Source organism: Anopheles gambiae, chromosome 3 (genome assembly GCF_943734735.2).
Source record: "Anopheles gambiae chromosome 3, idAnoGambNW_F1_1, whole genome shotgun sequence".
NCBI lineage: Eukaryota > Metazoa > Arthropoda > Insecta > Diptera > Culicidae > Anopheles > Anopheles gambiae.
The window spans coordinates 65204906-65349084 of NC_064602.1; the positions used below are offsets into that span (position 1 = coordinate 65204906).

At 42.8% G+C, this 144179-nt stretch overlaps 8 protein-coding genes and 3 long non-coding RNA genes across 17 annotated transcripts; 5 read left to right on the forward strand and 6 right to left on the reverse strand.

Annotated features, from left to right (window-relative positions):
* The first annotated feature begins 83 nt into the window (after positions 1 to 83).
* LOC133393659 (uncharacterized) lies at positions 84 to 1664 on the forward strand. Its single transcript, XR_009766312.1, has 3 exons — positions 84 to 868; positions 936 to 1285; positions 1371 to 1664. It is a non-coding gene; the product is annotated as an uncharacterized LOC133393659 (long non-coding RNA).
* Positions 1665 to 25826: 24162 nt separating this feature from the next.
* On the forward strand, positions 25827 to 30645 carry LOC133393411 (uncharacterized). 2 transcript variants are annotated; one of them, XM_061658327.1, is made up of 2 exons: positions 25827 to 29028; positions 29908 to 30645. In XM_061658327.1, exons 1-2 carry the CDS (start codon positions 26484 to 26486, stop codon positions 30273 to 30275), a joined length of 2913 nt encoding a protein of 970 aa, XP_061514311.1. In that variant the 5' UTR covers positions 25827 to 26483; the 3' UTR covers positions 30276 to 30645. The 2 variants fall into 2 exon arrangements, with proteins under 2 accessions (XP_061514311.1, XP_061514310.1); XM_061658326.1 differs by having other exon boundaries at positions 25827 to 29750; positions 29908 to 30024.
* A 1222-nt stretch (positions 30646 to 31867) lies between these two features.
* On the reverse strand, positions 31868 to 33200 carry LOC133393440 (uncharacterized). The gene is made up of 3 exons (XR_009766164.1): positions 32874 to 33200; positions 32469 to 32815; positions 31868 to 32375 (listed from the first exon to the last, which is right to left on the reverse strand). It is a non-coding gene; the product is annotated as an uncharacterized LOC133393440 (long non-coding RNA).
* An 8625-nt stretch (positions 33201 to 41825) lies between these two features.
* Positions 41826 to 97222, reverse strand: LOC4397708 (sodium-dependent serotonin transporter). 4 transcript variants are annotated; one of them, XM_061660473.1, is made up of 9 exons: positions 97082 to 97222; positions 95221 to 95755; positions 62989 to 63960; positions 49013 to 49466; positions 48537 to 48810; positions 47994 to 48467; positions 44942 to 45142; positions 44713 to 44880; positions 41826 to 43634 (listed from the first exon to the last, which is right to left on the reverse strand). In XM_061660473.1, the coding sequence occupies exons 3-9, from the start codon at positions 63536 to 63538 to the stop codon at positions 43554 to 43556; spliced, it is 2202 nt and encodes a 733-aa protein (XP_061516457.1). In that variant the 5' UTR covers positions 63539 to 63960; positions 95221 to 95755; positions 97082 to 97222; the 3' UTR covers positions 41826 to 43553. The 4 variants fall into 4 exon arrangements, with proteins under 4 accessions (XP_061516457.1, XP_061516456.1, XP_061516458.1 ...); XM_061660472.1 differs by having other exon boundaries at positions 95221 to 96035; positions 97082 to 97114; XM_061660474.1 differs by lacking the exon at positions 97082 to 97222 and adding an exon at positions 96930 to 97039.
* A 1291-nt stretch (positions 97223 to 98513) lies between these two features.
* Positions 98514 to 100434, reverse strand: LOC1271336 (GTPase Era, mitochondrial). The gene is made up of 2 exons (XM_061660476.1): positions 99871 to 100434; positions 98514 to 99792 (listed from the first exon to the last, which is right to left on the reverse strand). The coding sequence occupies exons 1-2, from the start codon at positions 100120 to 100122 to the stop codon at positions 98869 to 98871; spliced, it is 1176 nt and encodes a 391-aa protein (XP_061516460.1). The 5' UTR covers positions 100123 to 100434; the 3' UTR covers positions 98514 to 98868.
* Positions 100435 to 100532: 98 nt separating this feature from the next.
* Positions 100533 to 102770, forward strand: LOC1271337 (uncharacterized). The gene is given in 3 exon segments (XM_061660478.1): positions 100533 to 101294; positions 101400 to 101768; positions 101771 to 102770. Coding segments are annotated over 3 exon segments (1611 nt in total). The 5' UTR covers positions 100533 to 101052.
* Positions 102771 to 105298: 2528 nt separating this feature from the next.
* LOC1271338 (GTP-binding protein 128up) lies at positions 105299 to 107002 on the reverse strand. Its single transcript, XM_310117.5, has 4 exons — positions 106797 to 107002; positions 105820 to 106655; positions 105622 to 105744; positions 105299 to 105529 (listed from the first exon to the last, which is right to left on the reverse strand). Exons 1-4 carry the CDS (start codon positions 106836 to 106838, stop codon positions 105427 to 105429), a joined length of 1104 nt encoding a protein of 367 aa, XP_310117.3. The 5' UTR covers positions 106839 to 107002; the 3' UTR covers positions 105299 to 105426.
* Positions 107003 to 113517: 6515 nt separating this feature from the next.
* On the forward strand, positions 113518 to 116397 carry LOC133393222 (uncharacterized). The gene is made up of 2 exons (XR_009766023.1): positions 113518 to 115663; positions 115730 to 116397. It is a non-coding gene; the product is annotated as an uncharacterized LOC133393222 (long non-coding RNA).
* Positions 116398 to 117057: 660 nt separating this feature from the next.
* LOC133393221 (uncharacterized) lies at positions 117058 to 118472 on the forward strand. Its single transcript, XM_061657043.1, has 2 exons — positions 117058 to 117195; positions 117257 to 118472. Exon 2 carries the CDS (start codon positions 117262 to 117264, stop codon positions 118288 to 118290), a length of 1029 nt encoding a protein of 342 aa, XP_061513027.1. The 5' UTR covers positions 117058 to 117195; positions 117257 to 117261; the 3' UTR covers positions 118291 to 118472.
* Positions 118304 to 121340, reverse strand: LOC1271341 (uncharacterized). The gene is made up of 3 exons (XM_061657044.1): positions 120391 to 121340; positions 119648 to 119912; positions 118304 to 119022 (listed from the first exon to the last, which is right to left on the reverse strand). The coding sequence occupies exons 1-3, from the start codon at positions 120710 to 120712 to the stop codon at positions 118914 to 118916; spliced, it is 696 nt and encodes a 231-aa protein (XP_061513028.1). The 5' UTR covers positions 120713 to 121340; the 3' UTR covers positions 118304 to 118913.
* Positions 121341 to 129162: 7822 nt separating this feature from the next.
* Positions 129163 to 134838, reverse strand: LOC1268533 (PAN2-PAN3 deadenylation complex catalytic subunit PAN2). Of its 3 annotated transcripts, none has more exons than XM_061655940.1 (5): positions 134111 to 134837; positions 131444 to 133988; positions 130656 to 130894; positions 129425 to 130592; positions 129163 to 129325 (listed from the first exon to the last, which is right to left on the reverse strand). In XM_061655940.1, the coding sequence occupies exons 1-4, from the start codon at positions 134178 to 134180 to the stop codon at positions 129454 to 129456; spliced, it is 3993 nt and encodes a 1330-aa protein (XP_061511924.1). In that variant the 5' UTR covers positions 134181 to 134837; the 3' UTR covers positions 129163 to 129325; positions 129425 to 129453. The 3 variants fall into 3 exon arrangements, with proteins under 3 accessions (XP_061511924.1, XP_061511923.1, XP_061511922.1); XM_061655939.1 differs by having other exon boundaries at positions 129425 to 130595; positions 134111 to 134835; XM_061655938.1 differs by having other exon boundaries at positions 129425 to 130894; positions 134111 to 134838.
* Positions 134839 to 144179: the final 9341 nt, after the last annotated feature.

Below are 144179 nucleotides of genomic sequence, written 5' to 3' on the forward strand. Positions count from 1 at the left end.
CGTTGCGTATGATTTCGCCCTTTTTATATCTTTCCCTTCGCCCTGAACTCATCACTCAACCGATCCGATCAAATGCCAAGATTTATAATATATATCGATCAGTCGACATCAACCACCGCAGTGACAGCGGCCTACTTACTTCATTATCTTCTTACTTAAACGTAACAATGTTTGACGTACCTAGGTGCAAATAACGTTAGCTTTAAAAAATGAAAACTAAAGGATAGCCTTTAGCGTCTCATTTTTATAAAATCGGGAAAGGGTTTAGAACTTATGTCTTTTTTGCGTTACGTAGTTTATGGATAACCACTTATCACTGTTGGGTGTAAGTATTTTTGCAAAAACAAGTAACATTGCACAAGTGTTACACGTAGCGTAAAGATTGGCATTTTGACATACATTAGAAGACTGCGTCATTATTATTTGAACAGATTTATTAACTCTGTTTTAGTTATGCAGCTACGTGCATGTACATGAAAATTTTTGATGCATACATCGATAGGATTCGGGGTATAAATACTGAAACGCACTCCACTTGAACCACAGTTGCGCAGAACTAACTATGAAGCAAGTGAACTGTATAGTCATTTTTGGGCTATTCTGCAGCAATGCAGTTTCCGCAAACAAAAACGAAAAGGCAACCGCAGAAGCATCAGTACAGATCAATGATAAAAATGTGACTAAAGCTGAAGAAACAGCACAATCTGGACGAATCATCAACGGGTTTGCTGTGGATATTGCAAGGTATCCTTTTGCATTAACTTTACGCCTCGATGGCCGATACCGTTCCAGCGCTGTTGTCATCTCATTATCTTGTGCGTTGACTGGTGCTGATGATGTTTCTCCATATCGCAACAGTGTTCAAAGGGTAAGTTGTAAGGCATAGATTATCTTCTTACTCAAATAATTCCTCGAACTACCTATCAACGTTTCAGGTTACTCTCTATGGAGGCAGTTCATCAGCAACTTCCGGAGGGGTGTTATTTCAAGTGACCAGGATCGCTGTTCATCCTAACTACGTTCCGAATAGTGGCGTATCAGATTTCAATATTGCTGTCCTTGCTGTGCCAACGAATGCCTTCGGAGGAAAGCGATATATTGCATCGATACCGCTTGCACCAGATGGAGTAACAATTGGAACTAAATGCTCCGTGTTCGGATGGGGCAGAACAATTGCCAATCTCCCAGCAACTGCTACTGCATTACGTTCTGCTGACATGTACATAACATCGGATGCTACCTGTGCTAGAGTTTGGGCTACATTTGGAGTTAAAATTACTTCAAAGTAAGTGTGGTCACTATGCATTTTTAAGTAATTCGAAATCCGACCACCAATCAATTGAAATTATGTATTGGTTTCTTTCTTCCAGCATGCTCTGTGCTAAGGGCGGCAAAGCAGCGGATTTATGCCCTGGTGATTATGGCAATGCCCTGGTTTGCAGCGGTAGACTGACTGGAGTTGCGATCCTAGTTACTTCGTGTGGTAATGGTCGGGACGCAGTATATACAAAAATAACGGCTCCTAGTGTTCGCAGCTTCATTCGCATCCAAACTGGTGTATGATGCAGATCGTGTGTACTGTAACTACTAGTATGATTTTGTATATTGCTAAATATTCATGCATCACTTTGGAAACCTTTTGAATAAAAATTAAAGTCTGTAAATTCATTTGTATGTTCAGACTCGCAACAACATCGTTGATTAGAACCAAACTGTTTCAAAAGTAGAGTATTGTTCTGCGTAGGTATTTTTGTGCTCCTTTACCTCATAAAACTTCCTTTCCTCTTGCCCTGAAGGAATAATTATGTACAGGCGTCTCCCGAGTTACGACTCCCTCGAGTTAGGACGATTCGCAGATACGACGATTCTGATTTTAACAATTAAAATTTGTCATCTTACTAGTTAATTTGGCCCGGTTGAAGGATTTCGCAACAGAACCTTAGACGTGTATACTGACTGCAGGGCACATTTAAAAGATTTCATGCACATGTAGATTGTGGGAGCGATTGAAAGACGATGTACACCGTTCTAAGAGTGAACTAAGACTAACTACATTTATTCGATATTCAGTGTAACTACGGTTGCTGTAACCAATGGCTACTTGACTACAACTAAGATAATGCTATAAGCAATCCACCACAGAGTCCCCGCAATTCATCAGTTGAAATAGATGATCTTAACTGCAAGTTCATTGATGTAGTTCGATCACCAAGTAGCTTCTGTAGTTCTGGATCGTCATGCTGCACTTTCGATAATAATTCAAAATCCACTGTTGAAGGAGCTGAGATGGTGTTGACTCTGGATAATGCGTTTGCAGCAGAATTGTCTTTGCCACTAATGTGCCGAATATCTTTTGTGAAACTCGAAATGTACTGCAAATATCGTTCTTCATAAGGAAGGTGATTTGAATTAGAATTCAGAGCATACGTGAGCGGACGGTGATCAGTATAAATAGTGAATTCTCTCCCTTCCACTAGATGTCGAAAATACTGCACCGCTAATTTCATGGCTGTTAACTCGCGACCGAAGACAGAATACTTCTTCTGTGAAGGGGAAAATTTCTGCGAGCAGAACCCCAGCGGTTGCCATGCGTCAGCGACATATTGTTGTAGAGTAGCTCCTGCCGCTGTATCCGAAGCATCAATCATCAGTCCCATTCGTTTTGACGAGTCAGGATAGGACAATAAAGCAGCGTTTGCTAAACTTTCCTTGCATTTCACGAAAGCTTCGTCTGCTTCGATCGTCCACTGAAGTTTTCTTGTATCGTTTTTTTTTTCGATTCCCTATAATGAGTGCTTAGTCATTAGTCACTGAAAGCCAAGCCCACAAGTGGGTACAGGCAGGCCTTGACCGACATCGGTTGTTGAGCCAAAGAAGAAGAAGAAGATAATGAGTGCTTGCAATGGCTGTTGCAATGAGACAGCATTCCGGATGAAGCGTTTGTAACCATTCAGCAATGCCAAAAATCGTCGAAGATCCTTCACCGTAATCGGACGACTGTAATCAACAACGGCTTGAACGCGATTAGCTTGAGGTTTGATACCAGATGCACTGATGTGATTCCCCAAAAAGTTGACTTCTGTTTGTACAAACTTGCATTTGTCCAAGTTCAGTACCAAGCCGTTTGATTTGAGCCGCTCAAAGACAGTTCGCACGTGCGATAGGTGTTCCTCCTCATTAGACGATGCAATGCATATATCATCGACAAACACCACCACAAAATCCAGATCACCGAAGAAATGATGCATAAAGCGCTGAAATGTCTGGCTCGCGTTGCATAACCCAAATTGCATCTTGGTAAATTCAAAGAGCCCGAACGGAGTGAATACAGCAGTCTTTGGAACGTCGCTTTCCTCGACCGGAACAAAATGATATGCTCGTACCAAATCTAGAGTGGCAAAACAATTCTTACCTAAGAAATTGTTTAGCAAAACGTGAATATGTGGCACAGGACAACGATCTGGCACAGTTATCCGGTTTAAACTCCTGTAATCTCCTACAAAGCGCCATTGACCATTTTTTTTTCGGTACGCAATGAAGTGGACTTGCCCAACTGCTTTTGGAAGGGCGACAAATCCCGAGCTCCATCATGGTCTCAAATTCTTTTTTAGCGGCTTGGAGTTTGTCTGGAGGCATTCTACGTGGTTTGGAAGCAACTGGAGGTCCAATGGTTTGAATGTGATGGGTTACATTATGTCTTACCTCAGTGCGCATTGTCGGCGGGGCGGTGATTTCTCGAAATTCGACCAGCAAGTCTCGAAAAGGATGATCTTTTGCTATAGTTGTTACACCGTAAACCGAAGATTTCGATAATCCACAAACAGTGTGTAATTTCGTACCACCGTCAATAAGTCTTCTGTTTCCAAGGTCTACAAGAAGACCAAAATGCACGAGGAAATCGGCACCGATAATTGCAGAAGTAACGTCGGCTTGCAAAAAATTCCACGAAAACTTTCGGCGTAGTCCGAGATACACTGAAACAAACTTGCTCCCATACGTTCGTATTTTCGTTCCGTTTGCTGCATGGAGTAAAAACGGCGATGGTTCTTGAGTCTTCTCTATCTTGGATGCAGGTATTATCGATACATCCGATCCCGTGTCGATTAAGAACCGATTACCAGAAGATTTATCGAAGATTTGCAGACGGCGACTGATTCTTAATCCGCCCACCTCGCCGATTTCGGATGAGCGGAAATCTAGTTTTTTGACTGATGATACTAGCAAGGGCTTCGACATCGCGTAGCTCGATTTCCATACTTCCGGTGATACCAACAGATATTGTTTTCATTGCACAATGGGCAGTTTAGAACAAATTTCGGGATAAAATTATTTTTGCAGAAATTATCAGTTTTTATCGTTTGTAGTAAAGTATTATGACAGTAAATAACATTTTATATGTAGTTCGCATACATACCACCAGGTGGCGCTACATAAAATAGTGTTTTAAGGGATCTTTGCTTAGTTTTATTAATTTTGTGTGTTTTTTATCTTGTATTTGTTGTTTCTAATAGTATGAACCATTTTTAAATATACTGTAATATTCCATTATATATGAACAAAATATAATAATTTTGAAAAAGATAATATTTTCTGCTTTGTATAGGACAATTGTAGCTGATTCTCATCACTTTAACTAACAGTTAATACAAATATTAAAAATTTACATACACAATTTTGGGGGATGCTATTAAAAGCTCCTGACGTCTAGTTCACATTTCTAAAGACATGAATAAAGGCATTTGAATAATTAGATAGAGCAGGTACATTGAAATAAAGTAGTTCCCAAATTAGTAATGAAAAGCAGCACATATTGTTTGTCTTTGGAGGTTAAAATTTTAAATCTGTTGTTTAAAAAAAATTGGAATTGCACATTTTCCTAAGCATTAATATCACACAATATTCATCCAATACTTTTCCAAGTCCTGTACTGCCTTCAGAAGGGGTAATAATACTAAAAATCTGATATTCTTGGTTTTACAGGTTTTTGAAAAAATCAGAATTCAACAATAACTACAAATAAAGTATTTACTTCATTTGTAAAATTAAACTGTGCCTTTGTTTTAGTGCGTGTAGCTACTGATATTGAACTGGTTAACGAATCAGATGAATACAGCTCATTATACAAAATCTCCTTCTGGATGCATTTTCTTTCTTGCAAAATATTCTTTGTAGCATACTCCCCTCTATCCTTATACAGTAGAGCGTCGATTATCCCGGCAGCTCGGGACCGGACGATTGCCGGTTAATCGATTTGCACGGATAATGGTCCAAGAAATGTCAAACGCATATAAAATATATCAAATTCACTAGTTTTATTATTAATTCACCTAGAATCAATCGATTAATCGTTAGTAGAATATTATTTTAATCAATAACTGTAGGTTTAACAACTGTTCATGAACAAAAATGAATTTCGAAAATACCTCTAGACACTACAGAGCTACACAAGAAACTGGTTACCCAATTGACTATCGCTGCAAACTTTCGCCGTACTGTCAGATTTATGCGCACGGTTAAGCCGCCCGCCGGTTAATCCGTCCCCGGATAATCGACGTTCTACTGTATTTAGTTTGTCATGACTTTTGGGAGTTTCTTCTCCCTAAACGCCAATAGATGCTGCTGCATTAATAACATTTTCCTGTTATGCGTATAATTTTAGAATTATTTTGCTTACATCCGTCTATAATCTAGAGCAGGACCAAAAAGTATTTGGTTCTGATTTGCTTGATTATATTTAATAATAAAGTTAGGTTAGAATAGAAATTTACATATTAGATAAGTGCATGAGCTGAAACTAAGATACACAGCTTCGTAATGGAAATTAAAAGTGATCAAAAGCACGTAGAATATATTTTTGTAGAATACACGTAATACGCTACACTAGGCACCTATGGAGCCGCCTAGTTACGCATGTGTCTGTTTTTAGAAAAAGTTGATGTGAAAAAACTTCAATCATATTCGCGTTCGCAAACTTTCGCAGAATATTTCTTCACAGATTGATAGTATATATTTATTACACTATTATGTGACATATATGAGACAACGCCACTTTACGCCTCTTTAATAATGGCATCAAGTTAAAGATTAAAATAATGAAATTTTTTAAGAAGTTTCTTCAGTTATAATAGTATATTTTTGAATTAACTAAACTCAAAATCTTTTATATATTTATAAAGCTGACTAAATATACTTTTTAAAATGTCTAAATTTATCAAAATCGGTTCATATTTGAAAAAGTTACAAAGGTTCAAAGTTTTCCAAAAAAATGAAGATTTTTCTGCGTTTTTTTATTAAGTCTCGACTTTGAGAGGTCTTTTCTAGAGAACCAGAAAAGATAAAGAGCTCATATTAGGTATTTTTCTTAGTTTAACCCTTAGTTTTAAAACCTATTATTTGGAATTGCGCTATTACAAAGTTGATTTTTTGAATTTCATCCCGGCAAATGCCCATTGTGCATCCGCCGGCAATTTAAGTATACTGTTCAATCTTCCTACTGCTGTGTGTCAGTACCCCCTCCTCCCGGTCATCAGTTACCATTGACAGGGGCCACAACCCGTCTTTCCGCCTGTCATGAACACCTTCCTTTCTTTGACCGATGGATCATAACATTCCGGAAGAAAACACATTTGGCAAAAGTGTTGCACACACAGGCACGCTCACACCCACGCGCAAATGGTTCAGCATATCTATGTAATCTACAGCATACGAAAGCAAAAAAAGCTTAGTATAACAAAGTTATGCTTAATGCTTTACACGTTCAGTTCGATGGCAAGCCCCAGGGACTGCCAGTGGACTTTCCAGTAGGCCGGTTTTACAATCAACTTGCGTTCTAGATGCCGGCGAAAAGGAAAGTTGATTAAAATCAGCGCCGGGATGAACGTGTTAATGCGAATTAGGGTTCTGCGCGTGAGCTGCCGATTCCTTAGTCATTTTTACGTGGCAGTGTTTGAACTTATTGCGCTTTTTTGGTTTGATTTGTGAAAATGTAACTTCATCGCCGCAATGTTTGTTTACGGCATTTTTAGGCGCCACAACAGCTCGCGAGCATTGACCACACGCGAGAAAGAGATAGCGCTATGGAGGGAAAGAGCACGGTCGACGGCTGACAGCGATTGGCCGTCTGACGCACCAACACATCCAAACCTTCGACAGCGCGCACAGGCGAGGGGTATGAGGCGGAGCCAGGGACGGGCAGCTCGACGAGCTGCTCGACAAATTTGCCGTTGGAGGGAAAAAGATGGAATGATAAATTTCTCCGAACGGCATGATTTCTTCCGTCGCTTTGCGCAGCGGGTTTTATTTCGTGCCGCTGCTGATGAGACCATTCGATGCCCGTGGCAATCGAGGGTGACGAAGCCTATTTAAAACAAGCGTAGGAGAACGTCTAACACTAATCTAATATATTTTTTAAATTTGAACATGTTTGATGCTTCAACGACCTTCTAAGCATCATGTAGCACAGTGTATAGTGGCAATAATTTTTTTTAATGTGCCGAAATCTGTCTCGAGTTTTCGGGTCTCGAGACACACACACACAGCGCGGGGAAAGTGATCGTTCACTCTATCATGTCGCGATTCCCCACCCCGCCCGGCGCTAGGGATGAGGATGCGCTGCAAGATAGCTAAACCAGCCTTTCTTCCGATAAGGTAGCCGTACTCGCTCGTGCGGGAGGGTGGGGGGGGGGGGGGGGTTGGTGGAGGGTGCGTGATCGCGTGCGCGACTGCAGGGGGCGCGTGCTCGCGCGCGCGCTTTCGTGGGTGCGTGCTGGCGTGCGCGCTTTCGTGGGTGCGTGCTCGCGTGCGCGCGTATGTGCATGTGTGCGTGCATGCGTGCGTGTGTGTGTGTGCGTGAATGCGTGCGTGTGTGTGCGTGAGTGCGTGCGTGCTGGCGTGCGCGCGTTCATGCATGTGTGCGTGTGTGTGTGTGAGTTTGAACGCGCGTGTTTATTTTTTATTTATTTATTTTTATTTTATTAATTGCTCGGCCACGTTGGGTTACAGCAATAGTGCTTACTGACTATAGTATAACAATTATTCACGAAGGAGTTGGAAGGAGTTTATGGTACGGAAAAGGAGCGAAGACGGGATCGGTAGACAGGATAGGATATGTTGAAATCGAACAGATCATAAGTACTATTAAAAGACGACATAGCTCTTACAAAAGGCTCATTGCGAGCAAAACGTGTACGACATATAGGTAACTGGAGACGAAAACGATAACGTAAGGTGCGACAAGGTGCATACAAATGTAAGCGCGACAGAAGTGAAGGGGTATCAATCGTATTGAGCAATATGCCAGCGACGAAAGAAGCCTGAGCGACCGAGAGGCGGTGCTCCAACTTGGCAAGGCCTAATAGAGTGCATCTATCGTCATACGAAGGAAGCGGAATAGAGTGATGACCCAGCGACCTACGAAATACGATCCTTGTAAAACGTATCTGGATCCTCTCAATCCTTTGGAGCAGAGATAGTTGGACAGGAGACCAGATGACACAGGCATATTCCAGTACGGAACGGACCTAACAACAATAAAGGGACTTAAGACAAAAGGGATCACGAATTTCAGTGGACATGCGATAAATATAACCAAGACTTTTGTTGGCCTTGTTGATGACATAGTCCGTGTGCTCCTTGAAAGAAAGACTCGGGTCAAAGAAGACGCCAAGATCCTTAGACAAGGACGCACGGGGAATAGGGGCATCACAGACACTATAAGCATGGGTTATACTTGTAGAAGATCGGAAGAAAGACAAGACGGAACATTTTTCAGGACACAGGACTAAACCGTTAGAAGCACACCATGTAGAGAATTTACAGAGCCAGGATTGAAGGACTAGACAATCAGCTGTAGAAGATACAGGAAGAAAAATTTTAACGTCATCCGCATATAGCAAGAAGCCGTTAGGAGGAAGGATCGAAGTACAGTCATTGAGGAAGAGAATGAACAGTAAGGGACTAAGGACACTACCTTGAGGGACACCCGAAGAACTAAGAAAGCATTCAGAGAAAGAGCCACAGATTTTAACTACATATGAACGATTCAAGATTCACGCAAGATGGCGTGGAGGCGTCCGCCATTAAGGCCGGGATAACGGACTGGCAGACGAAGGCGCGAGACCGTGAGCGGTTTCGGACACTCCTGAGGCAGGTCAAGACCGCAAAGCGGTTGTAGCGCCGGATAAGTAAGTAAGTAGAACGATTCTCAAGATAGGAGTTGAACCACGGCAATATAGAGCCACCGAAACCTAGTTTTCGAAGCTTAGCAACAAGTAATGATAGAGGTATACTGTCAAATGCCGCTTTGAAATCGGTATAGATAGTGTCTACTTGCTTACCACTAGACAGATAGTGATATAGAGAAGACAAAAAACACATTAGGTTGGTGGACACTGAGCGATTGGGCATAAAGCCGTGTTGTTCCGTAGAAATATAATTTTTTACACAAGGCATTACAGATAAATGGACAATTGACTCGAGGATTTTAGAACACGCACAAATAATAGAAATGCCTCTGTAGTTTGATGCTAGTGTGCGGTCACCTTTCTTATAAATGGGAACAAGCCAAGCTAGTTTCCATTGACTAGGAAAAATCCCTACACTAAGCGAGCGAGAAAAAAGACGAGTGAGAATAGGAGTGAGGGTATTGCCACATTTTTTCAAAACACAGGCAGGGATGCCATCGGGGCCTGGTGAAAACGAAGTTTTAGGTTTGGATAAAGCGGATTTTATTAGACTTTCACTTACAACGACTGAATTACATGATATCACATCAGAGGGGGGTAAGACAAGCCTACGTCCAAAGGAACCTTAAAAGTACTAGGATCGACAAATACACTAGAGAAATGTTTGGCAAACAGGTTACATATATCAGGATTGGACGTAGCAGAGGACAGATCAAGAAACAGGGTGGATGGAAGGCTAGCAGAGCCTCGCCGAGAGTTCGCAAAACGAAAGAATGACCAAGGATCAATAGTGAAGCGCATTTGAAGACGCCGAACGTAGCGACGATACAGATGGCGATTAAGAAGACGATAAGCCTTAGCCGCATATTTATATACACAAAGATTGTGTAAAGTATTATTTAAACGGTAGGCGCGTTGAGCGCGGTTTTTGTCCGATTTTAATAGACGTAAAGCTCTGTTCGACCACTTAGGATTAGGAGCGGGTTTAAGGAGAGGACAGCAGGAAGGGAAGGCGGAAGTGATTACATTAGTAAACGCTGCTACAGCTTGATTAATGTCACAGTCAGCATCAATAAAGGACCAATCGGTATCGGCTAATATACGATGAAGCTTTTGGTAGTCCAATTTCCTAAAATTGAACATACGAGCCGTAGGTATTCGTTGGGAGGGTGCAGGGCGAGAGTGCGTAAGGAGCACGCTTGTCTCAAGAGCAGGATGATGATTGTCTAGCGCGACGAGTGGAGCAGGTGAAGCTATGACGGGGGAGCAGCATTCCAAGAAGCCAGCATTGGCAAATAGAAGATCTAATTGTCTTCCGCGTATATTTTTTATGCCCGATAATTGCAGCAAACCGTTTACCGACATTCCATCAAGCAGAGAAACATTTTCACGAGATACACCAGTAGGAATGAAGTGATTAACGCACGATGCCGACGGTTGCCAGGAGAGTGATGGTGAATTAAAATCACCAAGTAACACCATAAGATCATTTGTTTTAAGTTTGTCAGCAACGAAACTAACACTCTCATGTAAAACGTCAAGGACTACTTCGGAAGAACGCAAATCGGGTGGGATGTAAACGGCGCCGATATAGATTGCAAGGTTTTGAAGCTTAACAATTGTCCAAACAGACTCCAGCGAGTCGAACGGCAGTGATAAAGTTGACGTGTTCAGCACGGAAGAGCAGGCAATGAGTACACCACCACCACGGCAACGGTTACTGTTGAGAGAATTTCGGTCGCAGCAATAGATGACATACGCATCCTCCGAGATAAGAGAGGACGGAATTGAGCCATCGAGCCATGTTTCAGTTAACACCAACACATCCATATCAAGCTCAGATAGAGAGAGGCGTAACTCGTCTAGTTTTGTGCGCAATCCCCTTACGTTTTGATAGTAGATGTTTAGTCGATCGATCGAAGGAATGAGAGAGCGAGATGCGCCGGGAGTGCTCTCGCTGCAAGTTATTAACGGCGAAAGAGAGTCGGACGGATTGTGTGTATTAGATGCACGGTTAGCTTCCATCAATTCGGGTAAAGTCGGTAGTTCATGAAAATCTTCAGCCGGATCAGCCGGTTTACGCTTGCTGAAAGTACTGCGTATAAGGCAAGCTCATAGGACCATGATCGGGCGAAATAGTGAAATCAGCGTTTCGCAGTTGTGTCGTGTGGTTGATAGAAGGTGGCGATGAATGATGATCCGATTCACGGGTAACAGGCGCAGAAGGTGCATGGGATGCTGCAGTAGTGGGTCGCCAAACATTGACGGAGCGGGGATTAAGGTTGATGAACTCCTTAAAAGAGATCCCGCGAGGCCAGGTTGAAGCAGCCAAAGCAATAGCCCGGTGCGAATCCGGTACACCAATTTTAAAAGATACGTAGGAGAGCGTAGAAAGATCCCGGTCGCGTCGTACAAGGCTGTATACCAAGATGTCGTCTGTCCCTATGTTGGAACAGGCCATTTCACGGATCGCTTCAATCGGAGTATCAGGAGCAATACGGGAGATAAAGACCCAAGTACGGGGTGGACGTTCAGGAACGGTCGTAATATTGTTGTAGGACAACCCTGTACCCGATGACAGCATAGCGCGTGTAACGGTATTGGTAGGCGACGAGTCGGGAGAGCGATCCATCAATCGACGTTTAGAAGGATTCTCACCAACAGCTTGATGGGTGAGCTTAGAGGCCGCAACTGGATTCGTGGTCGTTGAGTGCGTAGCAGGAATCGCGGAATGGTGAGCACTCGATGTAGTAGTATGCGTGGCAAGATGAGAGTTGAGCTTGTTCATTAGTGAGTTGAAGGAAGTGAGAAACTCACGGTGCATGAGATCAAGCCCCTTGATGCCATGCTTAACTTCATCAAGCGTTGTGAGTAGTGGAGCCTGTGAGTAGTTGCGTTCCATTGAGTGAGAAGCAGTAAGTGAGTCGATGAAATCTTTCACGGAACGAATTGATGATGCTGATTCCTGTTTCATCAAAGCTATCTCGTTTCTAAAACAATCCAGTGAAGAGGAAAGTTCGAGTCGCAAGCCAGCTGATGTCGCCTGCACAGAACGTGAGGTATCGCGGAAATCGGACTGCAACGATTCCAACAGGTAGGCAGCATCACGAGAAAGGCCGTGCGAAAAGCGTAAAGTGTCAACGGCCCGCAAACGCTGAGCACAATCCGCGCAAGCCCAGAATAGATTTTGTGACTTCTTAAAATCACGCAGGAGCGGGGTTGAAAGTCCAATGCACTTATCGTGGTAATAGTGTTCACACAGACCGAAGCACGGAATTGGATCGTTGCTAATAGCACCTTCACATTTCTTACAGATCACGGACGCCATCGCAAAATAGCGCAAAGTTCAACTGCACAGTGAGTGGTCACAACAACCGCAGGCGGATCGCAATGTTTATTTGTTGAACCGTACAATTCACAGGTGCCGCACAAATTTGTGATACGTGAACGCGCGAGTGCAAATTAACCGAACTAAAACAGTTCAAGCACTTAAACACCAAGAAAATCGCGGTAAAAATCAACTTGGAAATAGCAGAGTGAGAAAGCACAACCAGCCGCTATTTTTATTTTTATTTTTATTTTATTTTTATTTTATTATTTGCTCGGCCACGTTGGGTTACAGCAATAGTGCTTACTGACTATAGTATAACAATTATTCACGAAGGAGTTGGAAGGAGTTTATGGTACGGAAAAGGAGCGAAGACGGGATCGGTAGACAGGATAGGATATGTTGAAATCGAACAGATCATAAGTACTATTAAAAGACGACATAGCTCTTACAAAAGGCTCATTGCGAGCAAAACGTGTACGACATATAGGTAACTGGAGACGAAAACGATAACGTAAGGTGCGACAAGGTGCATACAAATGTAAGCGCGACAGAAGTGAAGGGGTATCAATCGTATTGAGCAATATGCCAGCGACGAAAGAAGCCTGAGCGACCGAGAAGCGGTGCTCCAACTTGGCAAGGCCTAATAAAGTGCATCTATCCTCATACGAAGGAAGCGGAATAGAGTGATGACCCAGCGACCTACGAAATACGATCCTTGTAAAACGTCTCTGGATCCTCTCAATCCTTTGGAGCAGAGATAGTTGGACAGGAGACCAGATGACACAGGCATATTCCAGTACGGAACGGACCCAACAACAATAAAGGGACTTAAGACAAAAGGGATCACGAATTTCAGTGGACATGCGACAAATATAACCAAGACTTTTGTTGGCCTTGTTGATGACATAGTCCGTGTGCTCCTTGAAAGAAAGACTCGGGTCAAAGAAGACGCCAAGATCCTTAGACAAGGACGCACGGGGAATAGGGGCATCACAGACACTATAAGCATGAGTTATACTTGTAGAAGATCGGAAGAAAGACAAGACGGAACATTTTTGAGGACACAGGACTAAACCGTTAGAAGCACACCATGTAGAGAATTTACAGAGCCAGGATTGAAGGACTAGACAATCAGCTGTAGAAGATACAGGAAGAAAAATTTTAACGTCATCCGCATATAGCAAGAAGCCGTTAGGAGGAAGGATCGAAGTACAGTCATTGAGGAAGAGAATGAACAGTAAGGGACTAAGGACACTACCTTGAGGGACTCCCGAAGAACTAAGAAAGCATTCAGAGAAAGAGCCACAGATTTTAACTGCATATGAACGATTCTCAAGATAGGAGTTGAACCACGGCAATATAGAGCCACCGAAACCTAGTTTTCGAAGCTTAGCAACAAGTAATGATAGAGGTATACTGTCAAATGCCGCTTTGAAATCGGTATAGATAGTGTCTACTTGCTTACCACTAGACAGATAGTGATATAGAGAAGACAAAAAACACATTAGGTTGGTGGACACTGAGCGATTGGGCATAAAGCCGTGTTGTTCCGTAGAAATATAATTTTTTACACAAGGCATTACAGATAAATGGACAATTGACTCGAGGATTTTAGAACACGCACAAATAATAGAAATGCCTCTGTAGTTTGATGCTAGTGTGCGGTCACCTTTCTTATAAATGGGAACAAGCCAAGCTAGTTTCCATTGACTAGGAAAAATCCCTACACTAAGCGAGCGAGAAAAAAGACGAGTGAGAATAGGAGTGAGGGTATTGCCACATTTTTTCAAAACACAGGCAGGGATGCCATCGGGGCCTGGTGAAAACGAAGTTTTAAGTTTGGATAAAGCGGATTTTACTAGGCTTTCACTTACAACGACTGAATTACATGATATCACATCAGAGGGCGTGTAAGACAAGCCCACGTCCAAAGGAACCTTAAAAGTACTAGGATCGACAAATACACTAGAGAAATGTTTGGCAAATAGGTTACATATATCAGGATTGGACGTAGCAGAGGACAGATCAAGAAACAGGGTGGATGGAAGGCTAGCAGAGCCTCGCCGAGAGTTCGCAAAACGAAAGAATGACCCAGGATCAATAGTGAAGCGCATTTGAAGACGCCGAACGTAGCGACGATACAGATGGCGATTAAGAAGACGATAAGCCTTAGCCGCATATTTATATACACAAAGATTGTGTAAAGTATTATTTAAACGGTAGGCGCGTTGAGCGCGGTTTTTGTCCGATTTTAATAGACGTAAAGCTCTGTTCGACCACTTAGGATTAGGAGCGGGTTTAAGGAGAGGACAGCAGGAAGGGAAGGCGGAAGTGATTACATTAGTAAACGCTGCTACAGCTTGATTAATGTCACAGTCAGCATCAATAAAGGACCAATCGGTATCGGCTAATATACGATGAAGCTTTTGGTAGTCCAATTTTCTAAAATTGAACATACGAGCCGTAGGTATTCGTTGGGAGGGTGCAGGGCGAGAGTGCGTAAGGAGCACGCTTGTCTCAAGAGCAGGATGATGATTGTCTAGCGCGACGAGTGGAACAGGTGAAGCTATGACGGGGGAGCAGCATTCCAAGAAGCCAGCATTGGCAAATAGAAGATCTAATTGTCTTCCGCGTATATTTTTTATGCCGGATAATTGCAGCAAACCGTTTACCGACATTCCATCAAGCAGAGAAACATTTTCACGAGATACACCAGTAGGAATGAACTGATTAACGCACGATGCCGACGGTTGCCAGGAGAGTGATGGTGAATTAAAATCACCAAGTAACACCATAAGATCATTTGGTTTAAGTTTGCCAGCAACGAAACTAACACTCTCATGTAAATCGTCAAGGACTACTTCGGAAGAACGCAAATCGGGTGGGATGTAAACGGCGCCGATATAGATTGCAAGGTTTTGAAGCTTAACAATTGTCCAAACAGACTCCAGCGAGTCGAACGGCAGTGATAAAGTTGACGTGTTCAGCACGGAAGAGCAGGCAATGAGTACACCACCACCACGGCAACGGTTACTGTTGAGAGAAGTTTCGGTCGCAGCGATAGATGACATACGCATCCTCCGAGATAAGAGAGGACGGAATTGAGCCATCGAGCCATGTTTCAGTTAACACCAACACATCCATATCAAGCTCAGATAGAGAGAGGCGTAACTCGTCTAGTTTTGTGCGCAATCCTCTTACGTTTTGATAGTAGATGTTTAGTCGATCGATCGAAGGAATGAGAGAGCGAGATGCGCCGGGAGTGCTCTCGCTGCAAGTTATTAACGGCGGAAGAGAGTCGGACGGATTGTGTGTATTAGATGCAGGGTTAGCTTCCATCAATTCGGGTAAAGTCGGTAGTTCATGAAAATCTTCAGCCGGATCAGCCGGTTTACGCTTGCTGAAAGTACTGCGTATAAGGCAAGCTCATAGGACCATGATCGGGCGAAATAGTGAAATCAGCGTTTCGCAGTTGTGTCGCGTGGTTGATAGAAGGTGGCGATGAATGATGATCCGATTCACGGGTAACAGGCGCAGAAGGTGCATGGGATGCTGCAGTAGTGGGTCGCCAAACATTGACGGAGCGGGGATTAAGGTTGATGAACTCCTTAAAAGTGATCCCGCGAGGCCAGGTTGAAGCAGCCAAAGCAATAGCCCGGTGCGAATCCGGTACACCAATTTTAAAAGATACGTAGGAGAGCGTAGAAAGATCCCGGTCGCGTCGTACAAGGCTGTATACCAAGATGTCGTCTGTCCCTATGTTGGAACAGGCCATTTCACGGATCGCTTCAATCGGAGTATCAGGAGCAATACGGGAGATAAAGACCCAAGTACGGGGTGGGCGTTCAGGAACGGTCGTAATATTGTTGTAGGACAACCCTGTACCCGATGACAGCATAGCGCGTGTAACGGTATTGGTAGGCGACGAGTCGGGAGAGCGATCCATCAATCGGCGTTTAGAAGGATTCTCACCAACAGCTTGATGGGTGAGCTTAGAGGCCGCAACTGGATTCGTGGTCGTTGAGTGCGTAGCAGGAATCGCGGAATGGTGAGCACTCGATGTAGTAGTATGCGTGGCAAGATGAGAGTTGAGCTTGTTCATTAGTGAGTTGAAGGAAGTGAGAAACTCACGGTGCATGAGATCAAGCCCCTTGATGCCATGCTTAACTTCATCAAGCGTTGTGAGTAGTGGAGCCTGTGAGTAGTTGCGTTCCATTGAGTGAGAAGCAGTAAGTGAGTCGATGAAATCTTTCACGGAACGAATTGATGATGCTGATTCCTGTTTCATCAAAGCTATCTCGTTTCTAAAACAATCCAGTGAAGAGGAAAGTTCGAGTCGCAAGCCAGCTGATGTCGCCTGCACAGAACGTGAGGTATCGCGGAAATCGGACTGCAACGATTCCAACAGGTAGGCAGCATCACGAGAAAGGCCGTGCGAAAAGCGTAAAGTGTCAACGGCCCGCAAACGCTGAGCACAATCCGCGCAAGCCCAGAATAGATTTTGTGACTTCTTAAAATCACGCAGGAGCGGGGTTGAAAGTCCAATGCACTTATCGTGGTAATAGTGTTCACACAGACCGAAGCACGGAATTGGATCGTTGCTAATAGCACCTTCACATTTCTTACAGATCACGGACGCCATCGCAAAATAGCGCAATGTTCAACTGCACAATGAGTGGTCAAAACAACCGCAGGCGGATCGCAATGTTTATTTGTTGAACCGTACAATTCACAGGTGCCGCACAAATTTGTGATACGTGAACGCGCGAGTGCAAATTAACCGAACTAAAACAGTTCAAGCACTTAACCAAGAAACCGAAAAATCGCGGTAAAAATCAACTTGGAAATAGCAGAGTGAGAAAGCACAACCAGCCGCTATGAGTGACAAGTGACAAGTGTTTGTGTATTTGTGTGTGTGCGTGCGTTTGGAAACCCCAAAACTATTTGATTCTGATGCGTACTGTTGTGTTTCGGAACGGGACGTACATTTGACACACTTAAATAAAACGGCACACTCGGGCTCTTCATAAAACTTATACTCTATTTACAACATTTATAAAACAACGACCATCCTTGTCCGCAGCCTGATACCGAGTCGCAGCGATCGATCACCCGATCGCTGCCGAAGTCCTTCCCGGCCTTTTTGACATCACATGCTGTCAGTTACGTGACAGCATTGAGTCGCGGCTACACCTGCGCTACCTACACAACATCTCCTTCTCTTAATTCAACTGGTACGGTTGTAATCTGCGCGGCAGTCTTCTAATGCGAGAAGAACGGCGAGGTGGACCGTCCAGTTGTACATACACGCGTTCACGACGTCTCGGAGGGTTCGATATATCACTCGTTAAAACTGGAGTAGGTGGCCTAGCTTCTAACACTTGTAACGGGCTGCGCTGTTCCGGTAGCTTCCACTCAGCCATTAAAATATCAAGCGGCAAGTTAATACTAGTGGTTTCACTGCTTTGGTTCGGTATAATGCGTTTACGTAGCTGATTTATATGACGCCTGTATAGCCGATTATTGCCAGTTCTAATCTCATACATAACATTTCCGATTCGCTTACTAATCACACCAGGCATCGATCTATACTTATTGTTTGCGTAAACCTTTGCGATTATTCTATCTCCTGCACTCAAAGCTCTTGTGGTCTTCAACGATTCATTCTCGGTTTTGCTTGCAGTCGGTCTTATGAGATCCAAATCGGTACGAATAGGTCTATTAAACATTATTTCAGCGGGTGTTTGATTTCGGTCTAACAAAGGGTTCGGGGTAGTGCGGTACGTTAGCAAAAATGTATCAAGAGCTTAATCGAGTATTATATTGGCTATTCTTATTTTCTTCAAAGCTCTTTTAAACGTATCAACAAAGCGTTCGGCCTGTCCATTACTTTGCGGGTGATATGGTGCAGTGGTTATGTGTGCTATGCCGTAACGCTTGCAAAAATCCTTAAAGTCCTGTCCGACAAATTGCGGGCCGTTGTCGCTTACGAGGGTTATAGGCGCTCCGTATCTAGCAAATACTGCTCTTAACAAGGCTATGGTTGCGTATGCTGATATAGACGTGGTTTTAATTATCTCTGGCCATTTAGAAAACGCATCCACGATCACAAGGAAATACACTCCGTCTATCGGCCCGGCATAATCAATGTGTATCCTTTTCCACAGACCTAACGGCTTGGGCCAAGCTGCTGGTTCCACCTTCGGCGGAGATCTCGATGCGCACTGTCACGATGTACAGGTTAGAGTTGGGCAAAACGCACAAAAAAGCGGAACTGGGTCCGGACGATTCCAACAAATTACGGACCTAGTTCCGAAGGGTAGGTTCAATCCGACAAGCCGGAACCGCCCGGAATCGTCCGGAATCGTCTGGAATCGTCGGAATCGCCCGGAATCGTCGGAATCGCCCGGAATCGTCCGGAATCGCTCGGAATCGCCCGGAATTGCCCGGAATCGCCCGGAATCGCCCGGAATCGCCCGGAATCGTCTGGAATCGTCGGAATTCCATTTCATTTCATGTCATTTATTCAGTACATAACCTAATACAAATAGATACAAACAGTAACACAAGATGCTAGCGTCCATATCGAACGATATTGAGGAACTCAGTGCGCGACATTCCTGGCTTAAATGTACGACAGACAGCATTGACATATGCGCGGCGGCCGGAACGTGAACTAGAATCGTCTGGAATCGTCGGAACAGTCGGAATCGATCGGAATCGGCTTTACTATTCACTACTATCGATTGACTACGATTCCGCACGATTCCGGACGATTCCAGTCGATTCCGGGCGATTCCAGCCAATTCCGGTCAATTCCGACTGTTCCGACGATTCCGGACGATTACGACGATTCCGCACGATTCCAGACGATTTCAGACGATTCCGGACGATTCCGGACGATTCCGACGATTCCGACGATTCCGGACGATTCCGACGATTCCGGACGATTCCGGTGGAACTAGCGATTCCTTCTCTCTGGAATCGGAATCGGTATCATACTTGCCGGAACCGGAACGGAACCGTGGGTGCGATCCGCGGAACCCATCTCTAGTACAGGTACCCACTGTCTCAATAATGTCTTCTTCCATATGCGGCCAATACACATAACTACGCGCAATTGCCTTCATGCGTACGATTCCCGGGTGTCCCTTATGCAACTGCATTAAACATCGCTTTTGTAGTATTCTTGGTATCACTACCCTCTCTCCAAAAAGAATGCACCCTTTTACGTTGCTCAACCATTCTCTTCTTCTATAAAAGCTAGCAAGCTCTGAGCCATGCTCCATCTTTTTCGGCCATCCATTCACTATGTAGTTTTTCACGTTGCGTAAAAGGTAATCTCGTTGCGTAGCTTCAGCAACCTCGTTGAACAAAAGCGGGAAAATACTAAGCGCGTTGACTGCCACGTAGGCTAAATCATTGTCGGCAAAACGCTGCAAGCGATTCGCGGTATAGGCCGGGATCCCCTTCTTTGATCCAAATATCCTCAATAACGGCTTGTGATCAGTTTGCAAAAGGAAGCGGCGGCCAAAGATCATCTTATGGAACTTTGTGATGGCAAATACTATAGCAAGTGCTTCACGATCTATCTGACTGTATGCCTGCTCAGTTTTTGTTAGTGCTCGCGAGGCATGTTGAACTACACGTACCGATCCATCCGCATACTTGTGGCTTATAGTAGCGCCTAAGCCTATTGACGATGCGTCCGCGGAAACAATAATGTCTTGTCTTGGATCGTAATGGGTGAGCAAAAGATCAGACGATAGCACTGCTTTAAACTTCTCGTACGCCGTCCTGCATTCCTCAGTCCAACGAAATGGCTTGTCTCCCTTCAGTAAGCAATCTAGAGGGTATCGCAACTCCCTCATACTCTTCACAAATCTCCTATAATAATTAACAGCTCCTAAGAATGCACGGACTCCGATAACATCAGTCGGTTCTGGGAGTTTCAAGATAGCCTCAATTTTTGCTGAATCCGGTCTTAATCCTCCACGATCTATAACATGCCCCAAATAGCTGATTTAACGTGGAGCGTGTTAAATGCACACTTTTCCGGTTTAATAGTAAATCCATACTCTTCTATACGTTTCAGTACCTCTTCTAAATTGGCATTATGCACTCGAACTGTTGAACCACCGATAACGATATCATCCATATATCCAAATACGCCATTCAAACCAGCTAACATGACATCAATAATCTGCTGAAAAGCAGCCGGTGCTATTTTTAAACCGGGTGGTAGCCTGTTGTAACTAAACAACCCACGGTGCGTGTTGATGGTCAACAACGACCGATACTGCGGATCTATCTCTACCTGGAGGAAAGCGTCAGAGAGATTTAGCTTGCTGAAGACGCTGCAGTTTGCCAAACGTGCGAAAATATCCTCCGGGAGAGGCAAAGGGTAATCATACGGCTGAAGTGCATCATTCAGTCCCGTGGAATAATCTCCGCAAATTCTCACTGCTCCGCTGGCTTTCCTTACTACCACTACTGGTGCTGCCCATACTGAATGATTTATCGGGGTTATCACACCAATCTCCTCTAAGCGCCGAAGTTCTTTTTCGACGATCTCTTGCATGGCGTACGCTACTGGCCTTTTTGGTCTAAATACTGGCTGACAGCTGTCCTTGATCACAAGCTTTAAAATTGCCTTCTTACACAGCCCTGTGCCTTGGAACACTTGCGGAAACCGTTTCTGCACATCAAGCGGTTTCAAATCTGAGCCTTCTACGTAGCAGCAAAAACTCTGTATGGGTAACGACCACAAATCCAAAGCATCAAACAGATCTGCACCACAAAGCAGAAGATCCTGCTTTGCCACTCTTATGGTTGCCTTTGTCGTTGCATTCCCTAATGTGGCCTCACATATAAACTCGCCTTCGAGCTCAAGTCCAGCTCCTGATGCAGTTTTCGCTATAACCGATACGGGCGTAAGCTTTGGACTCCCTATATAATTCCATGCGCTTCTTTTGATAATTGATATGTCCGAACCTGTGTCGAGCTGCATGCGAACTGGCGCATTATTCAGTAATACCTCCACATATTTTCTTCCGGATTCTATATTCTGCACTTTTACCGTAACCACCCGTGATACGATGTTATTCCGCTTCTTATATCCACGATTAAATTGGAACCTTGGTTGTCCAAATAACCTTCGGTCTTTCTTACAATGACTCGCCTTGTGGCCTATCCCCTTGCATTTGAAACACTCTTTGTTGCGATATGGACAATTGCGCGCCCAGTGCCTATCACCACATGCCCAACATGGTTTACTTGGTCCCATAAACTGACCCGGTTGCGACCTTTTAAAATGTACTCGTTCTGACTGGACTGCCAACACACTTTCCTGTGCTGGGGACTCTATCATGGCACTATCTTTTTTTAAATTTACTATTCGGTTGCACTCTGCCGACAATTGTTGAAGCGTCAGATCGGCTTTATCCTCGATGCGCGCCAAAAGCCTCGTACGAAATTCGACCTCATGTTCTGACCTCAAACCACACACAAAGAGCAAGCACTTGAATTGCTCTTCCGATAGCTTGCCAAGCTCAAACTCAACGCAAGCCTTATTAAGCCGACACGCATACGCTAAGTGATCCTCATTCCTTTTCTTAGTTATTTGCAAGCACTTAAACCGTTTACTTAACAAGGATTCCCGTGTATCAAATAGGTTTGTAAGCATCCGAACCGTTTCCACAAAAGAGATATCTCCCGCCTGCTGCGGTAATATGAATGACGCATATCTTTCATGCTCGACCGGCCCGAGCTTCCGCAATAATAATCTGACCTTTGCCGCATCATCAATAGGCTCCGCGTCCTTTTTAAATAACTCTTCGTACCTCGCAAACCACCCACCGAACGTAACTCCACCTTCCTCATCAAATCTGAATTCCGTAATGTTCCTAGCTAACGTATCTATTATTTGTTCGGGTTGTATCGCGGCTGTAGGTGCACTAAGGTCAGTTGGACGCTGACACAGCATTTGATTAATCAGTTATTGTTGCTGTGCCATCTGCTGCTGCAGATGCTGAAGCGTTTGCAACATCGAACTTTCGGTAGCATACGAACCTGAAGCTTGCTGCATATGCGATGGCGGCGCTGGAGCTGACTGCGATGGCTCCTGACCACCGTGGAAGTGAGGCAATGACCCCGAGTGCGATGGCAGCTGAGCACATGTCTGCATCGCGGCGGTTTCACTTCGCGGCATACTCCCGAGCATGCGCTGGTCAGCAAAAGGATGTAATTGCGGCTGCAACAGTCCTCCGTTCTGCGGATTTAACCCTCCGCTGGTGCTGGCCAATCCAAACGATGCACGACGCTGCTCCTCATCGATCCTCATTTGCTCTTCCGCAGCACCCGTCTCCTCGGTGCTCATCCTTGGTCGCTTGCGGCGCGGAATTTTTCTCCTCAGAAGATAAAATAATACACAAAGAATTAGACACTCGTCGCCACTGTTGTGTTTCGGAACGGGACGTACATTTGACACACTTAAATAAAACGGCACACTCGGGCTCTTTATAAAACTTATACTCTATTTACAACATTTATAAAACAACGACCGTCCTAGTCCGCAGCCTGATACCGAGTCGCAGCAATCGATCACCCGATCGCTGCCGAAGTCCTTCCCGGCCTTTTTGACATCACATGCTGTCAGTTACGTGACAGCATTGAGTCGCGGCTACACCTGCGCTACCTACACAACACGTACATTTTCATCCGCTGCGGCTACAAAGTCCATGCATTTTTGATTTCGCTACCTGAGAGACAACACAACCATTGGCATTGGCATCTTTGCGATCGGCTCTGCTATTGGGGGTATCAAAAAGACACACGATCAAAGCAAACGTGCGTGTGATATGTTGCACATTTATTTCTAATTCAGCTAGCGGACGCAAGTGGAAACAACATTTTGAATTGAATCCATACAAAAGAGGATTCTGGATTTGTTTATTACGGTGCGCGTATGGTGCTGCACCTGTCCGTCCAGAATCTGCTGGCTTGTTGGATTGGAGTAGTTATCATGACGCCGATTGACCGGCAATGCCTTGGAATGGGCTCGGATCGGTAGGTTCATGTTTTGGTCGAGTGCATTCCGTGCATTTGTCGCGTCACAGCGGTAGCCCGGCAGCAACAAAGTCAAGACAAACTCTTACCCGGGTGTGGACTGCTATGCTAAGTTCTTCTTCTTCTTCTTCTTCTTCTTCTTCTTATTATTATTATTATTATTATTATTGTTATGAACTGTGTTCCTTGCACTTTACTTAAACACTTATTACTTTATTCACACATATTAAAACATACATAATAAATACTGATGAAACGTACAACACTTTAAAACGTACAATTGCGGTGGCCGCGCACCAGCCGCACCGAACGCCCCTGCCGAGAGCTCCTGCTCGATCGGCCTTCGTGCACACTCTGCTCGGCGCTCGGCACACACTAAGCCTTGTGCGCTTAGTGTGTGCGACAGTGTGCGTGTACACACTGTCGTCCCCCTGGACGTTGACCGGTGGCAGCGCAACTGCCACGGCAAGTCCAGGGGTCGACACGCACGGCTGCCCACAACATCTCCCCCTTTATTTATCCGGAGGGGTCGAACCGACACGGGATATTCCACTGAGGGAATACCGGTGTGGTGACACCCCCCCGGCCGATGCTGGTGTATTCGGTGGATGCTGTGGCGCGGACGCTTCTGCTTGCCCTACGGCTACCGGCACCCCTTTTCCGCCCCGCCATCATCTTTAATCGCGCTCGATCATCATCGGCTACGATTACTTGCGGCGGTGATGATGCTCCCATTCCAACCTGCGATGCTGCATCCAAGACTGCTGTTGTTGATGCTGGGCGGCATGGACCCTCGCCCTACCTTTACCCGTTCCTGCTGCTGTTGCTGCTGCGCTCTGCTACTGATGCTGATGCTGGGCGGCATGGACCCTCGCCCTTCCTTCACACGTTCCTACTGCCCGTTGCTGCTGGTGCTGATGCAGGTGCTAATGATGCTGCAACCAGGGCGGTATGACACCCTCGCCCTCTTGGTCACGATGCAGCGAGGGCGGCTTGATCCTCCGCCCTTCCTTTGCGCGTTGCTGTTGCTCGTGGTGCTGGATCCAGGGCAGCCTTTCCTTCGCCCTCTTTTAGACACTGTGGCTGTCTCCGGGGCGGCATGACAACCTCGCCCCCATAATACAGAGCAACACCCGGGACGGCATGAGTCCTCGTCCCTTTTCCACACTGCATCCAGGGCGGCTTAGATCCCTCGCCCTCTTAAGACACAGTGGCTCGACTGCTGTTGTAACTGCAGGGCGGCATTGACCCTCGCCCGCTGAAGCTGTGGCTGCAGCCTGGCGGATGACGCTCTCGCCCATAGCCCGGCAGCAAGGCGGAAAGCTTCCTCGCCGATGACGCTGCCGGCGTTGCTTGGACTGCAGCCTGGCGACCTTCACACGTCGCCGAGAGTGTGCAGCGCTGCCCCTACGGTCCCCTTGATGGGACGGCAGCCGGGGGCCTCGGTCTTGGCGGTGGCGGCGGCCCAATCCTTCCACGGGATTCCCGGAGCTTTGCCATCGCGATGGCTGCTGCGATGATGCAGCGAAAGACGTGCCCAATCGCGATGGCGTCCGCGGGTTCGTACTGGGATCCCCCTTACGCAGGAGGATCCCATCCTCGTCGCCACTGTTATGAACTGTGTTCCTTGCACTTTACTTAAACACTTATTACTTTATTCACACATATTAAAACATACATAATAAATACTGATGAAACGTACAACACTTTAAAACGTACAATTGCGGTGGCCGCGCACCAGCCGCACCGAACGCCCCTGCCGAGAGCTCCTGCTCGATCGGCCTTCGTGCACACTCTGCTCGGCGCTCGGCACACACTAAGCCTTGTGCGCTTAGTGTGTGCGACAGTGTGCGTGTACACACTGTCGTCCCCCTGGACGTTGACCGGTGGCAGCGCAACTGCCACGGCAAGTCCAGGGGTCGACACGCACGGCTGCCCACAACAATTATTATTATTATTATTATTATTATCATTATTATTATTATTATTATTGGCGTAATGGCCTACGCGATCATGCCGGCCTTTTCAGGACTTGAGTACCACGTAGCCGGATAGTCACCCCTTGCTACGGCGGACGGTTCATACGCGGTTAGAACCCACGACGGGCATGCAGATGTGAAGAATGACGGCGTGCCGCGGGACCGCTCCTATCCAGCGGGTAACTTGCATACTGCCACACTATCTCCTGCTCGATGCATACGCTGCAGGCAGGGGGAAGGATGCACCTCCACGATAAAAAAAACACGGCTGTCAAATTATTTGTCTGCAAACTGCGTTATTAGCATGGATGAGCCAACCCGATCCAGCAGCGTTACAGATAGTTCACGTTAGATGGCGTGGGTTGGTCTAAACACATATATACATAGGGACAGGCACAACGACAGGCACGTTACATGGCGTGAGCTTGTCTTAACACATATATACATAGGGACAGGCGAGATGAGCGGCATTCAGTCGCAAGAATTCATAAAAGCCAGTAATAAATTTTGAACTTTGTTTACAACGAATGTTAAAAATATTACTATTTCACTCTCTTCTCGAATTTTGCGACATTTTCAAAATTTATTACGATCGTCACGTAATAAAATAATTCTTTATCACACTCGATTAAACGTGTAACTCGCATACCATTCGCTCACTGTGCCAGTGCGAAACTACGATAGCGGACGTTGCCTCGTGAAAACGGACAATAGACAGTGTGCGTATCAGTGAAGTTCGGTGTGCAAAAAAGACGCATCCAAGGAAACGACGTGCTAACCTAACGGGGTACGCCGCCCTGCACCGAACGAGAAAGTGATTCGTAGCGAATTGACCGTCGGAACGTTCGTAGTAAGTGTGGCGTAAGCTCTATACGCCTGTAAAGCATTTTAACGGGACGAAGTGAACAGTGATTGGAAGCGAGAATGAACACGAGCGTGAGTGATCGAGAAACGCCGCATTCAGCGGCCCAAAACCTGGAACAGCGGCCTGGATCGGCAGCGCCGCCGATTGCTGGTACAGGCGTGTTGCCACCATCGACAAGAGGAGACGAAGCCGGCTCGAGGTCACCAGTGGTCATCGGACGACAATACCCTTTGTCAAGTGTACCGCATGCGAACGGTTCATCGCAACTGGCTCCCAACGGTAACGACATTGAGCCTTCATCAGGATTGTTATCACTAGGCGAAGCATCATCGTTAGAACGAGGTAAAGTGAGTGACGTGATTTTGTCTCGACCGGCAGCAACCGAAGATCCTGTTCCGACGCCACTATGGCGAAACCCACCACCATTGTTCGATTTAGGCTCATCCCATGAGGCAACGCCATCGCGCTCGAATGAAATTGGGTTGAGGCAAATCGAACTTAAAATGGCGGAACTCGCGATCGAGCAACAGAAGCTCGATTTGGAAAAGACGCGCCTTAGTTTGCAAGTTATGCAAAGCAGGCGTGTAGATTTCTTAGGAGAAACGGCCGAAAATCCTGTGGAACGTGACTTCGAGAAACTGCAAAGTTGGACGGCTGCGACGGAGCGTTTAGGCAGATCGTTTGGGACACCCAACGGGCCCACCCCAGCTGCATCCACCACACTCCCCCCGTACCATCACCCAGCGGAACCGATGCACAGCACAAGCCGTTTCACCGCTACCTCATCTAGACGAAATGTGTTCAGCGGCCGGTACGACTTTTCGGACGGTCACACCATCCCAGCTTTGAATCAAAGCCAACTCTACGCCCGTCAAGGCAATTTAAGGGACCTTCCCCCCTTTTCTGGAAGACCGGAGGAGTGGTCAACTTTCGTGTCGAATTTGGAACGTACAACGATTATGTATGGGTACACTGACGAGGAGAATATAGAGCGTTTGTCGAAGGCTCTACATGGTAAGGCTCGCGAAATGGTGGGACACAGATTAACCGCTAACAATCTTCCGCAGATTATGAATGTGCTTCGGCGACACTTCGGGCGACCAGAAATCATTGTACAGAGCCTCATCCGGAAGATTCGGCAGCTTCCGGTACCGAGGTTAGAGCGAATCGAAACCCTCATCAGTTTTGGCAACACCGTACAGGAGATGGCGGCAATGATCACATCGTCAGGGTTGTTTGAATACTCATACAACGTGACTCTACTACAAGAGATAGTCGAAAAACTTCCCCCAATTCTACGTCGCGACTGGTCACATCAACGCTTGCGGTTGGGTGTCCCGACGATCGAAGATTTTAGCCGCTGGATGGAAACCGAATTAGAAGCAGCTAGCTACAACTCTGTTCCTTCATTTGATGACTACAGAACCGAAGTGACGACGTCTGAAAATCGCAAGCGTAATCCTACCACCTACACGAGGCTACATACGATAGTGAAGGATAACACAACAGGTGCGATTCCCGAGAGACGAGCCGACTGTACCGTCTGCCAAGGGACATGTACTAGTTTGGCGCATTGTTCCGATTTTGCGATGATGAACTTAGACCAGCGTTGGGACATTGTGAAGGAATACAGGCTGTGCCGGAAATGTTTGCGTAGCCACGATACCATTTGTCCTGAACGAAGGTTATGTGGCAAAAATGGTTGCGGACTGTCGCACCATAATCTTCTACACCGCGAAAGACCGTTGAGAGACACTACGCCACTGACAGCCCAGGCAGAGTCGCTGAATGCGCACAACTCGGCGAATGATGGTGTACTATTTCAGTACATCCCTATCGTCATTCACGGTAATGGAAAGACTGTGGAAACCGTTGCATTTTTTGATAGCGGATCGTCAGGAACCTTTGTGGATGAAGAGCTAGTTGCGGAATTGGGGTTGAAGGGAAATCCTCGTCCGTTGTGTATCCGCTGGACTGGAGAGACGGAGAAGAACGAGAAGGAATCAGTTCAGCTCGCGTTGAAGATCAGTGGAAGTGGAAATGATGGAAAGACGTTCATGCTCACGAAGGTACACTCGATTCGACATCTCGCACTACCACGTCAATCCATATCTGGAGAACAATTGAAAAAGAGGCATGAACATCTAAAGAACCTCCCTCTTACTTCGTACACCAATGCAACTCCCCGCTTGATCATCGGAATCGACAATTGTCATCTGATGAAACCACTTCGATACGTGGAGGGTAAAACGCACGAACCAGCTGCTGTAAAGACCCAGCTAGGATGGGTAGTTTTTGGCTCGTGCGCTAACTTTTCTGTTCCTCGAAATCATTATAATTACCACATCTGCATGTATGAAATGAATAATGAACCAGCTCTGGACACAGCGATCAGAGACCTTTTCTCACCCGAATCCCTAGGCATACTGAAGACACCCGCTAATCTGCTGTCGAAAAATGATGAAAAAGCCATGGTCATGGTCACCGACGGGACCAAGATGTGGAAAGATCCTATTCTTGCTGGCTCCATTTGCGAAAAAATGCAAGATTACGAGGACAGAGGCTACATCCGACGACTTCAGCCAGGCGAAATCTCCGCACAAGGTAAGAGAGATTGGTATTTGCCTAATTTTCCTGTCTTTAATCCCAACAAAGACCTGGAGGCGACGCAGAAGCACCATCAGAACATTATCGAGGATCACGTGCAGGAGATAGAGTACTTAACGAAACAGAATGCGACCCTGCGCGAGGTGAACGACTCGCGGATGAAGATCTACGAGCAGCGGGAGGTGAGCATTCAAGACCTGGCGCGGGAGAAGTACAAGCTGGTGCTTGAGTACCAGGCGGAGAAGAAGCACGTCAAACAGCTGTGTAGCAATATAGAGAGCTTAGAAACCGAAGTAGAGGAGCCGACCCGATCGCTCGAGGATGCGCGGCAGCAGGTGGAGGCGGACCGGCGAACGAAGAAAACGGAACGGCTGCTAGGTCAGCAGCAGCAACAATTGCCCGGGCAGCCTGTGATTGTAATCAACAGCTCGACCAGCCATGCATCGAAAGACGCCATACCGAACGTTCCTTCGCAGGAGGGCGTTAGCACCAGTCGACAGACAACCGAACCCTGTCAATCGGCCAAAGCGATGCCCGCTGGAGCGGCAAAGCAAAGTGATCCAGCAGCACCATCGGCCGGTGCTGGTGAGCCACGCACCGAGGAGGATGGAATCGAGCAGTGCGAGCGGGACGGTGGGCCCACGGCCGACGACCACACGCTCAGCGAGGACAGCGAGGAGATGCTGCGCATCATGCAGGAGCTCAAGCGTACGCAAAAGGTGTTAAGAGATATAAAGCTTTCACGTCTACCTACGGACGAAGTGCTTCTATCGATCTTTGCTGAGATTGAAATGATCCTTAATTCTCGACCGCTCACACATGTTCCCCTAGACCGAGAATCAGAGCCGCCACTAACACTCAATCACTTTCTTTTAGGAACAATAGACCCCGAACTATCGATAGGTGAATCTCGCGATGATCCCCCGACACTGAAAATGACATGGAAGACCTCCCAGCTACTCGCCCAAATGCTTTGGAAGAAATGGATATCGGACTACCTGCCTGCGATAACGCGAAGAGGGAAGATGATACACATGGTTAAACCTAACGCTGTAGGTGACATCGTTATCATCGTCGATTCGATCATGGCCAGAAACTCTTGGCCCAAGGGACGCGTTGTAGAAGTTATTACCGCAAAAGATGGGCAAGTTAGACAAGCGACCGTACAAAATTCGCAAGGCTTGATACGAAGACCGGCAACAAAAATAGCGGTGTTAGACGTGAAAAGTTCTGCGCAGAATTAAAATGCATCATTTAAAGTATAGGAAATAGTAGTAGGAAAAGAGCAATGCTTTGTGCAGCGGCTAGCAGTTTGAAACGGAGTACAAATGCGAGATTTGCACTGGGGGGGAGAATGTCAAATTATTTGTCTGCAAACTGCGTTATTAGCATGGATGAGCCAACCCGATCCAGCAGCGTTACAGATAGTTCACGTTAGATGGCGTGGGTTGGTCTAAACACATATATACATAGGGACAGGCACAACGACAGGCACGTTACATGGCGTGAGCTTGTCTTAACACATATATACATAGGGACAGGCGAGATGAGCGGCATTCAGTCGCAAGAATTCATAAAAGCCAGTAATAAATTTTGAACTTTGTTTACAACGAATGTTAAAAATATTACTATTTCACTCTCTTCTCGAAATTTTGCGACAACGGCCATGAACCAGCGGCGGACCTAACGATAGGCGGACTAAGCGGTCGCCGAAGATCTCTAGTCTGTAGTATGCCGTATGTCTACAAGTGGACAGATTATTAGCGACAAGGGCCCCCGGAAAGATGGTCTTTAGGGCTCCGTGGCTGGAGAACCATTTGCACCTCCCCTCCCCTCATGGCGACTACAATTTTAGGGCCTGTGACCGATGATCGTAGGGGTCCCATGGCCACCCCCCCCCCCCCTCATCCGCTGGAAATTTAAGTATACTGTTCAATCTTCCAACAGCTGTGTATCAGTACCCCCTCCTCCCGGTCATCAGTTACCATTGACAGGGGCCTCAATTCGTCTTTTCACCTTTCATGAACACCTTCCTTTCTTTGACCGATGGATCATAACATTCCGAAAGAAATTACATTTGGCGACAGTTGAGCACACACAGGCACGCTCACACCCACGAGCAGATGGCTCAGCATATCTATGTAATATACAGCATACGAAAGCAAAAAAAGCTTAGTATAACAAAGTTATGCTTAATGCTTAACACGTTCAGTTCGATGGCAAGCCCCAGGGACTGCCAGTGGACTTTCCAGTATGCCGGTTTTACAATCAACTTGCGTTCTAGATGCCGGCGAAAAGGAAAGTTGATTAAAATCAACTCCGGGATGAACGTGTTAATGCGAATTAGGGTTCTGCGCGTGAGCGGGCGTTTCCTTGGTCATTTTTATATTGCAGCAATTGAACTTATTGCGCTTTTTTGGTTTGATTTGTGAAAATAAAACTTCATCGCCGCAATGTGTATAAACGGTTTTTTAAGCGCCACAGCAACTCATGAGCATTGACCACACGCGAGAAAGAGATAGCGCTATGGAGGGAAAAAGCACGGACGACGGCTGGCAGCGATTGGCCGTCTGACGCACCAACACATCCAAACCTTTGACAGCGCGCTCAGGCGAGGGGAATGAGGCGGAGCCAGGGACGGGTAGCTCGACGAGCTGCTTGACAAATTTGCCGTTGGAGGGAAAAAGATGGCATGATAAAATTCTCAGAACTCCATGATTTCTTCCGTCGCTTTGCGCAGCGGGTTGTCGCCGACAGCGGTAATTAGGCTGCGCCAAAGGGGTATGCAATCCGCTTCACAACCAACAACAACAACAAATGTCAACAGTGTAGGACGTAGGATCAAGGGCCAAAGGCTTACAAACCAACATAGTTTGTTGGTATCACCACCGAGGATAGTTTGTATTTGACAAATGCCTTTAATTACAAAAAATACAATAGCTTTCTGTATCATATTATCTGCTTACAGCTAATAGATCTTGCGGCCAAATAGAGCGTTCAAAGAACATTGATTTAATTCGATTGCGATGAGCCTGAGAACGTGTTTAACAATTTTGCAGTAATAATGGCAACAGTGACAGCATGGCAGGTGCAATCACATTTGCCCCAAGTCACTTAATTTCCCGTGCCACTTGAAGAACACCTCCAATCAGATACCAGTTTGATTACGAATAAAGCTGCGAATGCTAGGGTCTACAATCCTACTAAATACTGCTGGCATAACACCGTCACAGTTGAAATTGGTAAATGCAGCTATTCCGGTAAGTTTTCCATCGCACACCAACGCACTACCTTCATCACCCCAGCAAGTATCCACGCCAAAGCAATATTTCGTACACATCAGGCTAATAGGAGGAAGCGAATCATTTGTATTATTAGCAGTGCAAAATAAATAATGATGTTTCAATGATCATATCCGCGGACATACTATTACTTACTTTGTAGAAATAATCATCCAATCAGCCCACGATCTAATGCAGGCCCTCTGTGACACTATATTCATGGTTGCGTAACGCAATTCGTTTCCAACTGATGGATCCATAAAAGTCGTTCTACCCCATCCAACTACATAGCAACGAGTTCCGGCTGGTAATTCAGATGTTTGAAGTGCTATCGGTGCCATATTAGTTTTGCCTTGGAATGCATTCGTTGGCACAGTAAAAACCGCAACATCAAAATCTAAGCTATCAACGGATGCTTTATAGCTAGGATGAGAGAATACATCAATCAAAGGGAGTTCTATGCCCCCCGATAGTGCAGATGTACTACCTCCGATGACCGTTACCTGTAATATTAACTCGTCAAAGTGGTGTTCACATACACAGTGTCGATTAGCGACTTACATTTGACAAGAAACCAAGCAACGGAAACATTTTGCTGGCCGATGTAATTCCGTGAGTAGGAGTGATAATACTAGCGGCGCAGTAAAACTGACCGTCATAGCGCAGACTAATAGCGAATTGATACCTTTCGATCTTCTTCGCTCCAATACCATTCACTATGCGTCCAGATTGCACTGCTCCTGTTGCTTCGACCTTGACCTTATCATTTCGCTGTACTGCACATTGCGATTCTGCTGGTGCAGCAACCACATTGCTGCAGAGCAGTCCCAAAAGCACTACACTAAACACTTGCTTCATCGCTTTCACAACTATGGAAATGCTGCAAACAGTCCCCTGTATTTTAAGCAGAAATTTCCAATACTTCGTTACTGTTTACGCAAAATAAAGTGTGTTTGAAGCAGTGAGGCACTCTTATTGACAAAAGAGTGTTGAGGTGTTTTTCTATTTGCTTTGAGTGTCCACAACCAGTAAAATCTGTTCAAATAAGGATTGATACTCTACGTCGAAAGAAACAAGATTTGCAGGTATATATCTGGCGCTCGTTTGGTCCCAAGACAAGAAATGGCAGTTTTTTAGCCTTTAATAATTTCAGTGGAAATTGTTGTTTTTCGCTATGAAAAGATTTGATTTTGATGCGTAGCCCGTTAGGTGCGAGTCGATTTTCATAAGAAAGCACCAGATCCCAAAATGCCAGTTCTCATTCAGTTGAGCACGACGGCCAGAAATAACTGTCGAACTGTCTGACGAGATTCTAGTATGTGTAAGAAAGCTTAAGCGCCTCCGACCCGTAGGTGCAGCGAGTTCGGGTCGGATCGGCTTCGACGTAGCGCACTCGCTGCATCGACGGGTCGGAATCGATTCCGACTGGCTCGCACCCAACTCCGAGGCAGGTAGCGAAATGATTCGTATTACTCGCCACTAGTGAGCACCACCGCCACAGCAGCAGCAGCACGGACAGCAGCAACAACAGCAGTAGACACATCAGGATGAACAGCAACAGCTGTAACTACAACATTGAAAACAACTGCAACAACAACAACAGCCTCAGCAATGTTGAAAATAATTAGCCTCTTTTGCATGCGATATAGCAAACCTTTTGGTTAATCAACGGTCTCCCAGAGTTTAAGCTACTCTCCAGCTGGCGTGATCCATGAAAATACTTACTTTTCAGGCCATTCGATAAACTTACTATATACCATTAGTGTTCAAAATTTTTTCCTAATCTAGCGCATATCGTGCCTGGCAGATCTACCGTGCTAAGTTAGCACTGCTAACATCTGGATCCAGAAATCAGGTCCATGCGATCTACACGAAGTTTACGGCAGCTTTTGATCGAAGTTTTTGACCGAAAATGCCACTGTGCAACTCGAGTGTACCAAAAAGCAATATGTTGAGTACACTATCATTAATTCTGATTGTATCATCATGCTTTTTACAGATGATTTCACAATTTTTTTCCTGCATAAACTAAATAAACTTTGCGCCGCAACGGAATTTGCTCAAACTACCGTAAAATCCAAAGGTAGCTGAAGGCAATCTAAACGTAGCTGAAAACGATCCAAACGTAGCTGAAAACGATTCAGACGTAGATGATTGTAATCCATTCTCATGGATTGCGATCCATAGCAACCGGATAAAGATTCAGAGGAAAGTGAGAACAGGTGTATACTTTATAGTTAAATATCAAAATAACGCACTGTGATAAATTGTGTTTATCAATCAATGCTATTAATACGGAAACTGTAATTTCGTTGAATAACGCCACAACTTCTTAAGTACCACTAGCAAACATTTACATGAGCTCTGAATCACAAGCACCATGCGTTTGTTTTGTTGTTTATTTTGACAATTAACAGATTTATGATGAGTTAAATATGATTCAAATATTCGAAACGGTTGATATGAATGAGGTGCACCTTTTTTTTCAAAACGTTCCATAAATTCTAAAACGGCGAGATGTCAATCTTACCCATAGTGTCAAACCAACTCAGATTTCCCCTTACATTTGTTTGAAAAGTTGCCAAATCTGTGCAAATAGCAAGGCAGCTACTTTGCATACACACACCAAGACAGCTACAGTGTTGTTTGTGTTTTGAAGTTCGTGTACCGTGCGTAACATCTGTGAGATGTATTAACCAACAGTTGATTGATAAAAACAGTAAAAAACAATAACTTAATCTTCCACCATTTCGTAATCATTCAAAAAAGATCAAAGAACTTTTGAAGCTATTAAAATTGTACATGTTTGTCTTATATAAACCGTGTAGGGAACATGCCGCATGATCACGACACTCGAACTATTGTCAAATGGAACAGAATGCTTCGAATCGAACGGCCAAATATTGGAATTGGCTCCTAACATGGAGAACAGACGCTCCCAGGTAGAGTCATGAAGGTCAATCATTTACCCCCCTCTCAATTTAGCCATGCAACCCATAGGGTTGGGTTTCCCCGTACATCCAAGCATGGAAAATTCAGAGATATGTTACCGTTCTATACGACGGGGACGTATTGAGTAAGAATAGCAAGTGGAAAGCCTATGTTAACCTTCTAGAGCAGGGGTCTCCAAACTACGGCCTGCGGCCCTCAAGAGCTTATAATGCGGCCCACAATGACTTTGCCAGAGTTAATATAAATAATACGTTATTATGACTTTTTCAAAAAAAAATGTATTTTTCACTTTTCTTAGACAAAAATCAAGCTTTAGTAATACAAAACTGTACAAGTATCGTTAGTATTTTGTTATAAAAACGAGATTTAAACGTTCAGTCATCAGTGAAAGGTAGCGTCAAATGGCCCTCAACATAGTTATTTTTGAAGCAATGCGGCCCGCGAGCTGAAAAGTTTGGAGGCCCCTGTTCTAGAGGATTCGGATCCACCTCCGTAGACTTAAGGTTTGGAATATATATTCAAAATGAACCCCCTTTTTTACGCATTTTCGAACCATCCATCGTTATAAAATCTTATCAGTGTTTTCCTTCCCTTCTTTTTATTCACGTTTGCTAAAAAACGATTAAACACCAACATCTGCAGTCTGGGTAGTTGATACCCCGCTGCCCAACCTTAAAATGGTGTTCGAGCGTCTGTAGGCCAAGCAGAAGGCGAGCGATAACTTGGCATAATTGTAAGTCCTGAATTGGTCGCATTTTAAAGCAAGTCTTGCAATCTTCCATGCCTCTATTCTGTTAATCATTGTAGTGCAATTCAGGAACCAAATTACTAAGAACAGGTGTATACTTTATAGTTAAATATCAAAATAACGCACTGTGATAAATTGTGTTTATCAATCAATGCTATTAATACGGAAACTGTAATTTCGTTGAATAACGCCACAACTTCTTAAGTACCACTAGCAAACATTTACATGAGCTCTGAATCACAAGCACCATGCGTTTGTTTTGTTGTTTATTTTGACAATTAACAGATTTATGATGAGTTAAATATGATTCAAATATTCGAAACGGTTGATATGAATGAGGTGCACCTTTTTTTTCAAAACGTTCCATAAATTCTAAAACGGCGAGATGTCAATCTTACCCATAGTGTCAAACCAACTCAGATTTCCCCTTACATTTGTTTGAAAAGTTGCCAAATCTGTGCAAATAGCAAGGCAGCTACTTTGCATACACACACCAAGACAGCTACAGTGTTGTTTGTGTTTTGAAGTTCGTGTACCGTGCGTAACATCTGTGAGATGTATTAACCAACAGTTGATTGATAAAAACAGTAAAAAACAATAACTTAATCTTCCACCATTTCGTAATCATTCAAAAAAGATCAAAGAACTTTTGAAGCTATTAAAATTGTACATGTTTGTCTTATATAAACCGTGTAGGGAACATGCCGCATGATCACGACACTCGAACTATTGTCAAATGGAACAGAATGCTTCGAATCGAACGGCCAAATATTGGAATTGGCTCCTAACATGGAGAACAGACGCTCCCAGGTAGAGTCATGAAGGTCAATCATTTACCCCCCTCTCAATTTAGCCATGCAACCCATAGGGTTGGGTTTCCCCGTACATCCAAGCATGGAAAATTCAGAGATATGTTACCGTTCTATACGACGGGGACGTATTGAGTAAGAATAGCAAGTGGAAAGCCTATGTTAACCTTCTAGAGCAGGGGTCTCCAAACTACGGCCTGCGGCCCTCAAGAGCTTATAATGCGGCCCACAATGACTTTGCCAGAGTTAATATAAATAATACGTTATTATGACTTTTTCAAAAAAAAATGTATTTTTCACTTTTCTTAGACAAAAATCAAGCTTTAGTAATACAAAACTGTACAAGTATCGTTAGTATTTTGTTATAAAAACGAGATTTAAACGTTCAGTCATCAGTGAAAGGTAGCGTCAAATGGCCCTCAACATAGTTATTTTTGAAGCAATGCGGCCCGCGAGCTGAAAAGTTTGGAGGCCCCTGTTCTAGAGGATTCGGATCCACCTCCGTAGACTTAAGGTTTGGAATATATATTCAAAATGAACCCCCTTTTTTACGCATTTTCGAACCATCCATCGTTATAAAATCTTATCAGTGTTTTCCTTCCCTTCTTTTTATTCACGTTTGCTAAAAAACGATTAAACACCAACATCTGCAGTCTGGGTAGTTGATACCCCGCTGCCCAACCTTAAAATGGTGTTCGAGCGTCTGTAGGCCAAGCAGAAGGCGAGCGATAACTTGGCATAATTGTAAGTCCTGAATTGGTCGCATTTTAAAGCAAGTCTTGCAATCTTCCATGCCTCTATTCTGTTAATCATTGTAGTGCAATTCAGGAACCAAATTACTAAGCAGTACTCCATGCACGAGCGCAAATGACAAATAAACAACGACTTTAGACATAAGACATCACTGCATTCACTGAATTGTCTAAAAATAAAACCTAGCATCTGGTATGCCTTGTTAAATAAACAAATAAACAAATTTCTAAGGTTCTAGATCATTTTTTAGACACCTAGTAGCAAACACCAAGTATGAGTCTCTTCGTCTATGGGGCCCCTATCGAGCACAGAAGCTCTCGATGAGACTACTGTATGTTATACAGCGCCTACCACAACTATATGGACAGTCGTTTTTCGCGATTTGCAGAAAATACATAAGAGATAGATTTAAACAGTGAATATATGAGTTGTGCAGAATACTATTTCACATCTTTGTATATTTTTTTCAAATTTTTTCAAAACATTTTTACACGACTATGACGAAAAAACAAATTTATGGTCGTACCATAACTATAAAGACACTTCGAAAAACAAGTATCATGTGCTAACTGATTGTTTTGAAAATGCAAATCAATGTATGTAAACAGTTTTTCAAAAACAATTTTGAAATTGCTGTGAGAACCCTATCAATTTTGTGAACAACGATTCAAAACTGATGCGTTCAAACAAAAGCGACACAAAAACATCAACAACGATTTTTTAGCAGAATCTAAATATTTGCTGCTGTTACATACATAGTTAAGGAATGTAATCCTAGTCTGATAATTTTTTTTCCTCCCACCACCCACTTCACCATAGATATTCTCTTAGACCGCTACAAAGGCGCCTGTGTTTGTTTGTTTTGGAGGAACTGTTTTGGTAAATGAATTTTGAGAACACCAAAAAGAGAAGGAGTCCAACATTAAAGAGATTGAAGATAGGTACACGAATTAGAGTCAGTGATAGGACAAAATATGTTTAACACTTTAAGCGCCGCGTCATATGAAATCGCACGACGGCTTTGTTCACCGCTCAGCTCTGTATCTGACGCTCACCAATTCTCTTGATAACGAATGAGGTAGGAAAGAGAGAACGAGAACGACATGTGCTACGCCGCTTATCGAAATGAAACAAAAGAGTGATAATAGTCGCACGAACAATTGTCGTTCTCATCGCTCTCTTGTCATGCGCTACGTGCTCACTCGCAAACTGTGACGTCAGGCCGGCGGTCAAAGTGTTAAATCATCTGCAAACATTAGGAAAAAATTGGATGGAAGAACAGAGCACACGTCATTGACAAATAAAATAAAAAGTAAAGGACTCAAAACACTTCCCGACAAACAATGAAACTCATAAGAAAAACCGTCATTCAATTTAATTAATTTTAATTAATTTAACTTCAATGAGCAGAGATTGGGGGATTTTATCGAAAGCAGCTTTAAAATCAGAATACACAGCATCAACCTGCAAGGCAGAGTACATGCTTGAGAGTGCTGAGGAAACAAATTCGATAAGATTAATGGTGGTGGAGTGGCCAGCCATAAAGGCATGCTGATTTGGAATGATCCACGATTTCACGATTTCCATAAAAGGTAAACGAATAAAAGATTCAAAGACTCTGCTGAACGCAGATAAAATAGATATGTTACGATAATTAGAGATGCAATCACGATCACCCTTTTTGAAAACTGGCCTTATCCATGCTTGCTTCCAAATATTCGGAAAAGTAGCCGTGGATAAAGAAAAATAAAAAAGGAAAGAAACGGGAAGGGCTAGTGCTTCACGACAATGAAAGAGTAAAGCAGCAGGAATACCCTCAGGACCCGGCACGAAGGAAAGTTTAAGGTTACCTAACGCACGTAAAACAGAAGCAGTGCTTACAGAAACAAATTCAACATTCAGAACATTGAGAGGGTTGAATGAAACACTGGCCTCAAAGCTTGCAGAGTTATTTAAACCATTTTCATAAACACTCGAGAAATGATCGGCAAAAAGCGAACGAATGTCATTCGGGCACGAAGCAAGCACATCACCAAGTGACATACTAGTAGGGAGGCCGTTATTGTTTCTCATAGAGTTAATGTAATTCCAAAACGCTCGAGGGTTTGAACGGAAACGAGATTGAAGACACAAAACATATTATTTATGACGATATCTATTATATGGTCTGTAAGGGGATGCTGCATATTTAAATAACCTACGCGTGTACGGTGAACGCCAAGTCCGGTAAGCACGTGTAGCCCGATTTCGATCCCTAAGCAGAGAGCGCAGATGGCGGTCGGACCACGGAGGGGAAGGAGGTGGTCTGAAGGGAGGAGAACAGGAGTTTGAGGAAGTGATAACTCATCTATATGCGTACAGACAAACAAAAATGACCAATCAATAGAGGACAAAATTACACGTAGCCTAGCATAGTCAGCCTTCTTATAATTGTAAATAGGGCTAAGATTAACACTTTGCGCAGAAACAGGTAAGTTCGCAGTGCATAAATATTCAATTTCAAGAACAAACGGAGGATGGTGGGCATTAATTTTTACAAGAGGAAGATCTGCCTCATAAACGGAACACGGTGAGTAGTTAAGAGAAAACAGTAGTATAAGGTCAAGCACGCGATCGTTCCGGATCCGATCGAACCGTGGACAGTGGAACAGCACGTGTTCAATGTCTTCCACGGCGTCCCCACATTCAGGGCAGTTGGGCGAGCCATCCAGGATGCCTTTCTCGACGAAATAGGAGCGCAAGAACCCATGCCCCGTAAGGAGCTGGGTGAGGAAAAAGTCGACTTTCCCATGCTTGCGGCTGACCCAGAGATTAATGTCTGGAATCAGCCTCCTCGTCTTCAATCCTGGTGCCCCTGGTTGCCCTGCACCCGTTGTCCACTGGTCCTGCCAGGTCCTCATAGTCTCCTCCCGTTGCCGCTTTCGTATTGTGCCGTATTTCCCGTGCCGATTGAACACCACCGCTCGCTACCTTTTCGTCGTGGCAGCGGATATCCTCCTGCATGAGGAGGACTAACGGGGTGGTGTTGGCGACAACGCAAGCGGCATCATAAGACACGGTCTGGAAGGCGCTGGCGGCTCGGAGAGCCCCCGGTCGATGCACCCTTTGGACCGATTTGCGATGGGTCTCCTTATCGAGCACCCTTGGCCCCCAGGTTGCAACTCCATATCGGATGATACTGTTGCCGACGTTCACGAGTTGTCTCCTACTGCGGCTCTTAGGACCACGCTTATTGGGCATCAGGAAGGTCAAGGCGTTCGTAATCCGTGAAGCCTTATTGACCACTCTTTCCAGATGACGGCTGTGGTGCTGTTTGCGGCAGAGGTCAACTCCCAGGTACTTCAGCGTTTCCGTAGATTGAATCGAGTGACCGCCCGCTTGTAGCTCTGCGAGCTGCAGGACATGATGAGTACAGAAGATCATGAACCCGGTCTTTTGGTGGGCAAGTTCCAGTCCGGCTCCTTGCAGCTACCGCTCGATCCTCTCCAGGTTAGCCGTTGCTAAAGCGCTGACCTGTTCCGTGGTCCTTCCCAAAAATGTAAAGGCCACGTCGTCAGCAAAACCGATGATGTCCGCTCGTAGTCCTTCGAGCGGCAAGCGGAGTAGGTCGTCGTACGATACGAAGGACATCGTGTCGACGTTGGCGCCAAGTTTAACGAGGCGACGCACCACAACGTCAGCTGGGGCAAGCGCAAGTCTATTTGTACCCATGGTGATGACATGTGTTTTTGCACGAATCCGCAACACGAATATTTCCTCACGAATTAGGTATTTTCTTTCACTAAATTGTGCAATTAATCACGAAAGTATATTTCTGCGAATTCACTGCGAGATTTATTTCAATATAGATATCACTCGCGAACACGTCTTCACGACCCGATGGCCTTCGAACGAAAGAGAGCGATCTCCCGTTACTTGATCCTTTGATCACTCTCTCCCGGATGTTAGAGATCGCATTCCTCTTGTATTACACGTGGCGGCGAGACGTGTCGTCACGCGATTGGTCGAGAGAGAGAGAGATTATAGTATGAACGCGTTCGAATTCGTGTGCGAATACATTCGCGTTCGGGCTTATAGAACGAACGCATTCTTCTTATAGCTTATAGCGAATTCGGCATATAGAACGAACGCAAGTCGACTTTTTTCTCTGTTTCGAGTGGACCGTTTTATCGGTCACCAACATGCTTATCCGTAACAGACGTTTTTCGGACATTTTTCTTTATCTAATTGTAATTACTCCAGTCATTTAACTTATGAAAGCAAACCAAACATCAAAGAACTTTATTGTCCGTGTTACTGTTTTCTTTTGTGTTCCAACGAACGAGATTCGTATAACACCTTGTTAACAAAATAAACTCTGAATAAATATCGCTCGCCTTACCATCAACATCGGGATGTGCCCTATAGTTTAGCAGAGTCTGCTCTTTCCACGTTTCACAAAAACCGAACAGCAAATGGCTGTATTGCTGTTCGTTTTCTATTGTCCTACCCTTTAACATTCATCGAGCACTAGAGTAATTATTGTTTACTTTTCCTTGTCCTGTCTTTATAAAACCAATAACTGCACAGATGTAGAGTAAGGCAACAAACAAGTGTAAAATGTAGTCATTTTTTCTTAACTTAGTCTGTACTGTCAAACATATTCGATGATCGTCATCGATGATCTTCATAACATCAGGTTCGTATTGTGAGATGCGTTGTACAGGATTTGTACAGGATCTGTGGTCGTTGCTCATGACAGGCTTTTTTCTACGCCGATGTACTGTTCGGTGTACCAGATATTGTTCATACCATACTTATTGCTACGATTAGTTTCCATAAAAATAATCCTACCTTGCAACACCGAACAGATCTTACGCTGCACACATTTTATATTAGCTAACATTCCAAGTATGTATATAAATCCTAGTATATGGAGATATAAATATCGGTTTAAATATGTTCTTCCAATTAGTCTACTATGAGTTGTATCGTTCGCTAGAAATATGTAAAACTTTATAAAAGCGTCTAACAACAAGCATTATGTCCGGTAGCCGTACACGATTCGCCTTGTATGAGCTCTTGCCAGAGGTCGTTAGCGCGACATTAGGTTCTAGATTGGAAAACAATCGATTCTATTCAACGATAACCCTATAGCAATAGTCTCATCTGTCCCACGTTTCTATTTGGAAAGGGAAACTTGATCTACTTTCGACATCGACATCTGTGTCTAGCACAACAGGTATGTGGCGGGAGCGTTAATCAACCTACTCGTTCTCTTAAGTTGAAAAATAAATCTCTAATAACAAGCTCAATCATTTTGTCTACCATTCAAAAATACAATTCCTTCTAGTTTTGCTATCTATCTGCCGAATGGATGGATGTAGATCTATTACAGGATATCCTGTAGCATTAATAAGCGGACAAACGAACCGTGTACCGTACGTCCGCAGATGGCTGTAGCTACAGACGACGGCCACCCTCGTCCATTGTCCACCAGAAGATTTACACCAACCATTCGGTGGCCAACGGAAATGTGAGCTTTCCCCGGATCGTGTTCGTCGCGGCATAACACGGAATGGCATGGGACAACTTCAGCCCGAACGGATAGCAACCGGTCGGAGTTGTGCGCGTATCCTCCACAAGCAACACACAAGTGGGACCGGTTCCAGCACCACATCCGTGAAAACTATCATACTGACCACACTCACCATTGGCAACACAGGCGCACTGGCCTTTCCTACCAAGCGTACATCTATTGGTACCGCAGCTGGTGCCGCTGCCACTGCTGTTGCTACTACAGTTGCTGATGCTTCTCCTACAGCCTCTACTACGCTCGCGGCTACAACGGTGAGCACTATTATGACTACTACTACTACGACAACGACGATCATGATTAGCGACGGTAATGGTGACGTTTGGGGAACAGCAGGAGTTCGTTGGTGAATCGAGGCGCACGAAGATGCCACGCCGCATGCAGCTTTCTTCCGCGCAATCATGTCAGACGGCGGTGCCCGTGTACAGCTGGCCGGGAATAGCCGTCGGTATTAACGGTTCCGGTTTGAACGTGCGTCTCAAGCGCTAATAGGACAGAGGAAAAGAGGTAATGTTAAAATGCATAATTTAATAAATGAGACACATAGCTATCGATTGCAATTATATTATTGATAATAAGGTAACATTTTTTTATACAGATAAAAGTTTACATTCACTAGCTTTGATAATGTTGGTATGACTGCACTATTTCAAAAATGAATACGAATCAGCTTGTAGCAAATGATAAAGTCATCAAATGGCCCCGTAAGAACAGCATCCTCGAGGCGTAGGACAAACAAGTTATGAATAAACCAATCAATTATTATGGCCAAGCCCATAAATGTGGCTATCTCAGCCTAGTCCATGTGGTTAGGACAGTATTAAAAATATTCCTTCACTCTTAGGTTTATTCCACAACCAAACATTTATGAGATCTAAAATGTATGTATGTTCTGTCTAATCCAAACTAACTAAATATGAAAAAACTTCATTAAATTATGATCCAGCTTGATAAAACGCCGACCATATCTATATGAACAGTCGATTTTCACGATTTCCGGTAAATCAGGATGAGAAGAAGACGAATGTATAAATTGTGAAAAATATTATGTCATATTTTAGTATATTTTTTCAAAATTTTAGGACCATAATTGTATTACTTATTACAAAAAACAATTTAGGGGGGTACCATAACTATAAAGACATTTTACAAGTTCACTTTTTTGCAGTTATTGATTGTTTTGAAAATACAAGCCAAAGTATGTAAACATATTTTCAAAAGCTCATTTTAATTTTCCATGAGAACCTTGTAAATTTAATAAATAAAAGTCCAAAACTGATCTGATCAAATGCTAACAAAAGCGACACAAAAACGATTTGTTAGCAAAATCCAAATGTTTGCTATTGTTCCATGCATAGTTAAAGAAGGTAATCGAAACCTCTTCCTTTCCTTCCACCACCCACTTCATCTTCGATGAATCAAGCGTTGTCAATTCTATCTTTTATTGATCAAAAGAATATTTCACAATTTAATAATTTAAAGGCCTTGTTTTACTGTTTTAAGATAAATTATAGAAAAGCTAGCAAAAAAAATAGAACAAGTAATATTTAAGTATATACTTACGTCATTACAGTTGCCAGGGCTTATCAAAAATTTGTAAACCATATACGTCGGAATGCACAGAACCGATGACAGTGTCAGTGCCCAACCGGCAGCCACACTCCACTCAGGATACTCGTATTCCTCACCAAGCATTTCCTCATAACCGAGCAGAGAAAATATCAAAATGCACTGAAAGAAACATGATTTTTGGTAAGATAACGAAACTCTCCACACATACGATGATACTTACGAACAAAAATGTCGGACTGATGTACTTCCAGCAGATGCGCCAAAACAGTGACGGTTTCTTGCCCAGCATTTGTTCGATGTCGGCGGAGAAGTTTTCCACACCGTAGAACCAAAACACGCCGGCCGCTTCGACAAATACCACGAACAGTATCGCCAGACCGGGCCCGTACACGTTCAGGAAGTTTACCAAGTACACACCACCCTGCAATCGAAAAGTGTGAAACGTTTAGAAATAAGAGCACAATGAGATAAGGCGCGCAGGTTGAATGTAGATTTCACGTTGGTTTCAGAACAATTGAAGCGTTCAAAATCTCATAAATTGTGTTCGATTAATTCAACAAAAGTCACTGACCAAACACACACACACACACACACTCGCGTTTAGTGAATGAGTGGATTAAATGTAGCTGACCAAGCAATGTATACTTGAGAAAGATACATATCCAGTGCAATGACACGGAAAAGGATGATCCTTTTGCACGCCTTGCCCACTACCACTACGGCACACCTACAAAAGGTACGCACAGAGGGTGTGAGGATGGACACGTTATTGCGAGATAAATCGTTCCCATCCAACATCAACCCGCCAACCACCAATTCATTCTACTCGTCCGCAAGCCGTAAGATTAAACACGGAGCTTTAAACGGTTCTCCATTAGCTCATGAATAAAAACATGACCACCACCTCCCTCCTAATGTCTAGCGGAATGCTCAAACCCTCACCATGGCGCCGTAGGCACGTATCGTAAGTGATTGAATTAACTCCGGAACATTATTTATCACTTGCCAGCCACCGCGCACACAGTCACAGGACTCCAGGCCGACGGGAAGGGAAAAAGGTTTACTTATCAATTCAAATGCCATGAGAATGTCGGCTCCATTTCGACGGAGTGTTTCCAATGGTCAGTATGGGCACTTCTTTTATCATCTGTTGTGCGATTGTGGATCCGTGTTCTGTGGAAAGTGTACTTAAAATGGTGCGGGAACAGACAGCAGCAGTAGATAAAATGGGCTTCGCTATTTTTCACTGTTTTTCCCATTGCTCCTTCAGTTGGTCATTATCCCGACAATCGACGGAGAAGTGGTATAAAACTTCCATCAATGCCACAGCTCATCAACCTAAACTACGGCAGCATTGTTCACTTTACGCCGTTCTAGTAGGAGGCTTTCTTTGCTTTGTCTGTGCTTTGCAATTGTATCCCGAGGATGAAATAGTTCTTTTTTTACTATACCAATGTTTCAAGAAACGATTGAATGACGCCTGTTCATTGCGTTTCTCTGGAACTTGTTATTCCTAACTTAACGGGCAACCAATCAACGTTTTATGTTGACCACAAAAGCCGATTGCGTGTCCGTTCTTGGTAGTTATATTTATTTCCTTGTCGTACTTTAACATCAAACAGAAATGTGCGTGCTATTGTTCCATAGCCCAGTTCTATTGTTTGTATATGCATTCCATGACCTCTTGAGCGTCCTATGGTCATGTATTGAAGAATACTAAGGTTCTGTAGCAGATATGGATATTACACCAGTTATTGAATTATCTAAACGTCTAGCTTTTAGTGGCGTCGAATAGCAAGAGAGACTTAAATGCTAGAAATAGTCGAACCTCTGCGTACATCGCCTCTTGTTTTGCTAAACAACCGTAGTTGACCTAAAACTGCTATAGAATTCGAGTTCTTAGACTTGAACTGGCGCGTCGTCATATTTCTTTGCATATTTCATATTCTCTTAGGTGGTTTTGGCAAGCGGCGAAGGACCTTTGCTACCGCCGATTTCATAGATAGTTTTAAACAATTGGAATCTGCGTTATTGTTGAAAATATCCAATAAACAATAGACAGTTTGTGTTATAGTAAAAAGAAGGAAAATCTTATACTAATATCACAGAGCCGGTTTCGTAGTACAGTCGTCAACTCGTACGATTTAACAAAATGCCCGTCATGGGTTCAATCCCCAAATAGACATCCATCTATGGTCGGCTGACTATCCTGCTATGGGGGGAATCAATTAGTCACTGAAAGCCAAGCCCACAAGTGGGTAGAGGCAGGCCTTGACCGACATCGGTTGTTGAGCCAAAGAAGGAGAAGAAGAATATCACAGAACAAGGTATGAGGTATAAATCATATATCTGTTTATCTAAAAAAATCTATGTTTTTTACTAAACAGATAAGTAGTTCATTTTCAAAAATGCCAAATCATTCATACTTTTGGGAACAAAAGTTAGAGCTTAACCAAGGAACTCATATGAACATTCAAGTAAATTATATAAAAAATGTTTTTATATTCTCTTCACTCCCGGAAAGCCCTCTGAAGGCTATGAAATCTTAATCTCAAAATTGAGTAGTTTTTCTATCGGTTGTTTCATGAAAATGGATGTAATGTGCAGGACTTGTGCATCTACCTTTTACAAAACTTTTCTTGTCCGAATTAAGTAAAAAACATGGAAAAATAACATATGTCCCTCGGCCTTAAGATCATTGCGTACTTAGTTTAATGATAAACATTGCGGCAATGTTAATTAACTCCAGACAACAGAAAAATTGGACAAATTTACCAAAAACGCTCAATTGTGTTCATAGCAAACAAATATTAAGGCCGGGGGACACTGTCCGTATTCGCTAGTGTAATTTCGATTTTCATTAGCGCATTTGGCGGTGCCTGGTGGAAGCTTTTTTTGGTCGTCGGGAGAATGGTTCAACCGGATCTCAAAATTAATTAGTTATTTCACCGTTTTTTCGTGCGAAACGACTGAAATACTTGCACAACATATTTATCTATCAATTACAAGGCTTTTCCAGTCCAATTAAAGTAAAAAAAACATGGAAAAATAACGTATTTTCTAGAGCGGCTCCAAATTGTTTGGCAAAATGCTTCGGTCAGCCGCCGCCAGATGCTCTAGTGAAAATCGAAATTACACTAGCGAGTACGGACAGTGTCCCCCGGCCTTTATGCTCAAAATTTCGAGTTTTATAGCTGCTTCTATTTGATAGAAGTATCACAGTCACAGTGTTTCTGTAATGTAGTAATTAAAAATAAAACCATCATACTCACGTATGTCATTGTGGGTAGTGCACAGATGTAAATAAGTCCTAGTAGTATCAACACAAACAACTCCCGCCGACGACCGATGGTGCGGGGATACTCATCGCACAGTGCCGTTATCATCGCTTCCAGCCCGCCGAACGTTGAGTCTAGCCCGAGCGTGATCAGCATCAAGAAGAAGATGATCGACCAAAAGACGGACCCCTTCATCATGGCGATCGCTTCCGGATAGACGATAAACACCAAACCCGGTCCCTCGAGACCGACCTCCTCGATCGATTTGTTCTGCACCTGGGCCATATAGCCGAGCACGGAAAATATGACGAACCCGGCCAGAAAGCTTGTGAGACAGTTGATGCTGCTCGTGAGCAGCGCATCTCGGTAGCAGTTGTTGTTGAACTTGTTGTAGCTCGAAAGCGCCAGCAGCGTACCGAATCCGGGCCCAAGCGAGAAGAAGATCTGTGACGCTGCATCGATCCATACCTGTTGAATGAGCGTGCGTTAGGAGGAGGAAAAATAAACTCTGCAGGACAGTACTCCATGCACACTTACCCGTGAGTTGTTTAGCTTGTCCCACTGTGGCGTTAGATAGTAGCGTATACCTTCGGCAGCACCGGGCAGTGTTACACCCCGGGCCAGCAGTATGAGCAGCACCACGTACGGTGCCAGTGCCGTCACCCATACGACCTTCCCGGCACTGCGGACACCTTTCCACAGCGAGAAGTACACCAGCACAAACACGCCGAAGACACACAGGGCGAGCGAAGGTTTGACCGGTCCCATAAAGTCCAGCCCGTTCGATTTGTACTGCTCCAAAACTTGCCGCCTAGATAAAGGATATTGTAAAAAATTAACACTCGTGTTAGATGAAACAATAAGTCACCTCATCAATCTCAGTGGTATGGATTTCATTGCTTAGCCTCACTTTACGATTCGTACTTTAGAACCACTGTACAGCCGCACATCTAGTTTATAGGCCACTTCCAATCATCCATTTCTCCATTCCCGTTCGGTTCGAATGTACTTACTCGAAAAATTCCCTAGCTGGGCTGGAGAGAGCGGGAGCGCTGGCACCTCCGACCACTCCAGCGACCGTCGCCATCGTGCTGGTGGTCAGATTGGACAGCATCGTTGGCAGCGTGCTGGACAGCAGGTGGTGCTCGTACTGGTAGTAGTGCGAATGGGTGGTGCCCATTGTCGAGTTACCCAGTGCGGACGCAACCAGTGTCACACCGGCCGACGCTGCACCCGTACTCATCGATGACATGGCCGTTGTCGTTGCAGTCGCCACGGTGGAGGTGACCGTCTCATTTACCCTCCCCGTGACCGGTGAACAGTTCTCCGTGTTCCACGGATTGCCACATTTGGTCCAGGGCAGCTCGGAGCTGAACGATGCGAACAGATAGTAAACGGCCCACCCGATGATGGTGTTGTAGTACATGCCCATGTAGATATCGATCAGGCAGATGGCGTACCCGACACCTGTGCGGCGAAGAAAGGGAAGAGAAGAGGCAACAAAAACCATGGTTAAGAGATGCATGTGAGATGCGGCTGTGAAGGGAGACGAAAAAGCATCGTAAACTTGCATTCGATCCACATTTCCCACGGCAAGGATACGGGTTTAAAATATATTACCTCAACCGATTGAGTTATTGGTCAGTGACGCATAAAATCGGATAGTGTCCTCTGCCTGGTGGCTCGCGTGATTTACGATGATAAGCGTCCGTCCGTATTTATTGTCACCCTGTACCGGTGAGTATTGGGTCAAAATCGGGATTCCGTTGGTATCGCGTAAACGTGTTACCGTGCCATTAAAGTCGGTTACCCACAAAGTCGGGGTAAGGCCCGACAATCAGAATCGGTTTGCACCGAAACTCAATCACACGCCTCCCCGAGGGGTCATTTTTGGAAGAGAATTATTTCTCAATCAGATCGATGCACGAGGTGGGTCCGATATTTTATGTTCCAATTGTAGGGCACACTTTCAATCCAGGTTGTTACAAGCGTTGGCTGGTTATCATTACTACCGTATTACGATATAGCATCAATAAACAACAACATGATGGAGCATTAAAATTATAAAAAGGCTTGTCCTTATTTTACATTACAGAATGTATGCGATGTACACCGTCTTGCTGGCAAAGATTCAAAATAATCTATAAACAGGTCAGGTAAATGTAGGTCAGATTAACATTTATGGGCCTGAGATTTTATGTTATAACTGTAAAGCACGGATTCGATTCGGGTTCATACAACCATTGGCCTGTCATCCTTAACACCATTTTATTATAAAACAGCAATACACATCAAATTGATGAAGCATTAAAATTATAAACGGATTGTCCTTATTTTTGATTAGCGAAATGTTTCCAAAATGGTTTACGAGCAGAGATTAAAAATATTCCTAAACAAGCTATATGCACGTCAGGTAGATATGTATGTCACATTGTCATATCTAGGATAAAAATTCTCATGTGAAACCCTTTTCATCTTATCTTACCGTGCACGAACCGTGCGAATAGACACATATACTAGAAAACCGCCACTAACCCTCTCGGGCTTATTTCGTACACCGCAAAGCCAGATCCGAAACATACAAAAATTCAATTCTACGCTGCGTCCCAGAAAGTACGACCCCGGTGGTATTGTCCGGAACGAGTATTTACGAGTTTGCACAATGGATTTAATTCCCTGTCTGCCGTGGCGGCCGGCAAACACTATCGGAGATGGTCTCCTTCACCTTCCCTCGAGCCTTTCACGAGCTTGCGGTTCCGCATGTGCATGTTCTCGTTCTCTCGCATAGTGTTCTTAGTCAACGGTAAACACTTGCGACTTTTCAAGTGTCGTCCGTGTGCTGCCTTTCTAGGGCAAAGTAAACCCGTTCTGTATTTCCATCCCGCATAACCACTAACTTTGCTGAGGGATCCAAGTGGGATTTACTTTTCCCTTGTGGTAGTTTTATCGGAGCTGAAGTGACTGCAGGTTCCTGCAGGTGGCTCTCTCAAAGCAGTGGTTTGGCACACAAACAGTGTGGTCCACGGGACCACTTGTTGCTTCCTGGTTCGGTTGCTTCGCACAATTGGTTCACAGTAGTTTGTGTGTGTGTGTGTTTGGCTACCGCACCGTCGATACTGCAACGATTCAACAAGTTACAAGCACCGGCCCTGGTTCATCTTCCCTTTTTAGTTCGATAAGACGAACCTCCACCGCAAAGGACGTAGACCTGAAAGGAGACAATGCATGGCACGACACCGCTCGAGCCGTCCGAGATTCACATCGGTCGGCCAGTCGTCCGATTCCTTCCTTCCGATGGGAAAATGTTAATGGAGCGGAATGGAAAGCTTCTGTTATTGTTTATACATTCGATGGTAATCACAAAATGGACTGACCTTCCCTTTTACACCCCTCAAACGTATCCTCTCCCTGCCGGCAGTGACACCATCATCACATCGTTTCCCTGTTTTTACGTTCACTAGTGTACGAACGACTCTACACGATGACCCACACCGCTCCACATTTATTCCGTCAATACTCAGTCACCGACAATTAATCAGAGCCGTGGAAAGACGGGGAGCGTTTTTGTTGATGGAGCTACTCGCTCCATGCCCGTTATGCCGGCTTGCTATCAAGCTGATGGGTGAATTAATTGCTCGTAACAACTCGTAAAAAAACTCGTCCTACTTTAAGCTGCATGACGTAGGCAAACGTTGGTCTAGAGACGCACAAAAAACACACGGACACACCCTCGGTGGAAAGAAATGGCCCAACCACAGTGCAGGGCAGGTTAGTGTTAACGCACCCGGAAGCAAACGGAAGCCGGTGGTGTGATGCCCGAGGGGATGGTGGAAATTAATTTACAAACTCGCTAAACCCGCATGAACATTAGCCATTTCTATGCGTCCTGTAACCGGCTTGTCATCTCTGTGTATATATATATATGTGTGTGTGTGTGTATGTGTGCCTGTGTTCAGTAAGTTCATAATTTATGAAAGTCTGATTTCAGCAAACCAACGCGAAAACCCTACCATCATCATCATCACCATCATCACCATCGTCTTCAGAGACATCCACCGGGGCATGGATCACATCGTGACCGTGCCCACTCTTTCCTTGCCATTGTAGGACATTGTTTGTGACGTTATCACTAGTACTGTGCGTTCTTCAACGACAACGACTCCTGGCACGGTCATAGGGGCATTTTAGGGACAGTGCCGGAACAAACTGTCACTTGTTGTCTCAGCCAATCCCTCCGCTAAAGACGATCGTTGTCAAATACCCTCGTTTAGCTAAGCACAATTTTCCCCCTCATCGTTAGGATTTTTCATTCACTCTAGCATCTTAAAGACGGTTAAAAATTAATTTTGATCTCTTCAAGCTTTGCTTCGACATTGAGCAGCATGACGGTGATATCTTCTCTCCGCACTAGCGTCACACGCAGTCAACAAAAAAAAATCCGTTCAAAAGCACTCGTCATCGGACGTTGATTTTCGAGTAGCTTCTTATAACCCTGCAGAAGGACGTCTAAATTTCACACATCCGGTCGGTCCCGCAGCGTATGCAACGCATGAAAGGGTGGCAAAATTTAATCTAATTCCTGCCAACTCTCAATCTCTGCAATCAATACCATGCTCCAAGATGGCTTAGTAGCGTTTGCGTCCGAAGATGTAGGCCCTTGTGCACTGTACTACAAGGGAAGTCGGCTTGGGCGGCTCGGTTTGAGATAAATGGATGCTAAATTGTCTATTCAAAAACAATTTTAAATTATTAGCCATTTTTAAGGCTGATGGCAGTGACTTCTATTAGAATGAGTCTTGGGATAGCGGATGTCTTCTAGATAGATGATGTTTCTTCGTTTTTTTTTTTGCAAAATTAGAACAGGACAAAGTTTCTTGCTACATTTGAGCTTGTTGTTTCGTGGTTTGAGCAAGGTATCAATGTTTTCATTTAGATATATGAGTCAAGGTTAAACCACGGAACCACAGTAATTAAGCTGGAGCTCTGCCAGATCAGTTTAACTTCATAGATACTGGTTGAAAATCCTAGCTTGCAATTTTGCTGGCATGGAAAATGAAGGACAAGTTGGGTCTTTAATTAACTTAGCAACACCGGTAGTTATACAATAGTAGAAGCAACGATCTACTAGGCTAAGGTGAAAGTGTTGGAGCACATTTAAAGTGTTCCACCAGCTGATCGCTGTGGCCGTGTGACTGTTTACTTTATCATTCTAAACCTAGAATCCCGTCCCAGTGAGTTTGTCAGTTTATTCCCTTTTTTAATCGTATTCATGTCCAAAGTTCATGAACCGATCCCAATCATACACCTGATTCGTTACAATACTACTCTTAGCCTACCAGCATAGTGTTAGTCTTACAAAGTCTTTACTTTCTTCTCACTAGTACTCAGGGATCAGAAGATTAAATTACATGCATGACAATTGTTGTTACGTATCGAGCTTCTCCGGCAGGTCATGTTAAGGATTGGCCCTCGGGGAGAGTCACAGGTTCGCAGTGGAAAAGCAAAAAAAATCTGACTTTTGGACAGAGTCTTTGACACTTTTCCTACTAACATGTCCTTTCCGCCAGTTGCTTCTAATCCATCGGTTGGGAAGTCTATGCAGTCGAAAGGAGGTGTCTAACACAGAAATCCAGGCGCTCTGTCTTATTTTGGATGTTGAAGAATGATGTTTACTCCAAGAACTTCTGCGTGTGAATCTCTTCCACTTCAACTCTCTGACTCTTACCGAGGGTCAATCCTTCGCGAGATCTGCCTGGAAAAACTCGGTATGTAACAGTTATTGTAACTAAAAAGTGCAAGATTATTATTGTTCTTCGTGACATAAATTATCTATACAGTTATTCCAGATTAATAAAGACTATCTGAATTAATTGACTCATTTATCGCACTTAATCATTTTACTTTCATACTTGTGTCAACAGACACTTAAATGATTCTCAAATCCGGAACGCATTCTACTGCACGTAAATACACACACACTCTCTCTCTCTCTCTCTGATCTCTCTGATAACAACAAAACACTGCAATAAAATGCTTTTGCCTTTGCAGTAAAAACTACTCGCAACAGGTATTATAGCCGATAAAAGTAAAAAACAAACCACTGATTTGCTGCGAAAACAATTCACATTTTGAAGCACTCCCATTAAGCTTTCCAATCCAATTCTTCTGCATAGACGCACCATCTCAATACGAACTAAGTTCCAGTGGGCAAAAAAGTAAGACCATCAGCACCAAAGGACATCGACTGCGAAGATGGGGAGCAAACAAAAAATGGAAAAAAACAACAACTTCAACCAATAATCGTTAGCACTTGTCAACTTGTTGTACGGTGTGCGTTTGCTCCCGTTGTTCCATTTCATTCCGGTTTTCCCTTTTTTCAAATTACTTCTAGCGAATGTTTATGGACGTGTTTTATTGCCTAGCTACCTGTAACTGCTGTGACCGTGCATTTTGTTCCACCGTTTGTCGTTCGGATTTTGTGCGCCTTTTTCCCTGCGGAAGCAAAATCCACTGCTTTCAAGTGTTGGATTAAGCAAAAAATATGTGTATGTGATTACGGCAGCGTAAAGTGTACAGGGCGAGAAAAAAAAACTACTTCTTCACTATTTCAGGAAACACTTCCAGTATCTTACACTACAACTGGAAGGGAAGGGAACGATTGTGTTGATAAAGGTTCACAAGAAAATTGCTTGAATCCTTAAGCTTACTTTTGAATTGATTTTCCACATTGAAGCACACCATATATTTCACTTACTATTTCAGTATATCTTTATTATTATTTGCGGTATAATGTTGTAAGTCGTTTGGATGTATTTTGCAAAACTTTTATTTAATTTCAAAATGTATTCTTTCTATTTATTTATATATTATTTCATACTATCAGCAAAAATACTTTAATTCTCATTCTCAAAGACTTTTGCAAAAATATACGTAGATGTTTAAATGACTATTTTGATAACTACTGATTTTTCTTCTTCTTCTGCCTTTTTGACACAATAATCGTTGTCGGTCAAGGCCTACCTGTACCACCGGTGGGGCTTGGCTTTCAGTGATTTATTGATTACCCGTAGCAGGAAAGTCAGTCCTACGTATGTGCACAGCAAATTTTATCTTCCTGGTTCAGTAAAGTTTTCTACTGAAACGGTTCAGTAGTAGAATATTTTTCTGGTTTTCAGCATAAATGTCATATTTTTACTGTTATTTTTATTAAAACAATTTACTGAATCCATTTCAGTAATACACATTTTATTGAAAATCGGTAAAATCGGTGTCAAATAGGTCGTTTCACTGAATATCAGTAAAACAAATGACTGAAAATGCAGCAATTCATTCTGTCAAATCGACCTGTCAGTCAGAACATCAAAACAAAACAACGCGATGTCCTCTTGCTCATGATGTGATTTGGTAGGCGCTTACAGACACCCCGGTAAAATTTCAGGTGAGATTGCAGCTTGCGGGATTAATTTGAAACAATTGCCAGCCGTGTTAGTATGTACAATCGTAACTACAATTCACTGTGCTTACGGCAATTTCGTGGTGTCTGTGAGCGCTTACTGAACCATTAACACTTGTTGCGACAAAATACAGTATAAAAACTGTATCAAACAACATAAAATATGGATGAATATGAACTAAGGGACTGGCAATCTCTGCGCATTAATACAACACTCAATTTAAAAGGAAAATTTCGTCACTTTTTAATCGCTACCAACTACTGAAAAATCGGTAATATGAAAAAAGGCTTTACTGTGATTTCAGTAAACAGGCTGTCATTTTGGCGAGCCCCGAACATTACTGAATGATTCAGTAAACATTCTTTTTACTGAAAGGATTACTGAATCTTCACCTAAAAAAACATCAATAAAAAAAATTCTGTGTGGGCCCGGTCCATTCAGGGTTTAAACTCATGACGAGCATTTTGTTAAGTCGTGCTAGTTGACGACTATACCGGAAACCCCATTTTGAATATGAACGCAGGAATATCTAGCGCTAGGAACTACCGTTTGTGATAAAAAAATTGCCTATGAGCAATCCTGGTATGGATCAGATGCATACCATAAAATGATGCTTTTTAGGAGGCGAAAGCTAAACTCTCCTTTAGAAATGACGTTTTGCTTACCCATACAGCTTTTTCCAACTCATATGCTTTCCTTTAAATCAGAGATGATCCGCCATCACCATCATTGCGCCCTTTTTGCTCTCGCAGGGATCATCCCTCCGAATCAGCATACTTGTCCCGCGTGAAACTGATATCCAACGCGAGCTACGCTAAGCACCGTTTCAAAGCTATAAAGTGAAATCCGTCCGCATGCCCAAGGAGAAGCGAACAAGACAGAGCCATGTAAATAGAGCCCTCGAGTTGATGAGAGAGGTGCAATTGATTTGTTGATTTATTACGGTATGAACGCTGGATGAAGTAAAGAGGAAAACAAGCACGAACAGGAGCAACCATTCCGAGCACACACACACAAAATGTCTAAACGTCTTTCAAAGTGTAAAAAATGGCAGCGTTTTGGTATTTCCGAGTGGCGAAGGGGTAGGTACAAAAAAAACCCGCTTCCCGAAGGAAACATCAAATCGAAGCGCCAAGCGATTCCCTAGACGCGCACGCGAATGTGAACAAAGCGGGGGAAATCATCTAAATGATGAGTGATTCTCATCCTCGCACGATTTCGCCCTTTTCCTCCCCGTATGGAGGATGGATTTTTTCTTGATTTTACCCTTATTTCTCGTATCCGCTTAGAGTCGCACTTCGATCGTGAATTGACGCGAAGGAGCAATTGTTACCATTAGTTTGACGTTTGACGTTTAATTGTTCGGCCGCATTTCCGTTGCGCTCCGTGATTTTTCAATAATTTTCTTGTGTTTTCTGCGTCGCATCGCATTGTTGCCTTTTCTACGGACTATTAAACTGTTTAACATCATCGCTTCGTCTTGGCGAATTGTTTAGTTGCATCACAACTGTGGTTTCCTGCTGTTTTTTCCTGCTCGGCTTAGCAGTGTTGTGCTGTGATTACGCGTGATTTCGCGATGGCGGCTATTTGCTTCTCGTGTGCTGAACCGCTAGAGGCCACCGGCTGCATCATCAGTTGTGCATATTGTGACGCTACGTTCCACCGCGGCTGTTGCAAATTGCCCCCCGAGCTGATTGACGCAGTATTGTCCAATGTCGACCTGCACTGGAGCTGCATTGGCTGCACGAACATGCTTAAAAATCCGCGCTGCCGTTCGGTAAAAGAAATAGGCGCCCAGGTCGGTTTCCATGCCGCCCTCAACTCAGCTGTAGCAGCTATTGGCAAGCTCGTTGAGCCTATTGTCGCCGAAGTTCGCAGTGGTTTTACCCTCCTTCAAACTGCATCCACGCCTCACAATCGGAACTCTGATCCTCGACCAGCTACTGGTAGAAAGCGGAGGCGTATAATCGAGGATTCGGCATCTCCTGGTGTAAACAAAATTGTAAACAGTCGCGGCAACATCCTTTGTGCCGCGTCATCGCCAAACGCATACACCAATACCACGATTGCCGTCCAGCCGGCACCTACACAACCGCATGAACTGGTGGGAACCGATCCGTTATCATCACCGCTTCAAGCTGCACCTCGTGAGCCATTCACAGATAGGATCTGGATCCGCCTATCCCGCTTATCAACGGCCGTCACTGTGGAACAAGTGGTCGCTTCTGTAAAGCGTCGCTTAGCCACCGATGACGTTATAGCGTATTGCCTGCTGAGAAGAGGGGTTAGTGTGGACAGCATGAATTGGCTTTCATTCAAAGTGAGAGTCCCGGCTATCCTTCGAGATGCGGCACTCACACCATCCACTTGGCCCGTCGGTATCGGTGTACGTGAGTTTTTTCAATCCCGTCAACACGACCACCAAACCTCATCTCCTATAGCCACCCGAAACCGCTTTACAACACGCACACCAGCTACTAGTACTGATCACCGCTACACCACACGCACACCAACAACGACTCACCGTTTAGCCGCACGCACGTCTACTCCACCTGGTCCTGAAACAACATCATCACAACAGTGTCACCCCCCGGTGAATGATACCTTGGAAGCACCCAACTCAACACTTGTTTCTGGACCGCCCCAAAACCACCGTGCTTCATCTCCGCACCTACACCAGTCTACAATCGATCGCTTTTTTCTCAACTAGACGAAGTTCCGCTCATTGCACGCAACAAACACGCCAAGCCTCATGCTCTGACAACGCAGCTCAATTGACTTACCGTATACCCGCTTTATCCAACCGCCACAATGACAACGCTACCGCTGAGTATTTAAGCTGCTATTATCAAAACGTTAGAGGTTTGCGTACTAAAACAAAAGAATTTCACTTAGCTGTATCGGAGGCTGACTTCGATCTCATCGCCCTCACGGAAACTTGGCTTGTTGACAACATTCCATCTGCTCTTCTCTTCAACAACAACTTCTCTGTTTACCGCTGTGATCGCTCTCTCAGCGGCTCTAGCTCTCGCGGTGGTGGTGTTTTGCTAGCCGTTTCTAACGCATACGAGTCGATAGAATTACCTTCCCGTGATCGTTCTCTCGAGTATATTTGTGTGCGCGTCGCCTGCAATAACGCACATCTGTACGTCATGGTAGTATACATTCCACCGCAGCTTAGCTCCGAGATATCGACTCTTCGCTCTCTACATGATTGTATCAGCAGCTTCACTCTCACACTGAAGCCTTCGGATCTGCTGTTTGTTATTGGCGATTTCAATCAGCCTAGCATAAGCTGGTCCACAGCTGATCCTTCGTCCTCGCCAGCATACTCATCAATCACGCACTATGAACCAACTGCGCGCTCACTGGCCAACAACACCTTTGTGGATGGATTTAAATTTAACGGATTAGTGCAACTTAATCACATCAATAATTCGCACGGACGCATGCTTGACCTGCTCTACGCTAACAATGCTGCAGCTAAATTGTGTTCGCCTGTCTTTCCAAGTGTTGTTCCGCTTGTACCTCTTGACTCCTACCATCCGGCGTTAGACTTCAATATACGTATTAACTCGTCGACCCGACGCAATTCGACGACTCGACAAAACTCGACGACAACCGCATTTTATCGTTATAACTTTGCTAAAGCTGACTATGTGAAACTGAACGACATGATATCAATGTTTAACAATAGCTTTCATTGTTCCAATTTTATTTCACTTGACGAAGCAGTATGTTCATTCTCGTCCTTCATGCTGCAAGCCTTTGTTGTATGCGTCCCAGTTCAGCGTCCTAAACCTAACCCCCCCTGGGCGGACCGCACACTCAAACGACTCAAACGTGTAAAAAGAGCTGCTTATCGTCACTACCAAACGCGCCGCTGCCAAAGATCTCGCTCGATCTACTTTGAAACGCACTCTTTATACTGCAGCTATAACAGGTTTCGATATGGCAGATATTTGAGTAAAATTCAACGTAACCTCTGCAGGTGGCCTGACTCGTTTTGGCGCTTCTACAACAGCAAAACAAAATCCACGCATACACCGAAATCCATTACGTACAAAGGAGCAACAAGTGCCAACACTAATGAAATGTGCAATCTCTTCGCGGATCGCTTCGCAGATTGCTTTTCACCGGCCATGAATGATACCGATACCATTGATGCTGCTCTCGTCAACACTCCGGCTGGCGCAATTAACATGAGCACTCCTTTCATCGACAGTGAGATCGTTTTATCTGCCCTAGCGCAACTAAAGCCTTCCTTCGCTCCTGGACCCGACGGAATTCCTTCTACCGTGCTGAAACGCTGTCAAACGACAGTAGCACCTATCCTTGCAAAATTGTTCAATGCATCGCTAGCCAATGGCTACTTTCCCAAAGCTTGGAGGAAATCTTGGATGGTTCCTATTTACAAAAAGGGCGACAGAACAGATGCCATCAACTACCGGGGTATTACATCCTTGTGTGCCATTGCCAAGGTGTTCGAACTAGTGATATACAAAAATCTGCTACATGCATGCCGCAGCTACCTAAGTCCGTATCAACATGGATTCGTGCCAAAAAAGTCGACTACCACGAACCTGGTTGAATTTGTAACCTATTGCACTAGTCAAATTGATGCCGGAGCTCAAGTCGATGCAATTTATACAGATCTAAAAGCAGCATTCGACTCTCTTCCGCACGCAATTCTTCTCGCTAAACTCGATAAGCTAGGAGTTCCCAGCCCGCTCGTACAGTGGCTTAAGTCGTATCTAATAAATCGCACATACATCGTGAAAATTGAAAAGCACATGTCCAAAGAAATAGTCAGCAGCTCGGGTGTGCCACAAGGAAGCAACATTGGCCCGCTTCTCTTCATATTGTTTATCAACGATGTTACCCTCGCTCTACCTCCCGACAGTATCAGTCTGTTTGCCGACGACGCAAAAATTTTTGCGCCTATTCACAACACAGGTGATTGTACATTCCTGCAAGACTGCATCGAAATTTTCTGTTCGTGGTGCAAGCGTAATGGACTGACTATCTGCATCGAGAAATGCTACTGTGTGTCTTTTAGTCGATGCAGGAGCCCAGTGACTGGGACCTACTTCATGGACGGCACTGCAGTTAATCGACAGAATCATGCCAAAGACCTGGGCGTTCTGCTTGACTCTAGCTTGAACTTTAAACAGCATATCGATGACGTTGTAGCCAGAGGAAATCAATTACTTGGCGTGGTTATCCGGACAACTAATGAATTCCGCAACCCCATGTGCATCAAAGCTGTGTACAACTGTATCGTTCGTTCGGTTCTGGAATATTCGTGCGTAGTCTGGAGCCCAACTACCGCTTCTTCAATTGCTCGACTTGAGGCGATTCAACGTAAGCTCACGAGATATGCCCTACGCCTACTTCCCTGGCAGGATCGCAATAATCTTCCTCCGTATGCTGCGCGGTGCCGTCTTCTAGGCCTTGAACCTCTTTCGGTTAGAAGACGCAATGCACAGTGTTCTTTCATCGCTGGATTGCTAAATGGCTCTATCGACTCATCGCCTTTGTTGCATCGAGTCGATATCTATGCACCATCCCGAACACTTAGGTCTAGAGAAACTCTACGGCTCGCTCAACCCCGTTCCAGCGCTGGTCGGTCAGACCCTATGTTCCGCATGTCGGCTGTCTTCAACACTGTCTCGGATTGCTTCGACTTCGACATCTCAACTCAGTGCTTCAAGGAACGTCTCCGGCTTTTGCCGTGGCCGCAGTGAATTGCGATGCAAATCTTGTTTTTGCTATGTATTTTTTTTTTTATTGAATTGTTACATCTTAATTAGGCCATACGGCCCGTTGAAGATTAATAAATAATAATAATAATAATTACGCCGCAGGCACGTCTGTGTCTGTGCGTGCTACGAATGGTATTGCGTGTGTAAATGTTCGCCCATTTCCACTTCCTACAACAAATCAACCCAACCTGCCTGATTTGTCTACGGTGCTTGATTGCTCGCATCATATCCGATAGATACCGATCTTCTTTCGTCGCCCTCCTGTTCATGTTGGCCAGTGGGGAAAAAAGTTGCTCCCTCAAACTCTGGCCCAGCACCGTTCTGGGCAGGTCGACCGAACGATCGATCCCGTGGAACGTTGAAATGTCACGTACGGATTTTCACGAAGCAATTGTACGTTCGCTCGCTCGCTCGTTTGCCTTCCCGTTGACTGTAGCCGCGAACAGTCAAATAATTCGCATACAATTAAGAAACACATTCTAGACCACAAAAAGTGACCTCAAGTCAAGATATTTTTTGTTCCTTTTTGTTCTGCATGAAATCTTTTCGTTCTCAATCGTTTGACGGCTTTAACGAATTTCTCAGAAGGACCGTAAAAAGACGCAATGGTAAAACGGTAAAATTCAGTGTAAAACAACACCGGGTACCTTTGTAAAACTTTTTTTCATTACTACCACTTCTAGCCCTACGTTTTCTGCTTTCCCAATCCGATTGGGTTAATTAGTGAAATGGCAAACTCTCGATTTTATGCCTTTATGACAAACCTTTAGGTTTTAATTGGGTTTGCCTTTTAGAGTCTTCTTCCACCCGTAAAATCGGGCCCCGTCTTTTATAATTGATTTAAACAATTTTGAATATATATTTTAATGCTTTTTTAACACTTCATCTGACGTAAAGAAGGGGTAATTGGTCATTCCTTTATAAACACGCCGAGGAAGTGCCAAAATTGTGGTTCGTTTGCTTATTGTGTACATTATTTTGTATTGAATCTATTACTATTACTTTTGTTCTGATACGGTCGCATTCATTCTTTAACCCTTTGACAGTCCCTGTGTTAAGCGTAATCTTGCTGTGTCGGGTTGGGAATTTATTGAATGTTTGACGGGAATTAGAAGAGTTTAATACTAATATAGAAAATCGGGCATAAACTATAAATTGTGTAAAAGTGAACTCCGGCAAGAATTGATAATTGTAAAAGAACTTAAAAGCATTAAAGACATCATTGAAATAAGAGCTATCAAAACATTGGTCCTTGGAGCTGGTTTTGAACCATGTACTTATAGATAAACAGTCACAATGTCACGCGACGATTGCATCGAAACGGAGAACAAATCAAATTCTCAAGTCCTTAGGAACCTTAAAACTTCGGTTTTTCTAGATTGCGATTATTTTTTTTTTTTCAGTAGGAACGGTCCTGAAAGGCCGTATTGCTGCGTTTCAAATTATTGCTTTAGAAAAGTTCATACCACATAAGTTAATTATAACAAGCGTACGACTCTATGCATCAAAAGCAAACGATTTTTGATGATAGATTTGCTATTCCCAATTCATGAATTTAGCTCACAACCTTATTACTTGAACATGCATGAAAAGACATTTGATGATTTTACGGAAAAAAAGTTTTATAATAATTGCTTGTTATACATTGTAAATAATTTAAATTGCAATTACCATCAACATTAATATTGATACACTTTGAAAATGGTAATTCTAACCAATATTGTTGGATTTACATTACGTTAAGCTTAATTTACATTTTCCTCCACTTACCTTTTAAAGCCGGACAGATGCGCTTCCAGATGGACAGACAGCCGCACCGATGAAACTGACCCAGGGCAAGCTCCATGTAGAACAAGGGCAACCCGCCAAACAGCAGCATAATGCAGTACGGGATGAGAAACGCACCACCGCCATTCTGATAGCAGATGTACGGAAATCGCCAAACATTGCCCAAATCCACCGCAAACCCAATCACCGCCAGCAGAAACTCCGCCTTCTGGCTCCAGGTCTCCCGCCGTCGTTCACCCGTCAGGGCCACCACAAGGCTACGCTCCTTGCCACTCTGCAGAACCTGTGCCGTCTCGGTGGTGGCCGGGTGCGTTGGTTTGCTCGTGGCCGAACTTCCATTAGGGGCCGCTTCTTTCACGGCGAGGGCTGCCGTATCGGACACGGTATCGGGTGGCTCGCCGTGCCCTCCATCGGTCGACGTTCCGTTAGTGCCGGGTGCCGCCGCGGTATGCCAAGAGTCACGCTTTTTAGCTCCCCGCGAACCGGAACCACCCGAACCGGAGGAATTGGTCGTCCCCGGCTCGGTACCCATCGTTGGCGCGTTGGTCCTTTCGTGAGACTTATCTTCTCCCTTTGTACGATGTTTGATCTGTCTACCGCCCGTCTTCGGTCGCAACGATTTCCAACGAAACCTATTATTTCCCTGCAGCCGCTTCTCAAGTCTTTTCCGTTGTACTTTGAGACAAAATCAATTTGTAGGACTTCTTCAGCAAACCAAAAAAAAGCCCGCTAGAACGCGCTCCTAAACGGGCCCGTAACCGTTTCCGTCTCCGATCGATTAAACCGCCGACTTATCATCTTCGCTTCCGAGAAGGAACAGGGTTGTGGTCGAGCGGTTTTGATAGGATCCTTTTCTTCGGGTCGTCTACACAGCAAGCAGCAAGCAGCGGCAGCAAAACAAAGCCTACCTGTTTTCTTCGCTAATTATTACCTCCAACGGTGGACATTGTGTGGCTGGAAAGGGAATAGGAATGAGAACAAAAATACGATATTTTTAGAACACGAAACTGATGACTGCAACTTGGAAAGCAACTTTTATGCAAAATATGGGCATGGGAAAAAATAATGATTTTTTTTCGACTATGTACTAAATCATTCACGAACTTTGTGAGTCGGGTGTGGGCGGTTTTTTTGTGATTGTCGGTGATTTTTTTTTTTTGCATTTTACTCGCCTACCGCTATCAACCGCAAACGTTGGTTCTTTCAAAAACCAAAAGGCACAGACCATTTCTAAATGGTCAGCAAGAAAAGCAAACAGTAGAATGCGTTTCATCTAATGGGTCTGCTGAACGCAAACGGAAACATTTCCGGTAACGATAAGCTGCTGCTCGCTATCGTAAGAAAAGGTGAACGCCAATTGGTTGTGAGAGCAATAAAGGCAAGTGCGATACGTTTTTTTTTAACCTTAAATGACTTAAAATTACATTCGACCTGCAAATAGCTTTATGGCATCATCTTAAGACCACTTTAAGTATCCTTAAATGCAATATGATATTATAAATCAGCGCTGTCAAACTCATTTGACCACGAGGGCCAGAATGCATACTTAAAGTAATAGCGCGTGCAACAACCTAGTGGTTATAGTATTTGCTAACCTTTGACCCTAAGCAGTTGTTTTAATACTAGTATGCATACATTTTTAACTATAGTTAAGAAATTCATTACAATAGGAGATTTGTATAGTTTTGTGTCAACTAATGAGATATAGTTGGTTCGCAAAAAAAATGTTGCAGCTACGAGGTAGATTACAATCTCGTTCTGATTTAGTACTGTGCTTGGTAATGGCTATAATGGTTGCTTTACCGGTTGCAGAATAGTACATTTCATTGTGTCATTTGTAGAACAAATATTTTTGAGCTTGTATCGATGATAAACAGCAAGATTTGAAACAATCAGTGTTGATCTTAGGTAATACTTTAGGCTCCTGAACGACCTCTTAGGATACGTGAGCTGTTAAGACCTACGTTCTCAAGATCTGCACATTCCTACAATGCGCCTATTAACCAAATGATACATAGCTTCAACAAATACCAAAGATTCTTCGACTTCAATATTAGTATAGCTCAGTTTAAAACCAATTGTCTCTCGTTTCCTTATTGATAGCGCTGTAGCTAAGTTTGTAAATGAATTAAGGATTTATTATATAAGTACGTGTCCCAGCAAATCTATGAAAGATACTAAATGAGAAATAAATAAATAAATAAATAAATACCATACCAAAAACTTAAAAATGTTTGTAAAGACTAAACTGGGTAAAGTAAATTACTCTTTTTCATTCACTATTTCAGCTGACTTCGTTTCGTTCCGTTGAAGTATAATGTTCTAAGCTGCATCAAACCAAACGAACCTTGCATAAAGAATGTGATACTTCCACAAAAAAAACATGCTAAAAAAGTGGAAAACCTTACATACAGCGCCTACCATAACTATATGGACAGTCGTTTTTCGCGATTTGATCGTGTAATCGCAAGGTAGTTTATAGTAGGTAGTTTCATAAGGGCTGGCTGGGTTAGTAATGTAGCATTTACATGTATTAATAATTTATTTGAAATATTGGTAAGAGTATGTGAAAAGGGTATTGTGGTAGGCCCATTGCAATTGAATATGGTATTCTTCTATATTTTTTGAAGCGATTTTTATTTTGTAGCGATCTAAGAGAACATCGATGGTGAAGTAAGTAGTGAGAGGCAAAAAACAGGTTATAATTACATTCCTTAACTATGTTTATGAGAACAGCAAACATTTGAATTTGCTAAAAAATCGTTATTGAGGTTTTTTGTCGATCAGATCAGATCATTTTTGAACCGTTAGTCACTAAATTGATAAGGCTCTCATGGAAAATAAAATTAATTTTTGACATCTTTTTACATACTATGTAAACGCATAATTATTTACGACTTTAATTTTTTTTCTCTCGGAAATTGATCGGAACCACAAACACGCAGAAGTTCAAAGTATGTATTTGACTTAAGATGTCGCAGACTACACCAAACTTTCATGATTTTAAGAGCTTTATTTAAATAACTTCAATTTTTACTAACAATTATTTATAAACAGCTTGAAATTATAATTAAACTAGCTGGCCCGACAAAGTGAGTTATTGAAAAAAAAACTAAAATATTCCCTTATTGCTTTGTTACTTGGGATAGTTGTATTGTGCCCGCATCCCCTCAGGATCCGATCATCGAGTGTAAACCGCCAGGCTCCTCACACCAAGTGTCAAAGTAACATCTGAACGATTTTTAAGTCTTAAAACCTATTCTCATACCACCATAAGGTGTGTGCAAAGTTTCGTTGAAAATGATCAAGCCGTTTCGGAGGTTGCTCGCAACAAACACCGTGACACGAGATTTATATATATATATATATATATATATATATATATATATATATATATATATATATATATATATATATATATATATATATATATATATATATAGATTATGTCAAACCCATGCCATTAAGCGATGAGAAAAGTGAAAAATGTAAAGCAAACTTTCATTTAAATTGATCTAAATTTAGTGGACCAGTTTGACACCCCACCATGAGACTATTTAGTGATGAACAAACTTTTTGGCCAAAAGATTGAAGTTCTGTGAAAATACTCCTTGATCAAAAGAGTTCTTCATAAAGTACCTCATGAAAAAAAACAAACATCATATGTTTAAAAGCTTGAAAGGAAATATAATTGTTAGAAACTAAAATAACCAAAAACGGGTGGAATTTTTTGCCAACCATTTATTACGTGAAACGCGCCAAAAATTAGTCGTTTTTCCCCGCTAATTGGTTAAAGAGCCCCGAATGTTGCCCTACCGTCTCTTTTTATCCATGCCCTGATCAGTTTGGTTCGTATTGGTTCGGGTTTTCTGGCTATCTTCGGATGCCTCCTGTTTATGACAGGTCGTTGGGCACTCTCCCATCAAACAGTCCCAACAATAATAATATGACGGGAAAAAGACTACCATCTAGGGAGCAAAGAAGCATGTGGCTCGCAAATCGTAATTGACGGATTTCTTAACTAGAGGACCCGTACCAAGTAATTCGTCAATTAAAAATTGTGTGTATTATATCTTTAATATATTTATCACAATGTTTGGATATCTGACCGGTCTCATGGTACAGTCGTCAACTCGTACGGCTTAACAACATGCCCGTTATGGGTTCAAGCTTCAAATGGACCGTGTCGCCATACGTAGGATTGACTATCCTGCTGTGGGGAGTAATCCAAAAAGTCACTGATAGCCAACCCCACAAGCGGTACAGGCAGGCCTTGACCAACAACAGTTGTTGAACCAAAAGAAGAGAGTTTGGATATCTGAATTCATTTCGAATGATGAGGACATAAACCCATCTTAACACTTTCAGCGCTGGCATTCCTCGCTGGCTTACTGCGGAGAACTCAGTACAAAATAAGAGAGCGGTACGAGCGCTAGGTGGCTTTCTATCAGTTACTCTCTTCTGATCCTTAGAGACGATGCAGCTTTTGCTATATGCTTCCCGTTGCAATAAGTTCTGTTGAGAGTTGATGAGAGACTATTCATAGAGAAAGAGGGTGAAAAAAGCCAGCGATCGAAATCGATCGCTGCAGCGCCCAGAATGTGAAATTAGTTGATAGATGAACTTATGTAGCATTCAGTGTGTGAGTTCTCAACTTGCTTATATCAATATATTGAAAAATATTATATATATATTATATACAAAATATTGAATCGAGCACATCGTAAAAAATGGTTCATGTTTGTTTCAGTTTTTAGATCTTAAACACGAAACTTGTAAGTTTGGAATGTTTTTGCTCGTCTAATTTAAGTTTCTTTTGAAGTAATAGAGTAAGAAACCACGAAGAATCCAGTTCAGACTGATACCTCATTGAAATATATCTAGCACTATGTTTTTTTGTTCTTTTTTGTTGTATAATATAATAATTATGCTATCCGTGAAGTACCAGGCGTCTCCATGGAAATGCTAAGACATTTGCATGTACCAAAGAAAAAATAAATAACTGTTAGAATTCTCGTGTGACGTATAAATTTAAGTATTGAAAATCTGCCCTCGGTTCTTCAGATAACAGTTATTCCGCTTGTAAAAAATGTAATACACGGGAGTTGTCAAGCTCTAATAGTAAGTTCTTGTAGTACATTGTTTTAAATTCAATTTTAACGCAGTCATGAATCACAAAATCTGTTTAATCATAAAAACCGACCTTTCTATTCTATTCTATTCTATTGTTGAATTAGTTGCTAGAATCATGAATTTCATTCAAAGCTTCACATTATTTTGATGCTGCACTAATGCTTTCGAAACACAGTATCTTTCCAATGCAGTACAAATTATTTAGTGATTTTGATATTGAGGTGCCATTACAAATATAAATTCAATCAACCAAAGCAAACTCCTATTGTATTTTTACGCTCATGCTGATTAGCTATCGCTCGATTGAAACACAAATGTCGAGCAAAAAACTTGGCACAAAACTTGTATTTTCTTCTTTCATGGAGACGCCTGGCCCTTTACAGATAAGCATTATTTTTGCTGCACCAAAAACAAGAGCAACACAAAAAAGAAATCATACCACAAACAACCGTACCGCTACCGCGATGAAAACCGAAAGTCAATAGCAATTTAACCTTTACCTGCGCCAAAGTTTCTTGAAAAGTGATAAGAATCGTTCTGCGTAATGGAAACATTTAGTGATTCGTCGTAATAACTTCATCCCGACAACCGCAGCCAAAGTCAAACAAACTCGACCCATTACAGACCATTCCAGAGAGGGGCAATCGCATACCAAATGCGTATCGGTTTGCCAGAGATCATTATCGCGTAACCCGGAGTTGGGAGGCTAGTCAGTGCTGCGTCCCTACCCAGCGCCAAATCAACTCACAGTAAACGAAGTCTGTTTGGGTAAAGCATCTCTTTGCCCATGGATTTTTTTTTCTCACAGGTGAAAAATCACAGACCAAAATACGGCAACAGACCATGACAAACATGACGAGCATCAGTTCGAATACACGCACACACAAACATAACGCAAACAGCTTCAAAGCGAAACTTTTGCCAAACGAAAACACGAACAGTGGTCTGGTTTTAACGAAAAAGGTGCAAAATGAATATGAAAGTGGTGGAAACCAGCGGCACTGGATGGTAGATTATGTGCGAATGAAAGTCAAACAGTTATACAAGAGCAGATGAAGCAACCCAAAACACAACAAACAGTTTAACAGAATCGTAGGGCGTAGATTAAAATGAAACCGAATCGGAAACCCGTTCGTTGGTTTGAAAATGTGAATGCTGAAAAAATAAAGGAGACAAAAACAAAATTTTCTTTCCACTTAAAGCCTGTATTTATTTTTTACGTGATTACCTTATCTGTAAACAAAATAAGCAAGCTTTTTTCACTCTCGCGTACAATCAAAAATACACTCGTCTCGTAAAAAGATCTTATCATTCCTAATGAAAGTTATAGGCGTTTTTTTTTTTGTTTGTTTGTTAACAAATTCCTTCGCAATAGAGAGAGACATAGCGAGAGAGAAAAAAAGAGACGGAGATTGGGGGTGGGAGTAAAGGCTTTTTCTTTCTACCACAAACAATCCACAGCGAAAAGGTTGCCTAGTGAACCTTGGGAAAGTAAAGGATTTTAAAGGGCTTCAAAGATCGAGATTATTACCGGGGACATGTTTTCTTGGGATTTTTTAGAGCACTTTAAAGAAACTGAAAGAAGACTGAATTTTGTGTTGTATTCTTACTGATGTCAAACATGCAGCTTTCCGGTATCTGGGTACATATTAATGTGAAGGCAGATTTCCGTTTTATATAGCCAAACAAGTCAAGCAATCTGAACTAAGCGACCATTTAACGGAAACCATACCGAGTGCAGCAATATTCCATAAGGGTTATTTATTACCACTAAATAATTTCCCAATTGACCACGGTTAAATTAACAAAGCTGCAAAGCTTCCCGTAAGAAATTAATCATAAATTTATTAAGAAGCGTACCAGCTGCATTACCTTCGAGCCATGCATGACCCATGACCTATGCTTAGAAGAAGCTACGCTACCATTGCTTTCATGCGCTTTCGCCCACATCTTTCAATCATTGGGAAGTTTTACGTTTCTAGACAGCTTTTTAATATGGAGATTGACACTTGGTGGCTGAAATCATGCCAACACTCCATACGAAACCACACGCTACATTATCCACAGATTTTCAGTCTAGATTATTTCAGCCTGAAAATATGATGCATTGCTAGCTCGAATAGATTGGCCAAGAATGATTGAAACATATTTGATCAAGAAATGTTAAAAACTGTTTCATTCGATATTTTAAAATATATTTAAAGAACTGTTACCCAATTAAAACAGAATAGAAAAAAACGGTTTTAAAATGCAGCTTTATTTGTACACAAATAGTAAAATCCAATATGGCGAACGTAACATTGAAATGGGTGCTCCTAGTAAGATGAATGTTATTTCATTGACAGGCTGAAATTTCTGCTTTCTGGCTTAAATTATAACAGGAGCCATTAATATGGCCTTTTATCTTTCATTCTTTTTTTGTTCAGTCACGTTCCTCCTGAACAAACAAAAACGCGTTAAGTTGAATACCTTTGCAGCCTGCAGTTTTTGCCTCGATCAGAGTTGCTTCTTGGGCAGTTTCACTCAATGGAGAGTGTGCATGTAAGGATGGCTGGAAAGGAAGGAACAATGAAGCTAGCTGTTTGATGCAGTTTCAACTCCATCTCCAGATGTGGTACACGTCACAGGTTGTTTTTTTTCTGGCCCGATTAAGTTTCCAGTATTACGGCTGTATGTGCTGCCTCGGCTTGTGTTGCAGGTAAATAAGGCATTGTGCTGGGGTACTGGCGCTGTAAGTGAGCGCGCCAGAGGTTTAATGTTATCGAATGGTGGTGATACTCGGTGATACTGGTCGCACGTACCTCCAGATTTCATTAGAGCTTCCTGGGAAGAAGACCATTGCTGCTGCATTGCTGCAAGAGACTCCATGAGGCTCTTAAGCAACTTACACATCATATATATCGACAATATGACGATCTGAATATGAGATCTGTAATACAAAAAAACTCGGCTCCCGTCTACAAATTGACAGCACACGAGCAAAACGTGGGCCACTGACTTCACCGATACTTGGCACGTGATACAATCTGAGGACATAGTTAAGTCTCAGACATGGAAGAACTCATAGAAAAACACATGATTCCGTCCAGTCCTCTCCAGCACATTGGGAATCATCCTATATGCCCACTTCACGTACCGACTAGCTCCTGAATGATTTGGGGCTCGGTCACATCCCAGAAGGTGGAAGGACACCATTTTGATAACAATCTCCACCATATTAAAGAAACTAAAACTATGGACGTTGGACCAGATGCCACTGTACATTAGCCAGCATTCGACTGCAAAATTGCATACCCCAGGCTTTCGCCCAATTCACTTCCTCAACATTGAAGTGTAAGTACTGCAAGGTCGTTCACAAAACCCGCTACATTTGCACTTTCAGAGAGGGGGGATTTATTTGCACCTTTGGGTTTATCTCGACTATACAAAAACCAGGCAACACTTTCTTGCTATACTCGGTGCTGATTATTACCCTTACGTAGGCGAATGCCATCAAATGATGACATTTATCTCAATTTATCTCTGCTTCTTCAAGCCTTTGATAGGCTTCGGCCACTTTAGAGACCCGCAAACCAAGGGTGCCTGTATTTTCTCGAATTCTTCGCCCCGAATCACATATGCCCTCTAACGCCAAGTTGAATAAAGACAGCTACGCCCATCCACCTGCTATAGATTTGCGTCATTATTTATTACCCGAGTTATGTTATCAAACTATTTCATTATCACATCAAACAAACAATTTTCTTTTACATATTAGTTCTATTCTATACAACCCTAACAAGTTAATGCATAGTTTACCATTTCAAAATTATTATACTAAAGTGCTTGGCCACAACGGCGACAATATACGGACAAATTCGTAAACTTAGGCAAAATAGCTGAACAACTACAAACAAGAACTTTTCTAGTAGTACCATAAAACATATGGTACAAAACATAAAAAGTTTCCAAATGTAAGAATGAAATTTTCTACTAAAGCTTTTGCTATAGTGTTTGCTTCTTTGTTTTGAATCGGGATTATTACGATATATTTCGATAATTCGCATTGTATGGTAACTGCGTATCGATTATTGTTTGCTGTTTTTGGTAGCGGTCCTACGGTATCAATCGTTATGATGTTAAAAGGTTTAGAGGGTTTTAACCTTTACCTGCGCCAAAGTTTCTTGAAAAGTGATAAGAATCGTTCTGCGTAATGGAAACATTTAGTGATTCGTCGTAATAACTTCATCCCGACAACCGCAGCCAAAGTCAAACAAACTCGACCCATTACAGACCATTCCAGAGAGGGGCAATCGCATACCAAATGCGTATCGGTTTGCCAGAGATCATTATCGCGTAACCCGGAGTTGGGAGGCTAGTCAGTGCTGCGTCCCTACCCAGCGCCAAATCAACTCACAGTAAACGAAGTCTGTTTGGGTAAAGCATCTCTTTGCCCATGGATTTTTTTTTCTCACAGGTGAAAAATCACAGACCAAAATACGGCAACAGACCATGACAAACATGACGAGCATCAGTTCGAATACACGCACACACAAACATAACGCAAACAGCTTCAAAGCGAAACTTTTGCCAAACGAAAACACGAACAGTGGTCTGGTTTTAACGAAAAAGGTGCAAAATGAATATGAAAGTGGTGGAAACCAGCGGCACTGGATGGTAGATTATGTGCGAATGAAAGTCAAACAGTTATACAAGAGCAGATGAAGCAACCCAAAACACAACAAACAGTTTAACAGAATCGTAGGGCGTCGATTATTGTTTGCTGTTTTTGGTAGCGGTCCTACGGTATCAATCGTTATGATGTTAAAAGGTTTAGAGGGTGTTGTCGTCACAACAGTTTCCTCTTTAGTATGTTTTAGGATCTTGTTAGTTGCGCATGCTTTACAACTTTTGACATACTTGATGATATCCGCTTTCATATTTTTCCATTTGTATTTATCTTTTATTTTACTATATAGTTTGAATTGTCCTAGATGACCTCCTACTGGTGTTGTGTGGAAATTGGACATTATTTGAAATTGTTCTTCTTTCTCTTCTATCCATTTAGGTTGTGTATACACGATGACATGAACGTCTGTTATCATTTTGTTAATAAATTCTTTTATGGTCGACATTGAATAAAATTCGAATAACTTGTCATTCGATGCAATTGCTAAATTCTTGTGATACTTTCTAGCGATTAGGCATGATTCATGCAGTACAAACTCTAGTGTTTGACTTTGCTTCGCAGAAGTTATGGGTATTTTAAATTTTCCCAGCGCTTTGTAATAATTGTGATTGTATATCACGAGCTCAATAAATTCTTCATTTTCAATAATATTTGATTTCATTTTCAACATGTTAGTTGTTTCAGATGGCCTATCTGTTTCATACATTTTAGTTTGATCATATTTCACTTTCGTTTCTTCCTTGTCTTTCTCTTTTTTATCTGCAGTTATATTTTTCCTTGTCATTGCTCTAGTATTCACTAATAACATAGGATTAGCTAAATCCGTCTTATTTCTAGGGATAGATGCTTTAAGTTCGTCAGAATCCGTTACAATTCTGGATAGAGCATCTGCTACTACATTAGTTTTTCCAGCTAAAAATTCTATTTTAAAATCAAATTCTTCTAAATCTAATCTCATTCTAGTTAGTTTTGATGTTGGATTCTTCATACCAAACAAATATACTAATGGTCTATGATCTGTTTTTACAGTAAATTTTCTACCGTATAGATATGGTTTGAAATAATTAATTGCCCAATGAATTGCTGTCAATTCTTTTTCAATAATAGGCTTATTTTTTCTCCTGGTGTGAAGCTTTTGCTTGCATATGCTATTGGGTGGTCTTCTCCATCTGTTATTTGTGAAAGAACTGCTCCACATGCTACATCAGAAGCGTCTGTTGTTAATATAAACTCTTTCTTAAAATCTGGATATTTTAAAACTGTAGGTGATAAAAGACTTTGTTTTAAGCTATTAAATGCGTTTTGACATTCGTCTGTCCAAATAAATTTTACTTTTTTCTTAATTAGATTATTTAAAGGTTTAGCAGTATTAGCGAAATTCTGTACAAACTTACGATAATAATTACAAAATGCGACAAATCTTCGTACTTCGTCTGCATTTTTAGGTATTGGAAAATTTCTAATTGTTTCGAACTTAGAATCGTCTGGATATATTCCCTTATCTGTTATTTTATGACCTAAATAAGTAACTTCTGTTTTAAAAAATGAACATTTTTCTGGATTTAATTTTAAATTGTAATGTCTTAATCTATCAAAAACCTTAACTATGTTACTGATGTGCTGCCGTGCACTGCAGCCAGTAACGATTATATCGTCTATATATATACAAATGCTAGCTCAGGAGTTAATCCTGCCATAGCGATAGCCATCATACGTTGAAAACTGTTGGGGCTAATGTTTAAACCGAACGGCATACGTTTAAATTGGTAATGCCCTGATCCGGTTGAAAAAGCTGTAAATTTTCTTGAATCATTTTCTAGAGGTATTTGGTGAAATCCTGACATGAGGTCAAGGGTGCTAAAATATTTTGCCCTGCCGAGTTGATCTAGTATTGAGTCAATTCTTGGCAATGGAAATTTATCTGGTATAACCTTTTTGTTTAACTGTCTGAAATCTACAACAAGTCTCCATTTTTTATTACCATCTGTTGATTTCTTTGGAACAAGTAAGATTGGTGAATTATATGGTGAAACTGAATGTTCAATTATATCATTATTAAGCATTTTGTCTACTTGATTTTGTATTTCGTCTGTTTGTGAATAAATTTGTTTATAGTTTGGTATGTAAGTTGGGATATTGTCTTTTAATTCGATTTTCTGAGGGTAAAAATTGTTTGTAGTAATTGGATCATCTTATACGCAAAAAATATCGTTGTATTCTGTAACAATTTTTCTTAGATTGTAAATTTCCGAGGTGGGAATTTTATCTATTTTAATTTTTTGTAAAAGTTTTTGCAGTCTATCATTGTTTACTTCTCCTGCTTTGTTATTTACTTGTTTAGCTTCATAATTCGATAATGGTTCTGTAATAGGTTTGAATTCTGCATGAGTTATGTAGATATTTCGTTGCTTTGTGTTGATGAATTTAACTACTTGATTATCTTTAGAAATGATTGTACTACCACAAAATACTCCTGGTTGGATTTATTGAGCGAATACTATGGTGTCCTCAGTTATATTTGGAAGGTATATTCTTCGTACTACTTCACTTCTGATAGGTAAAATAAATCCTTTTCCGTCGTCTTCCTCAATATTATGTTGAATTTCCTCTCCTTGGCATGTGAATGTAAGCAATAGTAATTCATAGTTAATAGAACATCTGTAAAAATCTCTACCTAATATACCGTCTGCTCCTATGTTAAATTCATCTGGAACTAATACAAAGTCATGTTCCAATTCTAAATTGTTAAAAAAAATAGTACAAGTTGTAATACCCTTAGAATATATTGGTGTGTTAGAAATGCCTGTCAATGAAATCGAATTTGATCTTATTGGACTGTGATTTTTCTTTAATTTGCTTGATTTGAATAATGATACTGATGCTCCTGTGTCGACTAATAATATAGATGTTTCGGTATTAGCAAAACTCAATTTTATTTTTATGTAATCAACTCCATTCAAATCTAGCGAGTATATTGGTCTAGAGTCTGAGTTGATTCCTTTTGGTCTAAAAAATTATTTTCATTTTCCTGTACTTGAGCTGTAGTATGATATACGTTTCTGGATTGTTGCCCTGTTTGTCGGTTCGTTATGGCCCTAGGATTTCTATTTGGCCTGTTCTGATAGCCATAATTATTGTATCTTTGATTTTGGTTGTATCTATTATTGCCACTGCGGTTATTATTTCTTTGATTGCTGTTGTAGCCATCGTTGTTATGATTGCGGTTATTGAAATTGTTGTTGTTTTTGTGATTGTCATTGCTTCTGTATCATTGGTTTGAGTTACGACGGTTATTATACTGATAATTCCTGTTCTGTTGTCTATAATTATTGAATCTATTATTGTTATATGAACCCTGGTAAGCAAGTACTTGAGCTTTGTCTTGCCTAGATTCGCATTCGTCTACTACTTTAGTGGCTTCTTTTATAGTTGTAAATTTTCCAATGGTGAGAGCAGTTTTAGCATCTCGATTTGACACTTTATCTATTAATGAATTAATTCCTTCTCGAATTGCGAATTCGTTTGCTACTTCGGTTGGAATTTGTTTTTGTAGGTAGAGAACCTTCAATTTATCTGTAAGCTCTTCTATCTCTTTGCAAAGTGTCTGTGTATCCTTAGTTTTTAATGATTTCATGTTAGCTATTACTTTGCTTGGTTCTACCTGTTCCTCACAGCGTGATTTTAAATCCTCTGCTAATTGCTGTACTGTGGTAAGGTTGGGTTTTATTCCCATTTCCGCCTTACCAGATAATCTAGTGTAAATATAATCTACCAATAGTCCCTCTTGGTTATCCGGAAACATTCTCTTTGCAAAATGTATTGCCCTAAGGAAGGATTGTAATTGGTCTGCAGATCCATTATATGTCGGTACTACAGCCGAAGCTTCTTTTAGGTCAAACGTCGCCATTGTTTGTGTTCCTAAACTGACGTTATTAATTGAAACTGTAAACTTTTGTTTGTGAATTGCTATGAATTTAGTTATGTCGCTATATAGTGTTCTAGCAATTTTAGATGTGTACGTTAGTTCTTCTTCACTTATTTCATTCTCATATTTAACTAACTTTTCTTGTAGCTTTTTAAAAGTTTCCTTAGCGCTTTCCTCATATGTGCTTATTGCGCACTGTCTGTAGCATCTGTCTATGTGTTTTAGATTATCATGCAGTTGTTTTAATCTTTCTACTAGTAGTTCTATTTTTTGTTTCATTATTCATCATATTAGTTTATAAATTAAGGGTTATGCAGTACCTTGGAGTTCTCGTAGGTGGAGTCATGCCCGATGTCTCGATCTCATCATCAGCCTCTATGTCTCGTCCGGGTTGGGACGGGGTATGTCCATTCTTGCCTTATTCTTCTTGTCTTCTGCGTTGGGAACGGCTGTTCCAAACCATACCGCTGGTCACAGTGTTTTTACACGTTGAGGTAGGTTCTCATACGCGCATAATTGTTTTTTTCATAATCGCGGTCAATAGCTGCATTGGTGAACTTACGGTACTTTTCCACAGCCTTTACCTATTTTTGTGGGTCAAATAGCATATCACCTTTTTCGTATATCATTCATTCACTGTTCTCGATTCAATGTTTACATTGCTACTTTGGTAGCGTAAGCACTTTTAAAGCGTGTTTTTGCGCTTGGTTACGAAGGTGTTTGTAACAAGTTTTCGCTATTTTAACAATGCACAGGGTGATTAGCAGCCCTAAAATAATGTTTAGTTTTAAATCCTGAGTCAGATGATATTCTGTATGAATATTCTGAGTTTGGACTATAGTAAGATCATGGTCTCCTTTGATATTTGTTTCAGGTTTTGCAGCCTTGCCTCCCATTTTGAAAATGATTGGTTTTCACTCGCAGTTCACTATTGTTGGTAATTAATCACTTTCCAAGTCATTTCAGAAGCACTTGCGATTTTTATAAAACGTTTCCACTTTGCACTTTTTGTCCGTGTTTGGGGTTTCATTCATCACTTTTTTTTTGCACATCCGAAGATTACAGCTTAAAATTCACGGTCGCCATGTAATATGTTTACATTTTACGCGACAGGTAATTCAACAATACATCTCTCCTCAGGAATAATTCTTAGAACACGATGGTGGAGGTTTCGGATATTTTCTGAACATCACCGATGTTTCAGGTAGAGGACAAACACAACTGAATTAACTACACATTTCACTTTGTTTGCAAATCGAGACTTGACCGACCAAGACTTAGCAGCACCACTTTACAACTGTACGTACTGTGCGTAACTGTCGCTTTCACTGTCTCCGTACGTCTGTGTCTGGTCTCATCTTACATCTTTATTTATACGGTACTTTTCTCTTCAATTCGATTTTGCGTTTACATATGGTCGCAATTATTATGTAAGGTCAGTTCTGGGTTCTGACGCTTACGCGGTGTTTTGTTTCCTACGCTTACGGTAAACGGTTCTGTTTGTACACACGTGGTACGGTGTCTCCTATTTCATTATTTATTAACTGTTGGTTGCTATTATGCAATGCTGTGTTTTTTTTTACACTTTACGCACTTGAAGTGCTTTGTGCTGAATAATGTTTTTCGCACCTACAGGGCTGTGTGTGTCTTATGTGTTTTAAAGTGTTTTGGACAAGGGTTTTTTCTGCTGACTTACAATTCCTGGCGTAAGGTTATTTATGTGGTTTGGGTTGTGTTAATTTCTTGAGTGGTTATTTTATCCTTTTGTGTGTGTTGTGTGGTGTTGACAATTTGTGTTTATTAAGTGTGATGAGAATTGTGTGTGAACTGATCATAAACAGTATAGCATGTGCATGTGCATGCTACAATACATTTACGAAAAAAGGCTATGCTACTTCCCTTCAGTAGTCAAAGCATCTTCGGCCTTTTCTTTCTCTCTGTCTAGGACATCGATAGAGACATTCTGAACATAAATTTGTAGCAATCATAGATCAAAAAAGCAATAAATGTAATCTGAAATGAATTAAAAACACAAGTGTTATCAATATTCTAGAAATGTATTACAACCTTTTTTATAATTTTTAAGCACACGATAAAACTTTTTTGTCCACATTTTGTTAACGTTATTTTGTTGCTGTTATTGGTTGAAAAATAGTGATTTTTTAGTAATATCACGTTTTTATTAATATGTCAGTTTTTTTTTTTCGCTACCGTGTTCCCGTAACGTGTTATTTTCAATATGAAGGACTTACTGGGGTCAAAACTCATACGAATTGAATTCCTTTAAACGTAGGATTGACTATCTTATAGGATTGACTAGACTATTCAGTCACTGGTATTAAAGTTCAGATGACAAAACTAGACCCATGGCGGTTATTGGGTGAAATAAATGAAAATCTTAATTATAAAATGAACAACAAAGTTAACATCTTTGAGAAAGACATCGAATAGTGGAATTTGGGACAAGTGTGTCATCTTAAGCATTGTATGTTATAAATCACTAACACTTTTTTATTAAAAGCCGTTTCAAATCTCATATCCAGTTTACATCTGTGGTGTTGTCGGCTGGTGGAAAATAAAATATAACAAACCACTTCCCCAGAGCATTACCCATCACTACCGTTCTGCTACATCAAGGGTTAGTTAAATTAGATTAGAATATGAATTATAATAGATTAAACCGATAAAAGATAACGGGAGAGTCGTTCAGGAGACGAAGATAGGAGTGGCAGGACAATGCGTTAGATCGCCACGCTCACAGATAGGGATACGCATGTTTGACAATGCGTGAGAGCGCCACGCATATTATGAGGTGAATCGAGCGATCGTCCTCTTCTCATCGGTAACAATCTAACTGTGTGCACGACGTGCGAAAATAAATAGAAATAAAGTTTATATTGTACAACCCCAACGTACACATATATTTCCTCACTTATAAACGAGTTTCACTTGAAAAAAGCGCAAACAAAACTATTTTTAAGTGTTTTAAAAAAGGTCTTAAAAGACGTTATTTTTTGGACTGTGGGGCATGAGTGCCACCCGTACGAGGCAAGACGTCCACCCGGATAAAATAAGCAAATTTCTTAGATAATTTGAGTTTTTACTTGCGTGGCACTAATGTATGTATTCTTACATGTCTTGAGCCACCAAAGAACGCTTTTGTACAACCAACTATACCGCAATATGTAGGTTACTGGTCTAATCTTCTTAGGCGTAATCCGTTCATGATAGTGCACCATATCGCTGCACTCCAAAACAATGTTTATATTTAGATAGCTCCGTGCCCATGAAATATGGTAGCATAGATGCCCCAAATGGAGGTGGCTCTTTCGACCCAAAAGAAGTTTTATGTATTGAATTTTTCATATTAAAAAAAAATGGTTAATTCAATTAACCCCACAAAAAAAATTTTTTTTTTTTCTCAGCTTAACAGGTTGGCTGATAAGTCCCCGGTCTAACAAAGAAAAACACATTTTTTTGTCAAAATTCGTTTTTATTATTCAACATAGTTCCCTTCAAGAGCGATACAACGATTATAACGACCTTCCAATTTTTTGATACCATTTTGGTAGTACTCCTTCGGTTTTGCCTCAAAATAGGCCTCAGTTTCGGCGATCACCTCTTCATTGCAGCCAAATTTTTTCCCTGCGAGCATCCTTTTGAGGTCTGAGAACAAGAAAAAGTCGCTGGGGGCCAGATCTGGAGAAAACGGTGGGTGGGGAAGCAATTCGAAGCCCAATTCATGAATTTTTGCCATCGTTCTCAATGACTTGTGACACGGTGCGTTGTCTTGGTGGAACAACAAAATAACAAAAGTAGCTTGACAAAAGACGCTCTGTCTCACAAACTAATTGACATACAGACGTCAAATTTTGACACGAATCATTTGAAGGTTGGTACTATATAAAAATAATATGAATTTAATACTAGCGGCGCCATCTATGTGTCAGACCGGGGACTTATCAGCCAACCTGTTATAGGGGTATAAGTATTTTCTCGTTTCTTTGTTCTTATGTGTTATGGTAGCTTATTTGGTATGGTAGAACATTTTTAATTTTCTGCTCAATTTTGAAACTCAACATAAAACAGAGAACATGAAAAAGAGAACTACAGTTATTAAAGGGAAGAGTGTTAAAAGAACTAAAGCACTACTATATTAAAAGTAATGTTTATATTTTCTTTTATGTATATATTTTGTATGCATATCTTATAAAAAAACAATTCATCTCTTTGTGGTACTTCTTTGGATAGAGTTTCATCTGCAAAAGATCTAGGGGTATGGTTGGACGTTGAGCTTTCGTTCAAGCTCTTAGTCTTTAGCAGAGCAAACAAATCACACGTGTTTCAAAGCTCTTTATTGATGTTAGGTCCGTCCTGTTCCAGAACATTAATGTCTACTCTGGACAGCATCAACTAGCACAGCCATGCAAATACTTAGAATCGTTAACATCCGAGAAATTTATTCGGAATGCGATCCGCCGATTTCTTCACTGGTACAATATAGCTATGTTCTTTTACATATCCCATTGCCGACTATCAGGTATTGTTAACAGTAGGACTTGCTACCATCATGTATAGGCTTTATTCATAGTATTTATTAATAGCAGAGCAAAAAATAAACAATATCACCGTCAAAATTTTGATGATTCAAATATTAACGTGCGAAAGAGCCAGTCACCAATGACTTACAATGACTCAACTACTTGCTACCGTTTGAACATAAAACAAAGGAAATAAATAAATCAAACAATAACTCACCCGAAGGTCTGCGTGCGAAATAGTTTGGCAGCAAAAAATATTCAAATAGGGAACCGTGATTCCTCGTAATAACAGTAAACAGTAAAAACCAAAAAAAAAATCCACACCATTACATAATAGGTGCAACATTGCTCGGTCGCAACGCTATGGTGACTAATGTCCGCACGCAATTGAATGATTACTTTTATTTTGAATAATCAATAATGATAAACACTTATCAAACGAGCTAGCGGTGCGACAATATACACACAGTGTGTGTTTCACACCTAAACCTTGCCCATGCATTGGTAGACTTTGACCGGTAATGATACACCGGTTTGTCTGTACGCAAAAGATGCTTCATCACTCAGGTGAATGTGCGTGACTCATTGAGCGCGTGGTATCTTTTGCTAGTCCGTACTGAGATCGGGTCGATTCTTTGCTAAACACTTTTGGAGCGTATGATGGTAGAAGGGCGTACTTTTGATCGCAAATTCATTATCCACGCGACCTGTTTGGGAGGTATGTGCTGTAATTCTATGATTGTATTACCAGGAGAAATGGGGACTTTGACTTCTGCTTCACCTTGATCCAGACAGCATGGCACCAAACCAAACATCGTCTCAAAATTTGATGATATCAACACCATGTACGCTGTCAATCATACCTCAAACAAGCTTATCTGTACTTCAGGAAGAGCCGGTGTTGTTATGATTATCACACCGCATATCAAAGCTGCGGGGAACGGTCATAAACAAACAAACGTTTGTGATGACTACACTCTACATGCTTCAGAACGAACAACCTTTGTTTTTCACACGGCAATCCATGAATGATTGATTTTGAGCAATCAGAAGCAATGTTTATCAAACAGCTTGTAAGGTAATGAATCAATATAAACATTGTACCGCCAATTCATTATAATGCATAATGTCATACTATGAGAATTTAAAAAAAAATTCTGAATCCAATAGACGCAACATGGGCAACAATCGGTTCTGAAGCTTTTGATACAACTTCTGAAATCTGTGGTGTGCTGTGAACTCTTTCACAAGTTATTAAAAAAGAAGATGTAAGAAAAACTACATTTTTTTAATTTTTATCTGCTCTGATTTTACTCTATTAATTGACTTGTATTTTTTCAAAAAAAGTTCTCAAAGTATTATCCCTTTTTATTGGTAACATACAATTACGTTGTAATTGCTTATTTCAATTGAACTTAAGATTCACTTAGTCCAAAAGGGCATGCATATAGTGTTACCCATGATTTATTGGTTGGTTTCCGTATTTTTTGGGCCCGTGTTACGATTTATTAATCGTTTCGCATAGTTTTGTGGTTCATTTCTACAATTTATTAGTATCGTACGATTGGGCATCAATACAATTTAATCACAAAAATTCTGATAAACGTCTAATAAATCCGTGGAAAACACCGAAAAAATATTAGGAAGCAACAACAATGTTTTAGAAAACAACGAAATAAAACCTTGGAAAACCCTTTAAAACCAATATAATGAAGAATAAAATGCCTCATTTGTTAAATAACAATAACATTTGGAAAGATTTAATTGTTTCCAAATCTTGAAAACAAATGTCCAACTTGCTCGACCATCAAAATGTGTCGCAAAAATATCATCATTGATTTCTTTTCAATTTACTGCAAATAGTTTGACTAAAATTATTGTGGTGCTTTTTACATTTTGTGTATAATATTGTCTCATGAATAAAAAAAAACAAATACAGGCAATGAAATACAATATTTCGTTTTAACACTTCATCGAATATCAAATGCATTTAGAATGTTTTAAAATAGCAGTGAAAAACTTATTTCATACATTTTTTAGAAAATATAACAAAGAGTTTTACATTTAGTGTCTAAAATAAAACTAAAACAACTGTTAAATCCCTCTATGCAAGCATATGAATGACCACTTAGGTCATTATTCAAATATTAACATCTGCACCATATTAACAGCCAGTCTCGTGGTACAGTCGTCAACTCGTAAGACTAAAATACATGCCGATCATGGGTTCAAGTTTCAAATAGATCGTGCTGCCATACGTAGGACTGATTATGGTAATCAATAAGTCCACGAAAGCTAAGCCCATGATTGGTACAGGCAGGCCTTGACCGACATCAATTGTTATGCCAAAGAATGATGTAGATCTCTTTCAAATTGTATTCAAGTTGAGATCTTTGTTATATGATTTTTATAACCGGTTTTCTAAGACAGCAAAAAACAAAGTTGATAACGTATCGTTGGACTTCTAGTCTTAGAGCACTTGAAATACTTGGCCACTGGAGTACTCCTGGCTGTAACGGTATAGATTATTTAGGGGTATCATTCGAATCCGTTGGCGAGACTTGATAACGCTTTGGAGATATTTATGTTGTTTGTCTGGTTGAAACGATTGCAACAAATGACGACAATGGTTACACATTTTATGTCACAGTTCGTATTATGGAACCATCCCATCGGTGACATTCATTCATAATCCAAAGATCATAAGGCATCAGTAATCTAAATTACCCCTATCGCAGTGAATAGGTGCGGGAAACAATCGAGTGTAAACCTCAAAACGACTAATTAACTTCGATTCACACCCTCGGCCCCATCAACACACCAGCCGACAGCCGATTAAACCCCATTTTACCCATTTTTCACCCGTTCTTTGGAGTGGTCTTGATTATTCGCTTTTCTGTTTACCAAGCATCGAGTGCTGTGTGCCTTCCCTCCTCCCGATAAATCACACAGTGATGATGGTCGAGTGTCCGAATTGAATTCGCGCACGCACCAGTCGATTCCAAACGCTCGAACGATATCCATTACCAAGCGGGAGAAGTTAATTAAATTCGTACCAAGCGCGGGCGAATGCTTGCGTTGGCTTTTTCGCCCCAAAAAATATCCGTGCCGAAGCGCATCTGTCAATGTATTTGCAAAAAAAATCTGCTAACGGATTGCTGGACACTGCAGCTACTCAGGGTCAAATAGTCACTTTACTTTTTGCAGTGAACTTCGAGAGAAATAAAAAAAATATGAAATTTTGTTTTAAAATTGATTGCCTGTCCATAGGATTATTTATTGGGGTATTTCAATGTTTTCAGACATTTCTTTTAATTTTCAGTTTGTAAAATGTTAAACCCCATCATCAAGATCATAAATCGTTCAACAAGTTCATTTAATTTAATTTACCAAAAAAATGATTTAAAAATCCTCATCCCAATTCAACAAACGTAAAATCCTAGCTTGAGCTTCGTTTAATAGTGTCTTCACTGCGCCCGCACCACGGCACAGACAAACACGCGACAATTTTTTGTGGTTTTATTTTTTGAGTAAGTCCATAGAGAATTAAAATAATTCACTTTTGGATAGCTAAACAAGGCAACGGTTCCGTTCTGTTCTGTTCTATTTGTACGAATGTAAGGTAAAGCATCCCAGTAGCATTTTATTTGCTAATCTCATTCGCGAGTGCGCTGAAGTGATTCGTTGATAATGTATTAGTAGCCGCCACAGTGCTGAGCAGTCGTTCGTACGTCTGCACTTGGGACGCTGAATTAGAATTAATTAAATCGTCCATATTTTATAAACCTCATATATCTCCAAACAATCATTTTTATTTATATTTTTGTTTTCCATGAAATCCCAAACAGCGCAAACACGTACACTGCTCGGTCCATGCTTCAATCGTTCAGTCTTTAAAACCAAATTTTGCTGATTTAGAACATCCAACCCTTTTTTTAATGTTCCACTTTTTGCCTCGTTTGTGTGTTTGCTTTTCCTGTTTTGTTTCCCATAATAATGTACAACACGGCCCGACTTTGTTCCTAAAAGGAGGCTTTTTCGGTTTCCGTAATCCGATTTTCTGCTCCATCTACAAATGATGATTTTGCTTCGCCATAACGTCTCCAAAGATGCTCAACGGCTTGTAGCAGAACGATGGCAGCGCATTGTTTTTTTTAAGGCGTTATTAGTTTGTTTTAATACCTTGTGCATGTTTTGTCCGTTTGAAAGTTCTATCTCATTTTTCGCAAGCCTCTTTTAAGTTATTTTGGTAGATTTGTTTGCCTCGCGTTTCCTCCAGAGAAACGTTACTGTGCGTTACTGGTATTTTGTTTACAAGCGCGTAAAAACTCACAAGACATTTTAATTCCAACCGCACTTGAACTTAGCCATGTGTCGCTTACTTAAAACGAAACCCGTGCATTGAAACCATTTCGGCGGCATCTTTCTTCTTTTCCCGCCGTCTGTCATGATAAGAAAGCTGTCCAAACACGTCAGATGAGTTGGTGAGCTGCGGTATCGATTACACGCGTGTGAGGTTTTGCCCGCTATTGCTCTACCATATTGTACCAAATAAACGAAACTAACGAACTCCAAGTGTGAAAATGGTAAGAACACAAAACAACTGCACAAACAGTGTCGGTGATCGACTTCGAATTCGGGTTTGAATCGGTTCCGGCCGCTTTGCGAGAAACTCCACTTGCTTAACGCGATTATCAACGGCCGCGGGCGGCCTAAACGGTATGATTTAAAATGCAAATGAAATAATAACAATTTCCATCTGTATCTCTGGTGGTGTTGTTTGCGGGGGTCGTGTGAATGGTTTGGTGAGTTTTTTTTACGTTTATTTTTTTATTTATTTTGTCTGGATGATATTTTCGGTAAGGCAAAGGGCAATTGAATCTGGTAAATGCTAAATTTGACCAGATTTGGGTCTTGTTACTGATTGCAGGCGGTCGGTAACTAGGACGCGGCTATTTTATGTTTGTAACTGGGACGCGAGTATCAATTATTGCTCGAACAAAGTGCTTATCAAGTGTATAATGGTAAAGAGCGTTAACACAAATAGCAAGCGTGTTTCGTTTAGAACATCGTTGAATAAGATTCAGTGGCGGTCATCTAAAATCGAACACCTCATAATTTCACCTACTATCTGACTTTGCGGCACCCTGGACAGTTCTTTATCGGAAGACTTTTTTCACGGAAAACCACTTATCTTTTTCCTTATCGGAAAACCACTTATCGAAAAACATGTTTCACAAATCGTTGAGGAAATTCTTTAGTTATGTTCCTATATTATATTCACGTAGGTTTAAGCTCGATATCACAAGTATGATTTTTGTTGTTGTATTAACCACCCACAAAAACGGATGTTTTGAAGGCTGCTCCACATCCAAATATTTCTTTATCATTCAATTGTTTTCTCCTCTTTTATTTGTATTAATTAAGGAATTATGCAGAAAAACTGACCAAATTTTCAGACCGCTGATTTATTTGATTTCGATATACCTCAGACCACCATTCAGGGAACGTCTACGTCTAGCTCGGTTAAGAAATTAGTAAACGTGTATATTGTTATTTATTATGAAAAAGCTGTCTATTTATATGTATATTTACCCGATTAAACCAAATGAGTTCGATGAGTGAAATAATTTTAATGTTATTTTTAAGTTACGCTTAAAGTTAGTGCCCAGGCTAACTTCTTCTTCTTCTTCTTTGGCTCAACAACCGTTGTCGGTCAAGGTCTGCCTGTACCACTTGTGGGCTTGGCTTTCAGTGACTACTTGATTTCCCCCCATAGCAGGATAGTCAATCCTACGTATGGCTAACAGTTTAATAAAAATACACTTTTATTTCGACTAGTTAAAATGGCCCGGTTACAGGGCTACGCAACGTTTATTCGAGGGCATATAAGAATTGCACTTCAATAAACCATTTTGTTTTTGGATCCTTTGTGAAAGATTTTTTTCTGTGTGCTTATATTATTTATAACATATATTGCAGTATATTGATTTATGATTTCTTAATTCTTTTATTTAATATTTTATAAATTATATTGTGGATCGTGTACCACTTGAAATACATAATTTATGTATCAAAATTCACTTTGTTTGCGATAAATTTACGTAACCTTTCGGATCAGATGTTCCAAGTAATATAAAGAGTCCCGTGGTATCTTGACATATGCCTTACCGAACCCCGAGAATGTCTTATGCCGTACGTCGTATGACTCTCGCCGATGCAGAGCAGAAATTCTCGAACTCTTTCCGCTCTTCAGTATGTTGAACAGTCTGGGCTGTCTGCACACGCATGTTTTCCCGCAAACGCAATACCCTAAATTTGCCCCAAATCATGCTCCGCTGAATACACTGCTGCAGACCTTTACTGTACACGGATATTATAGGAACTGTGAGCGTTCAAGGTGAGTGATAGCTTGAATGTTTTAGCGTGCTTTCCATGGTTAGCAGCAGCGTAGCAATTCCACTCGATGCCACTGCAATTGCAATTTGCGATTGAATGCAAGAATAGTTTCGAGCATAACCGGATTTCCGATGCCACCTGGTCAATCAAGGAAAAAACCTGTCCATTGTGTGTCTCCTCTCCGCTGGATTGTTCTGTCAAATCGTAGCTGACCACTGCTGCGGTAATTTCATCGCACTCCGTTCCTTGTTCGTTGTTCAATCGGTTCACGTTTACTAATATGTTTTCCAGCTCATCGATAGCATAAGAGTGCTCCGCATCCACCAGGGAAAGTATTTCGGCTGCGAATAAGGCGCATTGTAGCAAGTCTGGCAGTATCTGCACAAAGTCGTCTAAATGCAGCATGGTCGGAAATATCGTCAGCGCCTTCCGCGGCTTCATTTCGCACAGATATTAATCAATGAGTCGCAGCGCTTTGAGGTTCTCGAAAGTTCGCAGTATCTGATTCTGTTCGGAGTCTTTGACGGTGTACTGGTATTGATTTTTGATTTTGATGTTTGAGTGTAAATCTTCACAAAAGTGATTCACGTTTGCGTTCTACAATAAGAGAGGATAATGTGACATTTCCTCCACCAATATAAGGGCGAATAGGTGACGCAGTGTAGTTTGGTAGGCCCAAATTGAGGTGGAAAGATGGCGTGGAGGCGTCCGCAATTAAGGCCGGGATAACGGACTGGCAGACGAAGGCGCGAGACCGTGAGCGGTTTCGGACACTCCTGAGGCAGGCCAAGACCGCAAAGCGGTTGTAGCGCCGGATAAGTAAGTAAGTAAGGTGACGCAGTGATTGAGCATTTGAAATGAGACTGCTTCATGTAAGGTCTTGAATATTTTGGTGTCGTCCTGAATTAATCCGGACAACAACAGTACACCAGGCGGCCAATAACGATATCAGTCTGGCGGCAGCGTGCGATCCACTGGTTACCCGTACCATATCACGGAAGCTGCTGCAATTCATTATACCTAAGCTTACCTGTATTTATTTAATCTTTATGTTATTTAGATCACTTCATAAATATTACACAACTTCACATACGTTTGGGCAATTTTCGTCTGTTAGTTGGACAAAACCATGGTTGTCGTTTTTCGTCCAACGCCTACATCGATGAATCGCTATGTGCACCGAAGTGTGGAAGGAACCAACACGGTACAAAAATCATCCAAGCTATCCGCACCTATCATCAACTCACTAACCTACATCGTCTCACTATGGAGTGAAAAAGTAACGCTCTATAGTGAGAGATTGAAAATGAGAACCTTTTTGTAAATTTTGTTATAGGACTAGTTAAAATGGCCCGGTTACAGGGCTACGCAACGTTTATTGGGCGGTATATAAGAACTTTACATCATTCAATCATTTCGTTTTTGGATCCTTTTTAAACAAATTTTGTTCTTTGCTTATATTATTTTCTTCTATTTAATGTACTACAAATTAAATTATGGGTGGTGTACCTGTTGGAATAAATAATTTTATCCAAATTCACACTGTTTGCGATAAATTTGCTTTACCTTTTGGATCATATGTTCCAGGTAATATCAAGTCCCGTGGTATCTTGGCATACGCCTAATCGAAACCCGGGAATATCATATGCCGTACGGAAATACGGAGCAGAAATTTTGCGAACTCTTTCGGCTCTTCAGCATCTTGAACAGTCTGGGCTGTCTGCATACGCATGTTTTCCCGCACACGCAATACCCTAAATTTTCCCAACAGCATGTTGAGTCGGATGCACTGCTGCAGGACCTGGTCATTAATATCACGCGGGATGATTGGCAGTATCCTTCGGAAATCACCAAATAGTAGAAGCACCTTATTACCGAACGTTTGGCGATTACCCATAACATCCTGCAGGACGCGATCCAAGGCGCGAGCTTCTAGAGCATAGCGGCTGCTCGTGGATGTCTCGTTCCATACGATCCGTGATGCCTGTTTCATCAATTCAGCCTGTGCTAACTGTACACGGATGTTATAGGAACTGTTCCAGCGTCCAGCAAGTTCGCGTGTACGCAAAAATAGTTTCGAGCAGAAACGGGTTCACAGTGCCACCAGGACCATCAAGGAAAAATATTTGTCCAGTATGTGTCTCCTCTCGGATGATTGTTCTGTCAACCCGTAGCTGTCCACTGCTGCGGTAATTACATCTTACACCGTTTGTAGTTCGTTGATCAATCGGTTCACGTTTACTACAATAATATGTTGTCTAGCACATCGAAAGCATAAGAGTGCTTCACGTTCACCAGGGAAAATATTTCTGCAGCGGATATGGCGCATTGTAGCAGGTCTGGCTGTATCTGCTCAAAGTTGGCTAAATGCGGCATACTCGGAAACATCGTCAGCGCCTTCCGCGGCGTCTTTTCGCACAGGTACTGATTAATAAATCGTAGCGCTTTGAGGTTCTCGACAGCTTGCTGCAGCCAATTCTATTTGGAGTCTTCGACGGTGTACTGATCCTGATTTGTCGGTGAGCAAAGTGGTTCACGTCCACGTCCTACAATAACCAAGGATTCTGGGACATTCCCTTCGACAATTTTTTTTCGCGTCGTGTATTTGCGGCCTTACACAACTTCATATACGTATGTTTGTTTATGGTTTGTCGTCTTTTGCCCAACGCCTACATCGATGAATCGCTATGTGCGCCGAAGTGTGCAAGAAAACCAACACGGTACAAAAACCATCCAAGTTATCCGCACCTAACATCAACTCACTAACCAACAACGTCTCACTATAGAGTGAAAAAGTAACGCTCTATAGTGAGAGATTGAAAATGAGAACCTTTTTGTAAAATTTGTTATAGGATTACTGCAAGGATTAGCGCGCTTAGATAATCAAAATTCAATGATGAACAGCAATGCATAACGTTTAAACCAAACTTAATATTTTGGTTTCGTTCCAAAACATTCAAGCTGTTTCGCTATAAGTCTGTGCCTGAGAAGATACGTTTTAAACTAATGCAATGCAAATAAAACGATGCTCCAACACATTTGCTCCCAATTCAAACGTTCTTTACATAATTTCACCTTTTTTATACTCGTGATACTATTATTCGTTCCAGGGATAACTCGTTTCTTTAAGATTTGCGTAGAACGAAGAAAAGTGAGATTTCAAATTAAACCCGGATCGTAATTTAAGGCTCACGCTTATTACATCCTTCTGAAATAACACTTTTTCCTACTTACGTCCATCGCCGCATTGCATTGCTAGGAAGTGGAATGAAGTTCCGCGAGAAACAAAGAGAGACCGAAGGAGCGATAGAGACAAACACACAGAGAGGATAATAAAGGAGTAGATTAATGTAATCTAAACCTTGCCAGCAAGAATGAGCATGAGTATAGCAATGTACAGAGCGATGAGTAGCGAAGAACATTAGTGCTGGTTTTGAGATCAAAGTTTAGAACAAATGTGAAGCGTTGTAAATCAATCCCGGTATCATTAATGGACGCTGGCGAAGGTTTGTCCATTTTCAGCATAACAACAGCCCTTTTAAAGACACCCATCCAACACCTTAACCGATGATAAAAAAGCGTATAAATTACATCCAATAGCATCGTCGCCATTAGACGTACCTCCCTTGAGGTATTCTAACATCCGTTAAACGGGCCATAGAAATTCACCGCAGTGTTGCACATACACACATTATAATAAAAGTCATTTGCGTTCGGAGCCGGAACCGGAACCAGCAATGGTTTATTGCCGTCTGCCCAACCAAGCTCCCTTACCGAGCAGGGAACGGTGGGGAAGAAAACCCCCGGATTGTGTTCACGGCTGCTGTTGTTGCCCTTTATTGCCGTCCCAGTACAAACACTGTGCCGGGTAATTGCAGGCTGCGACAAAACCCGCCCGGCACACGGTACGAACACACTGTAACGAAGATGGCCTACCATAATTGGGTTACGGCAATGGCAATGGGACTGGAAAATGAATTACATGAAATCGATAAACTATACCATTGAGAGAAAATCGACTCCTGAAACATCCGGCCACACGGAGGTACGGTCAGACGCTTAGCCTAGGTCCTGGTTCTGCAGGTGGCCACGTTGGCAACAATTGTTGCAGCCGATGATTGGTGGAAGATTCTCGCACACGTTATGCTCGATCGTCGGGTTCGAGGCAAGATAAGACAAAACCTTCCACACCGTGCTGCTCCGTTCGGTGGAATAACTTCCGCCGCCACAGTCTCTAGTTCTCGGCACGCCGGAACAAGCTAGTTGTCTAACGAATCGGGGCGGGAACGAAAGTTTTGAAGGTGATTAACTATCGAATGCAATTTTGCAACCAGCCCGGCGGTTCGAAGGTGCGATACGATCGAAATGGCGCGCAGGAAGTATACAGGAAGTGTGTCCTTGGCATTGGAAGTGGTAGCTTTCGTACGGAACTGGTTAGCGGGGAAATTGAACCGATAGACACGCATGTTCCGGTAGTGTATTACCATGAAAAGCAGGGATTTTTTTGGAATTAAACTGCCGATATGCCCAAGGAAAGTGATCATACTAATGTCTTCTTTTTATTCCTATTACACCAACCATATCATGGCCAATCATTTATTGGCGTCAAATATATCAAAATAAATCAATTAGTGTCGAGTTGTTGCCCTGGGCTCCATCCAGCAGCTATTGTCCTCTCCCGCAGCACAGGAATTTGAATACCCATTCTAACTAGCAACAACAACCACCCGAAACCGATTAATGAATCTGCGATGCTTAAAGTATTTCGCGAGTCTTCATTCACATCACTCAGTCAGTCAGTCACTCAGTCAGTCAGTCAAGTGACGAACGAAAGGTCAAATCTTGTCCAATTGTTTTTTGGTGACAGCTTTTGATTAGGTTAGCACGGATCGGCCATGACTGAACTGTGGTGAATGCAAAGTAATTTGATGGTGAATCAGTTTCGTCACGTCGGCGCCTAGAAATGATTGATGTCCGCTGAAATATGCACTTAAGACACGTTGCTTTTGTTCTACACAGACATGGACATTAAAGGATGAAATAGCACAATGGGAAGACTAGTAAGAGCTCCCTGTTAATTCTTGCAACTGTTAAAAGGCTTAAACGTTGAAATGTTCAGACAGTATATTAAACGAAACGAAAGCAGATGAGTTGTGATCGAAACAAATACCTTTGGCTATGGTTTTCCTATGGCTTTTAGCTTGAACATTTTTCAGCTACTTTCTGATGCATGTGGCTGATTTTTTCATGTAATACTGCCGTGTCGTACTTTGTGAATAAAAAATAGTGGAAAATTAGAAGCGGTTTTGCATTACTTCAGTGTTATAATAACCTCCTTCATGTTTCTTCTTAGATTCAGATGATTCTATTTTCTGAAGACTAATTATTTAATTAAATTATTATCTTCATTCTACATTGTGCATTAGTTGCTTGTTACTGCTTACAACACAGTAGATAATTATTTATCTTTCAATAATTAACAATTACCAAATCCAACTAACAGATACATCTTACTGATTGCGTTTACTAGAAACTCGATACAGAGTAACTGTATAGTAAGGTTTCCATCTTTTCCAGTTTTTCATGCATTGTAATTATTGAATGTGTGCTCAAAGAGTTTCAATCAAAAACATTTAAAAATTTTAGTTAGTCTTTCCTATCGAACGTATGAAGTTTGAAGGATTGAATTCGTTTTGATTTGCCTACGTTACACACCATGCTATATGGTACACACAATTTTCGACCACCACAAGTAGTACAAAAAATACATATTAATTATTGCAAAATGTTATGATGTTCAACAACAAATCTCTATAGTTTTATGTAATGCATTTTTCATGAATATGTGGTAAGATAATTGATTATGATAATGCTTTTGAACTAAATTTAAACGTTATTTGAATTATGCCAAACCCTTAGGCAAAGGCAAAGGAAATAGACGTATATTTTTTAAATATTTCGTATACATCCAATTGGATTTTTTACTGATTTATTAGACACTGAAATATGAACCGTTTCAAGAAAATTATCACTATTTTTGTATTACCCAAACATTACTTAAAAAGAAACATACATTCCTTAGCATTAGTAAATCCAACTCGATCTCAAACTAGAATTCTGTATAACAGAACATGGAATTCTGTATGGAACACAGAAAGAACTAAGAGAAAATATTCATTAACCAAATAATTAAATCTGATTTGTCTTTGGATAATGGTCGATAAATGTTTCATGGTTATGTCTATTGTTTATCTAATTTGCTAACAATAACTGCGTGAGTAATCTACGTACAACAAGCCTACTAATAAAATGTGTCTTTTATTGTTACGCTTATGTTAACTTAGGTTATTTTATGCTGCTTCCAATGCTCTTTTTTAATGTTTCAAGTTTTGTTTGCATTTTATCGTGTTTGTCATATATTTTTTTATTTAAAACCAATTATTACATATCACTGGACAGATCGTTGATGATCATTCGTTGATCAATAAAATATTACATTACATAAATTGATATGCGTCAGCAATATTGTCTTTATTACTTTTTTCACCGTTATCTATAAAAAATTAATGTAATGTACTGATATATTTGCAATTGAAAAACATTCAACTGGGACTTTTTTTTTAATCGATGTTATAAATTATTTGTTTATGAATGTAAAGCTTAACTTTCGGGGACAAAACATTTCCATTATAAAATTTTATGATAAGCGTTCTAGACATCTTTACATTTCTACATTTTCTAGCATCCCTTTAGAATTAATTTTATCCATTTACCCCAAAATTCCATCGTTCCGAACTGATTCACATTCAATGAACCGTTGATAGAAAATAAAACAATTTAAAGATAGTCTAAAAGACCGAATCTCACATTCCAAAGCACCGCAGCCACTATCAGCAGCATAAATCCACATTTATCTCAACATTCAAACTGGTTCACAGTGCAATTAACAGAAACGTTTAATAAAGTTGCAATTAAAAACGATTTGATCAGTCCAAATTTCTTCAACGGTCGTAACGATCGTGCCAAATCGTAGCATTTCTTCTTTTTTTGTGTATGTGTCCATTTCTCACCAAACCAATTTATCCAATTTAGTAAACGATCCGAACGCGCACAGTACAATCTGCACAACAACAAAAAAAGCATGTCGATATTTACATGCCATGTGTGTGTTAATTAGAAAAATGCGAAATCTTCAACACCCTGAGCAACTGGCCACCGCCAACCGACGGCAAACTAATTTTGTCAAGTGACAATTAACGCTCGCACGCGCGTGTGAGTATAATGTAAATGTTTTAAAATGTTTTATCAGTTTCAGTTCATTTGCTACGGAACCGAAAAGGTTTGCGATATGTTTAACATGCAATTAGAGCTGTTTGCAAAAGTAATTCACTTCAAACTGGCTTCTTCGGTTCTTGCACCGTGCAGAGAAGCGAATGGCTATGTTTTAATTAGTGCAAATAAAACAATGTGTCGCTAAAACAACCGTTTCTAAAAGACATGAACAGTGAAGGAGCGTTTGAATTCTAATTATCAAAAAACAAACATACCATTAATTGAAAGTTGCTAAGAGCCACGACACATTCGTCTCTGCCAGCCGAAGTCTTCCGATGCTCCAGGTCCGATGGGTTTGTCCCCGCTACCGCACCAACAGAGCCACAAAACCTCAAAGACAACACACCCCTAATATGTCTGGGGCCGTTTGTTGATCGGGCGACCAACAAGTGTCTCTCCTCCTACCGCCGTCTGCGCGTTCGGAAGGATTCCTTTGCTGTTGTACTCTTCTGGCCGGTCCGGCGTGGAACCAAAATGGTTATTTTTGCACACTTGCGTCAACAAATTAATCACCACTTAATCACCACACTCGCACTATTTGCACCAATTTTTACGCCCCGATCCAACACCGAAACCGACGACAGGCCGAAAAAAAGGCCAAACCCATTTTCAGTTCCACACGCTAAACTGCTGTCCTTCCAGGTCTATCTGCGATCCACCGTGGCTGGGGTTACCAATCCACATACTCTTTTCCGGCGAAACGATCCCTACCACATTACCCGGCTCATAGGTGCACTAACATTGTTCATACTGAGATACACGGAATGAAAAGAAAAGAAACACATCTACACGTTAGCACCGGCGGAACGCGTTGAACACATTGGAACAGAAGAAAAATAGTGTTGCCTCGGCACGCACGCCGTTTTGTCACAACGAACCACGCATTAGGAGAGTAAGTTTCAAGTTCGCTACTGTTTGACAATCGTTTGCGTGGACACTTTAAGTACCGCGAAACTCAACTGGTAAACCTATCTATATCCCCTGTCGACCCCTATCAGCCACTATCAGGACGCGATTATGAAAGCACGCGCTAGAAGTGTTAACACACCGAAAAAGAAAGTATGTATGACTAATTGGTTTAAAATTTAAAGAAAGCTAAACAAGTAATAAATATGACAAGAAGATAAAACAAAACAGCAAAAAAGGTCTTCGGAATAGCAATTTGTTTAAATCAATGCTTAAAAACGTGTAAACTAGCATGAAAATGCCGTCGGCAGATCAAATAGTCAAATAAAACAACATATAATTTATAAAAGATGAATTATAATCCCGTTTGTATAAAAACGGATAAATAATCAAAAGAAATTAAGTAAAAATATAATAAAATAACTTGAAAACAAGCACAACCGAGCAAAAGTACAATTAATAGAATTTAAAGAGAAGAATCTGATATTCTCACTAGGTAATTTGATGAATTAAAAAAAATAAAAGAATTTTAAAGCCTCAAATTTTACAATTGAACTTAAAAAGCTTCCAAATACTATATTATTATTAAATTTGTTTATTTTAAATATTTTATATAATTATAAGATAAGAGATGGCGAGACTTAGCGCCATCGCTTTTCATCGCCAAGTTCAAATTTGTCAAGAGATAGTTTAGCTTTTCCATTTAGGGTTAAACAATGTAAGGCTTTTGCCTTTTGTTAATTTAATCTAGCTTAACCTAACGAAAAAATAAATTATGAGCTATTACATACATCAAAAAGAGCCCTTAGAAGAAGGAACTAAGAATGTTGGGTTCCAAATTCTAAAATCTAACGATTTCTCAATGTATAAAACATTCACTATCTTTCTCTCGGCTTGTATCACTATTCTACCGTATGAGCTTCACAAAAATTGTATAAAGTCACTTGAAATTCTTTTTTATCTCTGTATCAAACCACAAACTAAACAATTCAACTAATAAAATCACACTCAAAATCACACGATTTCATCCAAAGTCCGCTGCTTCTGTCACTGGCAACCTGTTCGGTTGAGTCCCAAAACAGCACTGAGCACAAGAATGTTCCTTCCGGCAGCTGCTAACCATGCCGGATCCGGAAACAGCACTAAAAGGACACTCGGGTTGTGGGGTACCTGTTCGTGCGTAACAGTTGCTGACGCGTTTGCGACCTGCTGCTCGAACCGTTGCGAACAGACTGAAGCACCACCGGCACCGAACGGCACTCTTAAAAGGCAGCGCCAACCATCCCATCGGGTAAGCCCCCCATTCATTCCGATACGGGCAAACAACCGTCATCAACAGCAGCAACAGCATCATCATCATCATCAACATCGTCCGTCGTCGTAGTCGTGGTCGGCGTGGTCGTTTTTGCGTTCGGAGACCTTTGCGCCCGACCGTTGCGTACGCTCGGGAATGGCGCGAACGCAGACGCCTGTTGCGCTTGAAGCAAAGGCACATGGTCAGTCAAGCCGATGTTATGGGCAGACAGGGTTGGATTTGATTTTTCGACGAAAGCTTTTTGAAGTCCCGATGATAGCCAGCGCACCGCATGGCAAGGATCGAACACGGTGTATGGTTCTTGCAAGCAAAAAAAATCCCGACAAGGTAGCATAGCCCATGCTGGACGCTGGAACGCACTTGACCGTAAGCAGGGCGCTATTACACACGCAGCAAAAAAGGGTCACCAGAACGAACGCTCGACTGCTGGCGACGGTCGACCGTTTTTGTTTCGACTTCAATGCGCTTTACACATCCCCCACACTGTGTCCTGTTGTTGGAGAGCGCGCGCGCTCGGGTCTGAATGTTCGATTTATGTGGAAAATCAGAGCAAAAACAACAACAAACCCGCCCTACAGGGTGAGCTTATTAGGGATGCTAAAGCCCTACATTTTAAAGCAAACGAATGTCAGGGTTTTCCCTTTTTTGCAGAGCGTTCGCGTTGCAAGCGGGTAAGGGGTAGTTTTGAGGCTCTGAAATCCGTATCCCGTGTGGTTTGAAATGTTCGATACAACCACACGGTTTGCAGCTTTGGGTGTTCCGTTTCGGTTTGGCGCCGGGATGGATTTAACGACCCTGTGACCCGGTCCCCACTTTCCGAGCTTGGCATAATGCTGGATGGATGAGCAGTAAAACACTTCAAGATGGGTCTGAGCAAATTGCATGCGCGAGATGACACTGTCCCCCGCCAGCTGCCAGTCTGCGTTGTGGAGTACACTCCGGTTTAGCGTAAATTTTCACGCATGAGTGTTTGCGTACCTTTTTTTCTGGCTATGTTGAGGAAGCGCGCCGACTGAAGAGGGATTTCCTGAAAATCGTTGAGTCGCCTCTATTGGGTAAACAGTTTATCCGGGCGGTGCGTGCACAAGTACGGGATCAACCGGACTCCTTTAATGCGTTAAATGGAGGAGGGGAGGGGGGAGGGGGCTAGAGAGTCGACGTTTGTTAAATAGTGGACCGAATGCGCCCCCAATTGCGTTTAAAAGGGTATGGGCATGGAAATTATTCTTTTTTCTCAATATTTGATTTTTTTGTTTGTAATTAAAAATGTTTCTGCATCAAAGGTTATTTTAACATCTACATCCTGCTTTTAAGCAGTTCCTTAGTTTTATTGACCATGTGGTTGGAACGCCGTGGGCGCATTACAACATCAATAGTAACGTCGTAGGCTTCAGCAGTTCATTTTAAATAAAAAACCCATCAAAGTGAAGACTTGTGCAGTTATTAGTTAGCCACAAACACAGGCAAAAACGAACGGTCACAAAGTTGCTTCACTTTAATGCATTTCTCATTTAAGTGAACTTGCAAACCTGCAAACGCCACCCCACCATTAGCGTACAAACTCCCTCTTCTAAGTGAACCGAAAACCACAAAGCAACCACATCATAAACACAAACTCACCCCCACCCCAGGGCAGCTCTGTTTATGATTTCGACTCTTTGTTGCGCACCCTTGTCGTTATCGTGAGCAGCACGGGCATGCCGAACGTTTCGATCAGATCCGACGTTACCTGTTCGTTGATTTGGCGCAGCTTCCCGTTCGTTTCGCCGCACACCAGCCGAGCTATCCGGTCGTTCGGGCAGGTAACGATGGTGCTGGCCAGTATCCGACCCCCCACCACCTCATAGTACTCCAGCTCCGTCTGCAGCAGGTACGGTATCTCCTGTGGCATAAAATCGAGCAACCGGGCCCGAACGCTCTGCACGATCAGCTGTTCCGGCGGCTGGTCCGTGTGCTCGTCCGGCAGATGTTCCCACGGCTGCTGTTTCGCGTTCGCGTGTATGAACGACATTACCTCCCGCAGCCCATCGCCGGTCATGGCGGAGACCATAAATATTTCCGTGAAATGGGGCCATCCTTCCACCCGCGATGGAGATGTAATCTCTTTCCCCTCCAGACCGTCGCTTGGTGCCTTCTCTTCAGCGCCAGCATCCCTGCTCTTCCGGCGCCTAGTTGGCGGACCGTAGTTCCGGATGCTTGCCAGCTGATCGCACGTCAGGTTTCGCACAATGTCCAGCAGGATGCGCTTCGATTTCAACGTATCGATTTTGTTCAGTATCAGAAAGCTCGGTATGTGGGCGTACTCTTCCAGCACACGCAACAGCACCGGGCTGAGCGCGTGGCGTGTCCACGAGTTCGACACATCGTGCACAACACCGATTAGGGCCGAATGTTGGATGGCATGCCGGCACGCAGACACAAACTGTGTGTCCAGCTGGTGCTTCTTAATTTCCCGGCTACCGACGAGCCCCGGTGTGTCGAACAGGATTGCTTGCGAGTTTACTTTGCTGTGGATAGCCTTCGAGGCCTTCCGCGTGGTGTGCACCTTGGCCGACACGGGACAGACCTGTGGGAGGGAAAAAGGGAAACATGCCAGCTTAGTAACAATCTCATGAAAGGAATAACTCTTCCCTCCAGAACTTACTCGTTGATCTATCAATCGATTAATCAGTGTACTTTTGCCAGCATTTGGCATTCCCACGATGGCCACTTTGATGAGCCGTTCCGCGCTATTGCTGTCGGCTGGTGTGTTCGACTGCTCGGTTCCACTCTCGTTGCTTACATTCTCTGACAACCGAGCACTAAAGCACCGCTGGCAGTGCTGCAGGCCCAGGAATGGTGCTGGACCGATACGGATTCTTCGCAGCAACAGCAAAGCCATCCCAATGTCGTGCATTACGACGAAAGGATGAAGAAAAACGCGACCGGTCGGCGCAAAAAACGCTGCAACTTTCGTCCTTTGTTGTGATTTTAATTTTCGTATTTTGTTATGTCACAGGCGACAGCTGTCAACCAGCGGTGGCACGGTTGCCAGATTGCTCAATTTATAAAATTGTGCCGTTCCGTGCTGCCAGATCGAACAAAATTTTTAATGTTTTAACGGATTATTTATTATAGCTCAAAAATAACGCTGTGAGAGACGGTGAACATTGATTTTGATCCTAAAAAAGAAATTAAATGATTTAAAAAATACTTCAAATGCACTAATCTCATCAAAAGATAATAATATCGAAATTAAACAAACGAAATAAACGACACACTACCGTGCTGGCAGCACTGCGGCATTCCACCAATCAGAAGCGACCACATACGAGGCCCACAAAATGCGCATCTTGATGGGGTGGAATTCCCTACACTTTGCAGTAGCCCATTCACACTAGTGCAACGCTTGCATGGTTGTTTCATCAGAAAACTTTTCCTCCTAGCGCCCTTCGCGGGTTCCTCGAGCAAAAGGAGAGGCAAACGGTATAAAAGAAAAGCAACGGCATGGTGTGCGGTTTCCAGCACATCCATTCAAGCAAGCCAACGGAAAAGAAGTGAAAAGTGCGAGTGACCTCCAGTGAGTGAGTCAGGTTCTACACAAACAAAGAAAGCCATTCAGTAAAGGAACGCAATTTTTATAAAAGTGGAAGCAGAAGAAACGATGGCAGGATGATGGTGTAAAGCGGAAAACGTATCTCACGGTTCAAAGTGTCCTACTTTCCGTGATTTGTATCATCACATCACCTTTGGATTCATCTCTTTCGGTGCGCCAACGTGGCACCACCCCCTGGACTCGCAGGGTGAAAATTCTAGAACATCGTCATCATCACCACCCACCACCATCATGGCTACCCCAATCTTTATCACCGTACCGACCAAGTACATCCCCATTAACGTGGCTCCGGCGGTGGTGGCCAAACCGCCGACCAGCATAACACCGGTCAAACCGTTGGCCAAACGGCCCGCCTCGGTTGCTCCGTCGTCGGTGGCCTCCGACGACGAATCCTCCTCGATGGATGAGTTTATCGTACGCGGCAAGAAGCGCCGCCTCGATCATCTCACCTGGGAGGAGAAGATTCAACGGAAGTAAGTGTCCCAGCATCACTTCCGCACGATTTTCCCCCTCTCACCTATCCTTATTTATCACTTTCTCACTTTCCAATTATTTCTCACTCTGTTTCCCCATACCAGAAAGTTGAAAAACCGTGTCGCAGCCCAGACGTCGCGCGACCGGAAGAAGGCCAAAATGGAAGAAATGGAAAAGACGATCCAGGAACAGTCGGAACAGATCGAGCAGCTGCAAAACCGGTGCAGCGCACTGGACACGGAGAAGAGCTCGATGTACGACAAGTATCTAGACCTGGAGCGACGGTTCGAGGATCTGCAGAAGCGCTTGCTGGCACAGGAATTGCAGCAGCAGCAGCAGCACCAAGACCAGAAGGTGAAGCAGGAACCGCAGGAAGATGACGTCGTCAAGGGTAGTGTGGGTTGCGTTACTGCCGGGCGCCAAACGGGATCAGCAGCATCCCCACGATGCCCTCAGCAGCAGGGACTGTACAAGTGCGGTCCGGCGGAAGCGCAAACGACACTCCCCTCGACGGCGAACAGCGACCCGCGGCTGGCAGCCCTCTGGAAGATCATTGCCATCTGCCTGCTCTACAAGACATGTTCGAAGATTTCGACGTGTCCCAGCTCGAAGAGCTTGCCGAAAGCCTGCTCGCAGGTGTCGGCGCAGACCTGGAAGACATTGATCGAGCAGGCCGCCCGGCTAATGCCGAAGGCGACCGCACCGGCCAGCGCCTGTCTGGATCAGTGGTGGGGCCCGCAGCAGAACTCATGGAATCCGGTCGACCGGAGACCCCTACGGGAAATCGCCTAATACTGACCACGCACAACTACAGCAAGTCGCCGTTTTACGAGCACTCCGATGCAGCAGCAGCACCAGCACATCCACCGGTAGTGACTATTCAGCCCAAGAGAGAGCGGGATGAGCTGGAAGGGTCGATTGCGACAACCCTGCAGCACCACCAACCCGCCCCAATCCTACCGAACGGCTGCAGTGATACACTCTACGGCACGTACGACAACGAAACGAACTGCATTACCATTGTACTGGCGGGAGATCAGGAACAGGTCAGCGAAACGACGACAGTCACCTGCATGGAGGACGGTGAGGCCGTAGCATTAAGCGAGGAGTTAGTTCTGGTAGATCAGCAGGAGCAGCAGCAGCAGCAGCAGGTGGAGATCCTGATGGAAGAAAACTGTCCAACGTCGGCCCTCCCGTCGGAACCATTCTGCCCACTTGCACCGATCACGATCAGGCCACCTTCGCCGCTGCAGGATCTGCTGTCCCCGATCGCACCCCAACCGCTCAAGAGTCCCGGTGGGTTCTCGAGCGTGTCCGATGCCGGGTACGAATCGGTCGGATCGCCAACACCCGCCTCGATTGCTTGCGATAAGATATCGCCCACCGATCCCAGCACGATGTCACTCGATTACGAGTTGTGCGACGATTTCAACACATTCTGGAACTTGGACCCACTGTTTCCGATTCTGGAGTGAGCGTCGTCCCCCCGCCCGTAATCGATGCCCTGTCGAACTGTTTTGTTATATTGTCCCCCACCCCCATGTACAAAGTGTAAAGTCAGTTACCGTTTAATATTAGCGTTGTTTTCGTTCGTTCTAATGCTTATTTATATAGATAGAAGAGAAGGGCTACAGTGTAACGCTGTACACGTAACTAAGTGTAGGAACGTAAGCGGAGCCGTAGATTGTACCATTGTTTAAAAGTTTAAGGATCTCTCTGGTAGAATAATTGCACTAAGTTCTCAGCATCACATACAAAGCTTGTCAATCTTTCTGATAGTTTAATGATTTGTTAATGATTTAAAGCATTTCTTTATTTTACCCAATTAAAATCGTTAAAATGAGCGTTAACTTGAAAGGGCAGATGTGCAAAGATCATAAATTAATATATAGAAGAAAAAAAGAAATAAAATCATTTCTTTCACCCAAACCACAACAAAACGATGCGTACAAAAAATGCGATTTGTTTTTGAAAGAAATCAAACTTGCAATTGCTGTATCTATCGATTTTTAGATTATTACATACATGATGAAATGTGGAGAGAAGAGGTTATTAGAAGGTCGGTCGAATTTTCTCGATCCTTCTTCAAATGACGTGTGGAAGTTCAGGGCGATGGCGTATAAATAAATCAAATCCACTTAATTATTCAACGTATGGGGGAATGGTCCATTCGGGGCTCGGACCCATCACGGGGGCATGTTTTGTTACATCGTCGTTCGAGTTGACGACTGTATCATGAGAACGATCCAGCTTTCATTGGCTATGTATTGATTTCAAGCCCAAACGAATGGCTAAATAGCAGTGACAATTGAACAGCAAAATAAGCGAAAAAAAGAAAAGATATAAGTATTAGCTTTTTAATGGTAAATTAAAAACGAATATATTACCAAGATTTAGCAGCAACACGAACACATTAACAACAAAGTATGAAAAGACAAGTATAACATTCCAAATGGATAAAGGAGATAATTAAAAAAAAAAATTAAAAGAAAATTATAAAACACCTCTCTTGTCTAGATTTCACTGCAGCTTTAAGAGCATTATTACTCATCGCATTGCTTAATTATTTGCACTTTGTGTAAGAATGGAAATTGAAAAAAGATACATTTCTATAATTGCCTGCTCATGTCGTAGAGGAGGAGAGGTTGCCACCCAGTTAATTAAATCGATTTTTGCACATGCAAACCTGAACTTCAGCCAAAGAAAAAACAATCCAAACAACCGTTTAACAAGCGTGCAAAACGAATCGTAACGATGTTGCCGGAAATGTCCCCAGCACACGAACGAGACCCGCGCGCACGCGTAAGTAAAGCAAGACGAATGTGTTAATCTTCCATCATTCATATCTCGCAATCGCAACAAAATCCCATTTCTGCCTCCCCGAGTGATGGGCTCGGTGGGTTGGGACCGATGATAAAATTGCATGTTTTCTCTCTCGCTCTGTCCCTCTCTCTCCCTGTGCATCGGTTACAATTGGTGTGCAACGTGTTTCACCGCGAAGACGATATCGTCTTCGCAGAGCACCATTGATGGCCTTGAACCTATCGCCGATTTTCCTGCTGGCCTCGAGCAGAAGAAAACAGGAATCCCTTTTGCACTTTACCACCCCAAACGCAGAACCTGTTTCCCCTTTTGTCCCGAGGGGGGGAGAAGAACACATCACATCGGGTGATGATGATGATGTACCTCGTCGTATGTTAAGTTGTCTTATATTTAATAGCACGCGACAGTGCACGCACGAGCCATTCGTGTGCCCAATCGAAAAACGAAATGCAGCGGCGGTCCTATCGGTTACTATTCTTGTTAGCGCTTGGTTTGTTGGCAACGTGTGGCCATTGTGAGGATGTGGCAGGAGAGGAGGAAAACGAAACAGCGGCTCCCGTAACGGTTGCTGAGATGGTGGATGAACTGGCGCCAACGGAGCGTACTGATCACGTGTACCGTAGTGGCTGCCGGTGTGCGAACGTGAATTGTCCCACAGTGAACAGTGATGGGTTGGAGGAGAGTGATTGTGAACAGTGCTGCTTGGAGGAACAGTTAACCACTGTGACTGATCAATCCGGTGACGAAAGTACTACCGAGCAGAGTGATGTTACGATGGATAGTACCACAACTACCACCAGTACCTCCACCACGACCACTACCACACCCGCTCCAAGGACACACGGTCGAATGGTGCGTTTTGGAGCAGGGAAACGACGGATGTCCCGTCCAACGACGACCGAACCGCAGCGCAGAACAACGGCAAACTCGCGCACTGTGCTCAATCGACGCGGTCTATTCAACCCGGAACTGCGCAACCGTTACCTGGGACGATTCCGTAGCACTACGGCAGCACCGGATAATTAGATAAGGCCACGTACGACGTAGACTAACTATTAAAAGATGCACAGAACATTAAATAAATTACATTGCAGACTACATACCATTTCACTAACAGCACTGTTCGTGTTTTTCGCTTCATTTCGGTGTATAAAAGAGGATAATCCTTGTAAAAGGCGTATTAAAGCGATCAACGTTCATAATTATTTGCGCACGTTCTTTTGTTTTTTTTCAAACCGATCGACGGACAGTCGGGGATGGTGTGTCGTCTGCTGATTGCCCCATTTTCAACACGATATATCAGCTGCCTTAAACCTTCTTTACAATCTGCACCACATCCTCATCGTTCAGCACGTGATCGATACCGACCTTTTGCGGTTGATGCTTGACGGACGAACCCCACACAAGTGCACTGTTCGAAGTGGGAGAGAGAGAAAGAGAGCAAAAAAAGCCCCAAATAAATGATGTCTCTTTTTTAATTAAAAATAAAACGGCTTTACTTACTATTTAAATTCTTTCGCAATCGTTCGGTGAAGCTTGTTACAGAAACTTTCCACGGTAGTATGCTCGTGGTGCAGCACAATCGGTGAGCTGTAGTCCGGCAGCTGGCCCTTCGGTTTGGTATAGCTGTAAAAAAGAAACACAATAATAGTGTGTAAGCACCAAATTTTTACCACTTTCACGCCATTAATGACCACTTACATTCGCACCAGCTTCAGATACTGCCACATCATATCGAGCAAATCGTCAAAGTTCCAGTGGTGATGGGCAGAGATTGGTACGCAGTGCGGGATTTTATAGATGACGTCCAGCTCCTCGATCGAAATCTGATCGATCTTGTTCAGCAGATAGATGCACGGGATGTAAATGCGGTTGCCCTCGATCACGTCGATCAGATCGTCCGCCGTCGCATCGTACTTCAGCGTAATGTCCGCATTATGAATCTTGTACTCGCCCAGAATCGTCTTCACCGTGTCCAGGTCCAGCTCCGACTGTGCTACGGTGGCGTTCAGGTTCACTCCGCCCTTGTCCTTCCGGCGGTAGGAAATGTTCGGCGGCTGCTTGTTCAGCCGCAGCCCGAACCCTTCCAACTCGTGCTCGAGCAGCTTCTTGTGCGTGAGCGGTTTCAGCACGTCCAGCACCATGAAAATCAGATTGCAGGTACGTGCCACCGCAATTACCTGCCGACCGCGACCCTTACCATCCTTCGCACCTTCGATGATTCCGGGCAAATCCAGCAGCTGTATCTTGGCGCCCTTGTACTTGATACAGCCCGGCACGGTCGTCAGCGTGGTGAACTCGTATGCAGCCACCTCCGAGTAGACACCGGCCAGATTGGACAGCAGGGTCGATTTGCCCACCGAGGGAAACCCAACAAAGCCGACCCGGGCGTCACCGGTTTTGGAAACTTCGAAACCCTGTTCCGATGCACCGCCGCCACCCTTGGGAGTGATGAGCTCGCGCCGCAGCTTGGCCAACCGTGCCTTCAGCAAGCCCAAATGTCCCGCCGTAGCCTTGTTACGTTGGGTACGAGCCATCTACGGATTGAGACGGTACCGCCGGACCGAAAAACACACACACAAAAACATAACAAATCATCATAACCTCGAGCGCAGTTCGGTGGGTGGGATGGATGGGTTCCACAAGTGCCGGACGTGTCCAGCGTATTGTTGCCTTACCTCCGACTCGATTTGAGCAATCTTTTCCAGAATCGTACTCATCTTGCACGCTCTTGCAGCAGCTCGGAGTTGGTCAAATAATTGAACGAACGAGATAAATCATAGATAGAAGTGGCACGCAGCAGCACACAAATTCTGTAATTTTCCGGCGAAATATCGTGGTGTGTGCGATCGTGTACGTTCAAGGTGGATTAAAAATATCAGGTTGTGCAATCTGAAGCATTTTGACAATTCGTCACTTGACGTAAGGTCCCCAGGATTCAAACTTTGTTTGCTTTTTTTTAATTCCCGCTGCGCAAAATCGAGCAGTTTTTGAGCTCGGTTTTTGAATCGGATTTTGATCAAATTATACTCAAATTTGGATGTCAAACTTCAGCCCTTTTGACACTGGCTGTGTACTTTTTCGAGCTCATGGCTGCGTGCCGAGCGAGAGGGCAAAGTATATATCTATCTCTTTCTGGCAATTCGAATGCGTGGGAATGCATTTGTGTAGGTAGATCCAAATTTGCAAATGTATTGAAAAATATATAACGGCCAAAAAATATATTTACACACAGTTGTGTGTATCGTACGTATTTGTTTTTTACCGTTGCCCTCATATTTCTCTTCACCCACACCACCGATTCCTTTATTTGGCGCCAACACTGTACACACCATCCTTGCATCTCCTCATTCTGTCTGTGTGCCTCCATCGAATCACATGTATTTTCCTCCGCGGAGTGATTTGTTAAATTCGTGTTAGTAAGGCGTGTTTTAGTTGTGGTAAGTATTTATTTATCATTATTTTTTGCTTATATGCCGCTGGACGATTGATTGCTGGTATTGAACTGCTGTCCGTGAAGTATGTTCCATGCCGGTTCCGATGTTACCAATTGACCGCGGTAATCATGGATGCGCATAAACCTTACTTAAGTTTTGCGTTGTTGCATTGTTTCAGCAAAATGTTTCCGGTACGAAAGGAGTCTAGTGACGACGATGTCCCTATTCCGACAGGCGTATATCGTCTGTCCGACGCGGGTATGAAGAAAATTTCTAATATATCATATCCGGGGGCGGTATCCGAAATCACCACCAGCGGCATTGCCACAACCACAACCGTGGCAAGAACAATCACCACAGTCGCCACAGCGGCTACATGTGGAACGTTAACATGGGCTACCAGCACCATGGTAGCAAGCAGTGTCCAACGCGCTACCGCCCTTCGACCAGCTGTGCCATTTCACCTGGAACATTCAAACGGTCCTCCGAGAAAAATAATGGGACTACGTGGTCCTCATATCAACACCAACCATACAACCGATGTCCGGGACGCAGTATCGGTTAGCGAGCTGACCACAGTTGTCCCCTCAACTTTCCCGGCCTCTCCAGCCATCTTAACAACGGGGTCGTCGTTTGCACCTGTTCGGCGAGGTGCCACCTTTGCATCAGCGGTGCAGCGGAGTGCCACCGTTGCATCGGCAATGAAGCGCAGTGCTACCACTACATCGGCGGTGCAGCGGAGTGCCACCGTTGCATCGGCAGTGATTCGCAGTGCTACCTCTACAGCGGCGGTGCAGCGTAGTGCTACCGTTGCATCGGCAGTGAAGCGCAGTGCTACCACTACAGCGGCGGTGCAGCGTAGTGCTACCGGTACAGCGGCGGTGCAGCACAGTGCTACCGCTACAGCGGCGGTGCAGCGGAGTGCCATCGTTGCATGGGCAGTGAAGCGTAGTGCTACCTCTACAGCGGCGGTGCAGCGTAGTACTACAGCTACAGCGGCGGTGCAGCGGAGTGCCACTGTTGCATCGGCAGTGCAGCGAAATGCCATCGTTGAAACGCCAATCCGGCGGGCATCAGCGGTCGCTTCGTCAGTCCGCTACGATAACCAGCCAGTTCCTGCTGTATCACCTGTCCCATCCACCAGCAAGAACCGGTCGGGGGTAATTCGACGTTCGAAGGCAGCTAGTCCTCTACGGTCAACCGCTACTCATTTGGGTACGGCTTCCAATCGCACAGATCCCGTCTCTACTCCACCCCGAGCCACAGTCACCGCCACTGACTATCCTGGTGTCGATCCTTCGACTGATGTGCGGCAGCAAATATCGCACCTATTTCAATACGTAAAACGACGGTTTGACGATATCGAAAACACCCTCCAGGCACACAGCGCAACTCTGAATAAGGAGATCCCCGTCATCCGTAAGACAGTATTGACGACGGAGGTGGTTGTGAACCGGATCAGAGCAGCGGTGTGTGCCGACAAGGAGGGGTGTGCGAGGTCTTTGCCGGACGAGTTTACGCTGCAACCCATCAGATCGAAGGACGAACTCGACAACATGGAGCGGAAGTTGGCTGACAAGGAGTATATGCGGCACTGTGTGTCGTGGCTCAAATGTGAGGTGATGTCGCCGTATTCAATGAAGCGGTTGAACCAAGCAAGGGACTTGCTTTTTTCAAAGACGTTCATGCCTTCCTGCAGGTGGACAGCCAAGAACGGGAAAATACCGCTAAAAAATTATCCTAACATTGTATCACTAATGGCAAAAGTTGGTAGCACGGACGACATGGTAGTGAAGGAAGGATTTATAAAAAAATATTTTATTTTGAAATTGCGCTACGCCGCAGCACGCGTTCCTGAGAACGAAGAAGCCGAAGAAGAAAACGAAGAACATCACCTGAACTTAGCAGATGTTGAAGCTTTTGAAGATCACGAAGATCTGAATTTGGATTTGAATTTGTAAATAGTAGATATGTAGTTTCTTGTCATATTTTTTTAAAATTAGTATAGTATAGTTAGCATAGTTGTAAATAGTAGTATAGGTTTTGGTTAAATTGAATTATGAAGAATTCATTATAGTTTGTTAGTAGTATTAGTTTAGGTGTGTCCGTTTGGTGAACTGTATAAAAATGAATTAAATTATTACAAAACATGAACTCAGAAGAAGAATATACCGAACTTAAAATCCAAAAGCTCTATATTTGCATTCACAATCCGAAAACATATTAAGTAGCAATTGTCTTGGTATTATGTGGGGCTCATATTTAAAAAAAAAAAAACATAATTTTAAGAGGAGTAAGTATGCGACAGAAAAACTTGTTTTTGGAGTTGCAGTCTTGTTTGCAAAGATTGCGTACACCGTGAGGCATGTATATGCATGGACTGGTTGTTGAGACCGTTTCGCTAAAGATCACTATTTGTACAGGAGAGCACCATAGGCTCGCTACATGATCCCTAACGCAGCAACATATGCATCATAGGGCACATAAGGTGTAGAATATGGAGCGGAAACAGTGCATTCGTCTATGGCTCGCAATATGCACCATCCTAACGGACATGAATTGTTCATTACTTTGGGATTGTGCACCTTAAGCTGATTCCAAACGCGCTACCAGATTCCTGTATAAAATAAATAGTAAAAGTATTAAGTAATATGTATTGTACCCAAATATTACTAATTACTAATAACCTACTTTTTATGACTTCGTCACTTGCCAAAGAATCTGATGCAACTTGCAGACACACGCAGCAAAAGCGGTTCCCCATACCATGCGCTTACCACGCATGACGACATGCAGTATAAATCTCTCCTTGGCTATAGTGTGGCAATATGAATTGCTGAATGTGGCTATAACAAGAGCAATGCATAGGGTAAGAACTTTATCAAACAACAAGATGCTTATAAATACTATTCTTACCAGGTACAACTGCTGTACCCCTACGATTACCGTCGATTCGGTGTCCATTACATTGGCAATGGGCGTGCACAGAACGCATTTCGGTTTAAGGTGTGTTGTTAAATAATATAATAATACCCCGTATGAATACAATTTACAATCTTCATCGCTGCTTTTGGTCTACGCACTGTTCTCCACACTAGAACTCATCGGGAGAAATTTGTCTGTAAAAAATGTGTACACAAACATAATAAGCGGTTCGCAATCCACAGTTTATAATGATTGTAACTTATCGTTCACTTCCATAGGGCCTAAACTTGCTTCGTACACCAGTGGTCATCTAAAACATAGACAAAAGGAACATATTAAGGACACTTTTCCTTAGACCGCACAGCTTAATGTTCTCTTACCCGGGGTCCGGTTCCGGTTGCCCAACAAAACGCATTCGCGTCGCAGTATGTTCGCGTTCCAACCGTGCCATTTGACGCGCATGACCATGGAAATTGTCGGGATACATTAAAAGTATTCTTTTAACACGGCTTGATCCTATTTTCACTCGACTTTATGCAATTATTATTTAATGAACGCCGGAGCACTCTTGGATGAGCAGTCCGCAATGTTTACATTTTCTATCGGCGCCGCAATCGTTCCACATCAAGCATACGTAGGTGTGAAAGAGACGACAATAGACAAAAAATGAAAGCGCAAATTGTTTGACACATGATGGCCACCACACGCACCAACACATGCACATCTTTGGCAGCGCGCTCAGGCGAAGGGGAAGAGGAAACGCAAGGGACGCATTGCTCGAAGAGCTGCTCGACAAAAACGCTGTAGGAGGGAAAGAGAAAAACGAACTACATGAGCGAGAGGTTCCAATTTTTGGATCGCTTTGCACAGGGGGTTCTCTTCCGGGGGCCAAGGTGTGTTTATTAAGGAGGTGAATTGTTAGCGCGTTTTCCGGGCGCCATCATTGAGTATTGTTATGTCAAATCGCATACAATTTTCTATACCCCCCTCCAGCCCTCCCCGATTTTAATACCGGAGCCCCCAGTATTGTTATGTCAAGTCGTGAAATGTCAATTTGCTCTGAAGCACTTCACCTCCTAATATCCATACACCTTGCCGGGGGCTACGGTATAAAAATCGGGGAGGGCTGGTGCGGGGTAATGAAATTTGTATGCAGAGAGTGACAGATGTCCCCCACAATGTCGCCCAGCAAAAGCGATAAAAATCAACCTTCTAAATACATTATCCTTGTACCGGAGCCCCCAGTATTGTTATGTCAAGTCGTGAAATGTCAATTTGCTCCGAATTTGACATTTCACGACTTGACATAACAATACTGGTGGCTCCGGTATTAAAATCGGGCAGGGCTGTAGGGGGGTATAGAAAATTGTATGCGATTTGACATAACAATACTCAATGATGGCGCCCGGAAAACGCGCTAGCAATTCACCTCCTTAATAAACACACCTTGCATACACCTTGCTCCAGGTCACAAAATTTTGACAAAAGCTCAAAAAAGTGACTAATGCTGCTGGCGAATGTGTTGCTCCGTCGCAGCGCCCAACGCCGGTGCTTTACACCGAGTCGGGTATATTTTTGCTTCGTCGACCGGAGAGTGCCTCCGACTATTAAGAAACGAGCGATTCTGAGGTTTGTGTTCGAATGCGCTTACTTTATTTAGGTTTTCATCTCTTATATGATATTTAGTTGCTGACCGCATATAGGTCAGCTAACTGTAACTATAACTATTTGATAACAAGTTGTATTTATACTTAATGCGACATGTACCTATGGTTTATGAATTGCGTAAGGTTACTTCCTCGTTTGAACCGTGAGAACGGTTGACTACCTGTTTATGTTTGTTGCGTTTCTGAAGCGCGCGCTATTGCTTGAGGCGTGTTTTGCTTGAACTTTGTTTTAACTTGAGGTGTTTTATCTTGAAGTGTTTTACTTCGCTACATCCGCATCTATGCTTTTACTTCATAATGAGGTCGTACGCAACAGTGACAAAAGCTCACATTTTGAAAAATTTCATTTCATTTCATTTCATTTATTAATACAATATCCGCCATCAAGGCTAAATAAGGCAGACTTAAAACTAAATAAACCCTAACAAATAAACAAAATAATTCATGAAAAACTAAGCCTAACTAAACTAGTCTAGACCTAGCAAAAAAATTAAAGAAAAAAAACATAGGTAGAGCGTAGAGACTATCAAAACTTAATGAAACTTAGAAGAATAATTAAAGAGAATTAGAAGAAAAAATACGGTTACGGAAAGAGTTGAGAGAGGAGTCGAAATCAAAGAGATAGTAAAAGTGGTTAAACAACCTGAAACAGGATAGAATAGGATCATTGAAAGTATAAAGAGTATGAGTATAAATTTGTCAGCATTTTGTCACTCCCGTGGCCTTTCGCTTAATAATACCAGCCAATGACAGGAAATCAAAACAATTTTGGTCAACTACCCAAACAACAAATCAGAAAATATATACACCATGGGACAGGTCGAGTTGGATTATATTCACCTCAACTTATTTTTCGAGTTTATTGGACTAGAAATTCAATTACAGTCTGTTCCCGAGTTACGCGGTTTCTGCGTTCCCGACGAATCCGCATAACTCGAATATCCGCGTAAGTCGAATTTCACGTTTTTTTTTATTAAAATACTATTGATTACTTGGAGTTTTTGATTTAATTTAGTACTTTTATACATTTTATCATTTATTTGATATGATTCGTGCAGAAAATTCTAATATTTCTGGCTTTTAAACGGTTTCAATTTGTTAAGAAAAATGCAATTTATACCGAACTTGAAGCAAATTGTACTAATTTGACTTTTAATCTGTCAAATTTAGAAAACCGCGTATCTCCGAATCCGCGTAAGTCGAGAACCGTGTAACTCGGGAACAGACTGTACAGTAGAACGTCGATTACCCGGGCAGCTCAGGACCGGACGGTTGCCGGTTAATCAATTTGCACAGATAATGTTCCAAGAAATGTCAAATTCATATACAACTTATAAAATTCACTAATTTTATGATTAATTCACCTTTAATCAATCGATTAATCGTTAGTACAAGGCCGAAAATACATGGACCACAATTTCGCGGCCACGGAATTCCGCCTGCTGTCAGTCCAAAGTGAGTTGATAGATCAGGTGGGCTTATCAAGTGCAATTTGACGTAAAAACGAAAATAGGAAGAAAACCTGGTTTGAAAGTTAGATCCATAACAAACTGGATGCTTTGATGATTTTTATATGGACTCACTCCTAAGGGCTTGGTACTTGTTTCGACGCAGCGTATCGCAACGCATTGCGTGACGAACGCTGGTATCTGTTCGTAGCGTTCTGCATGGATATGTCAACACATTTCACAAAGAAAAACATCAACAAACAGCAATAATGCCTCTTATTTATAGGTTCTGATGTGATTATAATGTTAAATTACAACTGTAAAATCATTTCCAGTTCTGCTCAAAACAGTGCAAAGCATGTTTTCGCTTTATTATTGCACATTGCATACTGACCCGCACACACCTGTTTTGCAGCAATTACGAAATTACTTTCTCTACATTTATTTTGTTTTGTTAATAAAATTATTTAGTAGTCCAATTACACGTCCAATTGCGCTCGAAACAATTTAACGTGAAAAAATATCGATTTTCACCCGATATGATTGAACCATTTTGACAGACGCATCACGACGTGCGTCGAAATAGAAATTTTTCTACTTTGACGCTGCGTCCCCATACAAATCCCATACATTTTGGCAAAATCGTAACGCATTGCGTCGGAACAAGTACTCGATATCAAGATGAGATCAATCGGTGGTCTGTTGAACAGGGCCAAAGGAGATATGCGCAGGCACTCTGATAAATTCAGTATAAAATCATATTTGGTTCGGTTGGTACATTGCTCCTTACTTGCCAGAATTATTGATCTGCCAGAAAGGATTCAATAATTGTTGCCTATGTATCAGATTCGGCGAGAGAAATGATCTTTTTTGGAATATATAGTCTTCAAATCTTCGTTTTAATCCATGAACAAGCCGTCATGTTTTTTTGGCTTCTTTCTTCGTGCTATGCCTGAGTAAAACCACAGACCATTCCTACGAGATATCGTTTCAACTGCATAGCATACTAGATTTTGTTATGGAACAAACCGTCAAATTGTGGTTCGGTATTGGTGAGAAAGAACACCATAAGCCCACCTGATCAAGGTGTATGTATTTAGAAGGTTGATTTTTATCGCTTTTGATGGGCGACATTGTGGGAGACATATGTCATATCCCTGCATACAAAATTTCACTACCCCTCACCAGCCCTCCCCGAATTTTTCAGCAAGCGGAATTCCGCGACCGTGAAATTCCTGTCCGTGTATTTTCGGCCTAATATTATTTTAATCAATAACTATAGGTTGAACAACTGTTCATGAACAAAAATCAATTTCGAAAATAACACTAGACACTACAGAGCTGCACAAAAAATTGGTGGCCCACTGCAACCAATTTGTTCGCTGTCGCTGAAAATGTTCGCTGTACGTTTGAACAGCTGTCACATTTATACGCACGGTTAAGCCGCCCGCCGGTTAATCCGCCTCCGGATAATCGACCTTGTACTGTATGTTGTGTCTCATTATGCACGGACATTTTGATCTTCAAAAATGGTAGTCTAAAAGCTGCCATGGTGTTTGAAAACTAAAATGGCAAAGCTATGATTCATTAGGAGCACACCTTGTTTTGAACATAACAGGGGATTATTCTGTCATAATAAGGCGCGTTTGTTTTTATTCTGCTTCTCATTGTTTTGGATATCCCTGTCCTTGGCCTTAATCTGCTCCTATAAGTGTTTCTCTTTATCATTCCGACCTGCTGAAAATCCATCTGTGAAGAAACTTTTTTAAGCGATAAGTGTTTCAACAAAACGGAATACCTTACCGATGTTGTATGAGTGAAGCATAAGCTATAATCGGGTGTTGTGATGTGGTGCTAGCAAACTGACCGAAAAGAGATGCGGGAACATTTGTGGTGATATATTTACTTCTATGGAACCGTGTTGCTATATGATTTTATTGTCAGATAAAGTGACTGCCTTGATCTTGTGAGAAATCTACATATTTACGGAGCACCTTTCATTTGTTCTAAAACTTAGACGAGTTTCTAAAAACAACTGCGCGTCAAAAATTGTCACGGAGAACTCCAGGTGAAAATGAATGCTGCGTCAAATGTTTAATGTTCTACAAGCAACTTATTCGATCAAGCATTTCAGATATGGCAGATGCAAACAAGATTACTGAATCAGACAATGCAAAAAGCAGCAACGCATCGTCACAAAATCAAGAAGGAAGCTACTCTGCTGCAATTACCAGTTCAACATCAACTGACGCGAATTCCCGTTCACGCGTTGTTATAAAACCAGCAATTTTGGCTGTGCAAAAAAAGTTGCTAGCTTCATCCAGATCCGATGCAATTCCATCACAATCACGTTCCATTTCACCAAACCCTCCTAGAACACCGAAACGTTCTCCACCTTCTTTATCCAACAGTGATTTTTCAAACCATGCACCAGCTCGCCAAAAACCTGCACTGCCACCCAAACCTAAATGGATAAATCCAGCTGAAGCAGCTCCATCAACCTCTTTGCCTTTTTCCGGTTTATCACAGCAGGAAAGAATAGAACAAAAAATAGATATGGTCGTTAAAATGCTACAAGAACTGGCTCCACAGCTAGAAATCATTATGAACAATGTGGAAAGAGACAATTTTAATTTGTTATTAGAAATGGAAGAAGATTAAAAAATTAATAGTAAATTTTGTTAGACAAACAGTTGCCATAAGCTTAAATAGAGGGTCACCAGCAATTGAAATGGATCAGATATTAAACATACGGGTATCTCTAGACTAAGAAATAAAAAAAATTCTTCTTGTTCAGAAAAATAAGTAAATTCTGATTTTATGATGACACAAAGATTAAGTACGCGTTTGAACGCGCCCGCGGAAACACGCGTCGTGTATTTGCGGCCTTACCTATTTACTTGGCCACCTATTTACTCCGAAGCAGGCTTTAGTATGAATCTTTAGTGTCACAATTTTATCGATTTTCTGTAAATGGAGTCAAATTGATCTAATGAAATAAATTCCTTGTTACAACCGTCACATTGCTTTTAGACGACTGATAAAATTTTCAGCAAACTTCGGAGAAACTTTCGTTTTGTTGTCAATCCGTTCTGGTTTTAGAACGAAAGTATGACTAACTTCGTTCATGATGTCATTAAACGCGTGCACCGCGTTTTTGTGAAAAAAAAAAACCACCAAGCCACTGCAATGACGATCCACCTTTTTATTGTTCTAAAACAGATACTTTTTAGAACAAAGATTTCGCTGAAAATTTGTCGCGGATCGTCTAATGTTTCGGTATTTCGCTTTTTGGTTTTTAACAATTAAAAGTTTTCGTATATATATATTTTTTTTGAAAGTCCGCTATTTAAGAGAATCGGAATGCTCAACACAAGCGGCAAATTCGCTTGCAATGGAGCTGTACCCGTTCGCCAAGGAATGTACACCCGCAATTGGGAACACCTTTTTTAGTACAACCACGACAATTTGATGCTTGGGAATTGTGTTCAAACAAAACAAATCACCTTGCAAGGGTGCGTTCCGTTATGAAAATGTGCTTTTACAACGTAGCAATCCTGCTTGCTATATGGACGCACGTTAATTAAACGCATCAAAACAGTAAGTTGTATATATTTCTTTCGTTGATTTCATTAAATTGTGCAAATGTCATCTCTTTTAGTAACAATGTACAACAACCGTTCCTGTCCGCACACACCGGCTCCGCGGAAAGCCGGGCCACGGTTTCCCATGTCGGCGGCAATACTAGAAACTCCCTCCATAATGAGCTCGTTTCGAGAGCTGGAACAACCGAACGGTGCAGCAAATGCATCCCATCCACCTGCTCCAAAGCAGTTCATCATGTCGTATTCATCAAATGCGCCGAATGGCAGAAACGGATGTGTAGAGAAAGCAACCGTTAATCAGCAAAGACATGATTTGAACGCTACACAATCATTAAACGGTTCCTTTCTGGATTGCAGCTTTAGTTCTAGCTTCACCACATCGATGACGACACAGAACAGGAAAGTTCCTTTAGCTAACTCAAGCACCAACAATCTTAAAACAAACACTACACTCAAGGGATGGTCGTCCTCATCAAAACCAACAGTGGGATTACAAAACTTGCATCGTTCGAGTGCATCTTCCGGTGGAGGTTCAAACGTCACCTGTCCTTCCTACACCGGAACCACGTTCGGGCATGAAAAACGAAAGCATCCTGCAGAACATAGCGCTTCAAAATACAGTAAAACTACGGCTGCAAACTTCCCAAAAGGATCGTCAACCTTGACAGCAGCTACCGGTGACGTTTCCGCCGGTACGCAGCAGCAGAACCTCAAACCAGCTTCCCTGCGCATCCTTTCCGGTACGATCGAGCACCTGCAGAAAGCGATCCGTGAACAGGGCAGACAGGTTCCGTTGCTACTGGAAACCGTTGCTAACGTGATTAGCATCAAACCCGGCACGAAAGTGAAGGAGAAGATTATCCTGCTGCGGCACCGAAACCAAGGCCCGGTAATGCAGGGCGTATTCTACGAGATCGACCATGATTTACCGCCGCTGGCACCGGGCGATCTGGTACGCTGTGTCGGACGGCTTCAACCCGTGGGAAGCCGGTTGCAGATACTGAAAATAAACCGTACCACGGAAGCGTACGGTCGGGCGATTATGCGCCTGCAGACGGTCAGCGCATTCACTGCGAAGGTGAGACGATAAAAATTGGTTTTCCTTTTTGCGGTTCCTATTTTTATCTTTAATTTATTACATTCAAAACGGCGCTTGCGGGTGCCGTTACAGCACAATCGGCTAATTGAGACACTATTACGACAATTGTTTGTACTAAATGCACTATGATTGTAAAAACGAAAACTATAAATGAACTTTTTTTGTCCCTAGAAGTACACGTGATGATTTAGTTGTTATTTACAAAATGAAACTACCAACAAAAGCCTTAAAATACAAGTTGATTATTCTACTTTCTAACGTAGACTAAAACAACACCCGAGTTTAGCTTCACATACGCACGTTAGTCCGTTTTTCGTTGCAAAAAGAAACGAAATGTTAAAGCGTAATAATTAGTAAAAAAATAGATAGAAATAAATAAGATAAACGAGTAATGCGGTAGACGCCACGATGGTTGATGCAAATGGATTGCACAGTTCCAAAAAAATCTCATCGCCTTACATCATCTGCCGGAATGCGAAAGCAATATTATATGTAGCTGCCCTGCGTTTCATACTAGAGCTCATGGAGGCACTTTACGGAGCGATGCGGGCACACAGGGTTTGGCGTTTTGTTTTATATGGGGACGTTATACTCCATGGTCCACGATGCGTGCCCTACTCATTGACGAGAAGTACAATTAAGAATCCAACCACGCCGCTCAGCAGGGCCGTTATGTAGGGTAGGTGAAACCGGCGTTCCTTGCTAGGTGGTCCACCACGGTAGCTACAAAAAGGAAAAGTTGGGAAATTAGACTAATGAATATTTTCAATCCATTAATTATTATTACTAATTATGCGTGATTGAATGTGGATGAAATATTACTGTGAGTATTCAATCTGTATGCTATTGTTAACTTTCAGGTGTTGTTTGAAGAATTTGACTTGTCAAATTAAGTAAGAGTCTCATACAATTCCTTGCCACAAGCCATATTAGCTCCATCTCCTAGTTGAACATAGTATTAACTGATTTTTGCTTAGATAAATCGATTCATACGATTGCATACATGACCACAATTTAAACTAATTGTCTTGCAATAGATTGTTTCCAATAAGCAAACAAATAAATAAATAAATAAATAAATAAATAAATAAATAAATAAATAAATAAATAAATAAATAAATAAATAAATAAATAAATATTTAATCTATTAAATCTTAAAGCCGTAATTGACTAGGAGCACTTGGACGTGAAGCACTCAATAAGAAAATAACCGAGCAACAGTTACGTTAAATACTCAGTGCACTATTTCTTGAATATTAAACTAGGGAAAATTTGTAATTTTAAAGTCTTTAATGATATTACCCACACGGGTAGGGCCCGTACAAAAATGTAATATACAAATACATACCGCTTCTTCGAGGCCGAAAACGGTGTCGGTGGATTCACCCCCGGAATGCTGCTGTCCAGGTAGATGATGTACCAGGTAAACGACGAAAGCAGCAGCCCGAAAGCGACCGCATACAGCGTATGCGACACCGCACCAGCCTGCTGGAGAAGGTTTTCCATCTTCCACGAAAAGGTCGGCAGCCGGACACGGGTACACCGAGTTAGGAAATCTTGCCACACATTATCCACCACTGCGACGACTCGGGAACCGATCGATCGGTATGATTCTGTGTGTAAGGGGGAAGATACGGAAAATAAAGTTTAGTATCTCGTTTTTAGTTTAGGACCTGATAACGATTGGTTTATCATACAAATTGGATTAAGCTCGCCGTATCTTACAAAACACCAGGGCGTGTATTAAACGGAACGTACCGAAACCGAGGTTATTTATAAAGGCACAAGATTAGATGACTACACATGCAACCTTTGTACGGGAGGAGATTGAGGAACTGAAGCTGATGATTTCATCAAACCCTCTCGAAAACATCGCGGCACGTCCGGCAACTGCCACTGCCACGCATTCGACCGAATGCAAACACAAACAAACGGACGGCACACCACGAACCGAACCGACCGCACATGGCCCTCCTACCAACCCAACAGTAGGATGAATATCTCACATGTAAATAGTTACTCAATACAGACACACACACATAGTGGATGTATTGCAACCTTTTCCCTGCACCCTTTGTATATGGTACTAACCCAGATCGAAGGACGGAAGCAGATATTTGATGGAAACCGCAAGCGTTGTGGCGACGGCCAGCAAGATCAGCGTTTGCTTCGTGTCGATGGCATTCTTCTCCCGATCGGATGCGGCTCCCTGAACACCCTTCAGGTCGGAAAGCTCCATATCGGACCCGTTGAACGATAGCCTTCGGGGACGCTGGTGCGGTTGCACATTGGCCGTTCCTTTCGTCCCATTGCCGTACCATTTTTCCGCCCCGACGGGCATAGTACCGCCGCCGGCTGCTGTTCCGTTGTTGTGATTCTGTGCCGCACTCTCGACGTGTATTGAAGACGACATTATACTTCAAATTGGCTGTTTTTCGTTCGATACGATATGGGTCACGAACCGGTGCACACTGAATTGGAACAATTTTCGTAATAAAAATACACAAACACTAGCACGCGCGCTCACAAACGGTATGTAATGCGCTCGGTGTGCTGTGAATGCGCTTGCGTGGGATGACGGCGTGCGTGTTTGCGGTGGTGTGGTGCATTTAGCTGAATTACACTGCTGCAACCTACACACACACACACTGCTTAGTTTTCGCTTTCGATAGCAACCCACGCGTGGTATCGAAACAATCGTTCCTCCGCTATTTCGGTAACTATTTCTGGCCACCACGCATCCGCCACTGCTTTAACGGGATCGATGCAGTAAAGCTCAACTTTGTTGTAATAACACTTTGATGACCTTCTAGTATGTGACGACACCAGGCCGCTTGTTGTGCGGTTGTGTGGTTGTGAACGCCTCCACACAGTAACAGGAGGGTAATGGGCACTTTTTTGTACACGAAATCAGATATGTAAAAGCACACGAAGCCGAACGCGAGCCCTGCGTATAGATACGCGGCAGAAAGAAAACAACGCGATGTGATGCGCCAGGTAAATAAAGCCCTTTTCTTCCTCCCCGCTTATTCCTCTTCTACAAATCGTTAGGAATTTTTAAACGTAGCTATACCTATAGATTGACTTCTTCAAATGCACACTGGGGATAGAAAGGATCAAATGCTTGTTCAAAAATTATTTTATATATTAAAAAAAAGGTTTAATGCTTTCAAAATTAGTTTTAATGATATAAAAACGTATTGCTCCTGTTTTTTTAAATTAATTATAAAATAGATCCGCACAGTGATGTGTATGAAGGAAATCATCTGACTTTTTATGATGGGATTTGCTTTTCTGAAAAGTATTTTTTTATCTAAAAATCTTTATTTACATTGGTTTGTATGATATTTAACTTAAGAACAAGAAGAAATTCGTAAGACATATGATATTTTGCATCTTTTTAGCATCATTGATCGAGATGCCTGTATTGTTTTTTCTGTATGATTTTTAAATTCAAATTATAAGCAAGTTTTCAAGCATGTTCTACAGAGTTTACATATCATACAATCTCGCATTAAGGCCCGTGTCTGTGCTCCATCGCATGCGATTTTATCGCACGTGCTGTCAAACGCTTTTTCGTATAATATTGCGATTATTTGGATGATTTTAATAATATAACGATTATGAAAAATTAAGTTGAGATTGTTCCTACAAAACACCACACATTTAGTTTGACAGATAAAATCGGATGCGGCGTCCGACGAAATCAAAAATTTTTGATTCCGTCGTACGACGAAATCGCACGTCCGACGTTATCTGTCAAATTCCATTTAAAATTTTGACAGGCCTTCCGATAAAATCGCATCCGATGGGGCACATACACGGGCCTAAGGCCCGTGTCTGTGCTCCATCGCATGCGATTTTATCGCACGTGCTGTCAAACGCTTTTTCGTATAATATTGCGATTATTTGGATGATTTTAATAATATAACGATTATGAAAAATTAAGTTGAGATAGTTCCTACAAAACACCACACATTTAGTTTGACAGATAAAATCGGATGCGGCGTCCGACGAAATCAAAATTTTTTGATTCTGTCGTACGACGAAATCGCACGTCCGACGTTATCTGTCAAATTCCTTATAAAATTTTGACAGGCCTTCCGATAAAATCGCATCCGATGGAGCACAGACACGGGCCTAAGTGGTTCGGACTAGAGATGGGTTCTGCGGATCGCACCCACGGTTCCGCTCCGGTTCCGGCAAGTATGATACCGATTCCGATTCCAGAGAGAAGGAATCGCTAGTTCCACCGGAATCGTCCGGAATCGTCTGAAATCGTCTGGAATCGTCCGGAATCGTCGGAACAGTCGGAATTGACCGGAATTGGTTGGAATCGCCCGGAATCGACCGGAATCGTCCGGAATGGTGCGGAATCGTAGTCAATCGATAGTAGTGAATAGTAGAGCCGATTCCGGTCGATTCCGACTGTTCCGACGATTCCAGACGATTCAAGTTCACGTTCCGGCCGCCGCGCATATGTCAATGCTGTCTGTCGTACATTTAAGCCAGGAATGTGCGCACTGAGTTCCTCAATATCGTTCGATATGGACGCTAGCATCTTGTGTTACTGTTTGTATCTACAGTAGAACGTCGATTATCCGGGGGCGGATTAACCGGCGGGCGGCTTAACCGTGCGCTTAAATGTGACAGCTGTTCAAACGTACAGCGAACATTTGCAGCGATAGTCAAGTGGGCAACCAGATTTTTGTGCAGCTCTGAGGTGTCTCAGGGTATTTTCGAAATTCATTTTTGTTCATGAACAGTTGTTAAACCTATAGCTATTGATTAAAATAATATTTTAATAACGATTAATCGATTTATTGAAGTTGAATAACTCATAAAACTAATAAAAAACTAGTAATAAAAAAATTTTTATATGAAAATGACATTTTTTGGACCATTATCCGTGCAAATCGATTAACCGGCAACCGTCCGGTCCCGAGCTGCCCGGATAATCGACGTTCCACTGTATTTGTATTAGGTTATGCACTGAATAAATGACATGAAATGAAACGGAATTCCGACGATTGAAGACGATTCCGGGCGATTCCGGGCGATTCCGGGCGATTCCGGGCGATTCCGACGATTCCAGACGATTCCGGACAATTCCGGGCGGTTCCGGCTTGTCGGATTTAACCTACCCTTCGTAACTGGGTCCGAAATTTGTTTTAGTCCGAAATTTGTCCGAATTATTATTATTATTATTATTATTATTATTATTACTATCATTATTATTATTATTATTATTATTATTATTATTATTATTATTATTATTATTATTATTATTATTATTATTATTATTATTATTATTATTATTATTATTATTATTATTATTATTATTATTATTATTATTATTATTATTATTATTATTATTATTATTATTATTATTATTATTATTATTATTATTATTATTATTATTATTATTATTATTATTATTATTATTATTATTATTATTATTATTATTATTATTTTTATTATTTAGAAGGGACAGCTAAACCTGGGTAAGATCGCAAATTTTTATGAAAAATTTACAACAGCTTTGGACGACGGGAACGAGAATAGAAATTAATTCGGCCCTAATATTGAATCGCATCTTATATTTGTACACGCTTGCCGACAACGCTTATTGATAAAAGTAAAGATAAACACTCACTGGTTTTATTGGCTTAGGGCCAGTATCTGTGCTCCATCGGATGCGATTTTATCTGAAGGCCTGTCAAAATTTGATGTGGGATTTGATAGATAACGTCGGACGTTTATAAAAAAAAATTAATTTCGTCGGACGCCGCATCCGATGTTATCTATCAAACTAATTGTGTGGTGTTTTGTAGGAACAACTTCAAACTATTTATTCATAATCGTTAAACGTTAAAATCGCATGCTAGGCACTAGGCACAGACACGGCCCTTGGGAACTCGGAGATTACTTATGTTTTTTTAAATTTTTTCTCTTACATCGAACTTATTTTGGTTTGAATAATTTATTTTTTTTACAAATTACATGTTTCATTAAAAGTTTAATAATTTTTTTTTTTGAAAAAAGAATCAAAAATCATATTGCTATGCTATACTTCTAGGCGTATAATGCTTTGTTTTTTCGCGCATGGTTAAAATACTTACCCCATTCCTATACAATAGTGTAATAAAAAAATTACACCGATCCTGAAATTTCACGCCACTGGCACTAGAAGTGCAATAAATAACATTCAAACTATCCCAATACTAAAAATTAATGCTTTTAAATAATTACGAAGAGAGAACCAGAAGCAAAAACACAAAAAATATCTAAAAAAAAAGAAGATAATTTGTATGTCCATCTTGTCTACACTATGCAACGGTATTTTAGCAACGCGTGACATTTCTTGTTTGGCGCGTTTTTTGCGCTGTAAGCAAAACATGTGTTCCGTTGCATGCGCTAAACACAATTTGCTTTTCTCTCGCTCTCCATGAACTCGAAACCGCCTGACACAACACCAAACAGAGGAGAAAAAAGAGTAATATTATCACTATTTCATTTGAGCAGCAAAATAATCTTAGTGTTAGTACACACATGAAAAGGAATGTTTTGATGGCGCCGTTCCAAAAATCAAATCTATTATAAATAAACCGACAAGAGACGGACGCTCGCTCGTTTCTTTCGCGCATGTCCAATAGCCAATTGCAATGTCACCAGCAGGGGCCGGGGAAAACAAACTTTTCCCCCGTGAGAGCCAGAGAAAGGGGAAAACATGATGCGCTCGTCCACAAACAGAACGCTTCTCCGAGGTCGGGCGAGCAAACGACGCGCGCTGACCAGAGATAGTATAGTGGTGCAACCACCTGTAATGTGCAAAAGTGACGTTCGAGTGGTAGTGGTGCAATGGCACCTGTTCTGAAAGATAAATCCTCGTGAGCAGCACCGCACCGCGATACGTACGACCTTCCCTGAAGGCCGACACAGGCAAGCAGCAGCAGCAGCAGTAACAACAGTCCGTCACACAATCGCTCTCTTATCAGCCGTTTAACGATATCGATTTTTAGTGTGAAGGTGAATCGATTGCAGCCCATATCTTCACACCTGTTCTGCCCAGTTCTCGATGGACCGAGCAGAATGTCGACCGCGTACAAGCACCTGTACTCGTGTGTAACGTTTCTGATATTCGTGTTTGTGCTAAACTTTTACAAAAACCGTATCCATGTGAGCCGCGAACGGGAGGCATCGGTTCGGGCTGCCACGAAACTGAAACGTACCGGAGCACTCAACCGACCACATCCGGTGGAGAGTGTTGGGGAATCGTTTTTCCTCGACTTTTCCTATCTGGATTGGGAGGTGGAAGGTGGGGAACCGAGCTGGCAGTGGGACCGTTCCAAGCAGTACCCGGGACGATGTCTCGATGTGGAAGTGTTCTTTGTGTTTGGGTCGAAAAGTACGACGACCGTGCGGCGGAGAATGGCCGGAGACGGACCGGAAGGTCTGCACTACAAGAGCACGGTACTACAGCAGCAGTCGGGCGGCGAGCGGGGCAAGCGAAAGGACCCCGAGCCGGACAATAGTGTACCGAACTCTTCGATTTACGTGTTTCTGTCCGTGCTGGTGGTGTTGCTGCTGGCGGCCGGTGTCGACATTGCTAAACATCTTACCGGGACGGGCGGTAGGCGCGAGGATGCTCAGCGTCGTCTGTCGCTGCAGAACTATCAGGCCCTGATAAGGGAAAAGCAAAAGCAGTTTCGTATGATGAAGCAACACTACTCGCAACCGTCGATGAGCATACAGCGCTCGGTCGATGAGTCAGCGGCCACGTTTGCACGCATGGAGGATACGCCGATGATGCCGCCGCCGTCAGCACCGGTCGGAAGGTCACTGGTGGGGAAATCAATTCCGGCACCGCTGCTGAGACGTCAATCCGTTCCGACGCTGATGCGAAGTCAGCTGGCAGTGGCGGGTGGTGGTGGTGGTGGAGCGGCAAGCACTTTTGCTGCGGTACAGCCAACCTACGGACGGCGCACGTCGATCGATGCGTTCTGGGATGTGGATATGGCGAATTCGGGTCCCATGCCGAGCAATGGATCACCGCAGGAGGTGCGAAGACGTGTCCGGATGCTACATCGCCACTAGTATCACCACCTTTTTCGTGTTGGCTTTAGTGTGTAAGGGTGTTTCCTTGTGTTAACGATCGCACTCGCTGATCGTTACACGCCAAATGTACGAATAATCATAATGAACTATTCGATGTGATCTCTTGATGTAAGATTTTAGAGCTTAAACCTCTCTCTCTCTCTCACGGTGACTGTGTGAACTTTTTTAAATGAACTTTGAATAACACTACACTGCTGGTACAATCTAAACTTAAGACAATGTGAACACGAGAACGAGAAGGGGAATCTATTTTCAGGCGCGTTTTTAGTGCACCAAAATGTTTGCATATTCATATATTATCTGCAGTTAATCGTACGTGCAACTGAAGAAAAGATTTTAATACCAAATAATACACGCACTTGTATTAAATACAGGACAGAGAAGACAGCATGAAACCAAAAAAGGACTAATAGCTAGCTTTGTGGAAAAAAGGAATGAATTTCAATCTATCTACACACTTAAAATGTTACACGGCATGTAACATTCACTGAACTGATCTACAATTTAAAAAAAAATATGGAAACTATACATCGTATCAAACACATGGGAATGATTCCCAGGGGAGCGTTTACAATTTGTATCACTCACGCACATATTCGTGGTCGATTGACCTTCTCCCTTGCAATTTCCCACACAACTGGCACACACACACATATGTGTGTACGAAGAAAAGGATTATTAAGGATGGGAAATCAACCAGATGGGGCACGAAACACATCGATACCGTTATGGAAGGACGTTCACACATTATTTAATAAGTTCCGTTAACCGGCAATGTCTCAATGACCTAATTTACACCTTCACCTCTACGACCGGCATACCCGGGAACCTAATACATGTTGTATGTTATTCTTTTTCAAACTAAAACTTCAATAACATTTGTTGAATTGAAAATGAAAGTATCAAATTTTGTACAAACGTACGGACATTAGTCTTACAGGGTTTCCGAGCAAATTTCCAATGTCAACAACATTTTTCATCGATAGTGAGATGTTTTTCAACAGCTGTCAAATATTGTATTTGTATCACAATAATTGTTCAATTCTTCCACATGATTTTCAACACGTCTCAAGCTGGATTGAGTTTGACAGTTCTTAATTTTTTGTTGAAAATCACGTGTAAGAATTGTAATTTTATGTTGAGGCAAATACATCATTTGAAAGCTGTTGAAACACATCTGGGAGGTGGTGAAGAATGTTGTGCACATTCGAAAGAGACTTGGAAATCCATTAAAGTAAGTAGTGAAGAAATGGGATTTTTAAAATCTAGTTTACTCTTTTTAAATATTGTTTTAAGGTTGCCAACTCGCCTTTTCAATGGAATTTTTCTGCTGTTGAACATTGAAAAAATATTTTTCCATTAATTTTTTTAGAAGATTTTTAATTAAATATTCTTTTTTAGTCAATATTATAAAAAAATATACATGTTTGGTAATTACAATTTCATAAATATAGAATTATACAAAGAATACTAATTCTGCAAACTTTTCTCTTTTGGTAATATGTTTTATAATTGAAACATGATTAGAAGAGAGCACATTTGAGGGAAAAATAGAACATAATGTATCTTTAAATAATATACAAAGCATTTATATGCTTGATTTTTTGTGATGAAATAAGTTAAATTATTCAAATATGTTTGACAAACATGTTTTTATGGAGAATTTCTGTTTTTCTATTCATATTCAATTAAAATAATCAGAATCATCCATGAAGTACATAATTGCTAATTTATTTAATATGGTTCAGCATTGAAGGCTGCTCATGAAAAAATTGGTTGTCATATATTACAAAATATTTAAAAAAAATTAAGTAAAACTGTAAAATTCCCATTTCTTCGAAAAAGTAAATAAGACTTACTTTTTTGAAGAAATGGGAATTTTACAGTTTCACTTAATTTTTTTTTAAATATTTTGTAATATATGACAACTAATTTTTTCATGAGCAGCCTTCAATGCTGAACCATACTAAAAAATTAGTGCCTTTATCTTTTTAAACCAAATTTCAAATTTTAATATTCATTATATCAAAAGTTATGAAAGTTTCAAACTTAAAGCAATCACTTCCCATACAACATGTATGGGATAACCGGGTATGCCGGACGTAGAGGTATTGGGCAATCAAAAGAAAATATGTTCAAAAATATTCTGGAATTTTTGAAAAATAAGTTCATCATGTGCCCTTAGTAAAATTTAAATTTCCAAAAGATACGTGAAAAAATTAAGTAGCTCCCATTTTTTAATAAAAAGTTATATCAGTTTTAAAATGAAAATCATTCCCGGGGAATCCGGTCGTAGAGCTAAAGGTTAAGACGCATTGGATTGATGTCACTTTGTCGTGTGTTTTTCGTTAAAACACTTATTTTCTGTTACTGATTGCTTGAAAAACACACTTTTTATAATGATTTGGGTCGAATTTGGGGAAGCAAACCAACAGAGTGCCGTCCTTGGGGCTGTAAGAGTATGCACAATCAGATTTTTTACTACCTTCAAGATAAAAAAAACCACACTAAAGACTATTAAAGTGACTAGCACCAGAACTGTAACAACGATACGACATTAAATCGGCGTTTGGATGGCGGAAAGAATTTTAAAAAGTGTTAATTTTATAAATGGATTAATTTTAACTCAATCAACACGATGTGCAAATGTACTTAAATTACCATTGTAACCAATTACCTTAGTTACAAAACTAAGCTACAGCACATTTTCCGGACGCAGAAAAGGCAGAAAATAGTACGCGATAATTATAGAAAATATTGTATTGTATTGTTTGTAGTATTAAATAGTTACTCTATACACACATCTCGAACATATAACAAAGGGAGGGCGTGGGCGGGATCGCAACGTCTCAACAAATGCCACCAACCTTTATCCATTTCCCCTTGCGTACACGCACCATCAGTTGAACTGTGCAAACAGCAAAAAAACATAACGAAAAAACACAACAATTATTAAATGTGAATAAAACGAACGTGTTGAGTGCGGCGCACCCACACACACGCTTACCTCTATCACTTTCCTCTTTCACTCCTTCATCAATCCGGCACCTTCCACTGCAGCTTCTTGCCCGTGTCGTACAGCGTCGAGAGGGCGCGCGAAAATTCGTCCTTCTCCTGCAGCCGCAGATAGTGCTTGTACAGGTGCAGCGCCGTCCGGGCGTCCTCGATCGAGTCGTGCGTCTCGGACTGTATCTTGATGCCGAGAAACTGCCAGGCCAGAAAGCGCAGCGACACCATCCGATGGTGGGGCAGATGGAACAGGTGCACCGTATCGACCACCTGCTCCGGCGGCACGATAATGTTGATCACGCGAAAGTCGTTCCGCAAACCGTGCCCGACAAAAATGACGCCACTGTCGACGAGAAAGCGCAGCTTCTGGTACGAGTTCTTGAGCGTGGTCAGCCGCTTGTTGCTAAAGTTCGCGTCCAGATCGCCCGGCTTGATGCCGGAAAACTTGGTCAGATAGTCCACGACCTGCTCCTGGGTGGAGATGTAATCGTCCATAAACGGTACGCCCTCGTAGTCGCCCTGCCCCCGTATGCACGTGATGCGGGCGACGCTCATGTGGCTCGGCTTCACGGTCGACATTTTACCGTCCGAGCGGATCTCGCTCTCCTCCGGGTTGAGCGTCACGAATTCCGCATCCATCGCGACGAGATCGCCGGCCTGGAAGCGTTCGGTGCGCCCGAGCGGTTTGAACAGGATTGCTGCATCCGCACCGTTGTCCGGGTGTTTCGCTTCCAGGTCAGCTTTATCGATCGCGTCACTAGGGCTGTCCGCTGTCAAGCGGTGGACGGATCCATCGTCCGTGCTTTCGTCCTCGTACAGATCGGTGCTGAAGGGATTTACGTACTGCGTGAGTTGCTCACTGTGCAGGCCCAGCCCCAGACGGCACTGCTCCTCGGCCAGCACGCTGCTGGTGTAGAACAGTACGCACGGTACCTTCCAGTCGAGCGTAAACCAGACCGCCTCCTGCACCGGTACCGGGGAAATGCTAAAATCGTTGAAAATGTACCAACTGCCTGCGGTGCTGGCAGCGTCCCCCGGTTTGGGTTGCTGGTAGTAGGAGGGCACGTGAATCAGCGACACTAGATTGTGCTGGGAACCGTCGTTGATGTAGCAAACGACCGCGGAAAGGTTGTAGGTTTTTGTAACTTTCTGAGCTGGCGGTGGATCTTCTGGAATGTGAAAAAGCGGGTTAGAGAATAGGAGGAACGATTTATGGCAGCATGGCATACCGTTCGGGGTAGTTTCTTCCTTTCCTTCCACATCCGAGGGCGTGTCGGGCTCTGAAGCAACGTTCGGCATCACCGGTTCGCCGTTTGAGGCAGTTCTTAGTGAACTAATGTCCAAGTTCTGCTGCTCGTCGAGTGACATCTGGAAGCTGAGTGGGAACCACGACTTTTGCATGCCATGGGATGCAGCAGCAGACGTTGAGCTGGACGAAGCTGCCGATATCACACAGGGTGATGACTTTCTAAAAAGAAAAAAAAAACATTTCAATACCATTCGAACTAGTGATGGGGAAAATGAAGTTTTTGTCGGAATCGATTCCGGCTAACTCCGAAGTTTTCTGGAATCGATTCCGAATAGTAGGTCCGGGGAATCAAATTCCGGAATCGGCTCCGGAATTGGTTCCGGTATCGGCTCCGGAATTGGCTCCGAAAGCAGAATCGGCTTCGAAACGGAGTCGGTTTTGGCATCACCATAAAAATATGCGTTTGGGTCTAATGATGCTACGTATTGATAGCCGCAAAGAATCAAAATTTACTTGTAAATTCTCATTCTGGAGCTAATTCAATTTCTGGAGTCGATCCGGATTCCGCTACTTGGGCAAATTGCGATTCCCAGGTCGTTTCCGATTCCGAAATCGGCTCCGGATTTTTTGACTCCGGAATCTCAATAAATTTCAGCATCAGAATCGGCTTCGAAATAGATTCCCAACACGGAATCGGAATCGGATAGATCCGGTTCCGAGCTCCCACCACTAATTCGAACGATTCCAGCAACCACAGCACCTCATTACCTTGGATGAGCGAAATGACAGTCGACGCGCGAACAGTTCGTCCCATACCGGCACATCTTCGTGCCGGTGCCGGACCCGTTGAACGTCACCGATCCCGTTGCCTGATCCGTGGCCGCTCCCGATCCAGCCGGCGTACCTGTCCCTCCATTCCCTCCCGCCGGCAGCTGACTGCTCGGCGAAGAGTGTGCACCAGCCGACCGGGACATTTGGCGCTTCAGGTACTCCAGCTCCTTCTCGTTGTCTAGGCCACAGTTGATCGACAGGATGGCGGGCAGACCGGTAACGCGCGATTTCTGATTCGTCGGCGTAAACTTGTTGCACGTTTCGCACCAGGCCGGTGTCGTTTTTTCCACCCCGAGCGAATGCTTCAAGATGGTGCCGAACGTGCCCTCCACGTTGTTAGTGGTGGTGGTCGGGTAGAGCAAGCTGCACACGAGCAACACATTGTCCTTGACGCGCGTCGTGTTGCATTTATTGCAGCGATGGGTCGTCTGCTGCTGCGTACCGAACAGTCGCCCGATTTCCGACTCATCCTGCCCGCCGGCGGCACTGTGGGGCTGTGTGGCGGTGGCTGTAGCACCACCGGCCGGTTTCCCTCCGTTGCCGAGGTTAAGGATCTGGAACTTTTGCACACTATCCTGTTCGGGCGTGTGCTGCTGCTGTGATGGTTGCTGCTCGTAAAAGTGCATCGTTTCGTTCTTTTTGAGCGCCTCGAGCAGCTCGGAGTGGATCTGGTGCAGCACGAACCGGTTCCAGTTCTGTATCAGGCTGATCAGGTTCACGTTCGCACTGTTGGAGGACAGGATGAGGCCAAGTGCGGCCGCTTCCGGCACGGTGCGAAAGGAGCGTAGAAAGTTGCTCGCTTGGCACGGCGAGCTCGAGCTGCCGACGTTGAGCATGTGAAACAGGAAGCCAAGCTCACACGAGAGACAGAACTCCTTCGCGCAGCAGTGGGCCAGAATCGCTTTGCGCAGTGGTATGATGAAGTACAGCACCTGCAGCATCGCGTTACAGTACGCGTTCGGCAGGTTTGCCTCCAGCCCGACAAAGCTCGTCTGGTTATACTGCTCGAAGTCAAAGTCCTGAGTACCCAGCTTGCTGTACTTCACCTCCACCTTGCGGTACCGGCGAGGCACAAGTTTCATGCCCTGCTGCTCCACCCCGGTGCCACCTTTCGCAGCGGATGAGCCGTGGGTGGTCGAGGCGGCAGAGCCGGCCGCCAGCGCACCGTTCGTTCCGTCCAGCAGGTAAGGGATCTGATTGCGCAGTCCGGTGCGCGGGTTCGGTGCGTACCCGATCGGGCCCTGCATCTTCATCGTGGCAATTACGACCGGATCAATCGGCTTGGTGCGCCAGTGCTCGTACGTGTTCATCCACGGTGGCCAATCGCTTAGCCACCGCTCGCCGGTCGTCAGGTGGGGCAGCAGCACGGACGACAGTGGGAAATTGGTGTCCGTCAGTGGTACGAACGGTGTCGCCGGTTCGATTGTGTCCGCAAACTCGGTGTCCCGCGAGTACGGGTTAAATTGCAGTGTCGGGGTGTTGATTTTGGCCGCCGTAATTAGATTGATGTGACCGGACTGGTCGCCGAATGCCATCGCCTGGCTGGTGGCGCTTATGTCGAACGACAAACACTGCGACCCGCTCGTGTTGATCTGGAACATGCACACCCGCGGTTCGCTCAGCTCGACCGTGTCGACGAGCTGCAGCTGTCCGTGCGGCGACACGACCGCCAGCCGGGAGTAGTGCGAGGGCAGAAAACGCAACAACTGCGGTTCCACCAGCACCTGGATCGGGGACACTAGCCGCAGCATGCGCATATCGTACACCATCAGGAAGCGATCGATCGTCAGATTGCCCTGGCGGCCGCTCAACCCGCACGAAATGAGATAGTTCCCCTGCACGTCAAAGTCGGACAGGCTGCCGGAGTGCGTCGGTAGCTCGTGCTCGATCGCCAGTGTGTTCGGATCGAGCAGCGTTATCTTGCCGTACGCATCGCCCGCGCAAAGGTAGCGCGAATGACGGCGCAGGATCGCGCACCCATTGACGCCCGCCACCACGCTGGTCAGCTCGGTGCCCGTGGCCAGATCGAGCTCGATCAGATCGCTCTGATGGCCGCCCATCAGGAGGCGGGCGGGCGCGTGCTCGATCATGCACACCATATCGACCATGCGCTCCGAGCGGAAGGTAAACTTCGGAATGCCGCGCCGTAGCTGGTGCCTCAGGGAGGTGGGCGTAAGCGCCAAGATGCCCGTATCGATCGTCACTATCTGGCGTACCACTTCGTTGGCGTGCACCTGGAACGAGGTGTACTTCTGCATGGCACTGCCGTAGTAGGACGTCACGTGCCCACCCTGGTTACCCATCCAGATCAGCTCTTCCTGCGTATCGAAGCAGACGGTAGACACGCCGAATCGGTCGCCTCCGTCCGCCAGCATCATACCGTGCTCGATGTACTCCGCCTCGGAGGAACCAATGTTAAACGCACCGTATTCGGCCGCATCCGGATACTCCGGCACGGCACCGGTCGGATCGTTGTCGTACACTTTTTGCCCACAGCAAGAGAAAGAAAGATGGAAAGAAAGAAAGTGTAGAATATGTACGTATGTGTGTGTGAGTGTGTACTGATAAACCAACACAACCAAGTTGTGATTCTTCGATACCTACTCGTAAGTGTGATGATGTCTTCGGCCCTCGGATTGCTCGGATCACCGCCGGTCATGTAGACGTAGTCCATCTTTCGGAAGTTCTACAAACACACAAACACACACACACACACGCAGTCACTTCCGCCAGACGCTCACGTACTTTCAGCGTCGTACCTCGTTTTGCGGACCGTGTACGTGTAAAACCCGCGGCATCGAGCAACCCACTTTCGTCGTGTACCGCGCGATGGGCAAACCGGATGATGACAACCAAACACCAGCCAATGCCAACTGTTGCTTTCCCCGCTGCCTTTCCACCTAATGGGGCCGAGGCTAGGGAGGCACAGTTGTGAAATGGCCTCGTTCTGGCGGGGAACAAAGACGTGGGCCGCGGTCGACGATGACGGTGATGACGATGATGAAGCGGATTAACGGTACTGTTGCCTTTTCTCTTCGCTTGCACTCGCGCGGCCCCTGTTTCTGTCGCGCTCTGGTTTGCGTTGTTTTGCCGTCGTGCGTTCGTTGTTGCGATTTCTGCACTGCTGGGTTTATGACTGCTTGTCGCCGTCGCCGACGTCGTCACCAGTGCCCGTCGACGCCACTCGTCGAGCCGATTTTGTTTTGTGTGAAAATGTAAACAACACGAACACGAACACCCAAGCTGGCGTCGCGATTGTTTTGACAGATGCTGGATGCACGACCGTTCGTTGACGATTTATTTTTACAATAATAAGAGTTTTGTCGCCGTTTGTTCTACATTTAGAAAAGTATTGATTGACTGCCAGTTCCTTACGAATAATATACATTTGGAAATAGTTTTACCAGTTTTTTAGTCCCATAAGCTCATGTTTATTAGTACGAAGTGCAACAAGTACTAAAATTGAGAATGTTCTAAAAATCGGACGTTGGGCGAAAATGGGGCGAAATGTCAAATACAGGGGTTTTCAGGGGATTTTTACGATTGTTTGCCAGTGATGTGATATTCCCTGATTTTACACCTTTGTTTGATAGTGGTATTGTGATTTATTGTTTTCTTCGTATTTTTTTTATTCGTTTCACTATTTGCAGGATTTCTGTAGATTTCCACATAGTTCATGGTAAAAAAGTATCGAAAAATCCTTCGAAAACGACCAAAAAATCAAAAAACTTCAATACAGGTGTGGTACTCAATAATAACACGTGTGGTTTGCTCGGTTGATAACTATCAAGTGATCTCTTTATTATCTGTTCGTAACGATCGCTGTCGTTAGTATCACACTACCACATCTCCCTTTGTCTTTGATATCGAAGTATCATAGCGTATAAAAGTTCATTTCTCTACATGTTGAATTCATTATTTCAATTACTCCCAAATATCTGCTTGCACGTTTATACTCCCGCTGCTATCTGATCTTCAGACTATCTCAATTGCTATTCCCTGGCTAAATATTTTCTTGTGGTTCTTCCTCATTTGTAAGATTATGCCATTTAATATATTTTACAAAGTCTTGAATTCCTAATGACCACCAGTTTTCAGTGTTTGCTACAGTAACCATTGAGCTGTTCTCATTTATTTCCTTCTTCTTCTTTGGCACAACAACAACCGTTGTCGGGAAAGGCCTGCCCCCATCCCTCAAATGAGCTTGACCTTTGGTAACCTATAAACCCACAGCGGGAAAGCCCGTCCCACTATGAGCAGAGTCCACTCAGGATTGAACCCATGACGGACACGTTGCGAAGTCGTGCGAGTGGACGACTGTATCACAAGACCAGTCCCCGTTATCCTTTCCATTTCCTACTTCCCTTCATCCTTAACTCTCCCTCTCCCTCTCCCTTTCCTTTCCTTTATTCCTTTTTTTTTTTTTTGGTTTAATTTTGTCCTAATCATCTCAGCCTCTTTTCCTGGCTGTCACTCTGCCGGCTATTTCCTATCTTTCACCTCTCTATGATTGATTTACTAAGGGATATCCTTACGACTGTCGACCATACGGATAAATCCATCGACTTATGTTAGTAGCTCATCTGTTTTTTTCCTGATACCTATCCTATAAACCTATCTTTTTATAACTGGTTCAGTATTAAAAGAATCGACGTTGCCCTGCGGCCTTTTATATGCATTCCGATTAAAAGAATGTCTTTTATTAAAATTCTCACTTGTCGATGCAATTGAAGTAGAGCGGCACACCACAGCAAAATGTCCACGTTTTCCACATTTCGCACATGCCTTATCTTGAGCTGGGCAGTATTGATGGTTATGAGAAAAACCACAACATGCACAAGGTGTTGCTACGTAATTGATAGCATCCGATGCTTGGCTATTTCCAGGACAATTGTTATTTCGCTAATTTGATCATTTGCCGAACGAGAAGTTTCAAATGAATTAACTTGCCGTACTAGCTCTGCTAAAGTAAGATCCTGCTCTTGAAGTAACCTGCCTCGTAACTGGTTCGGTACAAACTGTAGCATTTTATCGACTACAGCTATTCCCGCGCTTCCCAGCTCTGTTTTCCCAAAATTACATTTCGATCCATGTGCTTGGACGCGAACCAAAAACTTATCAATTGACTCATCCGGTTCAGGTTTCATATTCCAAAAAAGAAATCTTTCATGTGCCTCATGGCGCTGGGGGGCAAAATATTCGTCCAATTTTCCAATCGCTACAGCATACGGATCGATTCCTTGTTCCTCATTAGCTTCCACATCTGCACCCGGAATACTAAAGAATATTTCCTGTAGCTCAAATGACCCACACGCTAACAACAAATCTTTCTTCTCCGTCCCGTCGCTAACCTTCGATGCACGGAGGCAAATCTCAAATCCCCGCTTCCATGATACCCACAATTTCCTCCTATCAACCAATGATACACCTGCTATCCCGAGCGGAGGTTAGCTTAGCTTAGCTAGCTTAGTTAGTTTAGCAAATAGTTTCGTGTCATTCATCTTCTCTCTCTCTCTCTCCTCTTATTCTGTACAACCGTTTGCACGACTACTCACTCCACCGCTTCTCTCTCGACGCGCTTCACCGGACTCCTCTATACGAGAATGTGATTACACACACTATCGGATGCTCTTTTTTTCAGCTTTTTTTCTCTCTCTGTGCGCTGTTTTTTCCGATAATTTTTTTTCAGAACCTTGACCTTTGCTCTTCCAACTGTGTGCACACTCTCGCCTGGATAAAATGCTCACTCGACGCCCTTTCTTCTTGCTTATTCCCGATTACTTTTGCTTACCAGACGCACTTTTTTCTCTCTGCTTACTAGACGCAGTTTTTTTTTCGGCGCTCTCTATCTTCGAACCGATACTTATTTTTTTCGTTATTTTTTTAAAATGTTTTTTTTTTATTATTTTTTTTTTTGCACGTCCTCCGACGCATCAGGTGCTTACTAGACGCACTTTTTCTTTTTTTTTCTACACACTATTTTTTTTCCACTTTGCTCACGAAGGGTGACGTTTTTTTCCACCACGTTTTTTTTTTACCTCGCTTACTCCTATGCAATCACGTCGTCATCTCTTCGCCACAAAATTTAATTATCCATGGGGTTTATTTGCTTGTCTATACGCTTTGTCCAGCCTATTTTTCTGCTCACAAATGCGATCCGCCGGTTTTTTCCACACCTCACATTACGCTCATATGCGATCACTTTTACTCCATGTGTCCTGTGTGTGCTTTATCTCATCGCATTTGAACTCGTTTGCACTGAACTCTTTTTTTTTTCTTCTCAATAGAAAAAAAATTCCAATCCTCGTCGCCAGTTTGTGGTACTCAATAAAAACACGTGTGGTTTGCTCCGTTGATAACTATCAAGTGATCTCTTTATTATCTGTTCGTACGCTCCGGGATGCTGTATGAGTTTTGATGGCACGACACCACTACTGATATCTAACGATCGCTGTCGTTAGTATCACACTACCACAACAGGCAACCCCTTTTGTTACGTCAATGTCAAAATACAGCAGAACGTCGATTTTCCAGCGACGGATTAACCGGCTGGCGGCTTAACCGTGCGCATGAATTTGACAGTTGGTCAATCGTGGCGAACATTTTCTGTGATGGTCAGGTTAGCAAAAACATTTGCTGTGCAGCGATGTAGTGTCTAACCGCAGGACTCCACACAGCATAACACGGAGCGCAACATAACAATTGACAGCTATCAAACGCTTCACAAAACGCTTTGAAAAGGAGGTAAAGCGTTTCATTAACTGTCGGTCATCGCAGTAGGCTGGTAGTTTTTCTACGAGCAATGAGCGGCCTACTAAGTGTTGTGGGCAGCCGTGCCGACCCCTGGACTTGCCGTGGTAGTTGTGCTGCCACTGTTAAATGTCCAGGGTGCGACAGTGTGTCACGCACACTGTCGTACGCACACTAAGCGCGGGCCGCTTAGTGTGTGTTGTGCGCTCGGACAAGCAGGTGTCGCGAGCAGCCGGTCGAGCAGGGCTCCCGGCAGGGCACGGTACGGCTGGCGCGCGGCCGAGTATATATAGTGTGTATTGTGCTTGTTATTATTTATGATGTGTACTGTAATATTAGTGTTTTAATAAAGTACCTGAGAGCAAGCCAAAGACACAACACTAAGGATATTCAAAATATGATACCAGCAATAAAGCGTTTTCTGAAGCGTTTGGCAGCTGTCAGTTGTTATGTTGCGCTCCGTGTTATGCTGTGTGGAGTCCTGCGGTAATGATATTTTTAAATCTTATTTTTGTTGCATAGTTACACGCATAACGCAGTAACACTGCAAGACTCGATCAGAGTACACATTGAGTGAATGAAGATGATTCCATTCTGAACTAAGGAATTAAGCAGTTGTGTTTTTCTCAAGATATATTCCCTGCGACATATCAATTTTTGATAAAGAATAATTGTTGAATCCATCGTTATTGATTCAAAAAATATTCCAGAAGTGATTAATCGATTGGTTTAAGGTGAATACTTAGTACAACTAGTGAATTTTGTAATTTTTATACTTGACATTTCTTGGACCATTATCTGTGGAAATCGATTAACCGGCATCTGCCCGGTCCCGAGCTGCCCGGATAATCGACGTTCTACTGTATATCAAATGTGCTATACCACGGGGGAAGGTTTAGGACTCTTTTCAAGAACTTATTCTGAAATACTTGCAGCTTATTTATATGAACATTTGCACAATTTGCCCATATTTTAGATGAGTAAAGAACTGTTGGCCCAATTGCATTTTGTAACATTTTATTTTTTAAGTTCAATGTAGAATTCTTGTTTATGAAGCTATACAAAATTTGTATAAGTCTTGATCCACTTATAACTTTTTCCTGAAGGTGAGCCTTTTATCCAAAACAATCCCAAATACTTTACATTATCTTTCCAAGCAATATCCCAGTCACTTATTTTTAGATTGCGATCCCCTCAGATTTTTCTTCGTTGATTTTTAAGTTACAAGTTTTACAAATGTCTCATATTTTTTAATCCCATTGTTGAGGTTTTTAATAATAGATTTTGGATTGGAATCCGAACTACTCATAGCAAAGTCATCTGCAAAACAATATTTTTTGACAGATTTTGTTTTAGGCAAGTCGCTTGTGAAAATGTTGAGAAGAACGGGTGACAGCACGCTGTCTTTGGGTAATCCGGCAGGTCGGCGAATTTCGTTTGATTTCGAAGAGGTTATTTGCACGACACAGCTTATATCGGATAAAAATGACTGAATCAGTTGAATGATGTTTGGAGGAAAATTGAAAAAATAGTTTGTACAAAAGCCTTCGGTGCCATACTGTATCAAACGCTTTTTCTAGATCTAGCATCACGAAACCAGTGGATTTTTAAATATTTCGTTGTGGTTTGATGTGGCTTTTTTAGGCAACTGTTTTAGGGAATGGTTATTGATTTTATCTGGCCCTTGAGATTTTTTTGATCTCAACTTATAAATGATGTTTGTAATGTGTTTTGGTTTAATAAAGTTGATGGGATCGAAGTTGTTGCTGGGTTGTGCTTGATGGTAGGAAAAGAATCTACTATTTGTCTCTTGCATGTGATGTTCAATTGGGCTCTGATTTGGGAACGTTGTTCTTTAAGTTTTTTTCAAAATGGTCGCTCAGAATTTCACATTTTTCATTATTTGTGATATAACAATTTACATTAGCTTTTAAGGGAGGAATAATTGCTGAATTACTATTTATAATTCTAACAAATTTCCATAGTTTAGATTTGCTTGGGAGGTTCCGTGGTACAGTCGTCAACTCGAACGACTCAATAGAATGCCCGTCATGGGTTCAAGCCTAGAATGGACCGTCCCCCCGTAGCAAGGATTGACTATCCGTCTGCGTGGTAATGAATTAAGCCTCGATAACCTGTATAGGCCGGCATGTCCGCGTAAGACGTTACGCCAAATAGAAGAAGAAGAAGCCTACACCTGGAAGCCGACAGGATGAGTGCCGACCGGGAGAGATAATCGGTGATCGGTCTGCTGCATGATGCAAGAGATCGATACACGAACGGGGGCCCTCTCCTACGGACCGCGATAAGGGTCAGACGTGCGTGCTACGCTTATTCAATTGTTAAAGCGAATTTCATCTGTGGCGTTTAAAATAAAGAGAATAAGTTTTAAACAATACAACAGCTTGGGTCGTTATTATTTTTTTCAAGGTTGCCTGTCCAACTCTGATTTCAAAAGTTTTTTTATAAGTAACTAGCTGGCCCGACAAACTTAGTTATTCCACAAAAAATTAAAATATTTAATTATTGCTTTGTTACTTGGGATAGTTGTATCGTGCCCATATCCCCTCAGGATCCGATCATCGAGTGGAAACCGCCAGGCACCTCACACCAAGTGCCAAAGTGCCGCATACAACACAACAATCCAGCTCTTGGTATGGGAGTTAGAAAATCATTTTTAAATTAAGTTTAGTGTAACATCTGAACGATTTTTAAGTCTTAAAACCTATTCTCATACCACCATAAGGTGTGTGCAAAGTTTCGTTGAAAATGATCCAGCCGTTTCGGAGGTTGCTCGCAACAAACACCGTGACACGAGATTTTTATATATATAGATATTATTTCTTTTTTTAATGTGTTATATGTTGTTTTAAGTATAGTGTTATTTCTATCTTTCTGCCATTGCTTCCTTGTTGCATTTCGATGTTTATTTTTTAAGTATATTAGGGGGGTAGAATTAATTTAAATTTTTCTGGTGTTATGAATGGGACAGACTTAGTGTGGGCGTAGTTCATTAATTTTGAGAAATATTTTATCATTTGATCTGTTTGGTTGGATGTGTTAATATTTTGAAGATTTAGATTATTTGTATTGAGGCGATTATTTAAAATTTCTTTGAATAAAGTCCAGTTTGTTTCTGAGAAGTGCGGTATTCCAAAAATATGATTGTTTTGTATTAGGCCAATGTTATATTCAAAATAAACAGGTAATTTTTTCGGGTTTGTTAGTTAATAATAGGTCTATGGTCAGTGGCGGATCTAACGGTAGGCGGACTAGGCGGTCGCCTGGGGCCCACCGATGTAGGGGCCCCGTAGATCGCCATTCTATAGTATGCCATATAGACAGAGTACTAGCGACAAGGGCTCCCGGAAGGATGACCGTTGGGGTCCCAAGGCTGGCGAATCGTGAAGGTGAGAATATGGAAGATTTTTTATACGGCATGGAAGATCTTTATTCTCGGCTGGAGAATTCGGGTGAAAAACTCTCGGCGAACATGCAGGTGGCCATGATTTTGCGGAGCCTTCCAAAAGCATTTGACGCACTTACCACAGCTTTGGAAAGTCGTACAGATAAAGAGCTAACGATGGATCTTGTGCGGGCAAAGCTGATCGACGAAAGTGAGAAGCTGTACGGCGGAAAGGTGCAGGAGGAGCGAGTGCTGAAGGCGAAAAGTGAAGCAAAACCAGGCGCGTGTTTCTTTTGTGGTCAACCTGGCCATAAGAAACGAGACTGCAAAGAGTTCCTGAATCGGAAGAGCAGCGGGGAAGGTGAAAAGAAGAAAAAGATTAAGCCGAATAAAGAACAACAAGTGAAAACAGTGCGCGAAAACGACACAAGTTCGTTCACGTTCATGGTTCGTCAGCCTGAAATTCGCGGTAACGATCGGTCGTGGCTAATCGACTCGGGTGCTAGTTCGCACATGTGTAGTGACAAAAGCGCGTTCACGGTAATGGAACAAAGCTTGCGTTCAAATGTTACCGTCGCGGATGGCAGCGAAAATCGCGTTGAAGGCGTTGGCGATTGCCTGATCAAGTGTGCGGTTGAAAACGGTGAAATAATTGAAATCACGCTACGGGGTGTGTTGTATGTTCCTACGCTGGAAGGAAACATGATTTCAATCGGTAAACTCGCGGAAAAAGGTGTGCGTGCGGTTTTTGACAACACCGGGTGCAAGCTCGTTTACGGAAATACGGTTGTCGCGGTCGCGGATAAAGTGAGCGATATGTATTGGTTGCGAATTGCACAGGATCGAGTGATGAAATCAGTGGTAAAGGAGCACACGAAAAACTGCCAACACACTTGGCATCGTCGTCTTGGGCACAGGGATCCAGCTGTCATCGGTGAAATGAAGCGGCGCGATTTGGTGTCGGGGCTAAAAGTGGTCGATTGCGGTATCCGCTGGACCTGCGAATGCTGCATCGAATGCAAAATGGCAAGCTCGCCATTTCCACCAGTTGCGGAAAAAACATCGACAGAAGTGCTGGATATAATCCATAGTGATGTGGGCGGCCCAATGGAGGAAACGACCTTAGGGGGATGCCGTTACTATATGACCCTAATAGACGATCATAGTCGGTATACTTTCGTCTATTTTCTCAAAAAGAAATCGGAGGCCGAGGATAAGATTCGCGAGTATGTAAAATTGATTCAAAACCAAAAAAATTGAGGAGAATACTCCAATAAGGCGCTTCGGAAGTTCTGTGCGGATGAAGGGATAAAGATGGAGTTTACTGCAGCATATTCACCCCAGCAAAATGGAGTTGCGGAGCGGAAGAACCGATCGCTCACGGAGATGGGTCGGTGTATGCTTCGGGATGCAGGTATGCATAAGCGATTTTGGGCGGAAGCAATCAATACCGCTTGCTACTTGCAAAATCGATTGCCGTCTGCTGCAGTAGAACGTACGCCATTCGAGATCTGGTTCGGCAGAAAACCAGATTTGACCAACCTGCGACTGTTTGGATGTGTTGGGTACGTACTGATTCCGTCGGTGAAACGAAAAAAGTTAGACGTCAAGGCGGAGCGCATGACTTTTGTCGGCTATTCCGGCGAGCATAAGGCGTATCGGATGCTAAACACTCAAACGGGAGAAATTCAAATCAGTCGGGATGTCCGTTTTCTTGAGATTGATGACGGATCCAAGGAGCAGACATACGGCGATCCCAAAATAGAGGATAATCCGACTGAAAGCGTTGAAATCGAGTGGTCTCTCGATGAAACGAAACGGGAAGCTAAAACTAACGTGGCCGATGATACAATCTCCGAATCTGAATTTTACGGTTGGGATTGTTCAGACGATTGCTGGCCACGAGGTTTTTGGAACGACAATGATAACAATTGGCTTCGCGGACTGTGGGACGATGACGACGCTGAAGCTGGAGCTGCGATGCCGGAGGCAGTGCTGGATGCGGTACCGGAGGCGATGCCAGCGGCTGTGCCAGAGGTGTCGAATACTCCCGTTCGTCGTTCACAGAGGGCGACAGCTGGCGTTCCACCGGCAAGATATGACGAAGAAGTATATCTGGTGAAGGAAAGTGTAGCAGAACCAAAAACATATAAGGAAGCTGTATCCGGTCCTCAGAGTGCCGAATGGAAAACAGCGATGGCAGAAAAAATGCAGTCCCATCAGGAAAATGGAACGTGGGAGCTAGCGGAGCTGCCGCCACACCGAAAGGCTATCGGGTCGAAATGGATCTTCAAGTGTAAGGCAGATGAAGACGGTCATTTCGTTCGGTATAAAGCACGGCTGGTGGCGCAGGGTTTCTGCCAGAAATTCGGGACGGATTACGACCTGGTGTTTGCCCCCGTCGTAAAGCAGATTACTTTCCGGACGATGCTGGTTCTGGCGAGTAAAAGGAAGATGTTAACGAAGCACGTTGACATAAAGACGGCGTATCTACATGGTCTTCTCAAGGAGGAGATT

What these genes read in the sequence shown, in the direction of transcription:
- LOC133393411 (XM_061658326.1), top strand. Translation starts at nt 26,484, where the DNA reads ATGAACACGAGCGTGAGTGATCGAGAAACGCCGCATTCAGCGGCCCAA.
- LOC4397708 (XM_061660473.1), bottom strand. Translation starts at nt 63,538, where the DNA reads ATGGGTACCGAGCCGGGGACGACCAATTCCTCCGGTTCGGGTGGTTCC. An exon ending in CATCTGTCCGGCTTTAAAAG is followed by an intron (nt 49,467 to 62,988) that starts GTAAGTGGAGGA and finishes TTCGCCGCACAG; the next exon opens with GTGTCGGGTACGCCATCTGC. An exon ending in ACAAGCTAAACAACTCACGG is followed by an intron (nt 48,468 to 48,536) that starts GTAAGTGTGCAT and finishes CTCATTCAACAG; the next exon opens with GTATGGATCGATGCAGCGTC.
- LOC1271336 (XM_061660476.1), bottom strand. Translation starts at nt 100,122, where the DNA reads ATGCACGACATTGGGATGGCTTTGCTGTTGCTGCGAAGAATCCGTATC. An exon ending in ATCGATTGATAGATCAACGA is followed by an intron (nt 99,793 to 99,870) that starts GTAAGTTCTGGA and finishes TCCCTCCCACAG; the next exon opens with GTCTGTCCCGTGTCGGCCAA.
- LOC1271338 (XM_310117.5), bottom strand. Translation starts at nt 106,838, where the DNA reads ATGAGTACGATTCTGGAAAAGATTGCTCAAATCGAGTCGGAG. An exon ending in TTGCTCAAATCGAGTCGGAG is followed by an intron (nt 106,656 to 106,796) that starts GTAAGGCAACAA and finishes CTCAATCCGTAG; the next exon opens with ATGGCTCGTACCCAACGTAA. An exon ending in ATTGCGAAAGAATTTAAATA is followed by an intron (nt 105,530 to 105,621) that starts GTAAGTAAAGCC and finishes CACTTCGAACAG; the next exon opens with TGCACTTGTGTGGGGTTCGT.
- LOC133393221 (XM_061657043.1), top strand. Translation starts at nt 117,262, where the DNA reads ATGTACAACAACCGTTCCTGTCCGCACACACCGGCTCCGCGGAAAGCC.
- LOC1271341 (XM_061657044.1), bottom strand. Translation starts at nt 120,712, where the DNA reads ATGTCGTCTTCAATACACGTCGAGAGTGCGGCACAGAATCACAACAAC. An exon ending in GCTTCCGTCCTTCGATCTGG is followed by an intron (nt 119,913 to 120,390) that starts GTTAGTACCATA and finishes CCTTACACACAG; the next exon opens with AATCATACCGATCGATCGGT. An exon ending in TTTTCGGCCTCGAAGAAGCG is followed by an intron (nt 119,023 to 119,647) that starts GTATGTATTTGT and finishes TCCTTTTTGTAG; the next exon opens with CTACCGTGGTGGACCACCTA.
- LOC1268533 (XM_061655938.1), bottom strand. Translation starts at nt 134,180, where the DNA reads ATGGACTACGTCTACATGACCGGCGGTGATCCGAGCAATCCGAGGGCC. An exon ending in AGACATCATCACACTTACGA is followed by an intron (nt 133,989 to 134,110) that starts GTAGGTATCGAA and finishes GTGGGCAAAAAG; the next exon opens with TGTACGACAACGATCCGACC. An exon ending in TGTCATTTCGCTCATCCAAG is followed by an intron (nt 130,895 to 131,443) that starts GTAATGAGGTGC and finishes TTTTCTTTTTAG; the next exon opens with AAAGTCATCACCCTGTGTGA.